At 49.4% G+C, this 107,263-nt stretch overlaps 2 protein-coding genes, 2 long non-coding RNA genes and 1 pseudogene across 8 annotated transcripts; 4 read left to right on the forward strand and 1 right to left on the reverse strand.

Moving 5' to 3' along the window:
- Positions 1-3,918: 3,918 nt before the first annotated feature.
- Positions 3,919-15,220, forward strand: LOC130266125 (actin maturation protease-like). 4 transcript variants are annotated; one of them, XM_056515457.1, is made up of 5 exons: positions 3,919-4,134; positions 5,673-5,742; positions 7,156-7,283; positions 12,225-12,295; positions 14,221-15,220. In XM_056515457.1, the coding sequence occupies exons 1-5, from the start codon at positions 3,938-3,940 to the stop codon at positions 15,015-15,017; spliced, it is 1,263 nt and encodes a 420-aa protein (XP_056371432.1). In that variant the 5' UTR covers positions 3,919-3,937; the 3' UTR covers positions 15,018-15,220. The 4 variants fall into 4 exon arrangements, with proteins under 4 accessions (XP_056371432.1, XP_056371431.1, XP_056371434.1 ...); XM_056515456.1 differs by lacking the exon at positions 5,673-5,742 and adding an exon at positions 9,356-9,485; XM_056515458.1 differs by lacking the exon at positions 3,919-4,134 and adding an exon at positions 9,356-9,485 and having other exon boundaries at positions 5,680-5,742.
- Positions 15,221-17,232: 2,012 nt separating this feature from the next.
- LOC130266224 (uncharacterized) lies at positions 17,233-30,871 on the forward strand. Its single transcript, XR_008842779.1, has 3 exons — positions 17,233-17,474; positions 30,160-30,307; positions 30,852-30,871. It is a non-coding gene; the product is annotated as an uncharacterized LOC130266224 (long non-coding RNA).
- Positions 30,872-46,028: 15,157 nt separating this feature from the next.
- Positions 46,029-47,766, forward strand: LOC130265985 (zinc finger protein 239-like; annotated as a pseudogene).
- A 31,323-nt stretch (positions 47,767-79,089) lies between these two features.
- LOC130266217 (uncharacterized) lies at positions 79,090-81,653 on the reverse strand. Its single transcript, XR_008842772.1, has 3 exons — positions 81,483-81,653; positions 81,006-81,062; positions 79,090-80,709 (listed from the first exon to the last, which is right to left on the reverse strand). It is a non-coding gene; the product is annotated as an uncharacterized LOC130266217 (long non-coding RNA).
- Positions 81,654-86,024: 4,371 nt separating this feature from the next.
- On the forward strand, positions 86,025-90,500 carry LOC130266135 (uncharacterized). 2 transcript variants are annotated; one of them, XM_056515474.1, is made up of 8 exons: positions 86,025-86,386; positions 86,617-86,681; positions 86,799-87,163; positions 87,415-87,562; positions 87,771-87,961; positions 88,043-88,107; positions 88,528-88,584; positions 88,881-90,500. In XM_056515474.1, exons 1-8 carry the CDS (start codon positions 86,269-86,271, stop codon positions 88,910-88,912), a joined length of 1,041 nt encoding a protein of 346 aa, XP_056371449.1. In that variant the 5' UTR covers positions 86,025-86,268; the 3' UTR covers positions 88,913-90,500. The 2 variants fall into 2 exon arrangements, with proteins under 2 accessions (XP_056371449.1, XP_056371448.1); XM_056515473.1 differs by having other exon boundaries at positions 86,065-86,386; positions 89,160-90,500.
- The last annotated feature ends 16,763 nt before the right edge of the window (positions 90,501-107,263 follow it).

Genomic DNA, 107,263 nt, shown 5'->3' on the forward strand with positions numbered 1-107,263 from the left:
GCCGCTCCCGCACACTCCCCACGTGGCCCCGGCAGAGCTCGCAGGGCCCGGCCCGGGAAGCCCAACCCCCACCGCGGGGGGACCCGCATCCCCCCACCGGGGCTCTGCCCGCACCCACCGGGACCCCCCCAGAAACACCTCCCGGGGACCCCCCGTTTTCCCCCATGAGAGCCATCTGCACCTCTGGAGCCCGGCAAGATCCAAACTTCCCCCCAAAAACCCCCAAACCCAGGAACACCCCCGGGATATTTGGGGCGAGCTCCCGCTCCCCAGGCACCTGTGGGATGGGGAGGTGATGGTCCTGGGGGGGCTGCGAGTTCAGGCAGCTCTGGGCTCATGCTCGAATCGCTCCTTGTCTCCTCCTGCTCCTGATGCCGCTCCGCCTCTTTCTCCCTCCCCGTTCTAAATCCCGAACTGGGAGGGGATGGGTCAAGGGAAGGCCGGGAAATGTGAGGGGAAAGGGGCGGAGCCAAAGAACCGTGCTGTCTGAAAAGGGCATAAAATCACTAAAAAGCCTCCAAAATGCAGTTTAAATCCACCAGGTTTGGCCTAACATTAGCCAAAGGGGCCCCAAATCCACTGAAAGGGGGTCTAAAATCTTCGAAATTGGCCTAACATCGTCAAAAAGTGGCCTAAAATCCAGCCTAAAGCTGCCCAGTTTAGTAAAAAATCACCGAAACGCTCCTAAAATGTTTGGGCCAGGGATGGAGACCAGCACAAGAACCAAGAATGTGACCGAAATTAGAATGGAGACTGAGATCAAGACTACAAACAGAACTGACACCAGAACTGAGACCAGCACTGCTCCAGAACTGGAACTAAGACTGGGACCGAGATCAAGACTGAGATCGAAACCAGCCCCAACACTGGTGAATCTAAATTTGGAGTTAAAACCCCCTGGTCCCCATAGTCTGGGATCAAAACCCCTCCCCAAAACCCAAACCCTGCGGTGTCCATCCCCCCCAAATCTGAAATTTTAGGATAACCCACCCCCCTCAATTCCCAAACTCTGGGGTTAAAGCCCCCAAATCCCCATAATTTGGTGTCAAACCCCCCCAATCCCCCACATTTTAGGATCACCCCCCCCCCAAACTCCCATCTTTAGGATCAACTCCCACAAACCCAAATTTTAGGGTCACACCCCCTGAGACTCCAAACTCCCCCCCTCTCCTCCACCCCCCCCCCCCAAATTCCCAAGCTCTGGAGTTTGAAATATTTGGGGTGTCCAACCACAGGGGGGGGTCAAACCTCCTGATCCCAAACCCTGGGGTGTCAAACCCCCCCAAACTTTAGGATCAAACCTCCTCCATCCCCAAACTTTGGGGTCAAACCCACCTGACCCCAAACTCCCCTCCAAAACCATTCCAGCCCTGGGGGACAAGGCAGGAGTCATTTGGGGTTTATTTGGGATTTATTTGGGGTGAGGGCAGCTCCAGATGTAATGTCTGCAGAGAGACCCTGGGCACAATGCTGGGTGGGAAAAACCCCAAAAACCACCGGGGAACCCCAAAAAACGGATTTGGGGTGGGAAAAGGGATTTGGGGTTGGTTTGGGATTTATTCAGGGTGGGGGCAGCTCCAGGTGCAATGTCTGCAGAGACCCTGGGTACAATGCTGGGAAAAACCCCAAAAACCCCTGGGGAACTCCAAAAAAGGGATTTGGGGTGAAAGTAGAAGAATTTGGGATGCACAAAGAAGGACTTGGGATGGAAAAAGGAGATCTGGGGACTGGAAAAAGGGATTTAGGGTGAGGATTGAAGATTTGAGGTCAGGATTTCGATGGGAAAATGAGATTGAGGGTTCAAAAAGAAGATTTGGGGTGGGAAAAGGAGACTTTGAGGTGAGAAAAGGAGAATTTGGGGTCTGAAAAGGACATTTGGGATGCACAAAGAAGGATTTTGAGACTGGAAAAAGGAGGATTTAGAATTAAAAAAAAGACTTGGGATAAAAAAAAGGAGGATTTGGTCAGAGCTGAACTTATCTGGGGGAGTGGGGGCAGGTGAGGGGTTTGGGCAGGGTCAGGACCATTTTTGAGGCAGTTTTCTGGGATTTTTAGTGTTTTGGGCTGGGTTTGAGCAATTTTGGAATATTTGGGGGCAGCTTTGAGGCATTTTGGGGTGGTTTGGAGGGATTATAGGATTTTTCTATGGGATTTTGGGGTGTTTCTAGTAGATTTTGGGGTAGCCTGATGGGATTTGGGGTGTTTCAGGGGAGTTCTGGGGTATCCAGGGGCTGTTTTGAGGCATTTCTCTGGGATTTTGGGGTATCCAGGCAGGTTTTTTTCAGTTTTGGGGGTGTTTGGGCAGATTTTGGGAATACTTTTTGGAAAAGGAGATCGTCATGGCATTGCTCTGGGATTTTGGGTTGTTTTGGGGTATTCAGAGGCAGTTTTGTGTCTCAAGGATTTTGGGGCATTGCTCTGAAATTTGGGGTGTTTCGGGGCAGTTTTGGGGTATCCAGGCAGATTTTTTTCAGGTTTGGGGGTGTTTGGGAAGGGTTTGGGGTCACTTTTTGGTGAAGGAGATCTTTGTGGCATTGCTCTGGGTGATCTTGGAGCCCTGCAGGGCCTCGCGGGTGCACCCACCTGCATCTCGGTGTCCAACTCCACCAAGGCAATGTCGTGGTGCCGGGCACCAGGCGCAGCTCCTTGAACCCCGGGAACTTGGCACGGGGGAATAGGGCCACGGATAGCCCAAAACCTGGGAATGGTCCCCAAAAACCTGGGAATGGTGCCACAAAACACCTGGGAATGGTGCCACAAAACACCTGGGAATGGTCCCACAAAAATTCAATTCCCCTCATATCCACCTCAAACCCTCCCATTTCCCCCCAAATACACCTCAGACCCCTCCAAATTCCCTCAAATCCATTCCAGATCCACCTCAGATCCCTCAATTCTTCTCAGACCCACGAAAACCCCATTTCCTCCCCAAACCACCTTAGCTCCCTCGTCACCTGCTCCAGACTCACCTCAGATCCCTCAATTCCCCTCAGATTCCCCCCCGTTTCCTGCTGGTCCCACCTCAGATACCCCATTTCCCCCCAAAGCCTCCCCAAACCCCTCAATTCCCCTCAGAGACCCCCAAAGCACCACATTTCCCCCCGACCCCACTTCAGATCCCTCAAATCCCCTCAGATCTCCTCAAAGTCCCTCAATTTCTCCTCAGACCTCCACAAATCCATTCCAGACCCACCTCAGACCCCATCATATTCCCCCAAATCCATTCCAAACGCACCTTAGACTCCTCATTTCTCCTCAGAGTCCCTCATTTGCCCCCGGCCACACCTTGGATCCCTCAATTCCCCTCAGACCACCCCAAGCTTCCCCAAATCCTTATCAGACCCACCTCAGACCCCTCAATTCCTCTCAGACGCCTCCCCAAATTCCCCCATTTCCCCCTGACCCACCTCAGACCCCCTCAATTCCCCTCAGACCCTCCCAAATCGCCCCAAATCCATTCCAGACCCACCTCCGATGCCTAAATTCCCCTCAGACCCCTCATTTCCCCTCAGACTCCTCATGTCCCCTCAGACCCCCCCCCAATGCCTCAAATCCATCCCAGACCCACCTTAGATAAACCATTCCCCCAAAGTCTTCTCAAACGCTCCTCAGACCCCTCATTTCCCCTCAGACCCTTCAACTCCCCTCAGACCCCTCAATTACCCCCCCAAATCCATTCCAGACCCAGTTCAGACCCCTCAGACAACCCCCCATTCCCCCCATTTCCTCCCGGCCCTACCTCAGGACCCTCCTCAACCGCTCCCGCCTCACACTCTTCCCGCCGAGCGCGCGGGCCCCTCCCAGCCAATAGCGGCGCGCCTCTCCCCGAACCAACCAATCAGCGCGCGGCTCCCCTCAGCAACACCCGCCTCCCCAGGGCCGCTGCAGCCAATCAGAGGCCAGGCGGGAGTGGCGCCCTCTGACCCCGGGCGCCGCCATGGAGCGGGCGGCCCCTCCCCCCCCACCGGCGCCCCCTCCCCCACCACCCGCACCCCCTCCCCCCGGGACCCCCAGGAATCCTTCCGGGAGTCCCCCCGGGCTGGGGCGGGTGCTGAGGGAGGCGCTGCAGAGAGCGGGGCAGGCGCTGGGAGAGGACGGCGGGCTGCGGGAGCTGCTGAGGCGGCGCAGGGACAGGTGGGGGAGGGGCGGGGGAGGGGTGAGGGTGGGGGTGGGGTGCTAAAGGGGGGGCTGGGGGGTTTTGGGAAGAGGCTCAGCGGGGGTTTGGGGGTGGGCTTGGGGTCCTAAAATGGGGTCTTGGGGAGGTCTGGGGGGCATTTGGGGAGGGGTCTTGGAGGGTTTTGGGGGAGTCTGGGGGGTTTTAGGGGGTCTTGGGGAGGTCTGGGGGTCCTAAAAGGGGTCTGGGGGGTTTGGGGAGGTGTCCGAGGGGGTTTCGGGGGTGCCCTAAGTGCGGGCTGGAGGGTTTGGGGGGATTTTGGGAGGGGTCCTGGGGGGTCCTTGAGGGGTTTTTGGGAGTGGTCTGGGGGGTATTTTGGGAGGGGTCTAGGGGGTTTTGGGGTTCCTGGGGACGTCCCAGGGGAGGTTTGGGGGATCCTGGGAGGGTTTTGGGGAGTCTCAGGCGAGATTTGGGGTTCCTGGATGGGTTTTGGGGTTCTCGGGAGGGGGAGGGCCCGGGGCAGATTTGGGGGTCCCAGTGTTGATTTGGGGGTCCTCGGGGTGTCCCGGGGTTGATTTTGGGGGGTCGTCCCAGGGTTGATTTGGAGGTCCTGGGGGGGGGGGGCAGGGTTGATTTGGGGGGTCCCAGGGCTGGTTTGAGGGTTCCAGGGTTGATTTGGGGATCCTGGGGGGGTCCCGGGGCATATTTGGGGGTTCCAGGGTTGATTTGGGGTTCCTGGGGAGGTCCCGGGGCATATTTGGGGGTCCCAGGGTTGATTTGGGGGTCCTGGGGCGGGGGCCCAGGGTTGATTTGGGGGTCCCAGGGTTGATTTGGTGGATCCCAGAGTTGGTATGGGTGTCTTGGGGGGGTCCCAGGGTTGATTTTGGGGGACCCAGGGCAGATTTGGGGGTCCAAGGGTTGATTTTGGGGGTCCTGGGGGGGGGGCCCAGAGCAGATTTGGGGGTCCCGGGGCAGATTTAGGGGTCCCAGTGTTGATTTGGGGGTCCTGGGGGGGGGGGGTCCCGGGGCAGATTTGGGGGTCCCAGGGTGGATTTGGGGTTCCTGGGGGCGTCCCGGGGCAGATTTGGGGGTCCCAAGGTGGATTTGGGGGATCCCAGGGTTGGTTTGGTGGTCCTGGGGGGGGTCCTAGGGTTGATTTTGGGGATCCCAGGGAAGATTTGGGGGTCCCAGGGTTGATTTGGGGGTCCTCGGGGGGTCCCAGTGTTGATTTTGGGGGTCCCAGGGTTGATTTGGGGGTCCTGGGGGGGGGTCCCGGGGCAGATTTGGGGGTCCCAGGGTTGATTTGGGGGTCCTGGGGGGGGGGGGGGGGGGTTCCAGGGTAGATTTGAGGGTCCCAGAGTTGATTTTGGGTGTCCCAGTGTTGATTTGCGGTTCCTGGGGGGGTCCCGGGGCAGACTTGGGGGTCCCAGGGTTGATTTGGGGTTCCTGGGGGGGTCCCAGCCCCATCCTGACCGGGCTCTGGGGGGTTTTGGGGGGAGGGGTGTTCCCCCCTGAGTTTGGGGGGGGGAGTTTCCCATGGTGCCCCCTCCCCAAAAAGTCTCGAGGGTCCCTGGAAGTGGCTCCTGTTCTACCGGCCTGTGCCCCCCCCTGATCCAGGATGGGCCCCAGTGAGTCTGGGGGCTTCGGGGGGGGGGCGGGGTGGGCGGTTTGGGGGGTTCTGGAGGGGTTTTTGGGGAGTCTGGGGGGTTTTTGGGGGGTCTGAGGGGGCTCTGGAGAAACCCTAAAATCCTCCAAAATCCCCCCAAATTCCCTCAAAATCCCCCTGAAATCTCCTAAAATTCCCCCCAACCCCCCTCCAAAATCTCCCAAAATCCCTCAACGAATTCCCTGAAATCCTCCAAATCCCCCACAAATCCCCTGAAAATCCCCCAAACCCCCAAAAATCCCCCCAATATCCCCAAAATCCCCCCTGAAATCCCCCAAAATCACCCCAACTCTCCCCATAATTGCCCCAAATCACCCAAAACCCTCCAAAAATCTCCCGAAGTTCCCTAAAATCTCCCCAGTCCCTCTGAAATGTCCTAATATTTCCCCAAAATCCCCCAAATCATCCCAAAATCCCTCAAAAACCCCCTAAATCCCCCTAAATCCCCCAAAAATCTCCCAACCCCCCCCAAAATCTCCCAAAATTCTTCAAAATCTCCCCAGAATTCCCCTGAAATCTCCAAAAGCCCCCGAAATCAATCCCCCAAATCCTCCCAAAATCCACCTGAAATCTAAAATTCCCCCAAATCCCCCCCAAACCCCTGAAATCCCCCAAATGTCCCCCAAAACCCCCAAACCCCCTCCAAAATCCCTCAATCCCCCCCCCAAAACCCACTGAAAACCCCCAGATCTCCCCAAATCCTCCTAAAATCCCCTTGCAATCTCCTAAAATCCCCCTGAAATCGCCCCTGAAATCCCCCAAAATCTCCCCAAAATTGCCCCAAATCCCCAGAATCTCCCCAAATCCTCCCAAAATCCCCTGAAATCTCCTAAAAATCCCCCAAAATTGCCCCAAAACCCCAAAAATCCCCCAAATGACCCCAGGAATTCCCTGAAATCCCCTAAACCCCCCCCCCCTTGAAATCCCCCCAAAATTCCCCCAAAATCCCCCCTGAAATCTCCCCAAAATCACCCCAAAATCTCCCCAAAATTACCCCAAATCCCCAGAATCTCCCCAAATCCTCCCAAAATCCCCTGAAATCTCCTAAACCCCCCCCAAAATGCCCCAAAACCCCAAAAATCCCCCAAATGCCCCTAGGAATTACCTGAAATCCCCCACCCCACCCCCCAAAATCACCCCAAAATCTCCCCCAAATTTGCCCCCAAACCCCCAAAATCTCCGAAAATCCCCTGAAATCTCCTAAAAAACCCCCAAAATTGCCCCCAAACCCCAAAAATCCCCCAAATGCCCCCAGGAATTCCCTGAAATCCCCCAAACCACACCCCCCCCCTCAAAATCCCCCAAAATCCCATGAAATTCCCCAAATCTGCCCCAAATCCTCTCCAAACCCCCCAAAATCCCCCCCATCCCCCAGGTGTGGGCTGGTGGCCCTGGCCATGGCCGGGGCTCTGCTGGGACCCCCCCGGCCCCAATTGGGTCTGGGGGCTCTGCTGGACACGGCGCGGGCCAGGGGCTACAGCCGCCACGGGGAGATGTTCTCAGGTGGGGTTTGGGGGATTTTGGGGGGATTTTGGGGGCATTTCAGGGAATGTTGGAAAATTTGGGGAGATTTTGAGGGGGTTTTGGGGAGAATTTTGGGGTGTCCCAAGGGGATTTGGGGTGTCTGGGGGGGATTTTGAGGGGGCTGTAGGAAAATTTGGGGGTTTTTGGGGAGTTTTGAGGTCTGGGGAGGATTTTGGGGAGGTTAGGGGGGATTTTTGGGGTGTGAGGGGGATTTTGAGGGGGGTTTAGGAAAATTATTGGGGATTTTGAGGAGGTTTGGAGGAGAATTTGCGGGTTTTGGGGTATCCTGGGGGATTTGGGGGAGTTTTGGAGGGATTTTGGGGTGATTTGATGGGGAGTTTTGGGGTGTCTGGGGGGGATTTTGGGGGGTTTAGGTGAGTTTCAGGGTGTCCTGGGAGGGATTTTGGGGAGGTTGGGAGGGATTTAGTAAAATTTTGGGGGGATGTTGAGGGGGTTTCGGGGGGAATTTGGGGATTTTGGGGTGTCCGGGGGGGACTTGGGGGGGATTTTGAGGAAATTTTTGAGGTGTCTGGGGGATTTTGGGGGGATTTGAGGTGTCTGGGGTGGATTTGGGGGTTTGGGGGGGATTTTGGGGGGTTTGCAGGGGGTTTAGGAAAATTTGTGGGGATTTTGAGGGGATTTTGGGGAGAATTTGGGGATTTTGGGAGAAATCTGGGGGGGCTTTGAGGGGATTTGGGGCGGTTTGGGGGTGATTTGAGGTGTCCAGAGGGGATTTGGGGGGGATTTTGGGGTGTCTGGGGGGATTTAGGGAGTTTTGGGGAGGATTTGGGGGGTCCTGGGGGGATTTTGGGGTCACTAGGGGTGTCTGGGGTGGTTTTGGGGGTCACTGAGAAATCCGGGGGGGGGACTGGGAGGATTTGGGGGGAATTTTGGGGGGCCCAGGGGAATTTTGGGGTCCTGGGGGAACATTGGGAGGATTTTGGGGTGTCCAGGGGGGATTTGGGGGAATTTTGGGGTCCTGGGGGAACATTGGGAGGATTTTGGGGTGTCCAGGGGGGATGTGGGGGGATTTTGGGGCTCTGGGGTCACTGGGGGGCTTCAAGGGTGGTTGAGGTCAATTTTGGGGTCACTTTAGGGGTGTTTTTGAGATTTTTGAGGTCCTGGGCTCACTGTGGGGTCCTGGTGATCCCAATCTCTCAGGGGATTTTCAGGGTGGTTTTTGGGGTTCTTAGCGTGGTTTTGGGGTGTTTAGGGTGGTTTTGGGGTGATTTTGGGGTTTTTAGGATGTTTTTAGAGTGGTTTTGGGTTGATTTTGGTGTTTTTGGGGTGGCTTTGGGGTTTTTGGAATGGCATTTGGAGTGATTTTTGGGGTGGTTTTGGGGTGATTTTGGAGGTTTTGGGGTTTTTGGGGTGGTTTGGGGGTTTTTAGGGTGGTTTTGGGGTATTTTTGGGGTCACTTTTGGGGTTTTTTTTTGCCCCCAGCTGCCCATGCTGGCCCAGGAGCTGGGGTCACTGGGGTCACTGTGGGGTCATTATGGGATCAATGTGAGGTCACTGTGCGGTCACTGTGGGGTCATTATGGGTTCGCTGTGTCTCAGGGTTTTTCAGGGTGGTTTTTAGAATGATTTTGGGGTTATTTAGGATGTTTTTGGGGTTCCTCTCTTCCCCAGCTGCCCAGATGGCGGCCCGGGCGCAGGAGCTGCTGACCTGCCAGGGTCACTGTGGGGTCGCTGTGTCCCAGAGGTTTATGGGATGCTTTTTAGGATGTTTTTTGGGTTCCTCTCTTCCCCAGCTGCCCAGATGGCGGCCCGGGCGCAGGAGCTGCTGACCTGCCAGGGTCACTGTGGGGTCGCTGTGTCCCAGAGGTTTATGGGATGCTTTTTAGGATGTTTTTAGGATATTTTTAGGATTTTTAAATGACTTTTCCCCTCCCAGCTGCAGCCATGGCTGCCCTGGCCCAGGAGCTGCTCTCCTGCCAGGGTCACTGCGGGGTCACTGTGGGGTCGCTGTGTCTCAAGGTTTTTCAGGGTGGTTTTTAGGATACATTTAGGATCATTTAGGATATTAATAGGACTTTTTCTCTCCCCTAGCTGCAGACATGGCCGCCCTGGCCCAGGAGCTGCTGCCCTGCCGGGCTGAGCTGCTGCAGGGGGGGCTGGGGGGGCCCAACCGGGGCCGGGTGCTGCAGCACCTGCGGCGGGGCAGAGCCCTGCTGGTCCCGTATCCTTTGGGGTCATTGGGGTTTGGGGTGTGGGCAGAGCCCTGCTGGTCCCGTATCCTTTGGGTTATTGGGGTCATTGGGGTTTGGGGTGTGGGCAGAGCCCTGCTGGTCCCGTATCCTTTGGGTTATTGGGGTCATTGGGGTTTGGGGTGTGGGCAGAGCCCTGCTGGTCCCGTATCCTTTGGGTTATTGGGGTCATTGGGGTTTGGGGTGTGGGCAGAGCCCTGCTGGTCCCGTATCCTTTGGATTATTGGGGTCATTGGGGTTTGGGGTGTGGGCAGAGCCCTGCTGGTCCCGTATCCTTTGGGTTATTGGGGTCATTGGGGTTTGGGGTTTGGGCAGAGCCCTGCTGGTCCCGTATCCTTTGGGTTCTTGGAGTCATTGGGGTTTGGGCCGAGCCCTGCTGGTCCCGTATCCTTTGGGTCATTGGGGTTTGGGGTGTGGGCAGAGCCCTGCTTGTCCCATATCCTTTATTAGAGTTAATTTGGGTTATTGGGGTCATTTGGGTCATCGGGGTTTGGGGTGTAGGCAGAGCCCTGCTGGTCTCGTATCCTTTGGGGTCATTTGGGTCATTGGGGTTTGGGGTGTGGGCAGAGCCCTGCTGGTCCCGTATCCTTTGGGTCATTGGGGTCATTTGGGTCATTGGGGTTTGGGGTGTAGGCAGAGCCCTGCTCGTCTCATATCCTTTATTAGAGTTAATTTGGGTTATTGGGGTCGTTTGGGATCATGGTTTGGGGTGCGGGCAGAGCCCTGCTGGTCCCGTATCCTTTGGGGTCATTTGGGATCATATGGGGTCATTGGGGATCATGGTTTGGGGTGTGGGCAGAGCCCTGCTGGTCCCGTATCCTTTGGGGTCATTGGGGTTTAGGGTTTGGGGTGCGGGCAGAGCCCTGCTGGTCCTGTATCCTTTGGGTTATTGGGGTCATTGAAGTCATTTGGGGGTCATTGGGGTTTGGGGTGTAGGCAGAGCCCTGCTGGTCCCGTATCCTTTGGGTCATTGGGGTTTGGGGTGTGGGCAGAGCCCTGCTGGTCCCGTATCCTTTGGGGTCGTTTGGGGTTTGGGGTTTGGGGTGTGGGCAGAGCCCTGCTGGTCCCGTATCTTTTGGGTCATTGGGGTCATTGGGGTTTGGAGTTTGGGGTGTGGGCAGAGCCCTGCTCGTCCTATATCCTTTATTAGAGTTAATTTGGGTTATTGGGGTCGTTTGGGGTTTGGGGTGTGGGCAGAGCCCTGCTGGTCCCGTATCCTTTGGGGTCATTGGGGTTTAGGGTTTGGGGTGTGGACAGAGCCCTGCTGGTCCCGTATCCTTTGGGGTCATTGGGGTTTAGGGTTTGGGGTGTGGGCAGAGCCCTGCTGGTCCCGTATCCTTTGGGTTATTGGGGTCATTTGGGTCATTGGGGTTTGGGGTGTGGGCAGAGCCCTGCTGGCGTCTTTGGGTCATTGGGGTTTGGGGTGTGGGCAGAGCCCTGCTGGTCCCTTTGGGGTCATTGGGGTTTAGGGTTTGGGGTGTGGGCAGAGCCCTGCTGGTCCCGTATCCTTTGGATTATTGGGGTCATTGAAGTCATTTGGGTCATTGGGGTTTGGGGTGTGGGCAGAGCCCTGCTGGTCCCGTATCCTTTGGGGTCATTGGGGTCATGGGTTTGGGGTGTGGGCAGAGCCCTGCTGGTCCTGTATCCTTTGGGGTCGTTTGGGGTTTGGGGTTTGGGGTGTGGGCAGAGCCCTGCTGGTCCCGTATCTTTTGGGTCATTGTGGTCATTGGGGTTTGGAGTTTGGGGTGTGGGCAGAGCCCTGCTCATCCTATATCCTTTATTAGGGTTAATTTAGGTTATTGGGGTCGTTTGGGGTCAGGGTTTGGGGTGTGGGGCCTGGGCAGAGCCCTGCTGGTCCCCTATCCTTATTTGGGTCATTTGGGGTCATTTGGGCTTTGGGGAGAGCCCTGCTGGTCCCGTATCCTAATTGGGGTTATTTGGGTTAATTTGGGTCATTTGGGGTCATTTGGGGTTGTTTGGGCAGAGCCCTGCTGGTCCCATATCCTTACTGGGGTTCATTGGGGTCGTTTGGGGAGAGCCCTGCTCATCCTGTATCCTTTGGGGTTATTGGGGTCATTTGGGATTGTTTGGGGTCATTTGGAGCTGTTTGGGGTCAGGGTTTGGGGTGTGGGCTTTGGGGAGAGCCCTGCTCATCCTGTATCCTTTATGGGGTTATTTGGGGTCATTTGGGGTCAGGGTTTGGGGTTTTGGGTTATTTGGGGTTTGGGCAGTGCCCTGCTTGTCCTGTGTCCTTTGGGGTCATTTGGGGTTGTTTGGGGTCAGGGTTTGGGATTTGGGGTTTGGAGAGAGCCCTGCTTGTCCTGTATCCTTTATGGGGTTATTTGGGGTTATTGGGGTCAGGGTTTGGGGTCTGGGGTCATTTTGGGTCAGGGTTTGGGGTTTGGGGCCTGGGGAGAGACCTGCTGGTCCTGTATCCTTTGGGGAAATTTGGGGTTATTGGGGTCATTTGGGGTCAGAGTTTGGGGTTTAGGGTTATTTGGGGTTTGGGCAGAGCCCTGCTTGTCCTGTATCCTTTGGAGTCATTTAGGGTTATTTGGGGTCAGGATTTGGGGTTTTGGGGTTATTTGGGGCTTGGGATTTGGGGAGACCCCTGATTGTTCCGTATCCTTTGGGCGTATTGGGGGTTATTGGGGTCATTTGGGGTCAGGGTTGGGGTTTTGGGTCTGGAGTCTTTGCCCTTGACCCCACAGCTATGACGAGGACAGCAACCACGGTCCGTGCTGCCGCCGGGGTCACAAGGCTCATTGGGCCCTGATCAATGGTGAGAGAGGGGCCAAAATATCCCAAAAATACTCCCAGAAAACCCCAAAAACCCCAAAACTCCCTGAGCCCCAAATCCCCTAAAATCCTCCTCAAAAAAAACCCCAAAAAGACCCAAAATACTCCAAGGGGCACAAGGCTCACTGGGCTCTGATCAATGGTGAGAGAGGGGCCAAAATGTCCCAAAATACCCCAAAAATACCCCCAAAAAAACCCAAAAATTCCCAAACCTGCCTGAGCCCCAAATCCCCCCAAAATTTCCCCCCCCAAAAAAAAACCAAAAAAAACCCCACAAGGCTCACTGGGCCCTGATCAATGGTGAGAGAGGGGCCAAAATATCCCAAAAACACTCCCAGAAAACCCCAAAAACCCCAAAACTCCCTGAGTCCCAAATCCCCCACAAAAAAACCCCCAAAAAAACCCAAAGTACCCCAAGAGGCACAAGGCTCACTGGACTCTGATCAATGGTGAGAGAGGGGCCAAAATGTCCCAAAATACCCCAAAAATACCCCCAAAACCCCCAGACCTGCCTGAGCCCCAAATCCCGCATTGATCTCCTCAAAAAAACCCCCAGAAAACCCAAAATATCCCCCAAAACCCCCCAAGGCTCACTGGGCCCTGACCAACAGTGAGGGCACCCCAAAAAATCAAAAAATATCCCAAAAATATCCCAAAAGTATCCCAAAAATTCCCAAAACCCCCAAACCTGCCTGAGCCCCAAATCCCTCAAAATCCCCCCAAAAAACCCAAAAAACCCCCAAAACACCTCCAAAAAGACCCCAAAATCACCCCAAAAACCCCTAATCTCCCCCAAGTGTCCTTAAACCCAAAACACCCCCAAAACCTCCCCAAAATCCCTCAAAATCATCCCAAAAACCTAAATCCCACCCAAAACACCCCCAAAACCTCCCCAAATCCCCCAAAATCTCCCAAAACCCCCAAATCCCCCCAAAATCTCCCAAATGTCCCCAGAACCCCAAATCCCCCAAAGCCGGAGTCACCGGGTTCTGACCAACAGTGATGGCGGGGGGTGGTCCCCAAAATCCTCCAAGTCTCCCCAAAATTCCCCAAAAAAATCCCCCCAGACCCCCCTGAACACTCAATTTATAGGGGGCAGGAGAGATTTTGGGGGGATTTTGGGGAAATTCGGAGGGATTTGGGGTTTTGGGCGCTGGAAATGTTTTAGAGGATTTTGGGGTGTTCACGGGGGTTTGAGGGAGCTGGAAGTAATTTGGGAGGATTTGGGGGAGTTTGGGGGGGTCAGAGAATTTTTTGGGGGGGAGAATTTGGGGCGATTTGAATGAAATTTGGGAGGATTTGGGGGAGTTTGGGGGGGTCAGAGAATTTTTTGGGGGGGAGAATTTGGGGCGATTTGAATGAAATTTGGGGGCAGTTGAGGTTATGGGGGGTTGGAAATGTTTTTTTGGGGTGTTCATGGGGGTTTGAGGGAGCTAGAAGTAATTTGGGAGGATTTGGGGGAGTTCGGGGGGATCAGGGAATTTTTTGGGGGGGAGAATTTGGGGCGATTTGAATGAAATTTGGGAGGATTTGGGGGAGTTTGGGGGGTCAGAGAATTTTTTGGGGGGGAGAATTTGGGGCGATTTGAATGAAATTTGGGGGCAGTTGAGGTTATGGGGGGTTGGAAATGTTCTGGGGGGTTGGGGGAATCTTGAAATTTTTGGGGGATTTGGGGAGAATTGGGGGCGATTTGGGGGCGATTTGGGGTTTGGAGATGTTTTTGGGGAAATTTTGGGGGCGATTTAGGGGGGGAATTTAGGAGGTTTGGGGGCCTGGGGATGGTTTTTGGGGGCTGAAGATGTTTTTGGGGGGTTTTTTGGGGTCTGCAGCTGTTTCGGGTGGGTTTGGGGGTTCCCCATGAGCCGAGGGTCCCCGCGACCCCCCTGAACCCCGAATTTCCCCCCCCAGGGCTGCTCCTGGCCGTGCCCCCCCAGCAGCCGCTGGGACCCCGATTCCAGCGGGACCCCGAGATCCCCAACGTGTTCCATGCCCAATTTGGGGAGGGGGCGGCGGCTGAGGGGGGGGCTCAGGGCGACTCGGGTGGTGCCGAGGGAGAGTCACTATTTGGGGAGGGGGCTCTGTTTGGGGAGGGGTCCCATTCTGGGGGTCCCAGGGGATTGCAGGAGGGGTCTGGGGGCGCTCGTGAGGATGGGGAGGGATCCCAGTTTGGGGAGGGGTCGCAGGCTGAGGACGGGTCTCGTTTTGGGGAGGGGTCTCAGGCCGAGGGAACGCCGGATTTGGGGCGGGGGTCCCATTTTGGGGCGGGGTCCCATCCCGAGTCTGTCCCCGATTTGAGTCCGGGGTCCCGATTTGGGGAGAGGTTCCAGGCTAGGGAAGGGTCAGGATCTGGGGAGGGGTCCCGTCCCGATGCTCTCCCCGATTTGGGGCGGGGGTCCAATTTAGAGGAAGGATCCAAATTTGAGGAGGGGTCCCCATCTGGGGGGGGGTCCTATCCCGAGTCTGTCCCCGATTTGGGTCGGGGGTCCCGATTTGGGGCGGGGTCTCCGCTGGTGCTGGCGCTGCAGGGGAAGAGCCCCCGGCCGCAGCTCTGGGCGCTCCCCGAGCTGGGGGCGAGCAATGCGCAGCTGAGCGAGCTGAGCCCGCGGCGGTGGGGAGGGGGCTTCGTGCTGCCCCCCGGGGGGGTCAGAGCGGGGCTGGGGGGGCGCGCGGTGCTGCTGCACCCCATAGAGACCCCTCCCCAATAAACACCATGGAGACCCCTCCCCAATAAATACCCATGGGGAGGGGGCTCCGTGCTGCCCCCCAGGAGGGTCACAGAGGGACTGGGGGGGCGCGCGGTGCTGCTGCACCCCAATAAACACCATGGAGACCCCTCCCCAATAAACAGCGATAGAGATCCCTCCTCAATTAACACCCTGCAGACCCCTCCCCAATAAATCTCATGGACTTTGGGGGGTTTTGGGGTTTTTGCGGAGATTTTGGGATGGGAAGGGTTGGGGAGTTTTTGGGGCTTTTGGGATGGCCGCGCTGCTGCACCCGCTGGAGACCCCTCCCCAATAAAATCCGGCTGGATTTTGTGGAGCTTTTGTCTTTTTGGGGGGGGCTTCTGTGGTTTTTTGGGGGGGATTTTGGGGAGTTTTGAGGGATTTTTTGGGGGAGTTTTGGGATAGCCGTGCTGCTGCACCACCTGCGGACCCCTCCCCAATAAACCCCCATGGATCTGAGGGGGTTTGTGTTTTTTGGGGGGGCTTCTGTGGTTTATAGGGGGGTTTTGGGAGGGTCTTGGAGGGCTTCTGTGATGTTTTGGGTAGATTTGGGGTTTTTTTGGGGAGGATTTTGGGATGACCGTGCTGCTGCACCACCTGCAGACCCCTCCCCAATAAACCCCGCTGGATTTGGGGGGATTATTTGGATTTTTGGGAAGGGTTTGTAGTTGTTTGGGGAATTTGGGGGGATTTTAGGGGGTTCTTGGGAAGGTTTGAGGGGAGTTTCGGGGAGGTTTGGGGGGATTTGGGGGGATTTTGTGTTTCTTGGGGGGGTTTTGGGGAATCTAGGGGGGACTTGGGGGCATTTGGAGGAGTTTCGGGGGGGTCTTAGGCTGGTTTTGGGGGGTTGTGGGGTGGCCATGCTGCTGCACCTCCTGCGGACCTCTCCCCAATAAATCCCTGCTGGATTTGGGGGGATTTTGGGGGGTTTGGGAGGATTTTTGGGCTGGTTTGGGAGGTTTTGGGGAGGTTTGGGGGGATTTTGGGATGGCCGTGCTGCTGCACACCCTGCAGACCCCTCCCCAATAAATCCCCGCTGGATTTGGGGGGTTTCCTGTTTTTTTGGCCAATTTGGGTGGGTGTTTGGGGATTTGGAGGGGTTTGGGGGTAGTCTTGGGAAGTTTGGGGAGAGACTGGGGAGATTTGGGGGTATTTTTGTTTTTTTGTGGGAGTTTTGGGGAAATTGAGGAGGTTTTGGGGGGTTTTGGGGCTGCGGGGGCGCTGCACCCCCTGCAGGCCCCTCCCCAATAAAACCCCACTGGATTTTTAGGGGATTTTGTGGTTTTTGGGGGATTTGGGGGAATTTGGAGGGGGGGTTGGGGGGATCTTGGGAGGGTTTGAGGGGAGTTTTAGGGCCATTTGTGCTGGTTTTGGGATGGCGGACCCCCCGTCCCCAAACAAAATCGTGTCTCTTATGAGGTTTTGGGTGATTTTGGGGGGAAATTGTGGAGTTTGGGGGGAGGGGGTTTAGTGACGTTTGGGGGAGTTTTGGGGGGCCTGGTGGGAGTTGGAGGGATTTGGGGTTGGATTTGGGGGGTCCAGCCCCCCGTTTTGGGGAGGGGTAGCGGCGGTTTCCCCGGATCCGCCAGGGGGCGCTGCCGGCTCGTAGTGGGCGTGGCCTGAGAGCAGTGCTCGTCTCTGATTGGCTCTCGCCGGAGGGGGCGGGGCTTCGAAACCCGGAAGCGGCGCAGGGGCACGCGGGGAGCGCGGGAACGGAGCGGCCAGGAGACCCCGGGACCCTCAAAAACCCCCCAAAACCCTTCTCGTGACGCCCCCACCCGTCCCTGAGACGCCCTCCCAAAATCTCCTCCCAAATCCCCCTAAAATCCCCCCCAAAATCCCGGTAACCTTCCCCGAGCCCCCCAAATTCCCGATCCCCAATTGCCGACTCCTCCCAATTTCAGCCCTCCCAAATTCCTAGCCCCTCCCCCCAAATTCCAGTCCCCAATTTTCCCCCCCAATTCCCCCCCCCCCAGTTCCAGCCCTCCCCAAATTTCCGACCACCCCCCCGATTCCCGACGCCCCAATTCCAGACACCCCCAATTTTCCTCCCAAATTCCCGACACCGCCAATTCCTGAACCCCCCTATTCTAGACCCCCCCAAATTCCAACCCCTTCCTAATTCCCGACCCCTTCCAATTTCTCCCCCCCAATTCCAGCCCTCCTAATTCCTGACCCGCAATTCTCCCCCAAATTCCCACCCCCCCCAATTTCTTCTCCCAATTCTCCGCCCCTGCCAAATTCCAGCCCCTCCCCAATCCCCCCAAATTCCCGATGCTGTTCGGCGCACTCTCCCGCGGGTCCCTCGGGGGTTCCACCCGGGGGGTCGCTGAGGGAGCTCGGCCCTGAGCCCCCCCCCCCCCCGGACCCCCCTTAACAAACGGATCGGGACCGGGACCCCTCCAAACAAAGGACCCGGAACCCCCCCGGGACCAGGTGAGTGATTTGGGAGGTCCCAGCTGTTTTTTGGGGGGCCTCGATATTTGGGGGGGGTCCCGATATTTGGGGAGGTCTCAGTATTGGGGGGCCCCGATATTTGGGAGGGTTCTGATGTTTGGCGGGTCCCGGCTGTTTTTTGGGTCCTGGTATTTTTGGGGGGGGTTTCTGGTATTGGGGGTGTTCCCAGTATTGGGGGGACCCGATATTTGGGGGGGTTCCAGGTATTTGGAGAGGTTTCGGTATTTGAGGGGGTTCTGGTATTGAGGGGGGGTCCCAGTATTGGGGGGGTCTCGATATTTGGGGTGTCCTTGTATTGAGGGGGGGGTAACGGTGGTTTTGGGGGGCCTGGAATTTGGAGGCGTCCCGATTTTTTTGGGGGGTCCTGGCCGGTTTTGGGGGGTACCGACTCCTTTTGGGGGGTCCCGGTGTTGAGGGGTTCTGGTATTTTTAGGGAGATCCCGGTATTTCGGGGGTCCCGGTATTTTTTGGGGGGGGATTTCGGGGGCTGGAAATGTCTGGGGGGATTTTGGGGAGATGTTTTTGGGGAGCTGGAGATATTTTTGGGGATATTTTAGGAGCGACTTGGGATTTTGGGGGGCTGGAGATGTATTTGAAGGGGGGGTTGGGGGGCTGTAGATGTTTTTTAGGAGGGTTTGGGACCTGGAGATGTTTTTTGGGGGGTTTTTTGGGTGGCTGCACCTGTTCCGTGTGCATTTTGGGGTTCCCCATAAGCCAGGGGTCCCCGCGACCCCCCTGAACCCCAAATTCCACCCCCAGGGCTGCTCCTGGCCATGCCCCCCCAGCAGCCACTGGGACCCCAATTCCAGCGGGACCCAGAGATCCCCAACGTGTTCCACGCCCGTTTTGGGGAGGGGGCGGCGGCTGAGGGGGGGGCTCAGGGCGACTCGGGTGGTGCCGAGGTGGGGTCTCTGTTTGGGGAGGGGTCCCATTCTGGGGGTCCCAGGGGATTGCAGGAGGGGTCTGGGGGCACTCGTGGAGATGGGGAGGAGTCCCAGTTTGGGGAGGGGTCTCAGGCTGAGGATGGGTCTCATTTTGGGGAGGGGTCTCAGGCCGAGGAGGGGTCCCATTTTGGGGCGGGGTCCCATCCCGAGTCTGTCCCCGATTTGAGTCGGGGGTCCCGATATGGGGAGGGGTCCAAGCCCGGGGAGGGTTCTCAGGCCAAGAGAATGCCGGATTTGGGGAGGGGTCCCATCCCGAGTCTGTCCCTGATTTGAGTCAGGGGTCCTGTTTCGGGGCGGGGGTGCAGGCCAAGAGAATGCCGGATTTGAGTCAGGGGTCCCATTTTCAGGAGGGATCCCAATCCCAGGCTCTTCCTGATTTGAGTCGGAGGTCCCATTTTGGGGAGGGGTCCCTATTATAAATGAGCGCAATGGGCCATAAAAGATCAAATAACAATTTAAAAGATTTATTGGTTACAGAAAGCAAAAGCAAATTCAGCGCGCTGGACAGCAGGGGAGTCTCCACTCCACCACCTGCTGCACCCACCCCCCCTTAGTCTGTTCCTTTTAAGCTGTTAGGTTTTTGGGTGACGTGCTCCTCCTTTAGTAATTCTGCGCATGCTCCTCCAGTTGCTAGGGGGTCTTTTTCTGCCTTCTGGTGGTCGGGGGATGAGGGCGAGTAGTCTTCCTCAGCCACTGACTCCTTTCTTGGCACTTAAAACAATATGTAATTATGCAAGCAAAGCAAAACACATTCTGGCTTTTTACTGTAAGGCCTATCAAGCAGAGCAAAGCAATTAACAAGTTCTAGCGATATCTTTTTCAAGGTTTGTCTGTCAGAGGATCAAAGCAGAACAACCCCCATTCTGACCTCACAAATCTTGGTGATATTCCTCCAAGGTCTAAAGTCTGTCAGGCGAACAAAAGGCCTCTTATTTATTACAAGTCCCCCCTTTTTCTATATTATTACTTTTGTTCGCTAAATCTTTGTAATTCCCTCTTACTTAACTCCAGGTAATTTTTTTCCTCTCCCCCATTTAAGGCTTCATATTTTGCTCGTATTAACATGAGGTGAGCGGCTTCTAACCTGTTTTTCACAATGCTAATTATTTTGTTGAAAATACAGGGGCCGAAAGCAAGCCCTAAAATTATTAAAATCACTGGTGCAGCTATGCTTGACAAGAGGGTCGTTAGCCAGGGTGAATATTTAAACCAAGACCCATACTAATTTTGCTGGGCCTCCCTTTCTCTCTTGCGCTGCTCCAGTTGTTTTCGGAGCTCAGCCATGGTGTCAGTTACTATCCCAGTGTGGGCTGCATAGGTGCAACACTCCTCTCGCAAAGCCACACACAGTCCCCCTTGCTGTAAAAACAACAGGTCTAATCCCCGTCTGTTCTGCAATACAACTTCCGAAAGAGATCTTACTGATTTTACGAGACCGTCTATTGCCTTCTCTATTTTACTTAAATCTTCATCTACTGAAATTCTGAGATCCTTAAATCCTTGCTGTTGGTTCACTAAGGAAGCTACTCCTGTCCCCACCCCAGCACTTCCTATACTTAGTAATATAGCAACTGTGAGGGCTGTAAACGGTTCTCGTTTCTCTAAGTGGTGTTTTGGAGTGAATTGATGAGCATACACATAGTCTTTTGGGTGGTACACAATCCGGGGGACTACCATGACCTGAATGCAGTATTCGGATGTTTCATTGAAATTAGATATTGATATACACGGGGTTACCCCTAATGTGTTACAAACCCACTTGGTGTTTGCAGCAGGGATTAACCATTGGGCCGGTTTGCAGGAGTCGGTTACAGTCATTTTTACCCCGCAAAGGTGGTCTTTATTCCGAGGTATGTTGCCTATGCACTTCCCCTTCCCAGTTACCTGAGCCACCGATACCCCTGGGGTGCTTTCTTTTCCCCTTTTCTAAAGGCACAAGGAAGGACTGGTCCCGTTTATTCTTTTAGACTTTGCTACAGAACCTAAGGCTTCATAAAAGGATGGATTAATACTGTAGCACAACCAGCACTCTTTAGTTAAATTGGGGTATGTGCCATTTAACACCCTAAAGGTGGCTTGTAGGATTTTCCATAGGGTCCCTCTACTTGGTTGTGTCACGGCCGTGGTCTCCATTAACTGTGATTTATTATTAGCCTCCGTGAAATTTTCTGGGGTCATGCTGTCTAAATCACCTTGATTTATTATTGTGGCTTTTGAGTCTGTTATTGCAGGATTCGGTCCAACAGGTTGAGGATCGTGGGGTACAATTTCCTTCTTTATAACAATATGCCCCCCCCCGGTCTTTCCCGGGTTCCCATATTCTAACTCCCCAGAATTTTCCTACTACCCATCCTGGGTCTTGGGGTTGCGTGACGTTAAGATAGACCCATTTGCAAGTACCGATATAAGTCACCACCCCTGACAGATCTGTCCAGGGCTTTTTACATCCATGTGGACCTCTTTCAACCCTTAAGTATTTATCTTGGATTTGAACCAACCATCCCAGGGAAATTGTTTCACAGCTTCAATATCCACAGTAAAATTCTCTGGGGTAGTTACACCATGACCTCCCTGGGTTAGATGCTGGGCACATGTAGAATACACTATAGGGGCTAGAACCCGTCCTATCAAGTAGGTCATCCAGGGTTATGTTAAAGCTAGAACCTTTCGAAGTAATTTGTGTTTGAATTTCCTTCTGACCTTCCCATTGTATTAGTGACCATTTAAAGGGTTCATGGCTTGCAAGCACAGATCTCAAAAGCATTATATATAAGATTTCTAATTGGAGGTGGTAGCTTCCCCATTTTCTACAACTGCTTTTTTTTTTTTATTTTCCTTCTAATTTACCTCAGACTTTTTTTTTTCCCTTGGACTTTTGACGGCTCTGGGTACCTGTTCCTCGTTTTCCCCTTTTGCTCGGGCTCCCCCCTCCACTGCTCTCATCTCCTCTGCCTTGCCCATCAACTCGGTTGCTACGAGCTATGGGGAGTTCTATCTTCTCGGCAGCAGGAGTATTCTTCAGGAGGGGTGTTTGACCCATGCTTTTTGATACGTTTTATGTATTTATACTACTTGTGGTTCTTAATTTGAGGGGTATAACAACTGAGTTCAGGTACCCACTGTCTGCACAGGGCGGCTACTATCCTAGCCACAAATGGGGCAGGTTCGTTAGAGTGATAACAATAGAACTGGGGGTTTATCCCCTTTGTAAAAATTTTCCACCACTCTTCAGACCCTCTTAAAAGTTTTCTGGCAGCCACTTTGGTAGCCAGGACCTGAGAGGTGAGTAGCCTTTGGTCCGAATAACAATTTTTACACACTCCCCTTGGGGGGTAACTGTTGCTGCAATGGGTCCACCACTCCTCCTTACAGACTAAACAAATAAAGCATACAAAAGGGTTACAATTTTCCCAGCAATTTTCAGCATTACATCTTATTTTCACTGCTGCATTTAGCAGATCTTCCCCCCCCACTGGTGCTCCTGTTGCTCGGAGCTCTGCCAGGAAGGAATAGTATGTTGGATCCCACAGTCTGTCTCTCATGGAAAAAGTCTTATACCTGTGGTGGGGTGGGAATAATGTAGCCTGTCTTTTTAATTAGAGCTTACTCGCTTCTTAAGTGTCAGTTTCAGGCTCCCAGGTGTGCCCTTCACTTCCCACCCGGGGTCGTTGGTGAATTTAGACGGATTTACTGGTCCCTTGATTCGGCTTGCGTGAGTCCACCCTTTTTCCACAGTGCGTACTGCTGTGTCTGTTGTAAGCAACACCTGGTAAGGTCCTTCCCACTTGGGTGTTATCGGATTTTCCTTCCAACTTCGGACCAGTACCCAGTTCCCGGGCTGAACTTGATGTAATACAAGATCTAATGGTAGTCTCTGAACCAACATTCCTTTTTCCCATAATTGTTTTTTTTTAAATTTCATCAAAGCTATTAAATACTCGTTAATGTATTGTTTACTAACATTTGGGTTTGTCTGTGCCTTTTTTAAACTATAGGGCATGTCATATAACATTTTGAATGGGGAAATTCCCAAATCCGCCCGGGGTTGAGTCCGAATATTTAGCAAGGCTAGGGGAATGCATTTAACCCATGATAATTTTGTTTCTAGTACCAATTTAGTAAGTTGGTTTTTTTTTTATTTCTCCATTCATTTTTTCTACCCGGCCTGAACTTTGAGGGGGCCAAGGAGTATGTTGTTTCCATTTTATTCCTAATGCTGCTGCCAGGTCCTGAGTTACCTTTGATGTAAAGTGCGGCCCCTTATCAAAGTCAATTGTTTCTGGTACACCATACCTGGGGACTATCTCCTCCAGCAGGGCTTTTACTACTGTTCGTGCGGTTTCCCTTGATGTTGGGAAGGCTTCCACATAATGAGTAAGATGATCTACTACCACTAAAAGATATTTAATCCTCCCCACCTTTGGCAATTCGGTAAAATCCACTTGAATATTTGCAAAGGGTTGTTTTGCTAGAGGCCTTTCCCCATAGGGTAATCTTCTGAGGTTACTTCGATTTACCCGCAAACAGGTAGGACATCCCTTTGTGATATGTTTAGCTATATCGTGGAGCCCGATGCTCATGTACCTAGTGGCAAAGTGATCCACCAGCCCCTGGGCTCCCCAGTGAGTTTTCTGATGTAACTTATACAATACCCTTTGAGCTATTGCCTTTGGTAACACTTCCCAGCCGTCTGCTAATATCCACTTTCCTGCTTCCTCTGTAACCCCCATTCTTCTAAGTCTTTCTTTCTCCTCATTCGTAAAAATTGTGTCAGTGTTTTCACCGTCCTTGACTCCATCTTTTCCCCTTTGCCCCCCTTTTTCTTTTAGGACCATTTCCTTTAGGGCTGCCCGTTTTGCCTCCTGATCTGCAGCGTTATTCCCCCTGCTTTTTAAATCTATTCCTTGTTGGTGTCCCTTTAAATGAACCACTGCTAACCTTGTCGGCCCTCTCAGAGCTTTTAGTATCTCAACTATAAGTTTCTGGTGTATCAAATCCTTCCCCTGTGAGTTAATAAGGCCCCTTTCTTCCCATAGCTTTCCAAATGTATGGACTATTCCAAATCCATATCTAAAATCAGTATATATTGTCCCCTCCTTCCCCTCAAGAAGTTTCAAGGCCCTTAATATTGCATATAATTCACATGCCTGGGCAGACCATGATCTATCTAATGCACCCGACTCTACCACCTGTAAGTTCAGACCCTGCACTATTGCATACCCTGATTTTCTCTTCCCTTCTATTACCCTGGAGGATCCATCCACGAAAAGTCTTTCACTACTTTCTAATTCCTCTTCTTCTAAATCTGGTCTAATCTTCGTCTGCTCCTCTATTATAGCTATACAGTCATGGGTCAAAAACTCATGCTCCGGTCCCCCATATAAAAATGCGGGCGGGTTCTGTAGTGCAGTGGTTTCTAACGTCAAATTGGGTGCCTCTACCAGAATTCCTTCATACTTTAAAAGCCTAGCATCTGAAATCCATTTTTCTGCTTTTTGCTGTAATACGCTCCGGATGTTGTGAGGGGACATTACTTTGAAATTACCATTAAAATAATTTTTCTAGCTTCTTCCACCAATAGGGCACATCCGGCCACTATTTGTAAACAGGCTGGCCAGCCCCTACTCACAGAATCTAAAATTTTTGATAAATATGCAACAGGCTTTTTTTTTTTTTTTTTTTTTTTTTTTTTTTTTTTTTTTTTTTTTTTTTTCCCTGCCCAATCCTGGGTAAGTACCCCAAATGCAATACCCTCTTCTATGTTTACAAATAAAAAAAAAAAATGGTCTCCTCACATCCGGGAGGCTTAAGACCGGGACATAGACCAAATTTTCCTTTAATTCCTGAAGTTTCTCTGTGTCTTCTTGACTCCATTTTATTAACCCTTCCTGTGTTAATTTATGGTAAAAAAATCTAGCTTTACTGCTATAATTTTCAATCCACTGCCTGCAGTACCCAGTAAGTCCTAAAATTTGACGAATTTGTCTCTTGTTTTTTTTTTTTTTTTTTTTTTTTGAATAGGTAGTGACATAATTGCTTGGATCTTTTCAGGGTCTATTCTTTTCTTTCCCTTCTTTAAATAGTGCCCCAAATATTTTACCTCCTCCTCTACAAACTGAAGTTTAGTCTTAGAAACTTTTAACCCCTTAAGTCCCAGAAAATTCAACAGCCTTATACTTTCTTTCCTTACATCTTCCTCATGTTCCCCTGCCAGAAGCAGATCATTTACATATTGTATCAGGGTTACTCCCGGTCCTGTTTGGTAATCTTGCAAAATTTGTTCCAATGCCTGTCTAAACAAATTTGGAGATTCTGTGAACCCCTGGGGTAACACTGTCCACCTCAGCTGTTGCCTCCTCCCTGTATTGGGGTCCTCCCATTCAAATGCAAAGTAATCCCGGCTTGCCTCATCGAGAGGGCAAGCCCAAAAGGCATCCTTTAAATCTATGACACTATACCATAAGTTGTTAGGCCCCAATTTACTTAAGAGTGTATATGGATTTGCCACCACGGGGAACCGAGCCACTGTGCGTTTATTAATTTCCCTTAAGTCGTGCACTAACCGATAAGTGCCATCCGATTTGCGCACAGGGAGTATCGGTGTGTTGAAGGGTGACATGCATGGTTCTAGCAGCCCCTTGCTCAACATTCTATCTACCTCAGGTTTTAATCCCCATCGACCCTCAGGGGATATGGGATATTGCTTTATTTTTACCGGGACTTCCGGATTTCTAATAATCACCGAAAATGGGGCTATTTTTAGCTGCCCCACGTTTCCTGGATTATACCATACTTCAGGGTTTATCTTTTTTCCGTCCTCCACTCTGAGAGGACAGAGTTCAATTTGCAGTTTCTTTTCTACTACTTCTATCTTAATTCCTAGTTTTATAATCATGTCTCTCCTCAATAAATTATATTCAGATTCTGATACTAACAAAAAGTCTCCCAACCCGATTCTTGATTCTGATTCAACTGTCACCCTTTTAATAACCCCCACCTCAAAGGGTTCTCCCTTTGCTTCTACTACCGTGGCAGTCTCTTTAGATAGATTACATTCTTTTGGCAAGAACTGAATAGTTGATATTTCAGCTCCTGTGTCAACCAGAAAAACTATTTCCTGGCCATGGGGACCCACCTTCAGTTTTATCAAGGGCTCCTTATGATGTTTCCGTGTCCCCAAGAGATAGAGCCCCTGACCCCTCTAATCTGTCTTGAACTCCTTTTCATCCCGAATCCCGACCCTACACTCTTTCTTGAAATGTCCTTTTTTCCCACAATAAAAACACACCTTAATGTCCTGTCTCTCCCTTGAATTCCTAGACTCCTTAAGCTCTCTTACTGGCCGCCTCTGTGTCTCTCTCTGACCCTGTTCCCTACTTTCTCGTACCATCATTCTAACTTGCCGTTTCTGACTTTCCTCTTCCCTTTTTCTTATTTTTGTTATTCCCTTTTTCGGTCAATTTAAAGATAAAAACCTCAGGACGGGCTATCCAGATTTTTGCATACTCACTTTCCTCCAAACAAACAGGTTTTTTTTTTTTTTTTTTTGTATTTACCCAAATATTTAATCTCTGTTTTATCCAATCCTCTGTTGACCCAAATATTGGCCAGAACACGTTTCCTGAAATCTCCTTCCCACCCCAAACTTCTACACAGTAATATATCATTTTTGCCTTATCCTTCCCTTCCATTTCAGGGAAATGGTCCCAATTTTCTAGTAAAAATCCTAAGGGACTATCTCTAGGTATGGGTGGGAGTTTAACACTTGCAGGAGGTTTACTCTTCCCCTGCCCCATTTCCTCCGGAGTACCTTCACTCACACCAAATATCACTTTTGCTTCCCCTGTTTCGTGGCCCACGCCCTCGCGGGTCAATGGGAACCGCACTACTAAGGGTCCGCACTCGCTTGGGGAATCTGGCTGCCAGTCCCCCTCTCACACACACACCACACGTTGTACTCCGGGATCCCGACCCCGCCCGAACGGATCCCTTATACTTACGCGTCCTGCGTCTTCGTCCGGACTTTGTGCACAAAATTTAAGGGGTCAATTGGGCCCTCCTACCTTTGCTTTTGCTTTCTTAATTTTAGGTTCGTCGGTCGAGGTTGGGATAGGACTCCCGTCCCCGGGGCCACCAAAATGGTGGGGCGCGCCTCCCCGCAGGCAGAGAGCCCCTCCAAAATCTCGATCCGAGTACGGCACCAAATTTATTATAAATGAGCGCAATGGGCCATAAAAGATCAAATAACAATTTAAAAGATTTATTGGTTACAGAAAGCAAAAGCAAATTCAGCGCGCTGGACAGCAGGGGAGTCTCCACTCCACCACCTGCTGCACCCACCCCCCCTTAGTCTGTTCCTTTTAAGCTGTTAGGTTTTTGGGTGACGTGCTCCTCCTTTAGTAATTCTGCGCATGCTCCTCCAGTTGCTAGGGGGTCTTTTTCTGCCTTCTGGTGGTCGGGGGATGAGGGCGAGTAGTCTTCCTCAGCCACTGACTCCTTTCTTGGCACTTAAAACAATATGTAATTATGCAAGCAAAGCAAAACACATTCTGGCTTTTTACTGTAAGGCCTATCAAGCAGAGCAAAGCAATTAACAAGTTCTAGCGATATCTTTTTCAAGGTTTGTCTGTCAGAGGATCAAAGCAGAACAACCCCCATTCTGACCTCACAAATCTTGGTGATATTCCTCCAAGGTCTAAAGTCTGTCAGGCGAACAAAAGGCCTCTTATTTATTACAGTCCCCATTTGAGGAGGGGTCCCTATGTGAGAGGGGTCCCATCACGAGTCTCTCCTGGATTTGAGTCGGGGGTCCCGTCCCGAGTCTGTCCCCGATTTGGGTCGGGGGTCCCGATTTGGGGCGGGGTCTCCGCTGGTGCTGGCGCTGCAGGGGAAGAGCCCCCGGCCGCAGCTCTGGGCGCTCCCCGAGCTGGGGGCGAGCAATGCGCAGCTGAGCGAGCTGAGCCCGCGGCGGTGGGGAGGGGGCTTCGTGCTGCCCCCCGGGGGGGTCAGAGCGGGGGCTGGGGGGGCGCGCGGTGCTGCTGCACCCCATAGAGACCCCTCCCCAGTAAATACTGATGGAGACCCCTCCCCAATAAATACCAATGGGGAGGGGGCTCTGTGCTGCCCCCCAGTAGGGTCAGACCGGGCTGGGGGGCAGGCGGTGCTTGCTGCACCCCATAAACACCATGGAGACCCCTCTCCAATAAACACCGAGAGCCCTCCCCAATAAATACCGATAGAGACTCCTCCCCAATAAACCCCCATGGGGAGGGAGCTTCGTGCTGCCCCCCGCGGGGGTCACAGAGGGGCTGGGGGGTAGGGCAGTGCTGCTGCACCCCATAGAGACCCCTCCGTCTTGTAGACTGAGAGTGAAAACTGAATCAATCAGTCTTAATTAAAGTTTATTAGAGCAAGCGACAGTAAGCAAACATTGGTGGGCGGCCAGGAGTCTTTGCTCCACCGACGGCGCGCACTTCCCTCTCCCCTCCATGGTCTTTTATGCAGTTCTATTCCAGTTGACCTGTACTTCCTTGGAGTACTCTGTGTCTGCGCGGCCCGTTGCTGGAGAGTTGTAGTCTGTCTTCTGGTGGTCGCAGCAGGGAGGAGATGCCCGATTCTTTCTTGCTGATTCCTCCTAGCCTAGGGAAGAATTTTCAAAAACCGGTTAAGCAACTGCTGGTGACAGCAGAAGTTATGCATACCGTGCTCAGTGATTTGAAACTATGTGGTCAAAGTCTACACCCGTCTCACCCCCTGCTGGAATTCATTGTTCATTACTAGGAGTTTTATACTGTATCACCATCCCTCCTTTTCCCTTTTACCATTTTGTTCATTAAAACGTTTCAGTTCTCTATGACTCAGGGCAAGCGTTTCAATTACCTCTGGATCACCAGGTAATTGCTCATATTTAGCTCGAATGAGAACTAGGTATGCTGTCTCTAGTCATCTTTTTACAATTTTTATGATTTTATTAAAGATGCAGGGGCCAAAAGTTAATCCTAATACTAGGAGTATGATTGATCCTTCTATGGTTGACAATAGGGTTGTGAGCCAAGGAGAATTATTAAACCAAGTCTCATACCAGCTTTGGTGGGCTTCCCTTTCTTTCTTCCTTCGCTCTAACCCCTCTCTTAGCTTGGCCATTGAATCCCTTACAGTGGGTGTTTTATTCGCATTCATGCAACACCCTTCTCTTAAGGCAACACACAATCTCCCTTGTTGTAAAAGGATTAGATCTAGACCCCTTTGGTTTTGTAACACTACTTTTGATAGTGACCGAACATCTTGCTCTAGAGCAGTTATGGATCTCTCAATGTGGGCTAAGTCTGCATCTACAGCTATGCTTAAGGAATTGAATTCTTGATTTTGTTTGACCAGTGATGCTACTCCGGTTCCTACCCCTGCTCCTCCAATTAGCATTAAAGTGGCCATGGTTAAGGCTGTGAACGGTTACCTTTTTGTCAAGTGATGTCCCTTAGTGTCTTGGAGATCGTATGCATATTCTTCTGGGTGATATATAATTTTAGGGACTACAAATACCTGCACACAAAAATTTGACGTCTCATTGAATAAGTTGAGAGAAATACAAGGAACATACCCATCTAGTATTTCTGGCCAGGATTAACCAGGTGGCGGAGTTTCTCGGTTGCTTTGCTTTTATTATTACCCCACACAGGTGTTCTTTATCTTTTGGGACATTGCCGATGCACCTCCCCTTTCCAGTTTCTGCTGCTAAAGTTATCCCTCGAGCTTGAGTACCTTTCCAATCATATTGAGGGGGGTTACTTTCATTTGCCCACCTAGCCTTTTCAGTGACTCCTATTGCTTTATAAAAAGAGGGTTTAATATCAAAACAAAGCCAACAATGTTCAGTAAGGACAGGCTTAGTGGCATTAAGAACTTGATATGCTGCATACATAAGGCTCCAAAGGGTATTTTGTTGTGGGTCGACAGTAGGGCGTTGTCTGATGCCAGGGTGCCGTTACCTTTAGTGAAGGTGTCATTTACTTTAGGCAAATTGTCATCACTAATTATCGGGTTCGGGCCTATGGCCTGATAGTCATAGGGCAAGGGTTCCTTCTTAATGAGTATTAGTCCTCCTCTATCGGTGCCTGGTTCCCAATACCACACTCCCCAAGTCTTCCCAATCACCCACCCAGGGTCTTGTGGGTTTGTTATGTTTAAATAGATGAAGTAACAAGTACTACTTCCAAGTACTCCTCCACTATATGAATGCTTAGATTTCTGGCAGCCTGAGGGGCCCCATCCCACTTGAAGGTATTTATCTTTGCCGCCCCAGGTTCTCAATCAGAGGCAACCGTCTCACAGCCCCCAGAAGCACAATAATATTCTCTGGGTGAATTACGGTAACTTCTTCCCAGATTCAAGCTTGGCCACATATAAAACGCTTTTAGTTGGGCTTGTCTTTTATCTATGACTACAGGTGAGCTCAAGGGTGCTGTGAAGCTAGGGACCTCTGGCCCCTCTCTAGACTGAACTAGTTGTTGATCTTCCCACCTGATTAGAGACCACCTGAAGTGTTGGTGGCTGTGTTCTCCTTGTGACAATTCAAAAAGCAATCCCAAAATCACCAATATAGTCTGCCAGAAAGGGTAGGGTCCCGGCCTGGTCATTAAAGCACTATTTCCTAATCTCTTTGTCTCCCCGAGTTATTTGTCTCCCCATGGTCCAAATGTGGTGTCCGTTTTTTGGTTTCTTAGGGAATTAATATCCTAGGGGGATTTCTTGAAGGATTTTTGCGTTGTCCCACTCGGTGGGTTCCAGCCTCCACACTCTCTTACCTCTCTGCCTCTCTCACCGACTGGGTTGCGGCCAGCTGCGGGGTGTTCCATCTTCTTGGCAGCAAAGGTAGGCTTCAGGATGTCTGTAGCTTTGCCCCTTTCTGTTCTTATATGATTCCCAATTTTTATATTTTACTTGTGAATCACACTGGACCCACTGGGCCCCAGTCAAGGCCTTTCAGCAACACCCTTTGATGATCTGTGCTATAAATGGTGCCGGTTCGTTAGAGTGATAACAATAGTTCTCAGGGTTCACTCCTTTTACAAATATTTCCCACTACTCTTGAGACTGCTCTACTATTCTCCCAGTAACTTCTCCCACCTTCATGGTAGCCCATGTGAGCTTCCTTTCTATTCGGTAACACCCTCTACCAACTCCCTTTGGGGGTCTGCTCCTTTGGCAGTGGGTCCACCACCTTCCTGGCACACTTTACAGATAAAACATACAAAAGGATAGCAATCACAGCCCCATATCCCACAGTATGCTCTGAATTCAACAACAATGGGGTAGCTATATCCAGCCAATTCACCAACTCGGGTTTCTTGAATTAATAGCACAGAGTTCATTGGTAATAGTTCTGAGTCCGATTCCAAATTCTTATCTTTTAAAGGTGATTCTCAGGTTCCCAGGTCCACCAAAATGGGTCCTTTTACTCGACTAGCGTGAGTCCATCCTTTTTCAGCAATTCTCACAGCTGTTTCTGTAGTAAGCAAAGCAACATAGGGTACTTCCCAACGAGGTATTAAGGACATCTCTTTCCAGGCTTTGATTAACACCTTATTCGCAGGTTTAATTTGGTGACTGGCCATATCTAAAGGTGGGCACTGCGCTAGAAGTCCCTTCTCGCATAATTTCTCTCTCCTAGCCATCAAATGTGTTATATACTAATTTATCTTTAGATTTTCTAAACTCAGGTGATCCGCTGGGGCTTCCATGTCATAGGGCATTTCATAGAGTATCTCAAAAGGGGAGATCCCTACATCAGTTTGTGGCTGGGTCCTTATGTTTAGCAAAGGCAAAGGAAGACATTTTTTCCATGACACCTTGGTTTCAAACATCAATTTAGTTAATTGCCTTTTTATTTCTCCATTCATCCTCTTAACCTTCCCTGAGCTCTGTGGGTGCCAGGGAGTATGATACTGCCACCGAGTCCCTAATGCTGAAGAGACATCCCCCACCACCTTGGATGCGAAATGTGGGCCTCTATCTGAATCTACCGCCTCTATTATCCTGTAACAGGGGATAATTTCTTCTAGGAGCAATTTTACCACGGTTTAGGCAGTGGCTCGGGCAGTAGGGAATGCCTCCACATAATGGGTCAGATGGTCCACTATTACCAGTAAGTACTTACGTCTGCCTGTCTTTGGTAATTCAGTGAAATCTACTTGTCTATGGGAGAAGGGTTGGTGTGCTAGTTCTCTTCCTCCCATCACTCTTTCTCTCAGTTGTTGCTTATTAACCTTCTGACAGGTCAAACATCCTTGAGTAATTTATTTTGCCACATTATAAATTCCAATGCACATATATTTGATAGCAAATTGATCCACTAATGCCTATGTTCCCCAGTGGGTCTTTTCATGGATTGCTTGTAGTATTTTATAGGCTAGTGGTTTGGGAAGAACTTGCCTACCATCCGGCAGTCCCCATTTTCCTTCAGTTGTTTCTGAGACCCCCATTTGCATTAGTTTGGCTTTCTCTTGAGTAGTGAAGCCAAGAATGCATTTGGGGCCATGTATAAGGCAGTGCCTTTTTTGTAAATTATCACAGGCACAACGTATTCATCCATCCCAAAATCTTCCCAACAGGCATAGCATGGCTCTTCCGCTAAATCTTTGCCACAGGTTGGACACTGCTGTCTGGTCTGTTCTTTGATCCTTAGGGATAGCAGGGCTGCTCGCCGAGCTTCCTGGTCTGCCAGATTATTCCCTCTTACCATAACACTTAGTCCTGTTTGGTGCCCTTTGACGTGTACAACGGCTAGTTTCTTTGGCCCCCTTATAGCCCGTAGTAGTTGAACTATTAATTCCTCATGAATTAACCCCTTTCCTTGTGAGTTTATCAGATCTCTTTCTTCCCAGATTTTCCCAAATATATGTACCACTCCGTAGGCATACTTTGAATCAGTGTATATAGTTCCTTCCTTGTCCTGTAGTAGTTTCAGGGCCCTTAATACAGCATATAATTCCCCAGCTGGGACTAAGGGGACCTGATTCTATGACTTCAAAAGTTCTCCCATTTATAATTACATATCCTGATTTTCTTTTCCCTTCTATTACTCAGGAGCCATCCATAAATATTTTTTCCCCATCTTCTAACTCCTCCTCTTCCAACTCTGGCTGGATTTTCATTTGCTCCTCTATATTTTTAAGACAATCATGGGCCAATCCTTCGCTAGGCTCACCATATAAAAATTGGGCAGGATTTTGCAAGGCAGTTGTTTCTAGCATTAACTTAGGGGATGATACCAAAATCCCCTCATACTGCAGGAGCCTGGCGTCTGTGATCCATTTTTCTGCCTTCTGCTATAGTACCCCTCTAATGTTATGTGGGGACATAACCTTAAGTTCACCTCCAAAAGTGATTTTCGCTGCTTCTTTGACCAGTAATACAGCAGCTACTATGGCTTGTAAACATGTTGGCCATCCCCATCTAATGGGGTCTAGAAGTTTGGATAGGTACGCTACAGGCGTCTTATTCCCAGCCCACTCCTGAGCCAGGACTCCAAAGGCTGTCCCCTCATTGGTATTGACAAACAGGAAAAAGGGCCTTTTCAGATCTGGCAAACTCAGCACCCGGGGGTTTACCACTTCTGCCTTAAGGTTCTCTAATTGTTCCTCATCTTCAGGAGACCACTTTACTAACCCTTCTTTAGTTAGTTTCTGATATAGAAATTTGACGTTGCCACTAAAATCTTCATTCCATTGTCTACAATAGCCAAACAGCCCTAGCAATTGTTGGACCTGTCTCTTAGTTTTCGGGGCTGTAATTGAAAGGATGCCCTGCACTCTCTCAGGGTCTAGTTTCTTTGTGCCCTTACTTAATCTGTGCCCTAAATCTTTACTTCCTCTTCTACAAATTGTAGTTTGGACTTAGAAACCTTTAATCCCTGTAAGCTCAAAAAGTTCAGCAGTTTTATGCTTTCCTGCCTGACCGCTTCCTCTTCCTTCCCTGCTAGTAATAAATTGTCCACATATTGTACTAATCTCACCCCTTCCCCTAGATCACAGTTTCACAAGATTTGCTCCACTGCTTGTCCAAATGAATTCGGGGACTCGGTGAATCCTTGGGGAAGGAGTGTCCACCCTAGCTGTTGTTTTCTGTGTGTATCCGGGTCCTCCCATTCAAAGGCAAAGTAATCCCAGCAGGTTTCCTTAAGGGGACAGGACCAGAATGTCTATCAAGTCTATCACGCTGTACCATTTATCTTCTGGTCCTAGCTGGCTTAATAGGGCACGCAGGTTTGCAACCACCGGGAATCTTTCCACGGTTCTTTTGTTTATTTCTCTTAAATCATGTACCAATCTGTATTTTCCATCAGCCTTCTTTACTGGTAATATAGGGGTGTTAAAGGGGGACATACAGGACTCTAGTAGCCCTTTCTTTAACAATCTCTCTATCTCGGGTTTCAAGCCTTGTCTCCCCTCTTTGGACAAAAGGTATTGCCTAATTCTTACTGGAACGTCGGGATTTTTGATTGTTACTTCAAAAGGTTCAATTTCTAATTTCCCCACTGTATCAGGTGTATACCACACCTTGGGGTTTATCTTTTATTCATCTGTTGTTCGTAGGAGGCATAATTTAATGTTTAATTTGTTTTCTACAACTTCTAAACTAATTTTTAACTCAATCATCGAGTCTCTCTCTAATAAATCATAATTTGCTCCAGGGACTAACAATAGAGACTCCAGGCCTATTCTGGAGTCTATTTTAAATGTTACATCCTCTATCACTGGCACCCCAAAGGGTTTTCTTTTAGCTCCCACCACCTGTACCTTTCTGATGAAATTTTACGGCCATGGGCAGGGATTGAACAATTGACCTTTCCGCCCTGGAATCTACCAAAAAATCAATTCCTTCTTGATGGGGACCTACTCTTAGCTTTACCAGGGACTCTGATCTTTCCTGTGTCCCCAGCAAATAGAGCCCCTGACCCCCCTAATCCTTTTTAAACATCTTTTCATTTGCTACTCTTTTCTTACCTTTTCTCTTCACATGTCCCTTTTTTCCAAAATAAAAACACGTCACTCCACCTCTGGTGTCTACATCAAAACACCAGTACCGCTCTGGGTTAAAAAGTTACACAAAGGTCTAGCCATAACAGAAAAATTTTTAATCCAAGCTCTGCAGTACCTCACTAACTCCAAAAATTGCTACAACCCTTTGTCAGTCTGGGGCAAAAATCCCCTGCACTCCTTCTGGACCAACACACTGCAACCCCCCAGTCAGAAGGTGTCCTAAATATCTGACACTCTACTCAACCCACCCCCTCTTGCTCTTCCAATAACAGCAAATTATCTACATATTGCAACAGCTCCTGAGGGTGGAGTAAACTCTTTTAATATTTTTTTGCAAAGCTTGCCTAAGCAAACTCTGTATATCTCTGTGGCTGCTTATACTTCCGGATGTATTTCAGCATAAACTCTTGTTACTTTTCACAACACTAATTTGCATTCCCATTTTAGTCATCAAACTTTTTTAGTAAATTACAATCACAATGAGGAGCAATCAGAGACTCATGCTTTTCAAACCCCTCTCACACATTTAGCAAACTTCCATGGCTTTCCCTGTATGTATTACTTGTATTCTCCAGCAAAACTCACAAAATCCTTAAAACAGAATCCTAATAATTTCACTTACAATCTGCGTTTCCCATAAATTCATTTATTCATGTTCTCCTTCTTTTTAGCACACACTGTATACCAGAGTCAGTTCATTTCCTGTCACAGTGCAAACACAGTTCCTCCCCCACCGGTGCTCCCAGCGAACACGGCCCGCAGCATCACAGGCGGCTGGGCACCCCGAGCCTCAAGGGGCTGGGGCATCCCGCAGCCCCACGGGGGCCAGCGGTCACTGCTGTCCCTGCCTGGGGGTGGTGGGGTCAGGCACGCCCGGCGCTGAGCCCCAGCTGCCCCACAGCCCTCAGCTTGTGCTCCCAGTCTCGCACATCCGTGCCCGGCCCTGCCGCTCATTGCCTCACTCATGTGTCTCTTTTAAGCCTTATCTTCTCGCCGGACATATACTTTCTGTGCTTCCCTCAACAATTCCTCCAACCCCCAAGTCTCCCAGTCCTCTAGCTTTTCCAATTTCTTTCTAATGTCCACCCACGATTTTGCCACAAACTGAAATTTCAACATTGCCTCTCCCACGGGGGTACTAGGATCTACACCTGAATATAACTGAAAGTTCTTCCTAAGCTTCTCTAGCGCCTGCCCCCCACATTGGGACCTCCCGAAGGGGAAATAACCCTTGCCCGTCTTGCTCCTTCTTTGTCTGGCTCCTGGTTAACCTTCGCCTTACTTCCGGTGTGCTCGAGTCCGAGTGCCCCGGATGTGCGGGGGCAGTGGGATTAGGAGGTGGCAAAGGCGCAGGAGGGGGAGATGGTAGAACATAGGGTGGGGGCAGCACTAGCATTTCATCTTCGGTTTTGGTCCTTTTCTTCCTACCTTCCTTTAGTGTAAAAAGATTCACTCTAGTCTCAGTAACTATCCATAAAGCACTATATTTGCTCTCCTCTCGCCTGAAAGGCTCCTTTGAATTCACATAAATATTTAAATCCTGACAAATCCAATCCTCAGAGGAATTGAAAATTGGCCAACAGAGGTGGTCTCTCCTATCTGCTGACCCCCCCATACTTCCATGCAATAGTGTATCATTTTCGCTCTGTCTTTCCCGCTCCTAGACGGGAAGGCATCTGTCCTAGTTTGGACAAACTTAGGGGAAAAAACCCCCAGAAGAGCTCCCCAGGGAATAAACCCCCAATTCTTTATCCCACTGGACTTAAGAAAAAATATTTCACTCAGGGGGGAAAAGTGGAAAAAACCTATTTATTGACACATACAAGGGAAACACTTCCCAGCACAGATCCAGATAACAAAAAAAAATTTTCACCGAGAGAGAAAAAAAGAGACGTGGACGATTCGATCTTCACTAGAGGGACGAGATGCTTCTCTGGCCGGTGTCCAGAGGCAGGCCGCAGGGTTCCTCCGGAGCAAGCTGGTGCTGATCCTCGGGAGGTGAGGGTGGGGGGAAGGGAGAGGGGGAGAGAGAAAGGAAAGAAAAAAAAAACAGCCAGCAAGCCTTAAACAACAGCGAGCTAAAACAAATAATTCAAGCAATATAAAGCCAAAAAATCAAGAAAAAAACAGCTAACTAACAAACCAGGCAACGAACTACTACCACAGCAGCGAAAAGCCACACACAGCAGCAGCCAGAGCCAAGCGAGCCACCGCAAGAAGAGAAAAAAAACCAAGGCCAGTCCACAGAGCCGAGCCCAGGCGGCCCCTCCCCTGGGAGCAGACAGCTTCATGGCCAAGGGGGCAGGGTGAGAATTCAGTCAAAACACCAACCCAGGACATTCCACCCCTTATCCCATATCGTGATCATTGACACACGATTGGGATATACACTCATTAAACACAATATGAACACTTCCTCTGACTTGCTCAAACCTTCAACATTTACATATTCCTTCTGTCTCATCCCACAGTCAGATCTCCCTGAGGTACACAGCGGGTTGTTCCATCTTTCTGCATTATCCACCAAGTACATCCAGGTCCTTGAGCAAAGGCAATCCCCCGAATGGGTTTGCCTGTACTCGAGGCAGGATTAATCCATACTGTCTTCCCTAGCAATCCTCTGACATGGGCCGCTGGGACTTTGTCTCCATTTACTGTATTAAGGCACTCAGATTGGGCAGGACCTGCTCGGTTGGTGGAACCTCGAGTGTTGACTAACCAAGTGGCCTTTGCCAAATGCTGCTCCCAATTCTTAAAGGATCCCCCACCCAATGCCTTTAAGGTGGTCTTTAACAATCCAATGTACCTCTCCACTTTACCTGCAGCTGGTGCATGGTAAGGGATGTGGTACACCCACTCAATACCGTGTTCCCTAGCCCAGGTGTTGACAAGGTTATTCTTAAAATGAGTCCCATTGTCTGACTCGATCCTTTCAGGAGTACCATGCCTCCAAAGGACCTGTTTATCCATGCCCAGGATGGTGTTGCGGGCAGTGGCGTGAGATACAGGGTAAGTCTCCAACCATCCGGTGGTGGCTTCCACCATGGTCAGCACATAACGTTTGCCCTGGCAGGTCTGAGGCAGTGCGATGTAATCAATCTGCCAAACCTCCCCATACCTGTACTTGGACCACCGTCCTCCATACCAGAGGGGCTTCACCCGCTTGGCCTGCTTGATGGCAGCGCAAGTGTCACAATCATGAATAACTTGAGTAATGCTGTCCATGGTAAGATCCACCCCTCGGTCTCGTGCCCACTTATAGGTTGCATCCCTCCCCTGATGGCCTGAGGCATCATGGGCCCATCGAGCCAGGAACAACTCTCCCTTATGTTTCCAATCTAAATCTATTTCCAACCCCCCTATTTTTGCTGCTTGATCTACTTGATGGTTATTTCGCTGTTCTTCGTTAGCTCTACTTCTGGGGACATGGGCGTCCACATGGCGAACCTTCACGGGTAGCTTGTCTAACCGAGTAGCTATGTCTTTCCACTCTTCTGCAGCCCAGATTGGTCTTCCTCTGCGCTGCCAGTTCGTCTCTTTCCATCTCTGCAGCCATCCCCACAAAGCGTTGGCTACCATCCAGGAATCAGTGTAAAGATAGAGCTTTGGCCACCTTTCTCTTTCGGCAATATTCAAAGCCAGTTGGACAGCTTTGAGTTCAGCGAATTGACTAGACCCTCCTTCTCCTTCAGTAGCTTCTGCAACCCGTCGTGTAGGGCTCCATACAGCTGCTTTCCATTTCCGATTTGTCCCTACAATGCGACAGGAACCGTCGGTGAACAGGGCATAACGGATTTCCTCTGCCGGTAGCTGGTTGTAAGGTGGTGCTTCTTCAGCCCGGGTCACCGGTTCTTGTTCCTTGTCTGTCACACCAAAACTTTCTCCCTCTGGCCAGTTGGTAATTATTTCTAAGATCCCTGGGCGATTTAATTTCCCGATCCGGGCGCGCTGCGTAATGAGGGCTATCCACTTGCTCCATGTGGCACTGGTGGCATGGTGGGTGGAGGGAACCTTCCCACTGAACATCCACCCCAGCACTGGCAACCGGGGTGCCAGAAAGAGTTGTGCTTCTGTGCCAATCACCTCTGACGCAGCTTGGACTCCCTCATAAGCAGCCAGGATTTCCTTTTCTGTCGGGGTATAATTACCTTCAGACCCTCTGTAACTTCTGCTCCAGAATCCCAGGGGTCGGCCTCGGGTCTCACCTGACACCTTCTGCCACAGACTCCAAGACAGACCGTGGTTTCCAGCTGCAGAATAGAGCACATTCTTCACATCTGGCCCCGTCCTGACGGGACCAAGAGCTACTGCATGGGCGATCTCTTGTTTAATCTGGATGAAGGCTTGTTGTTGTTCTGGGCCCCAATGAAAATCATTCTTCTTCCGAGTAACCTGGTAAAGAGGGCTCACAATCTGACTGTACTCGGGGATGTGCATTCTCCAAAAGCCTATAGCACCCAAGAAAGCTTGTGTCTCCTTCTTGTTAGTAGGTGGAGACATAGCTGTGATTTTATTAATAACATCAGTAGGAATCTGACGTCTTCCATCTTGCCACTTCACTCCTAGGAACTGGATCTTACGAGCAGGTCCCTTAACTTTATTCTTCTTGATGGCAAAACTGGCTTCCAGGAGAATTCGGATAATTTCCCTTCCTTTCTCAAACACTTCTTCTGCTGTGTTTCCCCACACAATGATGTCATCGATGTACTGCAAATGTTCTGGAGCCTCACCCTTTTCCAGTGCAGCCTGGATCAGCCCATGGCAGATGGTGGGACTGTGCTTCCACCCCTGGGGCAGTCGGTTCCAGGTGTACTGCACGCCCCTCCAGGTGAAAGCAAACTGCGGCCTGCATTCTGCTGCCAAAGGAATGGAGAAAAACGCATTGGCGATGTCAATGGTGGCATACCACCTTGCTGCCTTGGACTCCAGCTCGTACTGCAGCTCCAGCATGTCCGGCACGGCAGCGCTCAACGGTGGGGTGACTTCATTCAATGCACGGTAGTCCACTGTCAATCTCCATTCTCCTTCAGACTTGCGCACAGGCCAGATGGGACTGTTGAAGGGTGAGTGGGTTTTGCTCACCACCCCTTGGCGCTCCAGCTCCCGGATCATCTTATGGATCGGGATCACAGCATCCCAAGTTGTCCTATATTGCCGGCGATGTACTATTGAAGTGGCAATCGGCACCCTCTGCTCCTCTACCCTCAGGAGTCCCACGGCAATTGGATTCTCACATAGTCCGGACAGGGTGTTCAATTGCTGGATTCTCTCCACCATCACAGTCGCTATCCCAAATGCCCACTTGAAGCCTTTTGGGTCCTTAAAATACCCGCTTCGAAGGAAATCTATTCCCAAAATACACGGGGCCTCTGGGCCAGTCGCAATCGGGTATCTCTTCCACTCTCCTCCAGTTAGACTCATTTCCGCTTCCACTATGGTAAAGTCCTGTGATCCACCTGTTACACCAGCAATAGAAACGGTCTCTTCTCCGACACATCCTGATGGAAATATAGTACACTGTGATCCAGTGTCCACTAAAGCTTCATACTCCTGTGGTTCCGATGTGCCAGGCCACCGAATCCACACGGTCCAAAACATTCGGTTTTCCCTGGCCTCACCCTGGCTAGAGGCAGGGTCTCCCTAAGCCTGTTTATCCTTTTTGACGGGGGCATAGGTCTTAGAAGTTCCTTCAAGTGAATCGGACATGTCGTCATCATCCTCCTCATACGTGGCACTGTGATTCCGGGCGACTGGAGCTGCTCTCTTTCTGATGGAACCTTCTTGTTGAGCCTTGTCTTCCTTCAAATCACGCACTCGTCGTGCCAGAACAGCTGTGGGCTTTCCATCCCACCTCTTCATGTTTTCTCCGCAGTCACGCAAGAAAAACCACAACTCCGCACGTGGGGTGTACCTTCTCTCCTCAGCAGAGGAGCGTCTGCGTTGACTGCCAGGACGTCTGATTTGCACAGCTGAGATTTGGAGGAGATCCTCCTTGATTTCCTCTCTCAGCTTCTTATGGTTTTCCTCCAACTTATCCTCCAAGTTCTGTAAACGTGTTTCTACGGCTGCAATCCTGGCATGCGTTGGGCCATGCACAGCATCAGCGTATGCCCGAAGCTTCTTTGCCATATCAAGCACTGTCTCGTATATATCTTCTCGTTTCATGATTGCAAGAGCTGAGGCATATTCAGATGGTCCAAGCCTCACAAGCTTCCTCCACATAATCGGTGTGCATGGTACCAGATCTGGATTTCTAGTTGTTACGTCATCTGAGAAAATAATTTCTGTCACCGCCATCTCTCTCAAATGTTGGATTCCCTGCTCGATGGTTTTCCATCTGGTCTGCTGCATGTACAGGTCATCAGCGCAGAGATATCTTTGTGCCACACTGTCCAATACACGTGACCAGACGCTCTGAGGATTAGCTCCCCTCATCATACCTTGATCGATGACTGGATCTTGAGACAGGGATCCCAAATGTCTCGCTTCCGTGCCATCCAGGATGGTTGCCTCACCTGTCGCATCCCAAAGCCGAACCAGCCAACTAATTATGGATTTATCAGGTCGCCTTGTATAGTCTTTTCTTAGACCACGAAGATCTTTCAGGGAAAGGGACTCATTATTAGTATCTGATCTCCCATCAGTCACTTTAGCTTCGGATTTTATATCAGGGGGAGTTGAAGGTCCTTCTCCTGCATCCTCATCATCATCATCCTCCCCCGGCCGATCTGCTTTCTTTGTGCACTTCCTACTCCTGGTATGGGTAGCCACAGCCATAGGTTGAAGCTTGCTGTCTAATTTTGCCCCTGTCCTGGAGCCTGAGGTGTTAACTGCAGTCTGAGTAACTGGAATAGTAGCTACGTTATCTCCCTGTTCCCTCTCCTTTGTTTGTTGTCCTACACTATCTAACAGGGTTCGATAAGCGTACGCCAGAGCCCAGCTCACTGCAGTGATTTTCTTTTCCTTAGAATTGTCTTGACACTTTTCTTTTAAGTACTTTGCAATCTCGACTGGGTCTTGAATTTCTTCAGATGAAAAATCCCAGATTATAGGTTCAGAAAACTCTTTTAGAATTTGGCCCAGTTCCTCCCATTTGCCACACCACTCAGAATTCTTCCCACTCTGCTTTGCTACCAAATCAGGGGTTGTAACACCTGCATCCCTAGAAATCTCAGCTTTCATTCTGTATAAACTGCAGACAGTATAGAAAAAACTTACTAAATTAAATACCAGAAAGATGGTTTCCTTTACACTCAGGGAGAGCTGAACATTTTCTAACAGAGATGTAAATAATTCAGGGGAGAAGAAGGAAAATAAAGGCAAGAAATCCTCTTTGCTTGCTTCTCCTCTAATGAATTGAGTGCACAACACAAACCACGACTTGTACATCCCTGAAGTGGATTCTAACACCTTCATAAACTTCTGGCAGATCATAACAACCAAGCCTAGCCCAATGAGTATTTTGGTTAATACCCCTTTCATGAAAAAACTACGTGCTAGAGACAACACTGGGGCTATCTCTGAGTAAGAGAACAGGCCCAAAGACCACAGGGGTATTAAGATTTCAAAAAACTCTAAAGAGCAAACATACAGGCAGGCTTCCAATCCAAAAGACATCATGGCTTCAAAAAACATACTGATATCAATACAGGCAAATTAAAAACAAGATGTTATTAAAGTTTTTTCCACTTTCTCTTCCCTGTACGGGCCACCAAATGAGAAATGTCCTAGTTTGGACAAACTTAGGGGAAAAAACACCCAAAAGAGCTCCCCAGGGAATAAACCCCCAATTCTTTATCCCACTGGACTTAAGAAACAAATATTTCACTCAGGGGGAAAAGTGGAAAAAACCTATTTATTAACACATACAAGAGAAACACTTCCCAGCACAGATCCAGATAACAAAAAAAAATTTTCACCGAGAGAGAAAAAAAAGATGTGGACGATTCGATCTTCACTAGAGGGACGAGATGCTTCTCTGGCCGGTGTCCAGAGGCAGGCTGCAGGGTTCCTCCGGAGCGAGCTGGTGCTGATCCTCGGGGGGGGGGGAAAAGGGAGAGGGAGAGAGAGAGAAAGGAAAGAAAAAAAAACAGCCAGCAATCCTTAAACAACAGCGAGCTAAAACAAATAATTCAAGCAATATAAAGCCAAAAAATCAAGAAAAAAACAGCTAACTAACAAACCAGGCAACGAACTACTACCACAGCAGCGAAAAGCCACAAGCAGCAGCAGCCAGAGCCAAGCAAGCCACGGCAAGAAGAAGAAAAAACCAAGGCCAGTCCACAGAGTCGAGCCCAGGCGGCCCCTCCCCCGGGAGCAGACAGCTTCATGGCCAAGGGGGCAGGGTGAGAATTCAGTCAAAACACCAACCCAGGACAGCATCCCAGGTCTTGATTATTAAACCTAATGGACTATCTGGTGGTATGTGGGGGAGCTTAACTTGGGGTCCCCCGCCCATGGGAACAGAGGGCTTGCTTTTCCTCTGTCCCATCGTCTGGAGTGCCTTCTCACTCACACACACCTGCTGCCCCCCTGTTCGTGACCCAGCCCCTTGCGGGATGTGGGAAATGCAATACTAAGGGGTCTGCACTCACTTCGCCCGCAATCAGGCGTCTCACTCAGCACACTCCGGGATACTCAACCCCAATGGAATGGATAACAGCCTATACTTATGGGTCTTGCATCTTTGTCCGGATCTTTGTGCGCAAAGATTACAGGGTTGCCGGCTTTTTTTGCTTACTGCCGAATTTAGGATTTGTTGGTTAGGGTCCCAGAGGGCGTCTCTCAAACAGGGCTGCAAAGCTGCAGGGTGCCTCCCCAAGGGAGAACGTCCCACCGGGTTGTCCCTGTCTGAGTCAGAGATCCAAATTGTTATAGACTGAAAACTGAATCAAGTCAGTCCTAATCAATTAAAATTTATTAGAGCAAGTGACAGTAAGCAAACAGCGTTGGGCGTCCAGGAGTCTTTGCTCCACCAACGGCGCGCAGTTCCCTCTCCCCTCCATGGTCTTTTATGCAGTTCTATTCCAGCTGACCTGTCCTTCCTTGGAGTACTCTGTGTCTGCGCGGCCCGTTGCTGGAGAGTCGTAGTCTGTCTTCTGGTGGTCACAGCAGGGAGGAGATGCCCGATTCTTTCTTGCTGGTTCCTCCTAGCCTAGGGAAGAATTTTCAAAAACCGGTTAAACAACTGCTGGTGACAGCAGAAGTTATGCATACCGTGCTCAGTGATTTGAAACTATGTGGTCAAAGTCTACACCCGTCTCACCCCCTGCTGTAATTCATTGTTCCCTACTAGGAGTTTTAATGAACCAAGTGCTTATACTATATCACATTATTCTAGTCACTCCCAGTACCATCCCAGCTATTTCCAGTAGGATCCCAGTATGACTCTGACATGGGCACAGCTGCTCCCATTTCCCTTCAGTATGGTTCCAGTTTCTCGCAGTGCATCCCAGTTGCCGCCAGTATGTTCCCAGTCATTCCTAGTTGTCCTTAGCAATTTCCAGACTGATCCCAGTTGCTCAGAGCCTCTCCCAATCACCCTCAGTACAGTTCCAGTGGCTGCCAGTATGATCCAGTGTAATCCCAGTCCTTCTGAGCATGGTTCCAGTTGGTCCCAGTTCCTCCCAGTGTGGTCACAGTTGCCCCAGTATGCCCCTGTTATGGCCTCAGTCCTCTCAGCATGGTTCCAGTACCTTCCAGTTGATCCCAGTTGCTCCTAATGTGTCCATATTTTCCTCCCAACATGGGCTCAGTAGCTCCCAGTAACCCCCCAGCCAGGTTCCATTCCCAATCACTGTAATCCCAGTGGCTCCCAGTAGTTCCTGTAGTCACTCCCAGTATGGTTCAAGTCATCCCAATATGATCCGTTTCACGCAGTCACCCCCAGTATGGTTCCAGTCATCTCCAGTATGGCCCCAGTCTTTCCCAGCTTGTCCCAGTATTATTCCAGTTATGCCCAGAGTGACTCCCTGGCCCTCCCAGTTTGGCCCAGTGTCTCCCAGTCATTTTGAGTACCGTTTGGGTCATGGCCAGCACTATTCCCATCACTCCCAGTCTGATTGCAATGTGATTCCAGTCATTCTAGGATATTCCCAGTTCTATTCTAGTCACTTCCAGTACGATCCCACGTAGTTCCAGTAGGATCCCAGTATGACTTTGACATGGGCACAGCTGCTCCCATTATCATCCAATGTGGTTCCAGTTGCTCCCATTTCCCCTCACTGTGGTTTCAGTCTGTCCCAGTGTATCCCAGTTGCTGCCAGCATATTCCCAGTCACTGCCAGTTGTCCTCAGCTGCTTCCAGACTGATCCCAGTTGCTCACAGCCTCTCCCGTTCACCCTCAGTGCAGTTCCAGTTGCTGCCAGTATGATCCAGTGTGATCCCAGTCATTCTGAGCATGGTTCCAGTTGGTCTCTGTTCCTCCCAGTGTGATCCGAGTTACCCCCAGCACAGTCCCAGTCACTCCATAGATTATCTCAGTCCCTCCCAGCATGGTCCCAGTCATGCCCAGTTTCCCCCAGTATAGAGTAGTAGCTCCCAATGACTCCCTAGTGTCCGCCACCAGGGTCCCAGTTCTCCCCAGAATGCCCACAACTGTTTCCAGTGTGGTTCCAGTCCCCCCAGTATGGTTACAGACACTAGTTATATCAGTTCCCTAGCACAGTCCCAGTCACTCCCAGTACTATCCCACTATGAGTCCAGTATGATGCCAATCTCTGCCAGCAGGGCCCCCGTCACTCACACTTTCCCCCAGTTGCCCCAGCATGGTCCCAGTTTTTCCCTCAGCCCATTCCCAGTTGCTCCCAGTTAGGTCCCAGTCGCCACCCCTATGGTCTCAGACACTCCCAGTATATTCCAGTTGCCCTGAACAATCTCGTACTCATTTCCAGGCACTCCCAGTTACCACAGCATGGTTCATTTGCCCCCAGTTTTATCCCAGTTGTTCCTTGAATGGTCCCAGTGCCTTTCAGCATGGTTTTTTTTTTTTTGGGGAAGGGGAATGTTTGGAGAATGCAGAACTGCAAAGCTGAGCAGAAAATGCCCCTTGGGGGAACATTGGAGGGTCCCGGTGGCGGCTGCTGGCAGAGGCAGCCTGGAGGAGCAGAGCCCTGTGTCCCCCAGGACCCCAAAGTGGGGAGCCCAGAGAGGGGGGAGCGCCGCCTGGAGAGGGGTGGGGGGACTCCTTGGACCCCCAGCACCCTAAAGCAGAGAATAAAGGGAGAAGAGACCCCGGGACCCAAAAATCCCCCAGCACCCCTAAATTGGGAGAGGGAAGAGGGGGGAGCTTTTTTGATTCCTGGGAGTCCCAGCAGCCTGGGGAGGGTGGGGACCAAGTACATGGGGGACCCGCAATAGAAGCCTGACCCCCAGCAGCTGGGACAGGGGAGGCATTTTCAGGGTGGAATGTTGGTGTTTGGGAGGCTTTGATGGACCCCAGATGCTTGGGGACTTCTAGAGATGGACTTGGGCAGGAGGAACTCCCAACACAAACACAATCATCCCTTGTTTTTCCCCAAAACAGGATTTCCCATTCCCAAGCCTTGGCCCAATGGAGGAGGAGGAGGCTGTGAGGAAGAGGAAGATGGCCCGGGAGCCGCAGGCAGGTGAGGAGGAAGTCAGTGCCTGTTTCCCCCTCTGTCCTGCTCCATCTCCCAGCCCAGCATGGCCCCGGCTGCAGGACACCCCGCTGCCGACACCGACCTGCTGGGGATGTGCTGGGGGGATCTCCTTCCCCTTCCCTCTAGCACGGAGGCAAATCCAATCCTCTCCTTGTCCTTCCTCGCCCAGACAAGGAGCTGAGCAAAGAGACCGGGAGGACAAATCCCCGTGGCAGAACCTTGTGGAAGATGCCGTTTGCAGCGGCTCCATAGTGCAGGAATCCAACGGGGAGGAAAAGCAGCAACAGGGAGATCCTGCACCAGGAGGGACTGCAAACGCAGATCGCGGGGATCTGAGGAGGAAAGATCCAACCTGGGGCGGGCAGGCGGCCAGAGATTGAGCCAGAGCTCGGACCTGGTGGTCCATGAGCAACTTCGTGGTAGGGAGAAGCCCCACAAGTGCTCGCAGTGTGGGATGAGCTTCAGAGCTTCAGATGGAGGTACCTCCTGATCCGCTACCAGAGGATCCACACTGGGGAGAGGCCCTACGAGTGTGGGGAGTGTGGGAAGAGGTTTCACACCAGAGGTAATCTCCTCAGGCACCAGTGCACACACACAGACGAGAAGCCCTTCCGCTGCCCTGACTGCGGGAAGGGATGTGGGAAAATGGGGCCCTCAGCAAACACCATCGCATCCACATGGGGGAAAAGCCCCACGAGTGTGAGGAGTGTAGGATGAGCTTCAGCCACAGCTCCAGTCTGATCCGCCACCAGAGGATCCACACTGGGGAAAGGCCTTACAAATGTGAGGAGTGTGGGAAGGGCTTCATTGAGCATGCCAAATTGATCTGCCACCAGTACATCCACACTGGGGAAGGCCATACAATTGTGGGGACTGTGGGAAGGGCTTCAAGGACTGTTTCGCCCTAATCTGCCACCAAAGTATCCACACTGGGGAGAGGCCCTACGAGTGTTCTAAATGTGGGAAGAGGTTTCAGACCAGCTCCAGGCTTCTCAAGCACTACCAAACACACACAGAGGAGAGGCCCTATGAGTGTCCTGACTGCGGGAAGGGCTTCAGGCAAAACTGTGACCTCATCTGTCACCGGCGCATCCACACTGGTGAGAGGCCCTGTGAGTGTAAGGAGTGTGGGAAGAGCTTCTCTGACAGGTCAGCCTTGAGCCAACACCAAAAGAAGCACCAGTAAGGGTAGTCCTGCGAGTGTCCCAAGTGCATGAAGAGCTTCGTGCGCTGCTCCAACTCCATCCCCCCTGCAGGACCCACGCTGGGCAGAGGCCTGGTGGCCCACATTCCCTGGGATCCATGTTGGAAAGACACCTGCCTGATTATCCTTTTGTTTTGGCCTTAATTTTTGTCTCTTCTCCATCTCTTTGTATTCCAAATGCCAAGACAGATCAATCTGTCACCTCAAAACCACTGAAATCCCAGTGAAAACACCTCAATTTTGACACAAAAGGGCTCAATCCAACTGCAAAGTGCCTTGTTCCCTCATCAAAACAACTGAACTCCCGCAAACCTTACTGGATCTCTCAGCCGCCCGGGTGAGAAGGGGTTGGAAGGAGATTGGGAGAAGTGGGATCCAAATTTGGAGCGGTGGGATTGGGATTGTCTGGGGCTGCCTGGGGGGGATGGATTTGATAGTAAATAAAGCTTTGACAATTTCTGATTTCTGTCCCATTCTCTTTCACCCAGTTCCAGTTTTATTTTCAGTGGCACCTTCTGTCCTGGTTTGAAGGACAGATGTCTGCCAAGAAAGGCAGAAATTTTCCTTTGAAACAGAGACCCGAATTCCACTCCCCCCCCCAAATATTATAAACGTTTGAATCAAGGACTCTGAGGCAGAGATAAGGGGGTAGGAATAACAGCTCTTTTACTAATATATCTAACTGTACCAGCAGAAACAACAGCAGTTGTTAAAATTACTAACAAAACAGAACAGATTACTCGGTTCCAGTCCTTTCTTTAGCTGTGAGCACGCTCTCTTTCGGTGGGAGCGGAGGTGGGAAGGGGCGGCCGCGGCTGCGCCGGTCTCAGGGGGGGAGCGGCTGGAGCGGGCAGCTCCTCGCTCACCGTAGGGTTCTGGTGGTCAGCTGTGTCCGCAGAGACTGGAGGCTGTAGCAGGGCAGATGCAGGGCAGGTGATGGCAGAGGGTCTGGCTCTCCTGCGTTCGGCCGCGTGGCTCCAAGACCGAGAGGATCCTCCTCCCTGCCCCCGGAAATACGAGTCCCCTCTGGAAGCATGAGAGCCCCTCTCCAAGCCGATCCCACCTACCCCTTTTGTCCAGAGCCTGCAAAGATCTCCATTGGCATGACAATGGGAAAAATTCTTTAAATTGACACAGCAATAGGAAAAACACTCAACCCCCAACACCTTCTCAGCTGACTGTGTTTGTGTCCTCCTTTCTCTCCTGCCTCTCTCTGCCTGCTCTGTTTCTTTCTCAGGGTCTCCCTTGACCCAGGGCAGCTCCCACCAAAGACCCTGCCCTGATTCAATTCCCACTGCAGGAGCTCCAAGAGTCATGGGTGAAGTTCTGAAGGCTGGCAGTGAAATGTCCCTGTACGATCTTGCTGCACTTGGCTTTTGGCCCTTTCTGAAGAGCTTTGCCTCCAAGGGCAGGAACATCTTTTCCTGGCTGGGAACTGGAATTCCAGGCCTTGACAGTGTGAGCCATGCAGGATCATGCAGACTGGGATCATGGGGGCTGGGATCACATGGACTGGGATCCTCCAGACTGGGACTGCACAGACTGGGACCAGAAGGACCAGGGCCATTCAGGCTGGGATTGTGCAAACTGGGATCACACAGACTGGGATTGTACAAACTGGGATCACATTGACTGTGATTGTACAAACTGGGGTCACACGGACTGGGACTGTACAAACTGTGTTTATATGGACCGGGATGACTGTACCAGAACGATGCGAACTGAGGTGGTGCTGCCCCACCCAAGGGTTCCTCCCAGTCCTGCGAAGTCTCAAGTAGGGCGCAGCCAAAACTCGTTGCAGTAAAGGCGGCAGTCCCAAAGCACTCCCTGTTTTGATCTCCATCCTGTTCCCGGTCTCAGTCTCAGTTTGGAGCAGTTCTGGAGCACTTCTGATGCTGACTCCAGTCCTGAACAGGATCTTGATCCCTGAGTGGTTTTGGTATCCGTCTCATTCTTAGCTTTATAGTGACACCAGTCTCAGTGCCAGTGCTGGTTTCAGTGTCAATCTTGGTCTCAGTTTTGGTCGTGGTCTCGGTTTCAGAGTGGGTCTTGTCCAAGTGCTGGTACCAATGCCAGTGTTGATCCTGCAATCTTGGTCTTGGGCCCGGTCCTGCAGCGGTGCCAGTCATGGTTCTGGTGCCAGTGCTGCTCTAAATCTCAGTGCCAGAGTTCTCCTGGTGCCGGTGCTGGTCCCGTTCCCAAGGGTAGTCCTGGAGTGTTCCCAGTGCTGGTCCCAATGTCCGTCATGATCTCAATGTTGATCCCAGTGCCAGTTCTGGGGACGGTTTTGGTCTGTGGGAGTCCAGAGTATTCCTCTGGCTTCCCTAGAAAGTTTAAGATCCCCCCTGGCGGGGTCCCCAAAGACCCTCGAATGAGACCCAGGTGTCTCAGAGGCTGAATTTAGCTCCTTGGAACAATTTACCAACATTGAGAAAAGAAATGCAAGCCGCAAAAATAAACAGAGTGTAAATTAGACTGTTAGAATGTAAAATTAGCAGATTTCTAGAATGTTTGTGATAAGGGACACGTAGCCAAGATGGAAAATTGGGGGTGTGAATACCTCCTCCTCCTTCTTCTCCGTGTCATCCATGCTGAGTGACACGCTGGCACTTTTAAATTAGATAAAGACAGAGCTAGACCATGTAACAAGATTGTATTGTATTGAGGGTCATTTGTAAATACCTAGTACGTAATTTAGACTATAAAAGATAAATCCTGCCTCTACCAGGCAGATTCTGCCCTAGACGTCTAGCGAGCAAACCGCTGTTCGCTAGACAAAGCATTCCTGAAATAAGGAAAAATAAACAACCATGAAAACCTCTAAGAACAGCCTCTTGCAGTCTCTCATTGATAGGCATTAGAAAAAGCTAAGTTCCAGACCACCTGCATGTCCACCTAAGGTAATCTCAAGTCTAAGGAGACACCTCAAGATGTAACATCTGGCGTCCCTGGGTGCGCGTCTGGAGTTCTGGACTCATGAGTTTTGGCTGCGTGGTTCACAAAGGTGAACACGAACGCCAAACCCTGAAAATCCATCTGAAGAGAGCTGCAGAAGAGAGACTTTGAGCCGGAGCCAGAAAAGTCAGCTCCCACACTTGTGTCGGAAGGGAGGATCCCGGGAATTCCTTTCCCTGTGCATCTGCTAGACGGACGCCCAGGAGAACTCTGACTCAGTTTGGGAATCTTACTTTTGGGTAAGGCTGTTCAGATTTAAGATACACTACAGGCACACACACAGTGGGTGGGTCCTTCATCCACAAACAAATATTATCCATGTTTAAGTTTTTGGTCTCCTCCCATCCAATTACAGTAACAGAGGATAAACTCAGAAATTTGCTTATATGGGTTCGTATACATTACGCTCAAGCTGAGACAAATCAGATATTCACAACAGAATTTTGGCAGCAGCTGAATAGAAATATATACCACGCTGCAACAATGAAAGATAATAAAGCAAAAGATCTTTTAACGGTAGTGCGAGTCATGCTAGAAGCATTGTTGGCTAAAAAAATAAAGATTTCTAGTCCTCTAAAGACCATAGAGGGTCTCTCAAAACTTGAAAAGGGGACATCCAGCCAGCAGCTGGTGTCTACACAAACTGTCTGCCAGCAGCAGACCAGTTCGTCTTCAGACATCCTAGATTCCTCAAATTCACCCAAATTCCTAGAATCACCTAAACCTACCCCTAAATCGGGAAAACTCAGAATGGAGGTTTTTCCAAAGAATTTTGATAATCTAAATTTCTGTTTTTTCAGTCCCTCAAAAATGACCTCACTACCAGCAGGGAAGCAATTGCATTCTACCCCGGGAGCAGTGAAAAAATCAAAAAAGAGAGATAAAACGGGACACACGATACCTTATACTTCTACAATGCTAGAACAGACAATTCGCAGTGCTGCGGAAACGCACAAAGTAACTGCAACACCATCGGGATTTCAGACCAGTGACATTTTACCGGCTTTGTCACCACTTTTGTGGAGAGGGACGCCACAAATCTCGGAAAGCAGGGCAGAGGGGACAAAAACGCGCGCAGCAGTGGCGGGGGGTGAAGATATGAGTGCAGAAACCCCAGCGCGATTCATTGTCCGCGGAAAAACCCCGTTAGTCAGTGGCGCCTCATCAAAAACCCAGGCGGAGCCACCCCCAGGGGCGGCGGGATCGGTCCCAGACGCGGCAATCGTGCAGGCGGCGGGCGGGGGAATTTCTCGCGGCCGGGGGAAGGTGGCTCCGGGCAAGATTGGCGCGGCAAAATTTTCGGGAGTGGCGCCGCCCATGCTGGGGACGGGGCCAGTCTCGACAGCCGGCACACAAGCGGTGGTAGGGCCAGCCACGCCCGGGGAGGCGTGGGTCACACCCGGGAGGGAGATCGGAACAGCCCAACCCGGGAGCAGCCAGTGACGCATGCGTGGTTCGACCTAAGCGTAGGGAACACACGCAGGCGCAGCCCCTAAAGATGCCAGCATCCCCGAACCCGGAAGTAACAGGAACAAAACAAGAACACTCAAATATAGACAGACACCACAGCATGCGAGTCCAAAGGCCAAAATTTAGTTCAGAAAGCAGTGATTCTAGCTCAAAAAGGCCAAAAATGAGTCACCACAGGGTGAGGCCGGCCCGTGCCAGACAAAGGCGCAGCCAAAGAAAGAGCGGCCCCGGCCCCGGCCCCAGCCCTGGCCCCGAGCAGGAAGCGCGCGGGAAACACAAAATCCAGAAGTGTCAGCGATAGGGACACAAAGCCCCGATACAGAGAAAACCGTTTCATGAAAAGACAGATTCAAAAAGGAAAAAATTCATGCTTTGTAAAGTCAAAAAAGAAAAATTTAACAACTTTTAAGTAATTGCAGGCAGCTGCCCAAACGGTGCTAATTTAAAGAAAACCCAAACACAGCAGCGTGAAGTCACCAGCCCGGGGCTCACCAAGAGAAGGGGGGAGCACCGCTGCCCCGCTCCCAAAAAAGGGCTCCGACAGTACCCCCGCTGCTCTCCCCTGCCCTGCACGGGTCAAGTGCTGCTGAGGGGAGGAGGAATGGGGAGAATGAGGGTTGGAAAAACACCAAAAGCTGCTTTTATCTATATAGTGGAAAACAAGCAAAACGAGGAAAATTGATAAGAGACTCAGTTTTATTTTCAGTTCTTGTATGTTAAACTAAGGTGTTTGTTTTTGTATTGTTGTTAAAAAGATGCTAAAATTTTAAGAGTGATAAAAGTATTTTAATAGTATTAGGTATTTTAATAATTAGAAGTATAATAAGGTATTTTGTATTTTATTTAAATACATATCATCTATATTCAGTAATTTGTTATTTCCCAGATATGAGTAGACGTTTATTTAAATGTCAACATTGAGTTTTAATTTTCCTATAGTTAATTGTTTCAAAGAAATCAGTTTCTAAGTATTTGCAGTACTGTCAATATAAATCAATAAATTTCAAATTCTTATAAGGAAGAAGCTTGCAGATTTATGTTTTGCAGATTTCCCTTCAAATCAAATTGCAATGGATTTCTAGTCTACATTTTTAAAATAATCAATAAAATGTTGTGTAAACACAAATCAAGACCACTTCTAAGATCATAATTTAAATTGTAAAATTTAATCTGAATCAAAATTCTTTTCATATATATTGAAAAAGCAGAATTTATCTATCAGTTCAATTTTTAAAATTTAAATATAGTTTCTGTATTTAATTTTAAAAACACTGTAATAAGATTGTATAAATTCTGTATCACAAAACGATTTTGTTTTTGTTTCATTATTTAATTTAAAGTCTTTCAGCATTTTAAGTAAGTTTTAGAAAGCTTCCAGATGTATCCTTGAATCAAATGTGTAATTAGTTATGTTGTAAAGTTAATGTTTCTTTGTCTTTCTTTTATTAATTCTCTCTTTTATTTTGGCAGGTCTTTTGTGACCTGGCCCTGTGCAAGTTTTGAATATTTTGCAGAATTCCAGAAAATTATTTGAGCTCCATTCTCAAAATAAATTTATAGTGTTATGATTTTCCTGAGTTGCTATCACAAAAGCATTGCAACAGCTTGTCATGTTCAAAGCATTTTACCCTAAAGAAGAATTTTAGAGAAAATAAGTTGCTAAAAAAATATAATTTCTTCTTCACCTTGAAATGTTTAATTGTAGTTTTGTTGTTAAAAGTTGTGGAGTTTTTTTTCTTTAATAAAAAAATGTCAGGGAGTTCTCTTCCAATTAGAGTTTAGGCTCTAGCCAAGCCTTAATTCTAACTGAAAAAAAAAATGTGTAAACCCAAGTGTTTTCTGCATCAAAATAATATTCCAGTCGTTTAGATTGGCAATTTGACCTTATCAATATAACAGCTGAAGCTAACCTTAAAGTGAATTTGGTGTTCATTTTCCAGAAATGACCATCTAATTCCTCATTAAATCAAGGTTTGTCAGCTGTTTGCAGACCCTGAGGTAAAGACACAGTTTTTTAAGAGGTGATGACACAGTTTTTTAAAGATTGATGATTATCTAATCTTGTAAATGTATGTCTGATGTTTAAGGTATTGATAATTACTGTATTGTGTTTTAACTTCAAAAGATTTAAACTTTAGGTTTGTTTTTTGTTAGATAATAGTTAGAGGAAAATTCTCCAATAAGCATTTGGGGAAAGGGTTCTGCTTATGTCTCCACAGAGAGAAGATGGAGATAAATGCCAACAAGATACGTAAGGCAATGTCCAGCCAAAACGCGAGCAAATGCCAGCCCTAAAAGTAAAGGGGCAAGCTCACAAATTGAATCAGAAACAAAAATGATAAACTTCTCTCCAGACAGCTGACTTAAAAAACTAATAAACCTCTTTAGATGAGTCAGTAGGCCTTAAAAAAAAAAATAAAAATTTGAGTGCTTTAAAGAATTTAGTCAAGATGGTGATTTGCTCATTGCGGCATCCATGCAATAGAAGCTGCAAAAAGCTCATGACTGTCTGATCACAAAATTGCAAAAGGCTAAAATGGAAATTAGCACTTCAAAATTTGTGAAATTGCACGCTGGAATTTTTCATGTTTATTACTCTAAAGAAGACCTCTGGTTCATAGAAATTGCTTCATGATCTCAAAAAGCTGAATGAGATTGTAAAGCCTCAAAAAATAGAAATCAGCTCAAAAATCAACAATTTGCAAGACCTACAACAATTTCTTGGAAAAATAAACTGAATAAAACCGATTTTAAAAATCACAAGAGAAGGGCTTTCATTTTATTTAATTTTCTAAAAGAAACAGCAATATCAAATTTCCTAGAACTCTCACACCAAAAGCACAAAGACCTTTAAAAAAGGTTGTAGAAGTTTTATAGCAAAAACAAGCATATCGTTATTTAAATTCATTGCCTTTTTGTTTAGTGGTGTTGGGAAAAGGAACACAGTCATATGGTTTAATTTTTCAATGGGATGAGTCTTAAAAAGACCAACTTTTAATTATAGAGTGAATTTTTCTATCTTACCAATCCCCAAAGACAATTTTTACAGATTTAAAAATAATAAATCATAATAAAGGGAGAAACAAAGCTGATAACAATAACAAGCAGAAATTTTTATAATGCATTTACCCTTGAAAAAGCAGTGTTTTGATTTGGCACACCAAAATCACAGAATTAAGCAATTGTATTGTTAGATTATACAAGTATTTGTACAATTCACTGTCCAAGTCACAGGTTGCTGAAAGTAAAGTTAAAATTAAAAAAAAAAAAAAAATCAAAAATAAGTGAGGAGCCATTAGACGGGATCATAGTGTTCACTGATAGTTCAGGAAAAACTCACAAATCAGTAATTATATGTCAAAATTAAATTATAGAAAAATGGAAATTAGATATAAAAATAATGCAAAATTCACCACAAATTGTAAAATTGGCAACAATGGTCAAAGTTTTTAAATTGTTCTAGTAACCCCTTGATTTGATCAAAAATTCGGCATATGTGACCAACATAGTTAAAAGATTAAAAGGGTCACTTTTAAAAAAAACAAGCAATGACATTCTATATTCATATTCATCATGTATAAAAACATTGCAAGAAAACAAGACACATAAATATTCTATTACACATATTAAAGCACACTCATCATTCCCAAAATTTTGGTAGAAGGAATGCACAGGCAGGCAGATTGACCATGTCTGTTTTGCAAACCTTGCCAAATATTTTTAAGCAGGCAAAATTAAGCCACGCATTTTTCATCAAAATACACAAGCATTGATTGAATCTTTTCACATTTTAAAAAAGCCAAGCAAAAGAAATTACTTAGTCCTGTCGGAATTGTCAAATAGTACAGCCACCAGTTTTTATGAAAGCAGTCAACCCTAGGGAACTGCAAAGTCTTCAACTGTAGCAGACAGATGTGACAAAATACTCACTTTTTAGAAAACTAAAAAACATTTATATTTTAGTTGACATCATTTTAGGAGCAATTTTAGAAAAACAAAAAAAGGAGGGGAGGCAAAAGCTATGCCTCACATGTAGTTAAACAAAAGTTTTATTATGTATTTATTATGTATTAAACGTCTTAAATGGTTCTTTTTTAGAGTAAACTCCACCAATTACAAGATATTTTACAAATGATACAAAGGCAAAGCTAAAAGAAAATCCTTTAGTTTTAATCAAAAATTTAGAAACAGGTAAAACTAAAGGGCCTTTCAAACTAATCATGTAAAGAAAAAATTGTGCTTGTGTTTTCACAAATAAAGGATTGAAGTAAATTCCTGCAAAATACATAATACTGTATTGGGCCCAAACACAAACAAAAGCCAATCGTAGAAGTGAAAAAGAAAGCTCGCAGACAAAATTAAAGACAAAAGATGTAAACTCCTCTTCAAACAAGACATAAAAAACTTAAGGACTGACAGTAAAACATGTTTGTTTAAATGTTGTTGTATCTTATCTTTTTGTCAACTATGTTAAATAACAAAGCGGATTTATCAGTGATGCAGCCAAGGGAGAAGGTTTGAGAAAATTTAGCACAGACAGCGGGGTTAAACACAATTTGTTTGAGACATTCCAAGCCAAAAAAGCCATTTTCGACATGTCTGGTGAGATTGCCAGTGAAAGAACGGCCCATTCCCGAAAGCATCCCTTCATGGGCAATGCAAGTTGTGACAACTCCTGTAGACGGATGGCATGTGTGGGTTCAATTTCTCCCTGTGGCCTCATTCAAACCAGAAAAATTTAAAATGTTTTGCTTCGACAAGAATATACTTTTGTATTGTATTTAATGTTTTAAGAGTGACAAAGAACCAAACAATAAATGTTACTCTAAATCAAAATGTATATAGTAATTGTACTATAGTCTCAAACAAACCATCCTTCCTTCCGAGTTTTAGCACAGTTACTGCTGAGAACATTTTTGTTTGTAGGGACAGAATTTAGGCTGGTATCCCTGCCTGCATAAACTTGTCTAATCATTCAAAATCAACTCAAAAGAACGTAAGACAGTTGCAGAAAAGTGTGGCAAAGCTTCAAAAAGTTACTAAATCAGGGTTAGATAGTCTGTTTGACCTTTTTAATCTTTTACCTTTGTAAAAAAAAAGTTTTGAAAGTAGAATTTTATATATTAGTAAAGCTTGTAGTTCTTCTTGTCATTTTGCCATGCATCATTCAGTGCATTTGGCATGCCATGAAAAAAGCTGTAAAAGAGGTGGTTTTAGTGCAAACAGAGGGGGGAGATGTGGGAGTCCAGAGTATTCCTCTGGCTTCCCTAGAAAGTTTAAGATCCCCCCTGGCGGGGTCCCCAAAGACCCTCGAATGAGACCCAGGTGTCTCAGAGGCTGAATTTAGCTCCTTGGAACAATTTACCAACATTGAGAAAAGAAATGCAAGCCGCAAAAATAAACAGAGTGTAAATTAGACTGTTAGAATGTAAAATTAGCAGATTTCTAGAATGTTTGTGATAAGGGACACGTAGCCAAGATGGAAAATTGGGGGTGTGAATACCTCCTCCTCCTTCTTCTCCGTGTCATCCATGCTGAGTGACACGCTGGCACTTTTAAATTAGATAAAGACAGAGCTAGACCATGTAACAAGATTGTATTGTATTGAGGGTCATTTGTAAATACCTAGTACGTAATTTAGACTATAAAAGATAAATCCTGCCTCTACCAGGCAGATTCTGCCCTAGACGTCTAGCGAGCAAACCGCTGTTCGCTAGACAAAGCATTCCTGAAATAAGGAAAAATAAACAACCATGAAAACCTCTAAGAACAGCCTCTTGCAGTCTCTCATTGATAGGCATTAGAAAAAGCTAAGTTCCAGACCACCTGCATGTCCACCTAAGGTAATCTCAAGTCTAAGGAGACACCTCGAGATGTAACATTGGTCTTGGTCCGAGTCCCAGTGCCCGTCTTGAAGAGGTGCCACTCTCAATTCTGGTGTTGGTTCTGGTCTCAGTCTTGATCTCTGTCCTGGTTCTGATGCTTGTTTCGGTGCTGGTTGCAGGGGATTTTATCAATGACTGAGAGTGAGACAGGTACTACTGACTCGTGATCAGAATCCAAATTTATTGTGAGCTACATTTGCTTATACACCATTTATAGGAAGGCAGGAATTTTTGACTATATTCATTGCATTAAACATCACCCAGACAAACTTTATATTTCTACTTATTTACTTCAATCTTCTTTCCTGTCGCCAGTCTTAATCCAGTCTTCTTGTAATCGTCAAAGCTCTGTTTGTTCTTGCCAAGGCGGCCTGATTATCAAACTGCAAATGCCAATTAAATCCACAGCACTCTCTGTCTCAGCTTCCACAGTGCCGGTCTCAGTCTGGGTCCAATAGCGGTGCCAGTCTCAGTGCTGGTTCTGTTTTCAGTCTTGGGCTCAATGTCGCTCTTGGTCTCGGTTTTAGAGCAGTCCCAGGTCCAGCACTGGTACCGGTGCCGGTGTTGGTCCCAGAATGCTCCCAGTGCCAATCTCAGTCTCGGTTTTGGTGCCGGAGCAGTTCCACTGTCGTTTTTTGTACCGGTGCCAGTGTTGGTGCTGGTTCTGGTGCTGCTCTCAGTTTCTGTCATGGAGTTCTCCTGGCATTGGTTCCGGTCCAAGAGCAGCCCTGGATCTCCTGGTGCCCATCCCAGTGTTGGTGCTGGTCTCAGTTTAGGTCCCACTGCCAATTCGGGGGCTGGTTTCGGTCCCAGTCTCAGTTCCAGTTCTGGAGCAGTGCTGGTCTCAGTTCTGGTGTCGGTTCTGTTCCCAGTCTTGGTCTCTGTAATGAACAGGCCAGGAAACCAGCTCCTTTTTCAAGGCCTTTATTGAAAATCAGCTCTGGGTGGGGCCCGAGGGGTTGCGCACAGCGCTGCTGCTCCCGATGGATGATCCGAAAGAGGAGGAGTTGTTCAGCTTCGCTGTGCAGCAGAGCCGGGACTTCCATCCTTGTGAGAATCCCTGGGAAGACATTTGGTGGCTCTTGGTCTAGGGGTGTGTCCCAGGTTAATGTTATGTCTGCTCCTCTCCCTGCCCCCACACCTCGCAGTCTGCATAAAGCTGCCGCCGGCGCCACTTCTCCCCCGCCCGGGGGGGTTGAGACCCCGGGGCTGTGCTACTTAGCTTGCCCAGATGCTGCGGCCGCTGCTGCTTGCTGCCTCAGCTTCTGCTGCTGCTTTGCTGCTGCTGCTGCTGCTGCTGCTGCTGCTGCCCCGGCTGCTGCTGCTGCCCTGCTGCTTCCTGCCCCAGCTTGTTGTTGCCCCGGCTGCCGCTGCCCTGCTGCTGCTGCCCTGGCTGCTGCTTTCCCCCTCCCTTCTCCCCCTCATCTCAAAAATCTGTACCGGCTCCAGACGGGACCTGAACATCAGAGACTGCCTCTGAAGTCTGCCAAAAAAGCTTTTCCACACTTCCCAGCAGTAACTGTCTCTCACTTTAGTAAAAACGTTTTTGTCATCTGAAATCGTACTTTCCTTGCGCTGGGAAGTGTTTTTTGTGTTCGTTAATAAATAGGTTTTTTCCACTTCCCCCCCCTCCCCGAGAAAAATTCTTTCCCAGCCAGGTGGGGGGAGGAATTGTGGGGGGGGGGAGGGGGGGGGTATTTTCTGAGGGGCTCCTTTGGAGGTTTTTCCCCAGTTTTGTCCTAAACTTGGACAAATATTTTGGTGGCCCATACAGGGAAGCCCGAAGTAAGTGGAAAAAACCTTATTACTTTGTAACTATATATCGGTATAGATTTATAATGTTTTTGGAATGGATTTTGGTATGTGGTTTTGGAAATAGGGTTTTTTGAGGTTTTAATACCTCTTTAGTCTCTGGGGTTATTTTCCCATCCAGAAATAGCTTCAGTACTGTCCCTTATTTGTAGTTTTTATACTAGAGGGATAATGACCAAAATATTTATCGGCCTGGGCTTAGTTGCAATGGCTTGTAAGAGGTTTATAAAGATGCTGGAATCGGTTCCAGGGATATCTTCTGAATCCTGGGTATGGATATGCATTCAGTTTGTTAGAGGAGAAGCAGGGGAGGAGGGTTTTCAGCCTTTGCTTCCCTTTGTCTCCTCTGAATTTTTTACATCGTTATTAGGAAATGTGCAGTTCTCCTTGAGTATTAAAGAGATCATCTTTCTGATGTTTAATTTTGTAAGCTTTCTCTACATGGTTTACAGTTTATATAAAATCAGGGCTGAAATTTCTAGAGGTGCTGGTGTGACTCCTGACTTAGGAGCAGAGCAAAGTGTGAGGAGTCCTGAGTGGTGTGGGAAATGGCAGGACCTGGGCCACATGTTAAAGGAATTTTCTGATCCTATAGTTTGGGACTTTCCACAAGCAAATTCAGAACCCAGCTGAGGTAGTAAAATATTTGAAAGAGAAGTGCCACAATAGCTCTAGGGAAAAAAATATTACTGCAGTGAGTTGGGCCCTGGCACATGTTTATCGTGTCCTGTCAGATAGTGTAGGATCACAAACAGAAGACAGGGAACAGGGAGATAAATTAGTTACCATCCCAGTGACTCAGGCTGTAGTCAACACCCCAGGCTCGAGGACAGGGGCAAAATTAGATAATAAGCTTCAACCAATGGCCGTGGCTACTAGCACTAGAAGTGGAAAACGTACAGCTAAGACTGATCGACCAGTGGAGGATGATGATGATGATGATGATGCAGGAGAAGGACCCTCAACGCCTCCTGAAATGAAACCCGGAGTTAAAATGACCGGTGCAAGGTCAGAGAGCAATATTCAGTCCTTTTCCTTGAAGGACCTCTGTGGTCTAAGGAAGGACTATACAAGACAACCTAATAAATCCATAATTATCAGCTGGTCCGGCTTTGGGATGTGGCAGGCAAGGCTACCATCCTAGACAGTGCGGGAGACTCCTGGACTCTTTGAATCAGGGTGGACGCGAGGAACAAGACTCAGACGCTCTGTAAATGCTAAAAGCTACAGTTGCAGTTTATTATAAGGGAGTCTGCTAGGAGCTGCTCGGCACAGCCACGTGCAGATTAAAGAGATAAAAAGGGGGAGAGAAAGAGAGAAGAAGGAGGGTATAGAGAGAGAGTAAAGAAGGTAAAGAGGGGAAGAGAAGAGGAAAAGAAAAGAGAGAAGAGAGGAAGAAGAGGAGAAGAGTAATGGGATAAAAGGGTATTGGGGTAAAGGGAGAGGGAGAGGAGAGGAGAAGTGGGAGAAGAAGAGCAAGGAGTAAAGATAGGAAGAGAAAGAGAGAAGAGAAGAGAGTGACTTCCCGTTTGTAACACAATAAATCCACTTCCATCATGAATATTCTAATCCCTAAGAACCAATCTAATACAAAATACTAATTCTATAGCATTTACATATAACCTATAGGAAATCTTACATTAGCATAGCATGTGACATTCTAAACTCTAAGATCTAATCTTTGGGTGCAGGTCAGTCTTTTGTGTCTTTTGGCCTTGCCCTCTGGCCAAAAGCATGGTTTAATTAAGAGTGGATTAGCTTCGGTGAGCCATCCTATTGTGTTTATGGTAATTCAGTAACTAGGGCTTTCCTGTTCTACCTTCCCCAACAATTCCCAGAATCTGAGCATTCATACTTGCAAGATTCCTCAGTTTCATCTTCTCCAACAAGACGGCACTGAAGTGAGACACCTGGCATCCCTGTCTCATGATCCAGTCATTGATCAAGGAGTGATGAGGGCGGGCTAACCCTCAAAGCCACTGGGCACATGTTCTAGATAGCATGGCACAAAGATATCTGTGTGCCGATGACCTGTACATGCAGCAGACCCGGTGGAAAACCATAGAGTAAGGGATCCAAGGTCTGAGGGAGATGGCGGTGGCGGAGATTATTTTTTTGGATGATATAACAACTAGGAATCCGGACCTGGTACCATGCACCCCGGTAATGTGGAGAAAGCTTGTGCGACTGGGGCCACCTGAATATGCGTCCGCTCTAGCAAAAATGAAGCGGGATGAGGTGTATGAGACTGTACTCGACATAGCAAAGAAGCTTCGTGCCTATGCGGATTCTGTACATGGCCCAGCCCATGCTAAAATTGCAGCTGTGGAAACACGCTTACAGAACTTAAAAGATAAGATACAGGACAATCATCGGAGACTCAGAGAGAAATTAAGGAGGACCTCCTCCATATTTCAGATGTACAGATTAGAAACCCTGGCACACAACGTAGACGTTCCCCCGATGGGGAGAGGAGGTACACTCCCCGGCCCGAGCTATGGGTTTTTTTGCAGGATTGTGGAGAGAACATGAGGAGGTGGGATGGAAAGCACCAGGAAAGTACAATTTCAGATGACAAAAAGCGTTTTCACCAAAGTGAGAGACAGTCGCTGCTGGGAAGGGCAAAAAAGCTTCCTTGGGAGGCTCCAGAGGCAGGTCCTGATGTTCAGGTCCCGTCCGAAGCTGGTACAGATCTTCGAGATGAAGGGGAGAAGGGTGGGCGGGGGAAAAGCAGCAGCTGGGGCAGCAGCAGCAGGGCAGTGGCAGCCGGGGCAACAGCAAGCTGACGCAGAAAGCAGTGGGACAGCAGCAGCAGCAGCCGGGCAAGCCAAGCAGTCCAGCCTCGGGGCCCCACCCCCCTGGGCGGGGGAGAAGCGGCACCGGCGGCAGCTCCATGCAGACAGCGAGGTGTGGGGGCAGGGAAAGGAGCAGACACAACACCAACCCGGGACATTCTACCCCTTATCCCACATGGTGAGCGTTGACACACGATTGGGATATATACTCACTAAATACAATGTAAAAGCTTTTATCCGACTTGCTCAAACCTTCAACACTTACACATTTCTTCCATTTCACTTACTCAGTCTTTCAACACTTATATATTTCTTTTTGTCTTATCTTACAATCAGATTTCCTTGTGGTACACATTGTGTTGTTCCATTTTCTTGCATTATTCACCACGTGCATCTTGGTTCTTGAGCAAAGACAATTTCACGAATGGGTTTGCTTGTACTTGAGGCAAGATTAACCCATACTGCTTTTCCTAACAAACCTTGAACATGGTCTACTAGGACTTTATTTCTATCCACTATATTAAGGGAGTCAGACTGGGCAGGACATGCTTGGTTGATGGAACTTCTGGCGTTAACAAACTAAGTAGCCTTTGCTAGATGTTGTTCCCAGTTTTTAAAAGACTTCTTACTTAATGCTTTTAAGATGGTTTTCAGTAATTCATTGTACCTTTTCACTTCACCTGCAGCTGGTGCATGGTAAGGGATGTGGTACACCCACTCAATACCGTGTTCCCTAGCCCAGGTGTTGACGAGGCTATTTTTAAAATGAGTCTCATTGTCTGACTCGATCTTCTTAGGGGTGCCATGCTTCTAAAGGACCTGCATTTTCAGGCTCAGGATGGTGTTACGGGCTGTAGCATGAGACACTGGGTAAGTTTTTAACCATTCAGTTGTGGCTTCCACCATGGTCAGGATGTAGCGTTTGCCCTGGCAGGTTTGAGGCAGTGTGATGTAATTAATCTGCCAGGCCTCTTTGTACTTATACTTAGACTATCGCCCACCATACCAGAGAGGCTTTACCCGCTTCGCTTGCTTGATGGCAGCGCACGTGTTACAGTGGTGGATAACTTGGGAAATACTGTCTATCGTTAGATCTAACTCTCGGTTTTGTGCCCACTTTTAGGTGGCATTTCTGCCCTGATGACCCGAGGCATCATGGGCCCATTGAGCTAGGAACAACTCTCCCTTGTGCTCTCAGTTAAGGTTTATTTTCGACACTTCTATCTTTGCAGCTTGATTTACTTGCTGATTATTTTGCTGCTTTTCATTGGCTTTACTTTTGGGGACATGGGCGTCTACATGCCAAACGTTTACAGGTAATTTTTTTAGCCGAGTAGCGATTTCTTTCTATTTTTCAGCAGCCGAAATTGGTTTTTTTCTGCGCTGCCAGTTCGCCTTTTTCCATCTCTTTAACCATCTCCACAGAGCATTGGCTACCATTCAGGAATTAGTGTACAAATAGAGTTTTGGCCATCTTTTTCTTTCTGCGATATTTAGGGCCAGTTGGATGGCTTTGAGTTCAGCGAATTGACTAGATCCCCCTTCTCCTTTGGTAGCTTCTGCAACCTATCATGTGGGGCTTTATACGGCTGCTTTTCATCTCCAATTCATCCTTACGACATGACAGGAACTGTCAGTGAATAGGGAGTAACACGCTCCTTTTGCCGGTAGCTGGTTGTACGGTGGAGCTTCTTCAGCCTGTGTTACTGGTTCTTGTTCCTTATTTGTGACACTGAAATACATAATTTCGGGCCAGTTTGTAATTATTTCCAGAATCCCAGGGCGATTTAGTTTTTTAATTTTGGCACGCTGAGTGATGAGGGCTATCCACTTGCTCCATGTGGCGCTGGTGGCATGATGGGTTGAGGGAACCTTTCCTTTGAACATCCAGCCCAGCACTGGCAGTCGGGGTACCAGGAGGAGCTGTGCTTCCGTACCAATTACGTCTGAAGCGGCTTGGACTCCCTCGTAGGCAGCCAAAATTTCCTTTTCCGTTGGGGTGTAATTGCCTTCAGACCCTTTGTAACTTCTGCTCCAAAATCCCAGGAGTTGGCCTCGGGTCTGACCAGGCACTTTCTGCCACAGGCTCCAGGACAGACCATGGTTCCTGGCTGCAGAGTAGAGTACGTTCTTCACATCTGGCCCCGTCCTAACTGGGGACTACCAGCTACCGCATGGGTGATCTCCTGTTTAATCTGGGCAAAAGCTTGTAGTTGTTCAGGACCCCAGTGGAAATCGTTCTTCTTGCGAGTGACCTGGTAGAGAGGGCTCACAATCTGGCTGTACTCAGGGATGTGCATTCTTCAAAAGCCTATGGCACCTAGAAAAGCCTGTGTCTCCTTCTTGTTCGTAGGTGGGGACATAGCTGTAATTTTGTTAGTGACATCAGTAGGAATCTGATGCCGTCCATCTTGCCACTTCACTCCCAGGAACTGGATCTCACGAGCAGGTCCCTTAACCTTACTCTTCTTGATGGCAAAGCCGGCTTCCAGGAGGATTTGGATAATTTTCTCTCCTTCTTAAAACACTTCCACTGCTGTGTTCCCCCATACGATGATGTCATCAATATATTGTAGATGTTCCGGAGCCTCACCCTTTTCCAGTGCTGCCTGGATCAGTCCATGACAGATGGTGGGGCTGTGTTTCCACCCCTGGGGCAGCCAGTTCCAGGTGTACTGCACGCCCCTCCAGGTGAAAGCAAACTGAGGCCTGCACTCTGCAGCCAGAGGAATGGAGAAAAATGCATTGGCAATGTCAATGGTGGCATACCACCTTGCTGCCTTGGACTCCAACATGTACTGCAGCTCCAGCATGTCCGGCACGGCAGCGCTCAGTGGTGGAGTCACTTCATTCAATGCACAATAGTCCACAGTCAATCTCCATTCTCCATCAGATTTTTGCACAGGCCAGATGGGGCTGTTGAAGGGTGAGTGGGTTTTTCTAACCACCCCTTGGCTCTCCAGCTCTTGGATCACCTTGTGGATGGGGATCACAGCATCTTGAGCTGTTCTATATTGCCAGCGATGTACTATTGAGGTGGCAATTGGTACTCGTTGCTCTTCTCGTTTCAGAAGTCCTAATGTAATCGGATTCTCGGACAGTCCAGGCAAGGTGTTTAATTGCCAGATGTGCTCTGCCATCACAGCGGCTATTCCAAATGCCCATCTGAGTCCTTTTGGGTCCTTAAAATACCCGCTCCGAAGGTAATCTATGCCCAAAATGCATGGGGCCTCTGGACCAGTCACAATAAGATGTTTCTTCCAATCCTTTCCAGTTAAACTCACTTCAGCTTCCACTATGGTAAAATCCTGTGATCCACCTGTCACACCAGCAATAGAAATGGATTCTTCCCCACATATCTTGATGGAATTATTGTACACTGTGCTCCTGTATCGACTAAAGCTTTATACTTCCGTGGTTTCGATGTGCCAGGCCACCAAATCCACACGGTCCAAAAAACACGGTTTTCCCTTGCCTCAACCTGGCTAGAGGCAGGGCCCCTCTAAGCCTGGTTATCCTTCTTTTCTGAGGCATACATTTTAGAGGTTCCCTCAAGAAGGTCAGACAGGTCATTATCATTATCATGTTTGGCATTTTGGCTATGAGAAACAGGAGCGGCTCTCCTTTTGGTGGACCTTCCTCTTTCAATCTTGCCTTCCTTCAAATCCCTCACCCGTTGTGCTAGAGCAGCCGTAGACTTTCCATCCCACCTCCTCATGTTCTCTCCACAATCCTGCAAAAAAAACCCATAGCTCGGGCCGGGGAGTGTACCTCCTCTACCCATCGGGGGAACGTCTACGTTGTGTGCCAGGGTTTCTAATCTGTACATCTGAAATATGGAGGAGGTCCTCCTTAATTTCCTCTCTGAGTCTCCGATGATTGTCCTGTATCTTATCTTTTAAGTTCTGTAAGCGTGTTTCCACAGCTGCAATTTTAGCATGGGCTGGGCCATGTACAGAATCCGCATAGGCACGAAGCTTCTTTGCTATGTCGAGTACAGTCTCATACACCTCATCCCGCTTCATTTTTGCTAGAGCGGACGCATATTCAGGTGGCCCCAGTCGCACAAGCTTTCTCCACATTACCGGGGTGCATGGTACCAGGTCCGGATTCCTAGTTGTTATATCATCCAAAAAAATAATCTCCGCCACCGCCATCTCCCTCAGACCTTGGATCCCTTACTCTATGGTTTTCCACCGGGTCTGCTGCATGTACAGGTCATCGGCACACAGATATCTTTGTGCCATGCTATCCAGAACACATGACCAGAGGCTTTGAGGGTTAGCCCGCCCTCATCACTCCTTGATCAATGACTGGATCATGAGACAGGGATGCCAGGTGTCTCGCTTCAGTGCCGTCTAGGATGATAGCCTCGCCTGCCACATCCCAAAGCCGGACCAGCTGACTAATTATGGATTTATTAGGTTGTCTTGTATAGTCCTTCCTTAGACCACAGAGGTCCTTCAAGGAAAAGGACTGAATATTGCTCTCTGACCTTGCACCGGTCATTTTAACTCCGGGTTTCATTTCAGGAGGCGTTGAGGGTCCTTCTCCTGCATCATCATCATCATCATCCTCCACTGGTCGATCAGTCTTAGCTGTACGTTTTCCACTTCTAGTGCTAGTAGCCACGGCCATTGGTTGAAGCTTATTATCTAATTTTGCCCCTGTCCTCGAGCCTGGGGTGTTGACTACAGCCTGAGTCACTGGGATGGTAACTAATTTATCTCCCTGTTCCCTGTCTTCTGTTTGTGATCCTACACTATCTGACAGGACACGATAAACATGTGCCAGGGCCCAACTCACTGCAGTAATATTTTTTCCCCTAGAGCTATTGTGGCACTTCTCTTTCAAATATTTTACTACCTCAGCTGGGTTCTGAATTTGCTTGTGTGGAAAGTCCCAAACTATAGGATCAGAAAATTCCTTTAACATTTGGCCCAGGTCCTGCCATTTCCCACACCACTCAGGACTCCTCACACTTTGCTCTGCTCCTAAGTCAGGAGTCACACCAGCACCTCTAGAAATTTCAGCCCTGATTTTATATAAACTGTAAACCATGTAGAGAAAGCTTACAAAATTAAACATCAGAAAGATGATCTCTTTAATACTCAAGGAGAACTGCACATTTCCTAATAACGATGTAAAAAATTCAGAGGAGACAAAGGGAAGCAAAGGCTGAAAACCCTCCTCCCCTGCTTCTCCTCTAACAAACTGAATGCATATCCATACCCAGGATTCAGAAGATATCCCTGGAACCGATTCCAGCATCTTTATAAACCTCTTACAAGCCATTGCAACTAAGCCCAGGCTGATAAATATTTTGGTCATTATCCCTCTAGTATAAAAACTACAAATAAGGGACAGTACTGAAGCTATTTCTGGATGGGAAAATAACCCCAGAGACTAAAGAGGTAATAAAACCTCAAAAAACCCTATTATCCAAAACCACATGCCAAAATCCATCCCACAAAGCATTATAAATCTATATCGATATACAGTTACAAAGTAATAAGGTTTTTTCCACTTACTCGGGCTTCCCTGTATGGGCCACCAAAATATTTGTCCAAGTTTAGGATAAAATTGGGGGAAAACCTCCAAAGGAGTCCCCCAGAAAATAACCACCCCCCCACAATTCCTCCCCCCACCTGGCTGGGAAAGAATTTTTCTCGGGGGGGGGAAAGTGGAAAAAACCTATTTATTAACGAACACAAAAAACACTTCCCAGCGCAAGGAAAGTACGATTTCAGATGACAAAAACGTTTTCACCAAAGTGAGAGACAGTCGCTGCTAGGAAGGGCGAAAAAGCTTCTTTGGCAGGCTCCAGAGGCAGTTCCTGATGTTCAGGTCCCATCCTGAGCTGGTACAGATCTTTGAGATGAGGGGGAGAAGGGAGGTGGAAAGCAGCAGCCGGGGCAACAGCTGGGGCAGAAAATGGCGGGGCAGCAGCAGCAGGAGCAGCAGCAAAGCAGCAGCAGAAGCTGGGGCAGCAAGCAGCAGCAGCAGCTGGGCAAGCCAAGCCCCACAGCCGGGGTCCCAACCCCCCCGGGCAGGGTAGAAGCGGCACCGGTGGCAGATTCATGCAGACAGCGAGGTGTGGGGGCAGGGAGAGGAGCAGACACAACACCAACCCGGGACACCTGGACAAGGACCAAAGCATTTGCCACTTTGAAATGCATCTAACCTACCAAACAACTTCACTTGTGTATATAGGACAAGGTTGCGTCTGTCTCAGAACAGCATGTCCCACCATAATAATAGACAATCAAATTGTGGATGAGACTCAGTTCAATTTATGTGTTTGCAATTTTGCTAAAATCAAAGCACGCGGCTTTTCTTATCAGGCACCTGTAATATCACACCAGTACATAAAGGTAAACCTGGTTACTGTGCAAGAAATACTGCATGCGCCTATAGGAATAAATTTAATCCTAGTCGCTCAGCTACTGAAACATCAGGAATTAAAAAAAAATTTAAAAGAGATTCAAGATGCAGGGAAAAGGACTTTGATCACAATGCACCATAATGCGGAGACCATAAGGGGTTTTAAAAGATTTGAAGAACATCTGTCTCATCATTGGTGGGATGTGCTATTTGGATGGTCACCAACAGTAACCAGTTTGCTTAATGCCTTAATTCACCTAATCACTGTGCTGCTTATTTTAGTCAGTATAAGTTTAATTTTGTCTATGGCTGTACTTGTTTAGAATTGGAGAATATTACGACAAGTAGCAGACTTAGCATCGCTATCAAAGGCGTATGGCTTGGTCTTAAAAGATCGCCGCCATGCGTCTTGGATAGATGAAAAGAAATCCCCATATTGAGTAAAAGAATTTACTCATTTCAAAGGAGAAGTGGGGAATGGAACACTAATCTTAGAAAAATATAATTTTAGCTACCTTGCTGAAAACAAGTTAGAAGGGAGTAGTTATCTGAAACTTAAATAATTGATTGTCTGTCATTTCATGTTTGCTTAGCTGTGCTTACAATGGGAAAAGACAAACTAATGAGCAGATCCAAAGGAACATAGAAAATGCAACCAGAAACCCGTTCTTTGGAAAACTGGACTATTCCCAGAAATCATTTGTATTGTCAGTGATAGAAAAGGTCAAGAGTTTAGAGTGAGGAAGACCCGCCTTACTTCCTCCTTTTAAGACCCCTCCCCACAAAAACGACCCCAGACTTAATTTAAGAAGTTAATCACGCATGCTTAATAGCCATTCAAACTAATTATCATAGAAAGCAGGGGATGGGAGGGGCTGTTATTATGAATATGTATTTGTTTGAATCCTTTGCTAATAAACAGATTTGTGATCACCTGTGATTTTGCAGTGCATATTAGAGGATTACCTCACGCTGCTGCCCAGTGCTGAATAAACATACACTTTCTAACTTTAAATTGTTAGAGAGTCTTTTGTCTGCCACAGTTGAGTATCGGTATTAGACCAATACTCATATTTTGGTAATTCAAGAGCAGCATTAACAATGGACCACCTAGCCGGGGAAGGACAATTTAGCCAACCTGAGGAACAAGCAGCAGCAGTCCCCAGGCAAGTAATCGATGAAATAAAAAATTTTGCTAGAAAAGCACTAGTCCACGCACCGGATGGCAGCATTCCTAACTTGGAATATACTAATATTAGGAAAGAGCCAGGAGAGAAACACATTAAATGTACAGATTGGTTAAAAGAAGGATTGGAAAAACAAATCCCTGATGATAGAACCAGGAACAAGTTGTTAGAGACATGGGCAGTAGCTAATGCTAACTTTGAATGCCGAAAGGTATTGCATGCTCTGCCACGAGAACCACAAGCGATGCTCTTCCAGATGATCAAGGTGTGTAATCCTCTCGGGACGATGGAGCACAGAGCAGCAGAACAAGCCCAGGCCATCGGGCAAGGAGCTGCAAAAGACCTAGTGGCTGTGCAGTTTCCTTTTAAAACACCACAGTCGCAATACCAACCCACATGCTTTCTATGTGGTCAGCAGGGACATTTCCTCAAAGACTGTCCACAGAGAAAAGGGGAGACACCCAGTTCCTAGTAAAAATCAACCCCAGGCTAAACAGATTTCATCTAAAAGTAATTTCCCTCGGCAGCTGTCAAAGAGCTTCCACCACAGTGAGTCAGCCTCGCACTATGACAGAAATCCACAAGCCAATGCTGATGATTGCAGAGAACCACCAAGTTCCAACCACCACTACAGACCCTGAGGCCTCGAACTCCAGCAGCTTATCTCAGAACTACCTGCAACAGTTCCACCAGGTGCCCAGCTGGAGTTGGTAAGTGCTAAACCTGTAGTGCTGACAGACTGTTTCACACATTCAATTTCGACAGGATAACTTGGGCTCAAAGATCAGCCCCGTCAAGTGCTAATCTTAGGCAATTGCAGATCGAAGACTGAAGGATTTTTTGTTCTCCCTACTGTTACGGTCTGTTACATCTTTCCAGGAAATAGCTGTTTTAGCCATAAGCCCTGACCCTCCTTGCTTTACTCCCAAAGGACTGCCTATAGCCCAAGAGATTATGCTTCCAGATGAAACAGAGGAAGAAGACTCAGAATCTTTTGTCATGTAGACTCAAATTATAAGAATAGACCTAAGATAACCTGCATCCTAGAGGCTAATTGATGCTGTTATACTGTGTCTATTTCCTAATTATTTAAGATCAGACAAAGTATCGCATCATGGATGGAGAAGGATACAAAAGACGCTCTTTCAGTCCCAGTTTATTGCATGGCGATGGTATGGCCGGAAAGAGGCCGAGTTTCTCTGGGGAACAGGTGTTCAGGAGAGGGGAATGGGAGTGGCCTTGGCTAGCTGCCAATGGGATGAAGACACAGAGGGGACAGGGACCGGAATACCCGACCCCCGGTGGGTACAAGGACACAGGGGAAGGTCACAGGACCGGAAAGGAAGACATGAACTGGGGTTTGCAGGAAGGAGGTTACAGGATCCTGATTTCGGTTCTTATACCTCATATACCGAATTACAACAGCTAATGGACAAAAGGTAACTCTCAGGGGAACTATTGACACCGAATCAGATGTTACTGTAATTTCTATGTCCAAATGGCCCTCAGGATGGCCGCTCATACCTGCTTCCAGAATCCTTATGGGGATTGGAGGGGAAAGCACTAGTTTGAATAGCAAGCATCTGGTCAGGATAGAGGGACCTAAGGGTCATAATGCCACCACCAGACCCTTTAGAGTGAAAACACGAACGCCTGTCAACCTGTGGTTGACACATTTTAACACAATGGGGTCTTCGTTCAGAAAAGGACACATAACATTCACTTCCAGCCCCTGGAACACTCCCATTTCTGTCATCCAAAAACCACACAGTAACAAATGGCAACTCCTCCACGATCTCTGGAAAATAAATGAGGTCATAGAGGACATGGGTGCACTTCAACCAGGTCTTCCCTCTCCAGCTATGATCCCTAAAGACTGATACCTAACAGTCATTGACCTTAAAGTCTGTTTCTTTGACATTCCATTACACTCTGATGATGCTCCGCATTTTGCGTTTTTAGTTCCATCAATCAAGAGAGGAGCATCCCTTCAACAATTCCATTGGGTAATCTTATCTTAGGGAATGAAGAACAGTCCCACAAAATGTCAATGGTTTGTGGCCAAAATATTGACTCCTGTTTGCAAGCTTTATTCACAGATGCTGATACTTCATTATATGGATGGCATCCTGTTAGCTGTCAAAGACGCTACCACACTGGACACCGAAGTGAAGGATACCATCACAGCAGTCCAAAAGGCTGGGTTGACAGTTTCGGAAGAAAAGGTGCAGAGAATGCAGCCCTGGAGGCATTTGGGTTATAAAATCTCATCACGAAGCAGAAAGCCACAACTGCTCTGACTGGAGGAGAACCCACAAACTCTACATGACATGCAAAGGTTACTTGGTGCTATCACTGGGGTGAGACCCTTGTTGGGGATTACAAATCAAGACTTGCAGCTGTTGTTTGATCTCCTGAGAGGAGATTCTGCCCCGAACTCCCCGAGACACCTGACAGAGGAAGCAAGGCACGCCTTAGATAAAGTGTCTCTTGGAATATAGACCCCCCCAAGCGCACTGGGTGCACCCTGTGTTACCTTTCCTGTTAGTGGTTCTGGGGAGGGGTCCTCAATTTCATGTCTTATTTTTCAGTGGGATCCTAAGATGTCTGATCCTTTATTAATTTTAGAATGGGTTTTCCTTTCCCATCAACCCAAAAAGACCGTGACTACAAAGCCAGAAATAATAGCTCAGTTCATTATTAAGGCTAGAACACGTTTGTTATCTTTATCTGGAAAAGATTTTTCAGTCATATTTCTGCCTTGGGCTTCTTCCTTTTTAGACTGGCTTCTGGAACAATCTGAACACCTCCAAATTGCTATAATAAACTTATCTGGACAACTTTCTATCCATCGTCCAAAGTACAGACTTCTAAGCTCTGATTTCAGTTTATTTTCTAAACCCTTAAAGAGTGATGAGCCCTTTAAGGCCCTCACTTTATGTACAGATGGGTCAGGAAAATCTCCTAAATCTGCTATTACATGGCAAGACCCTATGACAGGTGAGTGGCTGTCAGATATTGACATTGTTGAAGGCTCACCATAGATTGTTGAATTGGCTGCAGTAGTAAGGGCATTCTCTTTATTTAAAGACCTCGTTAATATTGTTACTGACTCAGCGCATGTTGCAGGAATTGTGGAAAGAGCTGAAAATTCGTTATTGAAAGATATTTCCAGTGAACAGCTGTATTCTTTACTTAAAAATTTGATCTTTCTTCTTTCCCAGAGGCAGCACTCTTACTTCATTATACATATCCTACATATCCATTCCCACACTCCCCTTCCTGGACCACTGACACAAGGTAGCTGTCGCTATCAGACTAGGAACTGCGAATATGGCAACACACACACACGACCTCTTCCGAGGCAGAAAGAAAAGCGGTTCATTGAAAGGCCACTGCACTTATATGTTGCATCTAAGGTGTTGCTTGGGGTGAAATCAGCAGGAAAGGCCTTTGCAGGGTTATACAAAGATGTTTATTTCAGCCACGCATCGTTTCAGGGTTCAGGGAACAAAGGCAAAGAGGTGAAGAGGGTTTAGGCTAAAGTACATAGGATAGGCGAGGCGGGGAAAGCATTCGGGACCAATTATTAGATAACACGGGGGTACTACAAGGGAAGGTGTAAAACAGAGGACCAACAGGGAATTAGGGTGGGAGTGACCGAAAGGCTGGGAGAGGGCATGGGGTTGACCAGGAAACAGAACAGGGGCTGCATTCTTTAGCTGGGAATTCCTTTGGTCTCCATACTTATATAGGATAGTTCATGCAATACAGAATAGAAAAGGCTCATTGGGGGTCTAAGAAGGCAACACCTCTTGAAAACATGCTTTCAGCAAAACAGCACCTAGCTCACACACTGCTCTGTGTTCAACACCAGGTGTTAATCTATGTTATTCATTCTTCCTTCCTTTGTTTATCTCTGAGAAAGTCTCTAGCCTGGGAAAGATCCAAGCTGGAGATGAGAAAGCCTCCAGCTTGGGAAAAATCCAAGTTGGAATTTCCCCTGAGCCTTCAGCAATGTCCAGAGGTAACAATTGAGCTGACACACTTGCCATGACAACGCAAGTAGCATTACCTACCATATTTGAACAGGCAAATGCAGCCATGCATTTTTTCATCAAAATGCTCCAGCTTCACACAGAATGTTTGATATTTCCAAGGACCAAGCCAAAGCAATTGTAAACATGTGCCCTAGTTGCCAAAAACTTTCCTTACCAGCTATTGGAGCAGGAGTCAATCCTAGGGGACTCCATAGTTTACAGACATGACAAACAGACATAACACACTACTCTTCATTTGGTCGCTTTAAATATATTCATCTTGCTATAGATACCTTTTCAGGTGCTATCTTTGCCTCCGCTCATACCAAAGAAACAACTGCACATTCTATTAAACACTTTCTTCAAGCACTTGCAATCCTAGGTAAACCCCAAGAAATTAAAACTGATAATGGGCTGGCTTCCACTTCACATAAAATAAAACAATTTTTCAATCAGTGAGGAATCTTCCACACCACCAGCATCCCTCATTCCCCCACAGGCCAATCAATAGTTGGAAGAGCCCATGGTTCCCTAAAAAGTCTTTTAGATAAACAGAAAGGGGAAGTAGAGATCTAACACAGGAACGTTAAGTAAAGCATTACATGTCTTTAATTTTTTGAATAATTCATTTATGGAACCAAACCCTCCAATTATCCATCAGTTTTCTAATACAGTGCAGGCTCAACTGAAGGAAAGCCAACCGGTGTTAGTAAAAGACCCTGAAACAAATCAAATTTTAGGACCATTTCAATGAAAAACTTGGGGGAAGGGATATGGTTGTGTCTCCACAGATAGAGGACCTTGGTGGATGCCAGCCAAAACTATCAGGCCTTACCTACAGCCATTAAAGGAAGACCCACCGGAAAGTCCCAGTACTCCAATTCCTAACAGCGAGCCTACAACTACCACGCCTTGCGATTGACCATTTTGCAGTTCCTCTTCACAAGTCATTGCTGGAACCATGACCCCCAAAAGACTCTTAATTATTGCACTTGCCCTTTAATGTCCTGCCCTTTGTTAGCAGCAAAATTGTCCAAGCCAAAACAAAATATCTGGATTACTTTAGCTAACATAACACGCCAAGACACATTATGTTTATCTGTTGCCACTACAAATAACACCTTTTCAACAGGTCTGGCAGGTCTGCCAATAGATAAGTGGCCAGTTAATAAAAAGGTCATCCGTAATATACAAAGTAACAGTCCCAATAGTAAGCTGAAGTATACAATCCTGTAGATTTTTAGGATTTGTGGGCTCTCAATCTTCCACATGCACTATTAAAGCCTCAAGAATTGGAACTGTTTGGCTCAGTTAAAATGGATTACTGCATTGCCTTTTGTTATAGAGAGTTCAATTGGTAAGATCTAATGGTGGTAATCCCCAAACTGTAAAAAGAGATGAACCAGCATTGTGGGATGTTTCCCCCCACCATCCAGGGTATAACAATGAGAGCCTATAGTGCAATTATACCTCACGACATCCATCTAAATCAAGTGACACTGCTCTCCAGTTACCTCCAGGCACGTTTCTTATTTGTGGGGACAGAGCATGGCCTGCCATTCCATTTCCTATTAAAGGCAGACCATGTAGCCTTGGTAAGCTTACTTTATTAACTCCCAATGTCACAACACTAATTGGCAATGGCAAAAATAGGAAACAAACGTTTTGCACATCAGTTCCAATCCGATTGTAACAGTAAATTAGAATTTTGGAATAGAGGACAAAGGATAGTTGCCTTTGCTCTTGTACCTTGCGTAGCTGCTGCACGAGCAGGAGGCCAATTGGGAAGGTTGGGATGTTGGTTAAGTAAACAGACCAACGCTACTCCTATCGCTCTAAGTGATCTCCTAACAGATGTTGACATCATAAGACACACAACATTACAAAATAGAACTGCCATAGATTTTTTGCTGTAGGCACAAGGACACAGATGCCAAGACTTTGAAGGCACGTGCTGCATGAACCTTTCAGACCATAGTGAGTCTAAAAACAAAAGTCTTCAAGTTCTCAAAGACGGAGTCAAAGAGTTACAAATTAATGATGACAAAGACTGGTTTGATGGACTCTTTAAGTTGGGGAATCAAGGGGTGGATATCGAAACTGGGTTACTTATCTTCATAATTGTAGCTGTTATACTCTTAGTCATTCCTTCTCTCTTAGGATGTTTTTACAAAGCTTAACAAAGATGCTTGAGTTATATTTTTATAGTTAAACAGAAAGGGGGAGATGTGGGAGTCAGCCTGACCAGTATTACAGGTCAAGCAACCATCATTAAAGAAGAATTATACCCCAACCCTAAACCTTGGAAGGCATTTGTTTAAGTTGTGGTGATCCCCAAAAAAGGTTCCAAAGAGTTATTAGATTGCCTATGTTAGTGTCTCATGCATATTCCTAACCCTCATTTCCCAGCTATTTATCACCACTCCCAGTTCCTAGAATGTTCTTTCTTGTATCCCCATTGGCCCTCAGTTGGCACAGTGTTCCACCCAGCCTACCCCACTGGACCCTACCTTCCCTTACTCCACCTCTGCACCACTGTCCCCTATACCCATTGGACCCTAACCTCAACTCCACCCCCTCTCTTGCCCCATATTTATACCCTGAACCTCCCTGTATCTCTGTCTTTGACCACTGGCTCCTAAAGAGACCTTATCCCCTTGGTCACTGTATTTGGATTTTTGGGCCTTGTTCCACATTTATTTTCATTATTATTAAAATGTTTTAGGTTGCTAAGTCGTGGTCGTCTTACCGCTCTTCTTTTATTTTTGCCACTTTTGCCCTGATATCTGCAAACCCTAAAAAGTATTGTCGGGGACCACCCTCACCCCTGATAATTCTGTATTGACCCCAGGCCAGCAGCCAGGTGGAAAAGACGAATTATCCAATACAACAACAGACAGTCCAAACTGGACAAGAGGCCAACACACCTTGGCCCCTGGCCCTACCCTTGGCTTTATTACAGATTTGAGTATGGCCAAGAACAGAAGAAAAGCTTGCTGCCTTTGAAATACTGCATAGAAAACCAGATAAGCATAACTATGAAGGGGAAGATACTGTACAAGTTGGGTTTGGGTATCTCCAGGACTGTGTTGCCCAAATAACACAACAGCTGCAGCAAGGTACTCAACAGATTTCCAGCACATGAGCAAGAGGGTGCTCCTCTCCACAAATCCAGCCTGGAGACCAGATATACGTAAAATCCCTGAGGGAAAGTGTCTTTTGCCAAAATGGAAAGAACTCTATTTAGTACTTTTAACCACTTATACAGCCTTTAAAGCTTAAAGCGTTAACCTCCTGGATACCTTATTGCAGAATCAAAAGACTTCTGCAAAAAGCAAGTGGAGTCCAAAACTAGATCTCAGAAAGAGCAGGGGAAATCAACATGTGTTTCACATGGTCATCGTCTTCCTGATACTTCTAATTGGAATGCAAGCCACAGTAGATGACTGTCACTACCATCAAGATATCCTTGGCCTGCAAGATCCTGGTGGATGGAACACTCAAAAATATTCAGGACCTAATGGGCTAAAAGGGGCTGAAAAGGTAAAACCATTTTATGCCATTTTAAGGATTAATAATGAGCAGTTGAAGATTGAGGAAAACCTGACTCCATGCCTGCCTTTGTTGTCCCACTTGAGAGTAACATCCCTACGGCTTGTAAATTGGAAACTCACAAACCTCTTGTAGAGGAGATTACTACAGTGGCCATGCATGTTTTTGACCTTTCTAACAAACAGTGTGTGCATTCATTTCCGTGTGATTCCTATCAGGATTTTTGCACTATGCAAATTAAAATGGGAGACTATAACCTAGTGCAAGATAGTCCCCTTCTTCTGTGACACATATGTGAGAAGACCATCAGCATGTAGAGATAGAGTAACTGAGCCTACCAGGAATCCCACCCAAGAAATCTTGTTTCCAACAGCCAACTCTTGTGCAACTCCAAGAATAAATCGTACTGGTCGTGCATTTAGTACATGGAACAGGTCTCATGGAGGATGGGCTTTTGAGACTTGAATTTCATTCTTGGGATATTCCAGGCCATCAGGAATACTAACCAATCAAGTTGCAGGGGTAGCCAGGAACATAATCATCCTATGAGTGTATACTGTGCCCAATTCCATGACCACGTGTTGGTGACGCAGATATGCATGGAATCCTGAGAGCACAACTCCGTCCTTTTATGGGCTGAGGTAATAATCAGCCCAGGAAGCCTCTCAGTGATATCCCACACCTGGGCCCCAGGGAGGCAGCACAGCTCCCTGTGGGATGAGTCTGGTTGACATATGGGGCCCTCTGTTCCCCTCAGAAGGAAGTGACCCTCTAACACTACCCTTCTCTTCATTTTGGGGTCAGAGGTGGTGATCTGTCTAACAGGTGCACTGTAATTGGGCCCACTGGGCAGATAATTTTCTTCTACACCATCTGGCAGGCTCTTTAAATTCAGGGCTTCATACCTATTCTGGAGTGGCACCTGGCAAGGTGATGGGGGCCAGGAGGAATTTTTATTAGGATCTCCCCAAGTAGGGACCCATTTCCACTCCCCTTCACCCTCCAGGTGTCCTCCTATTGCCTGACAGTGGGGGGCATGGGAGTCCTCTGACTCCTGGTGGGCCTCCCTCAAGGATGGAAGGGCAGAACTCCACCAATCTGTTTCCCTTTCACTTCCCCTATTACTCCTTAGTCTTTCAACTTGCTCCCCAAGCTCGGCCACCATTAAAAGGAGATAATCCAGCTGTTCACACCGCAGGCAGGCTTCTTCTGCAACATCCCCTGGAACTGCTGATAAGCTCAACCCTACACAGGAAGGGGTCTGGACAGATGCATCCTTTTTGGAGGGTTCTACTCGGTCACATACACTTGTACTAACTGCAGTTTTCAGTCATGTAAAAACCATTACCAACAAAAACCCGAAACCCCACCTTTTGGAGTTCAGAATGCAAGAAGTTCTCTGAACGTTGGGCCTGTAAATCAAAGCCTAGAGAAGAACACAGGATTTGAACTGAGGCCCTGGGAAAAGTTTCCAAGCTTAAGTGCTAGAAGTAAGAATATAGATGTAAAGCTTAAAGCAGAGCCATGTTAAGTAGAAAAAAGTTTAGTTAACAAAGTTTAAGATATAGAAAGAATAAAGCAGGTATAAAAGTGGCAAACTAGCCTGAAGAACAGATCTATGTCTTAGAATGGGATTGGCTTAGAAAGGTCACACTGTAATTAGGTGATATTTCTTAATATTGGAAAAGAAACATAAATATCTTTGTTGGCAGTGTTTTATTGGTTAATAAGTCCTTAAAACATCTTGTAGCCGTAAGTCGAGTGACTTCTGGTCACGCTTCCAACAGCTGTTACAAGAACTCATGTTTTCTGTAGAAGATAAGAAAATAAATGGCACTTTCTAAGAAACTAGAAGTCCCATTTTTCTGCCTCATTCGGAATAAGAAAGAGTCCCCGTGGAATGTGATAACTTTGGAGAAAAATGCCCACACTCACCAACCAACAGAAACACAACAAACAAACTAGAAACCCCAATAGCAGCAGGAAACCTGCAACCCTGCCTGCACGCCCTGCCTGCACAAACTGCTTCCAGAACAGGCACTCCAGCTCCAGCTAGTGCTCCCCCAAGTGTGTTTCCAGGTGCAGGTTCAGATGTGCAGCTCCAGGCCCTCTGCAAACACAAGCTGCCCGCTGCCTCTTCACCTGCCTACACTCCTGCCTGCGGTCACGGCAGCAAAACCAGGCTGTTCCCAGCCAGAGACCAGGCCCTGCTCCTGCAGGATGCTCTTGCCAGCACCTTCCAGGACTCTGCGCTGGGCACGCAGCACTTTTCATGCTCGCTATGAACAGGCTTTGGCACACAGAGCACAACCTGGCTGGCTCTGCCACCAGCACACGCCAAGCACAGGCGGAGGAAGAAGAAGCAGGGGCTGTTTTGCAGCCATGCCCCAGACACTGGAAGGGTGCCCTCCCTCTGGTCCCACTTGCTTGGCTTTCTGACTGGCTCTGAGGCAGGGGCTGCCATTCCTCACTTGTGGGGACCAGATCCGCACCCAGGATCCCGGCACTGCCTGGCAGCGCTCCGGACACTGGCACGGTCACGCGCCCAAGTCTCGGGCACTGTGCTGCTGCTTCATTTGCTCTCTGGAACACCCAAAGCTCTCTGTGAAGCCCTGGTGCTCTCTGGTTCTGCCCTCTTCCTGACCCTGTGCAGGGATGGAGCATTGCTGTGCTTTCAGGAAGCTATTCTTGAACCCTTCCAGCATTCCAAGCTCCTTTGCCCTCCATGAGTACTTGCCATGGAATCCCTCCCAGCTGGGTTCAGAGCATACACAGCTTGGCTCTTCTAAAATCCAGGGGCTTCAGGGTGCTCAGCAAGACCTTGGACTCCACAGTGTTGTGGAACCGGAGCTTCAGCACAGACACCTCTCCAGCCTGATCTGCCCTCGTTCCTCTGCATCTCTGCTCAAAACACGGCGTGGAAGAGAACGGCAGGAGGGGCCTGTGAATCCCAGGGCTCTGGATTTGTGCTGCTTTAGCTCCACAGAGATGCAGGCAAAGTGAAGAAGCCAAACTGTTTATTGATGTGATGCAAAGCAAAGGGATGAGCTGGGGAGGAAAAAAGGGGATGGTCAGGGTCTGAAGGCTGGAGGGAGAGAGCAGGCAGGGAGGGGGCTGAAGCCACAAGAGCTGTGACAATCATCAGCTCTGCCTGGAGCTCCAGCTGGTCTCTGGTCTCCAGGTGGTCTCCTCTTCCGTGGCACCTGGAGGTCTTAAAGGGACACAGCTTTGTCTGGGCCATCAGGAGAACGTAGTTCTGCAGCTCTTTGGTTGAATGCAAGTTGAGCTACTGTGCTTACATGGGAAAGGCTGTTGTCTTGCTCAGGGCTTGAAGGGTTGGAAGAGAGAGGAACAGAGCCACGGTCAGAGCCTGGATCTCTGGGAATCCAAGGAGATCTTTCTTCCAGGGGCATCCCAGCCAGTTATTGCCATGGCCAAGGGAGTGAAGGGACCAACGGGATCAAGTTGTTGGCCACGAATCCCCCCGCCCGCATCCCGGAAATCTCTCTGTGCTCTGCCCACGCCATCCCCTGTTCACTCAAAAAGCAAAACCCCTCCGCAGCCGGGGCAGGGATTGCAGCTCCTCCTGCCAGCCCCGCTGCCAGCCCGCTGCCCTCACTCACCCTCTCTGAGCACCTGCAGCTCGTCCTTCGTCCCCCTCTGGTACCGCCCGGCCATCCCTGGGAACACAGACCCTGTCACGGCTTTGCCCAGCGGCACAGCTCCCTGCCAGCGGCGCTGCCAGCCCTGTGGCCACTGGCCCTCGTGGCCCGGCAGGGCTCAGCCCGGGCCCTTGCCGCACGCTACGAGGGCAGCCGGGGCTCCACGGCGCCAGGCCCGGATGGCGGAAGCTGCCGGGGCAGCAGGCGGGGCTGGGGCCGAGCTGCGGCAGGGCGGGGAGGGAGCCCGGGCTCAGCCGTGAGCCTGACGGCCGCCTCTCGCAGGGGCTCCTGTGGGCTCTGCAGGTACCGCAGGGCCTGGCGCAGGTGCTCGGCCGCTCGGCTCCTGTCCTCTGCCAGCTGCGGAGAGCGGCGGGAGGGAAGGGCCGGGGCCGGCACAGAGCACAAATGTCGGGGACAGAGGGGAAATGCGGGTCTCACCTGGCCAGCCGTCCCACGGCTTAGTGCTGCTTGTCAGCAGAGCCTGCATGGTCTGCAAGGCTAACCTGTGTGCAGAGCAAAGTCCAGGTCACACTGGGAGCACTGGTGCTGGCCACCAGGCATGGGAAGGACTGGAGGACTGGGACCTGTTTGGCTTCCTGGGAAGGCGGTGTTGCTCCTGGCATGCTCTCCAGAATTTATCAACGTCCTTTGGCATTGGCTGTGAGGTGATGAAATCTTGCATGAGCAGAGCCATATACAGAGGTTCGGAAGCATGCATCCTCATGGCCTTCTGGCCCTTTGGCAGCTGGACCATCACCCAGAGCACCAGAGTTGCCTGTGAAAGAAGCAGCCCGAGGCAGCGCTCAGTGCCGAGGTGTCCATGGGGCAGGGCCCGAGGGGAGAGGCAGGGGGAGCAGCGGGCCTGGTGCCCCCTGAGCCAGTCCCTAGCCCAGGTTTCAGCCCAGCGCCTGAGGCACAGAGAGGATGGAGAGCTGCTGGAGAGGTGACCTGGGGGTGAGCAAGGGCCAGTTCCAGAAACTCACAGCCAGTACAAAAACATGGGTGTCATCCCCATCCGAGGTGAACATGCTGTGCAGAGGCCAATCCTCCATCACACAGAGCAGAGTTGGCAACACCTTCTCCACTGTAGGTCCCGATGTGCCTATGGCTCTCCACATCGTTGCAGCAGCTCTGTGGGGTTGGAGCTCGGTGTCAGGGGGGGTCTCAGTCACAGTACCATGCCCTGTGCAGCTGTGACAGAGCCCCAGTGCCCTGGGAGGCAGGGAGGGAGCCTGGCAGTGGCAGCAGGCTCAGGAAACAGAGGGGCCTGAGGGTCCTGGGGCTCTCCACCTGTCTGGCAGTTCCCACAGGACATGCTGTACAGGGTGATCAGCCCTAAAGGCTGCTGAGCCCTGAGCTCTCAAGGCCCGTGGGTCCCATACCTGTCACAAGTTGGGGCACAGCGCAGGAGGGTCAGCACCACGTCAGCAGGGTGTTCTCCAGCCAGCCTCAGAATGTCAGTGTGCAGCTTGGCATCTAAAGTGCCCTGGGATGTCAGTCTCTGGTGAATGCTTTTCACCATGGCTGGCACCTGGGGGAGGCATGGCGAAGACTTGGAGGGCTGTCCAAGCTTCCCTTGAGAACTGCTTCCTTTCCTGCCACGCTGTGCTGGCCTCAAAGACTCAGGCAAATCTGGGCTGACATCAGGCTCTGTCTGGAGCTCAGTCAGCCTGGAGTCAGGCTCAGCTGTGCCCTCTGTTCCTCTCCTGGCCTTTCTATGTCGAAGGGGCACAAACTTCCAGAACATCTGCAGGAGAACAAAGGTCAGGGAAGACAGAAAAGTCCCATGGAGTGCTCCAAGCGCTGGAGTGCTGGGCTGAGCAGTAACAGCAGGCCCAGCCCAGGTGGGGATGGCTGCAGGTACCTTCAGTGCTCTGCGGAAGCGGCCACGGGTGGGGTCCTGCCCTTCTGTGCGGTCCATGGCTGCACCTGGCAAAGAGCGAGCGCAGCCAGAGCTGAGGAGCTGCGGGAGAGGCCGCAGAACAGAGCCCAGCCCTGCGCTCCCCAGGCAGGGACAGCCCCGGGATGCCCCAGCGGATGGAGCACAGGGTGTCTGCCCGGCCCCTCTTCCATCCGGTGCCTGGGCATGTCCTCAAGGGGACAGGATGGGATGGGAGAGGGCCAAGCTGGCTGCAGCCATCAGCCCTTTGGCCCAACTCTGCCACTCACCATCCTGCATTGGCTGGAACTGCTCTGGCTCTTCAGGCTGTTGAGCTGGGTCCACTCTCAGTCCTTTCCTTCTTATTCTACTGAGCAATTTAGAGAGGTTGAGACATTTGCCCGCCTGGAGTGCACCTTGAACAGAGATACTCTCATGGAATCAAGGCATTCCAGGTGTAAGGAATTTAGAATACCCCATAAGGCATCCCAAACTCCTACAAAAAAAGGAATAACAGCACTCCAGGTGTCAGGAATTGAGATTTCTCCATCTCCTCTCCCAAACTCCCAGCAAAACCATGGAATTACAGCATTCTCGGCAATGGGAATTTGGAATCCTCCAGTTCCCATCCCAATTTTTCATGGCCTTGTGGGAACGGAATAGCATGAAGACAATTACCAGGTAACTGGACTGGCCAATGTATCATGGGATATCTTCTCCCTCAGTTACAGGTTACAAACCAAACTAATGAATTGACAGGTAGTCTGTTGCTGTTGTTTGCTGGGTGGCAAATAATAGCAACACACCTTTTGGAGGGAAGGAAAAAAAGCACTTTATTAAAACCTGACCTATAACCTTTGTAAAACCTGACCTGACTTGTCGTGAACCTCAAGCAGGACAGCAGTTCATTGGGCAATAGTAGAAAACATCCCATGTCACATACATCATGCACTGTCCCACAGTCAACAGCAGGTTCTGATCTTATGTTTATTAACTCCTTTCTATTAGCAAGAAAGCTGTCACCCTGGGAAAAATCCTGGCCGGAGCTGAGAAAGTGTCATGGCCTGGGAAAAAGAATCAAAACTTGAGAAAAGGCCTGGCTGAAATTGGCCTAGGCCTTCAGCAGTGTCCACAGTAGTCTTCAATGCCTATGGAAGAACAGACTCACCAAGGCAACACCCAATAACCCACCAGTGTGATACAGCACCAGGCTTCACAGATTGTTAGGGCATTGCTCCCAAATATAGGAATTGCACAAGTGCAACAGGCCATTTCAAGCATCTCAGCCAAAAGAGAATTTATTCTAATTCAACAGCAGACGCTTTAAGAAGACTACAAACTGAAATAAACTCAGTAAAAGAAGTAGTCTTTCATAACCACATGGTGTTAGATATGGGAACAGCCAAATGGGAGGAGTTTGTATTCTAATTTATAGCAGTTGTTGCACTTATATAGATCAGTCAGGGCAAAAGGTAACCACTGGCTAGTTGAGCAGACAATCCTATAGAGCACGCCCAGGAAGCAGGGGTGGAAAGTTCAAGCCCGAGGAAGACTTATGAGCCTTCATCCAAAACGACCAGCAGGAGGCTGACAACCACCTTGTGCAGAAACCATGCATGTGTTACAAGGGCTCACATAGTCATGTCATTAGAACATATGCTGCAATATGAAAGATAGCAAAAAATAATTTGCACATTGAGTAAAAAACGATAAAAGCTAGTACTGTGCAAAGAAACGACAAGTGATTTTGTTGTGGAGCAATGTCCCTCACTCCAGATATCAAATAAACAAATACCTGCTCCATAGGCCTTATGCTATGGAGTACTACTGTTTTCTTGCCTAGTTTTTGGGCATCAGAATGCAGTGGATTTCAGCACCATCCCACCCAGGAAAGAATTTGGTCCAAGCCTGCCATCCCTATTTCAGACTGTACAGGAACACTGTGGACTTCTTCCCACTCTACCTGGAACTGTGCAACAGTGCACAAGTTCAGCGATTACAGCCCTGCATGGCAGAGACTTTAATTCATCTAGGAAGTGTTTCCTAAGGCCTTGTGTGTAATCCTTGCTTGGTATCTTTAGTCATAATTTGTATCCCAGGAATGTTGGAATTCATTTGGCTTTTCCCACGTGTTTGCTGATATTTGCCTTTGGAAATGGAGATTATTGGAAGCTTTATTTATTGCAATGCTCGAAGTTCCCGGTTTGTGGCTCTCCACTGCCGTGCTCAGCAGGCACCCAGTTCTCTTTGGACATGAACTACCAGCACCAGAGACACAGCAACTGGAGCACTGAACATAAGAAATTGGGCTCATGTTTTTATTAGAACATAAGGAAACATGACAGTGCCTCTGTACAATCCAGTTGTACTGGGAAACTCAGCTGCTGATTGTGTTCTAGGTCTCCTGCCATTCCCTCCCATAAAAGAAATTACTTCAGGACTAACAGCTTCTGCCATCTGACAGACACCAAGTGTTGCCAGCAGTTGCTCCAGGCGCTCCTGCATCCAGCCTCTGTAGGAAGGAGCACAGTTCTCAGTGCACGTGGGCATTGGCTCCCTCTGGCACAGAAGCCCCCGGGACACAGGTCTCTGGGGCAGGAGCCGGGCACCAGCGCTGCCAGGGCTCGGGGGGTGGCAGGTCTGCTTGGGCAGGGACTCTGCCACACCTGCTGATTTCAGTGCTCGCAGGGCCCAGGGGTCAGAGCAGCATTCGTGCCCTGGCCCACACGTTCCTTGTCTGTGTCACAGCCGCGGGTTTAGGACGGCCACCAGCCGGGACGTGTCCCAAGGAGGCCGAGCCAGCTTCTGTGCAAAGCCCCGCGCCCTTCCCGCTGCGGCTGTGTCAGAGCCCTGGGGCCTCCTTCTGCTGCCCTGAGCCCGCAGAGCAGGGCAGCGTTTGCTGATGGTTGGAGCCGTTCCTAAAGATCCTCTCGGGCTGTCTTAGACACTTGGGGTGAGGGATTCCTTCCAGCCTGGGCCACTTTGGGGGGGCTGGGGGCAGCCCCAGGGCCGGTGGCAGTGTGTGCAAAGGCCGTTAGTGGAACCGTTCAGCATGGTCACCATGGCATGGAACAGGACACGGTGTCCAATGACCGTTGGTGACGTGTGGTGATATAAGAGCCGGCGGTGACACGGCCACGGCACAGTACTCGGACCACGCGACAGGACAGGACGGGACAGAGCGGTGCCGTGAGGAGCCCCCGCACAGCGCACTCGTTCCTGTCTGGCCTGGAGCTTTTCTGAGTTACTCCTGCAGCTGACTTCGCAGCCAGACTGCAGGACTGTTTGCCACACAGCTTTCCCAAGGCATCTCTGTTCAAGGTGCACTCCAGGCCAGACTCTGGCATGGCGGGCAGATGTCTCAACCTCTCTAAATTGCTCAGTAGAATAAGAAGGAGAGGACTGAGAGTGGACCCAGCTCAACAGCCTGAAGAGCCAGAGCAGTTCCAGCCAATGCAGGATGGTGAGTGGCAGAGTTGGGCCAAAGGGCTGATGGCTGCAGCCAGCTCCATCCCATCCCGTCCCCTTGAGGACATGCCCAGGCACCGGATGGAAGAGGGGCCGGGCAGACACCCTGTGCTCCATCCGCTGGGGCATCCCGGGGCTGTCCCTGCCTGGGGAGCGCAGGGCTGGGCTCTGTTCTGCGGCCTCTCCCGCAGCTCCTCAGCTCTGGCTGCGCTCGCTCTTTGCCAGGTGCAGCCATGGACCGCACAGAAGGGCAGGACCCCACCCGTGGCCGCTTCCGCAGAGCACTGAAGGTACCTGCAGCCATCCCCACCTGGGCTGGGCCTGCTGTTACTGCTCAGCCCAGCACTCCAGCGCTTGGAGCACTCCATGGGACTTTTCTGTCTTCCCTGACCTTTGTTCTCCTGCAGATGTTCTGGAAGTTTGTGCCCCTTCGACATAGAAAGGCCAGGAGAGGAACAGAGGGCACAGCTGAGCCTGACTCCAGGCTGACTGAGCTCCAGACAGAGCCTGATGTCAGCCCAGATTTGCCTGAGTCTTTGAGGCCAGCACAGCGTGGCAGGAAAGGAAGCAGTTCTCAAGGGAAGCTTGGACAGCCCTCCAAGTCTTCGCCATGCCTCCCCCAGGTGCCAGCCATGGTGAAAAGCATTCACCAGAGACTGACATCCCAGGGCACTTTAGATGCCAAGCTGCACACTGACATTCTGAGGCTGGCTGGAGAACACCCTGCTGACGTGGTGCTGACCCTCCTGCGCTGTGCCCCAACTTGTGACAGGTATGGGACCCACGGGCCTTGAGAGCTCAGGGCTCAGCAGCCTTTAGGGCTGATCACCCTGTACAGCATGTCCTGTGGGAACTGCCAGACAGGTGGAGAGCCCCAGGACCCTCAGGCCCCTCTGTTTCCTGAGCCTGCTGCCACTGCCAGGCTCCCTCCCTGCCTCCCAGGGCACTGGGGCTCTGTCACAGCTGCACAGGGCATGGTACTGTGACTGAGACCCCCCCTGACACCGAGCTCCAACCCCACAGAGCTGCTGCAACGATGTGGAGAGCCATAGGCACATCGGGACCTACAGTGGAGAAGGTGTTGCCAACTCTGCTCTGTGTGATGGAGGATTGGCCTCTGCACAGCATGTTCACCTCGGATGGGGATGACACCCATGTTTTTGTACTGGCTGTGAGTTTCTGGAACTGGCCCTTGCTCACCCCCAGGTCACCTCTCCAGCAGCTCTCCATCCTCTCTGTGCCTCAGGCGCTGGGCTGAAACCTGGGCTAGGGACTGGCTCAGGGGGCACCAGGCCCGCTGCTCCCCCTGCCTCTCCCCTCGGGCCCTGCCCCATGGACACCTCGGCACTGAGCGCTGCCTCGGGCTGCTTCTTTCACAGGCAACTCTGGTGCTCTGGGTGATGGTCCAGCTGCCAAAGGGCCAGAAGGCCATGAGGATGCATGCTTCCGAACCTCTGTATATGGCTCTGCTCATGCAAGATTTCATCACCTCACAGCCAATGCCAAAGGACGTTGATAAATTCTGGAGAGCATGCCAGGAGCAACACCGCCTTCCCAGGAAGCCAAACAGGTCCCAGTCCTCCAGTCCTTCCCATGCCTGGTGGCCAGCACCAGTGCTCCCAGTGTGACCTGGACTTTGCTCTGCACACAGGTTAGCCTTGCAGACCATGCAGGCTCTGCTGACAAGCAGCACTAAGCCGTGGGACGGCTGGCCAGGTGAGACCCGCATTTCCCCTCTGTCCCCGACATTTGTGCTCTGTGCCGGCCCCGGCCCTTCCCTCCCGCCGCTCTCCGCAGCTGGCAGAGGACAGGAGCCGAGCGGCCGAGCACCTGCGCCAGGCCCTGCGGTACCTGCAGAGCCCACAGGAGCCCCTGCGAGAGGCGGCCGTCAGGCTCACGGCTGAGCCCGGGCTCCCTCCCCGCCCTGCCGCAGCTCGGCCCCAGCCCCGCCTGCTGCCCCGGCAGCTTCCGCCATCCGGGCCTGGCGCCGTGGAGCCCCGGCTGCCCTCGTAGCGTGCGGCAAGGGCCCGGGCTGAGCCCTGCCGGGCCACGAGGGCCAGTGGCCACAGGGCTGGCAGCGCCGCTGGCAGGGAGCTGTGCCGCTGGGCAAAGCCGTGACAGGGTCTGTGTTCCCAGGGATGGCCGGGCGGTACCAGAGGGGGACGAAGGACGAGCTGCAGGTGCTCAGAGAGGGTGAGTGAGGGCAGCGGGCTGGCAGCGGGGCTGGCAGGAGGAGCTGCAATCCCTGCCCCGGCTGCGGAGGGGTTTTGCTTTTTGAGTGAACAGGGGATGGCGTGGGCAGAGCACAGAGAGATTTCCGGGATGCGGGCGGGGGGATTCGTGGCCAACAACTTGATCCCGTTGGTCCCTTCACTCCCTTGGCCATGGCAATAACTGGCTGGGATGCCCCTGGAAGAAAGATCTCCTTGGATTCCCAGAGATCCAGGCTCTGACCGTGGCTCTGTTCCTCTCTCTTCCAACCCTTCAAGCCCTGAGCAAGACAACAGCCTTTCCCATGTAAGCACAGTAGCTCAACTTGCATTCAACCAAAGAGCTGCAGAACTACGTTCTCCTGATGGCCCAGACAAAGCTGTGTCCCTTTAAGACCTCCAGGTGCCACGGAAGAGGAGACCACCTGGAGACCAGAGACCAGCTGGAGCTCCAGGCAGAGCTGATGATTGTCACAGCTCTTGTGGCTTCAGCCCCCTCCCTGCCTGCTCTCTCCCTCCAGCCTTCAGACCCTGACCATCCCCTTTTTTCCTCCCCAGCTCATCCCTTTGCTTTGCATCACATCAATAAACAGTTTGGCTTCTTCACTTTGCCTGCATCTCTGTGGAGCTAAAGCAGCACAAATCCAGAGCCCTGGGATTCACAGGCCCCTCCTGCCGTTCTCTTCCACGCCGTGTTTTGAGCAGAGATGCAGAGGAACGAGGGCAGATCAGGCTGGAGAGGTGTCTGTGCTGAAGCTCCGGTTCCACAACACTGTGGAGTCCAAGGTCTTGCTGAGCACCCTGAAGCCCCTGGATTTTAGAAGAGCCAAGCTGTGTATGCTCTGAACCCAGCTGGGAGGGATTCCATGGCAAGTACTCATGGAGGGCAAAGGAGCTTGGAATGCTGGAAGGGTTCAAGAATAGCTTCCTGAAAGCACAGCAATGCTCCATCCCTGCACAGGGTCAGGAAGAGGGCAGAACCAGAGAGCACCAGGGCTTCACAGAGAGCTTTGGGTGTTCCAGAGAGCAAATGAAGCAGCAGCACAGTGCCCGAGACTTGGGCGCGTGACCGTGCCAGTGTCCGGAGCGCTGCCAGGCAGTGCCGGGATCCTGGGTGCGGATCTGGTCCCCACAAGTGAGGAATGGCAGCCCCTGCCTCAGAGCCAGTCAGAAAGCCAAGCAAGTGGGACCAGAGGGAGGGCACCCTTCCAGTGTCTGGGGCATGGCTGCAAAACAGCCCCTGCTTCTTCTTCCTCCGCCTGTGCTTGGCGTGTGCTGGTGGCAGAGCCAGCCAGGTTGTGCTCTGTGTGCCAAAGCCTGTTCATAGCGAGCATGAAAAGTGCTGCGTGCCCAGCGCAGAGTCCTGGAAGGTGCTGGCAAGAGCATCCTGCAGGAGCAGGGCCTGGTCTCTGGCTGGGAACAGCCTGGTTTTGCTGCCGTGACCGCAGGCAGGAGTGTAGGCAGGTGAAGAGGCAGCGGGCAGCTTGTGTTTGCAGAGGGCCTGGAGCTGCACATCTGAACCTGCACCTGGAAACACACTTGGGGGAGCACTAGCTGGAGCTGGAGTGCCTGTTCTGGAAGCAGTTTGTGCAGGCAGGGCGTGCAGGCAGGGTTGCAGGTTTCCTGCTGCTATTGGGGTTTCTAGTTTGTTTGTTGTGTTTCTGTTGGTTGGTGAGTGTGGGCATTTTTCTCCAAAGTTATCACATTCCACGGGGACTCTTTCTTATTCCGAATGAGGCAGAAAAATGGGACTTCTAGTTTCTTAGAAAGTGCCATTTATTTTCTTATCTTCTACAGAAAACATGAGTTCTTGTAACAGCTGTTGGAAGCGTGACCAGAAGTCACTCGACTTACGGCTACAAGATGTTTTAAGGACTTATTAACCAATAAAACACTGCCAACAAAGATATTTATGTTTCTTTTCCAATATTAAGAAATATCACCTAATTACAGTGTGACCTTTCTAAGCCAATCCCATTCTAAGACATAGATCTGTTCTTCAGGCTAGTTTGCCACTTTTATACCTGCTTTATTCTTTCTATATCTTAAACTTTGTTAACTAAACTTTTTTCTACTTAACATGGCTCTGCTTTAAGCTTTACATCTATATTCTTACTTCTAGCACTTAAGCTTGGAAACTTTTCCCAGGGCCTCAGTTCAAATCCTGTGTTCTTCTCTAGGCTTTGATTTACAGGCCCAACGTTCAGAGAACTTCTTGCATTCTGAACTCCAAAAGGTGGGGTTTCGGGTTTTTGTTGGTAATGGTTTTTACATGACTGAAAACTGCAGTTAGTACAAGTGTATGTGACCGAGTAGAACCCTCCAAAAAGGATGCATCTGTCCAGACCCCTTCCTGTGTAGGGTTGAGCTTATCAGCAGTTCCAGGGGATGTTGCAGAAGAAGCCTGCCTGCGGTGTGAACAGCTGGATTATCTCCTTTTAATGGTGGCCGAGCTTGGGGAGCAAGTTGAAAGACTAAGGAGTAATAGGGGAAGTGAAAGGGAAACAGATTGGTGGAGTTCTGCCCTTCCATCCTTGAGGGAGGCCCACCAGGAGTCAGAGGACTCCCATGCCCCCCACTGTCAGGCAATAGGAGGACACCTGGAGGGTGAAGGGGAGTGGAAATGGGTCCCTACTTGGGGAGATCCTAATAAAAATTCCTCCTGGCCCCCATCACCTTGCCAGGTGCCACTCCAGAATAGGTATGAAGCCCTGAATTTAAAGAGCCTGCCAGATGGTGTAGAAGAAAATTATCTGCCCAGTGGGCCCAATTACAGTGCACCTGTTAGACAGATCACCACCTCTGACCCCAAAATGAAGAGAAGGGTAGTGTTAGAGGGTCACTTCCTTCTGAGGGGAACAGAGGGCCCCATATGTCAACCAGACTCATCCCACAGGGAGCTGTGCTGCCTCCCTGGGGCCCAGGTGTGGGATATCACTGAGAGGCTTCCTGGGCTGATTATTACCTCAGCCCATAAAAGGACGGAGTTGTGCTCTCAGGATTCCATGCATATCTGCGTCACCAACACGTGGTCATGGAATTGGGCACAGTATACACTCATAGGATGATTATGTTCCTGGCTACCCCTGCAACTTGATTGGTTAGTATTCCTGATGGCCTGGAATATCCCAAGAATGAAATTCAAGTCTCAAAAGCCCATCCTCCATGAGACCTGTTCCATGTACTAAATGCACGACCAGTACGATTTATTCTTGGAGTTGCACAAGAGTTGGCTGTTGGAAACAAGATTTCTTGGGTGGGATTCCTGGTAGGCTCAGTTACTCTATCTCTACATGCTGATGGTCTTCTCACATATGTGTCACAGAAGAAGGGGACTATCTTGCACTAGGTTATAGTCTCCCATTTTAATTTGCATAGTGCAAAAATCCTGATAGGAATCACACGGAAATGAATGCACACACTGTTTGTTAGAAAGGTCAAAAACATGCATGGCCACTGTAGTAATCTCCTCTACAAGAGGTTTGTGAGTTTCCAATTTACAAGCCGTAGGGATGTTACTCTCAAGTGGGACAACAAAGGCAGGCATGGAGTCAGGTTTTCCTCAATCTTCAACTGCTCATTATTAATCCTTAAAATGGCATAAAATGGTTTTACCTTTTCAGCCCCTTTTAGCCCATTAGGTCCTGAATATTTTTGAGTGTTCCATCCACCAGGATCTTGCAGGCCAAGGATATCTTGATGGTAGTGACAGTCATCTACTGTGGCTTGCATTCCAATTAGAAGTATCAGGAAGACGATGACCATGTGAAACACATGTTGATTTCCCCTGCTCTTTCTGAGATCTAGTTTTGGACTCCACTTGCTTTTTGCAGAAGTCTTTTGATTCTGCAATAAGGTATCCAGGAGGTTAACGCTTTAAGCTTTAAAGGCTGTATAAGTGGTTAAAAGTACTAAATAGAGTTCTTTCCATTTTGGCAAAAGACACTTTCCCTCAGGGATTTTAGGCTGGATTTGTGGAGAGGAGCACCCTCTTGCTCATGTGCTGGAAATCTGTTGATTACCTTGCTGCAGCTGTTGTGTTATTTGGGCAACACAGTCCTGGAGATACCCAAACCCAACTTGTACAGTATCTTCCCCTTCATAGTTATGCTTATCTGGTTTTCTATGCAGTATTTCAAAGGCAGCAAGCTTTTCTTCTGTTCTTGGCCATACTCAAATCTGTAATAAAGCCAAGGGTAGGGCCAGGGGCCAAGGTGTGTTGGCCTCTTGTCCAGTTTGGACTGTCTGTTGTTGTATTGGATAATTCGTCTTTTCCACCTGGCTGCTGGCCTGGGGTCAATACAGAATTATCAGGGGTGAGGGTGGTCCCCGACAATACTTTTTAGGGTTTGCAGATATCAGGGCAAAAGTGGCAAAAATAAAAGAAGAGCGGTAAGACGACCACGACTTAGCAACCTAAAACATTTTAATAATAATGAAAATAAATGTGGAACAAGGCCCAAAAATCCAAATACAGTGACCAAGGGGATAAGGTCTCTTTAGGAGCCAGTGGTCAAAGACAGAGATACAGGGAGGTTCAGGGTATAAATATGGGGCAAGAGAGGGGGTGGAGTTGAGGTTAGGGTCCAATGGGTATAGGGGACAGTGGTGCAGAGGTGGAGTAAGGGAAGGTAGGGTCCAGTGGGGTAGGCTGGGTGGAACACTGTGCCAACTGAGGGCCAATGGGGATACAAGAAAGAACATTCTAGGAACTGGGAGTGGTGATAAATAGCTGGGAAATGAGGGTTAGGAATATGCATGAGACACTAACATAGGCAATCTAATAACTCTTTGGAACCTTTTTTGGGGATCACCACAACTTAAACAAATGCCTTCCAAGGTTTAGGGTTGGGGTATAATTCTTCTTTAATGATGGTTGCTTGACCTGTAATACTGGTCAGGCTGACTCCCACACAGGATGTGTTGGTGCCAGTTGATTTGGAGATTGTTGCAAAATTCCTGTGCAATTTTTGCGAAGAAATGCGGTACTTGATGGGAGAAGATGTCTAAAAGCACTCTGAACCGGGGTATTATGTTGTTTAACAAAATGTTGATGGCTTCTTTGGCTTTATTTATTTGAGTTGGGAATGCCTCAGGTCACACTGAGAAGCTATCAGTTAGTACTGAAAGGTATTTATACCCTCCTTTTCTTGGCATTTCAGAAAAGTAATTTTGCCACTGTAGTCCACGATATTGTCCCTTGTCTATTATGCCAAGCTCAACGCTAGTCCTAGTTTGTGGATTGGTTCTGAGATGTTGTTTCACACCCTTGGGTTACCTGCTTTACACTAGAGTACAGCTTGCATCTTACTATTATCCTTATCATATAATTATGTAAGGCATCCCGTTCCCAGTGCATACGATTATGTCATCTTTAATTAATTTTCATAATGCTCTTTCAGGCATAACTATCTCTCCCTGAGGTGCTGGAAAAACATTATGGTTTTGTTCTGCTCACAAATTCTTTGCTAATTTGTGATCTTTTTGAGTATACGATAGATATCATTATCATATTGTTCCTCACCTTCGAGAATTACTGCCTGAGTCTCAGCGTGGCTTTGTTCAACTACTCTTTTTGCAGCCTGGTCAGCCAACCTGTTACCTCTTTTGGGGTCTGTTTCTCCTTTCTGATGTTCTTTGGTTTGCATAATTGCAACCTCTTGAGGTAGTAGTACTGCCTCCAGCAATTTTAAGATTTCTTCAGAATGCTTTATCTGCTTTCCTTGAGCTCTCAATAGTCCTTTTTCTTCCCAAACTCATTCATGGGCATGTATTACTCTAAAGGCAAACTTGGAATCTGTTCATCACTTGATCCTTTTTCCTGAGGCTCGTCAGAGGGCACAGGTTAAAGTGATTATCTCTGCCTTCTGAGCTGACTCGTAGATGTAGGGCTTCTATCCCCTATTGCTCAGTGCTAATCGTATATCCTGATTTTGGTTGATCTTACAAACCCACTCCCTGTGTACTGAGATTCTGCTCCTGGTATTGAGGTTTCTTTAAGATCTGGGTGGCTGGCATAAAGTGGACTTAATGGTTTTGATACAGTCATGTTACAAATGTTCCTTGTCTCTCTGATGAGTAGCCAGGAATGGCTGTTGGATTAACTAGAGGAGAGTTTAGTTTTGTAATTCCATGTTGTTGCACCAAATCTGCAAGATATTTAAGGAATCCTGAGAGTGAAAGCCAATGACCACCCTTTTGCTCCAGAATTGCTGCCACTGAATGTGAGATAAACACAGTTATTTTTTGACCTAGAGTGAATTTTCAGGCTTCTTGGACATTTGAAACAAGAGCAGCGACTGCTCGCAGACAGTCAGGCCATCCCCTACTGACCTCACCCAGTTGTTTTGAAAAGTGTGCTGCTGCTATCTTGTATGGCCAATTGTTTGAGCCAGTGCTCCTAATGCCTTCCCTTGCCTATCAAAATAGAAAAGCTAAAATGGTTTCGAGGCATCTGGCAGGCCCAGAGCAGGTGCTCTTTTCAATTCCTCCTTCAGATTTGAAAGGCTTTCTTACCTTTGGACGTTCATTCCAGGTCTCTGGGATTGTTTTAGAACAGCTGGTAGAGTGGCTTAACCAGCAGACCACAGTTCACACCTCAGTTAATACAGCCTCCAGTCATTCCCAGAGAGGTTCTCAATTCTTAGGGAGTGGGGTCCAGCGAATAGTTCCTTTGCATTCCTGTCTTAGTCCGTGCTGCCCTTGGGATATTTTGTATGCTGAATGAATTCTTGTTTGATTATATGAGCAAGATTTCTGGATAACTTCTATCCACTTTGTCCCAAGTAATTTCATAGGTTTACTGTCCATTCCAAACAGTGGGGTTTTTTTGTTTCTGTGACTATAAGTAGATTGTCTATGTATTGTAACACAATTCGTTTTGTGGATGTGTGGGATACTTACTGGACAAATCTAGGGGAAAAGCAGCTTGAATTTTCTCAGGCTGCTCAAAGGAAAACATAAGAGAAAGACAAAAATTTAACAACAAAGCTAGCACCTCCTGTTGTTCATGGAATATTATGTAGAAAACGTAATGTTTTAGTAAAAGCTTGTTTACAAGGGGTGTTACTTTCCTTGCACCAGTGAAATCAAGTCTATCCTCAGTTGACACGATCTAGTCTATAAAAGTGTGCCTGTTTCTTTAAGAAAGGCTTTTGCTTCTGCTTCTTTTCTGCCTCAGAAGAAAGCCATGTTGCTGTATTTTTTCACCTAGCTCAATAGCAACATGGACTGGCTTACCCAATTTTCAAGGTCCTTAGCAAACTCTTTTCCAAATATGGCTGGACTATTCTTGAACCTTTGTGCTCATACAGTCCACATAAATTGAGTTCTTCTTCCAGTCAAATTGTCTATGATAGGCTTAACACCTTTTATGTTTTCCACCTTAAGTGGATATTGTTTAATTCTTATTGGCCGTGTTCCAGGTTTAAGTTTAATGATTTTAGGTTGTTCTGCTTTGGCCTTACCAGGGGCCCCATCCACCCAAAATTTGGGACTAAGGACTTCTTCTGGTGCCTATTCTGTTTTGGACAAATCTGTAACTAGAGCCAGACCTAGAACATTATTAATTCTTTGTCATTGACTTTGATCTGGACTCCACCAGGGCTAAATGTCATTTCAGCCTGAAATTTCCTCAACAAATCCCTTCCTATGAGGGGTTTTGGGGCTGTAGGCATATATAGGAACTGATGTATTCCTGCATTATTTCCCAGTTTATAAGACAGTGGTTTTAAAAAGGATACCTTCTTTTCTTGACTTGTGGCTCCAGTAACATTCACAACTTTACCAGGATCAGTTTCTCCCAACTTTACATTTAATACAGAATGTGTTGCACCTGTATTTCCCAAACATTTCATTTTCTGCATCATTTCCCCCAATTGTTTTTACATTTACATTTAATACAGAATGTGTTGCATCTGTATTCCCCAAACATTTCATTTTCCTCATCTTTTCCCCCAATTCTCTTTTGACGAGAGGATTTTCTGGGGGGACGTCCTCCAGTCAGCCCTTGCTTTGATTCAGTTCTGCAACCACCTTGGGTTTGAGTTGTGGGCAGTCTCTCCTCCAATGCTCTTCTTTCTTACAACAGGCACACTGAGTGGTGCAGAGTTTAGGGACAGGTCTCCTCCCACTCTGGTCATTTCTTTGTCCTGAGGTGGAGCCTTTGGGTGGCTCCCCTCTAAGGGCTGCAATAGGAGTGTTACTCATTCCTTCCTTCAGTTGCCCATGCTCTACTGTTGCGAAAGATGAACCAGGCAGACCTGACAAATATGAATGCTCACATTCTGAGAACATGGAAACCATGAGCAAGATGGAAATGAAAGCCACTTTTGAGATACCAAACCTCAGTTACTGAATAACTTAAAGACAATAGAATGGCTAGCTGAAAGTAATCCCCTCTTGATAGAACAATGTCTTCTGCTGGAGAGCAAGTCCAAAGGTCAGACAAGACTTGCTAGGGTCCAAAGAGTAGTTTTTAGAAGTTTAAAGTATAACACACTGTGGTAATGTAAGGATTCTTACAGGCTGTATGTAAATGCTATAGAATTTGTATCTTGTGTTAGATTGGTTCATGGAAATTAGAATATTCATCATAGAAGAAGATTTATTGTATTGTAAATGGGAAATCGCTCTCTTGCTGCTACCACCCCTCTCTTACCTCTGTCTCTCTGTCTATCTCTTACCCCTTTGCCCTCTCTCTCTTACCCCTCTTGCTCTCTCTTCCTTACTCTCTCTCTTACCCCTCTCTCCCTTCTGCTCTCTTTCTCTTCCCTTATTCTCTCTTTGTCCTACTAAGGGCTGAGACTAGTAGCACTTAGTAGGATTCTGTATACCCACGCCTTTACAATAAACTGTGACTGTAACACCAGCTTATACATAGTGCATGAGTTTTGTCCCGGAGGACACATCTATCCCGACACAGAGACTCCCATACTCTACCTGATTACAATTTCTATGAACTCACCATGCTTCTTCTTGCACTTTTTCTATACTTGCTCATCCATTTGTAATTATTAGTTTCTGCCTAATGTCATTAGAGGATTGGCCCAAGAAAAAGGAAATTAGCTGGTTTCTGACATAATCATCTGATGGGTCTAGAGCAGTGTATTTACACATGGCTTCCCATAATTAGTTCCAAAATTCAGCTGCTCCAATTTATAGCATTCCATACCCAAAGGAAAAGATAACACAGGGTTGAACACATTCCCTTCCTTTTAATAAAAGCAAGGAATAAACGATGTTGCAGTGAAAGACTTAACACAGGCACACACACACACACACACACTATAATATCAGACTTAATAAAACCACTAAACCAGCTCCCAGCCCAAATTCCTGTCAGGGGAGCAGCGTGCCAGTTAGGGCTGTGCGGCGGCAAAGCTCTGGGCTTGCGACCTCAGATCAGACGTGGCGACCCGCTGAATTTAAGCATATTAGTCAGCGGAGGAAAAGAAACTAACGAGGATTCCCTCAGTAACGGCGAGCGAAGAGGGAAAAGCCCAGCGCCGAATCCCTGCCCCGCGGTGGGGCGCGGGACATGTGGCGTACAGAAGCCCCAATCCCCGGCGGCGCTCTCGGGGGACCCAAGTCCTTGTGATCGAGGCCGCAGCCCGCGGACGGTGTGAGGCCGGTAGCGGCCCCCCGGCGCACCGGGCCCAGGGCTCCTTGGAGTCGGGTTGCTTGGGAATGCAGCCCAAAGTGGGTGGTAAACTCCATCTAAGTCTAAATATCGGCACGAGACCGATAGCCAACAAGTACCGTAAGGGAAAGTTGAAAAGAACTTTGAAGAGAGAGTTCAAGAGGGCGTGAAACCGTTAAGAGGTAAACGGGTGGGGCCCGCGCAGTCCGCCCGGAGGATTCAACCCGGCGAGTTGCGGTCGGCCGGCACGGGTTTGGCGGATCCTCGCCTCCGCCCCCCCTCCATCCCCCGGGCACCCGCCCGCGGGGGCGGGCCGGGGGGGGCGGGCTGGTGCGGGGACCACCGCCCGGCCGGCGGCCGGCCCTGGCCAGGCGCATTTCCTCCGCGGCGGTGCGCCGCGACCGGCTCTGGGTCGGCTGGGAAGGCCTACGGCGGGCAGGTGGCCCGGTGCCGCGCGAGCGGCGGCGGGTGTTACAGCCCCCGGGCAGCAGGTCTCGCCGAATCCCGGGGCCGAGGGAGAGGACCGCTGCCGCGCCCTCCTCCCCCCACCGTCGGCGGCGCCGTGGCAGGGGGCGTCGGTTCCCCCCACCCCCTTCCCAGGGTGTTGGGGGGGGCGGCGTCCTCGCAGCGCGGCATTTCGCGCGGGGCTGCGGGGGCCAGGCCCGCCGGCCCCCGGCGCCGCTGTCAACCGGGGCGGACTGTCCTCAGTGCGCCCCTACCGCGCGGCGCCGCCGGGCTGGGCTCGCGGGCCACGCTCGGGTGCCCGGGGTCCGCGGCGATGTCGGCTACCCACCCAACCTGTCTTGAAACACGGACCAAGGAGTCTAGCACGTGTGTGAGTCAGGGGCCTCTGTCGAAAGCCCGCAGCGCAATGAAGGTGAGGGCCGCCTCCCCCTTGCGGGGCTGGGGAGGTGAAGCGTGAGCGTATGTGCTAGGACCCAACAGATGGTGAACTATGCCTGGGCAGGGCGAAGCCAGAGGAAACTCTGGTGGAGGTCCGTAGCGGTCCTGACGTGCAAATCGGTCATCCGACCCGGGTCTAGGGGCGAAAGACTAATCGAACCATCTAGTAGCTGGTTCCCTCTGAAGTTTCCCTCAGGATAGCTGGCACTCGGCAATGGGCAGTTTTACCCGGTAAAGTGAATGATTAGAGGTCTTGGGGCCGAAACGATCTCAACCTATTCTCAAACTTTCAATGGGTAAGAGGGCCAGCTCGCTGGCGTGGAGCCGTGCCGTGGAATGCGAGTGCTCAGTGGGCCACTTTTGATAAGCAGAACTGGCGCTGCGAGATGAACTGAAAGCCGGGTTAAGGCGCCCGATGCCGACGCTCATCAGAGCCCAGAAAAGGTGTTGGTTGATCTAGACAGCAGGACGGTGGCCGTGGAAGTCGGAATCCGCTAAGGAGTGTGTAACAACTCATCTGCCGAATCAACTAGCCCTGAAAATGGATGGCGCTGGAGCATCGGGCCCATACCCGGCCGTCGCCGGCAGTGCGATGCCCACGGGGGCTATGCCGCGACGAGTAGGAGGGCCGCTGCGGTGAGCCTCGAAGCCTGGGGCACGGGCCCAGGTGGAGCCGCTGCAGGTGCAGATCTTGCTGGTAGTAGCAAATATTCAAACGAGAGCTTTGAAGGCCGAAGTGGAGCAGGGTTCCATGTGAACAGCAGTTGAACATGGGTCAGTCGGTCCTCAGAGATAGGTGAGCGCAGTTCCGAAAGGGCGGGCGATGGCCTCCGTTGCCCTCAGCCGATCGAAAGGGAGTCAGGTTCAGATCCCCAAATCTGGAGTGGCGGAGACGGGCACTGTGAGGCGCCCAGTGCGGTGACGCAACCGATCCCGGAGAAGCCGGCGGGAGCCCCGGGGAGAGTTCTCTTTTCTTTGCGAAGGGCTGGGCACCCTGGAATGGGTTCGCCTCGAGAGAGGGGCCCGCGCCTTGGAAAGCGTCGCAGTTCCAGCGGCGTCCGGTGAGCTCTCGCTGGCCAGTGAAAATCCGGGGGAGAGGGTGTAAGTCTCGCGCCAGGCCGTACCCATATCCGCAGCAGGTCTCCAAGGTGAACAGCCTCTGGCATGTTGGAACAATGTAGGTAAGTGAAGTCGGCAAGCCGGATCCGTAACTTCAGGATAAGGATTGGCTCTAAGGGCTGGGTCGGTCAGGCTGGGGCGCGAAGCGGGGCTGGGTGCGTGCCGCAGCTAGACGAGGCCCCAGGCGCGGGTGAGTGCGCTCCGCGTGGCCCGCCAGGGTGCCAGAGCGCGCAAGCGCTGCGGTGACTCTGGACGCGCTCCAGGCCCATCCTGTGGATCGTCCCAGCTGCTCACCCCCCCCCTCCGCCTGCCCTCCGCCTTGCTGCGGCCAGCGCCCCAGCGGCAGCCACTGTCGTTGTGTCGGGCCTGCCCCCCGCGGGTTTCCCGAGGCCCGGGGCAGCCGCGGATGGCGTCGGCCCCGCGGTTCGCGGCGGGGAGAGTCCCCGGGGGGGGTCCTGGGCCGGCGCCCCACCTCGGCGGGTGCCTAGCACCCGGCTTAGAACTCGTGCGGACCAGGGGAATCTGACTGTTTAATTAAAACAAACCATCGCGAAGGCCCGAGGCAGGTGTTGACACGATATCATTTCTGCCCAATGCTCTGAATGTGAAAGTGAAGAAATTAAATAAAGCGCGGGTAAACGGCGACAGTAACTATGACTCTCTAAGGCAGCTTAAGATTGCGAGTTACTGACTGGGCCTGGTTGTGAAGTCACACCTCCTCGTGGTCCCACTGGATGCCCGTAAAGGGTGGCTAAGATGACTTTCGCCCCAGTGTGAGTGGAGGTGAGGGGCGGCACCTCCCCTGCAGTGGGAGTTGCGACCCACATGCAGTTTCACGAAATGCAGAAACCAACCAGACGGTCGAGGCGCACTCACCTCCCTGGGGGTGTCCTCTTCCCGAAGGCCTATGTCCACGGGCCGAACAGTTGGACAAACTGGCACAGGTAAAATCTTAGGACATGCCAGTAAGACATTGCGCCTTCCAAGTGGCCTCACCAACCACTTGGTTGTATCCTGGTGACAAAAGCTTGTGTCGATGCAGGACTCTCAGGGCCAGGAGAGCGTGTAAGCACAACTGCCAGGTCCCTGACCCGAGGGTGGCGACGCTGGGTAAAGCATGACAGTGCTTGGGGGACAGTGCTGTCATGGCTCATCAGGGGCCCCCCAACTTTAGGTGTGCACTAACACCTGCCAGGGCCAGGCTATCGTGGGCCTCTGTATGTTGAGGGGCATGCAAGTCCTCTCAGGCAGCTGCACGACAGGGCTGTGTACCCTGTGATTGCACCCAGCTTGTCGGCCGTTTGTTCCGACCATGTGGTGAGCGCCAGATAATCGATCCGGACGACTGCGGCCAGGAGGCTCCGCGCAGGCTACAACCCTGTGGCGTAGAGTGGCGGAGTGCTGAAGGACATTACTGGGCCCCATCCGTGCACTCGGTGCAAGTGCGGGTTGTCTTGAAGGGGGACACATGCATTCATGCCGTGCAGTAGCCACGACACTGGGGGCTTGGTTGTACCCGGGTCTGAGAGAGGCACGGACTCTCGGTGGGTTTCTCACTTCCGCGCGCCGCGTGGCCGCGCGACGAGAGCATAACGACGTCCAATTTTCCATCTTCAGTTGGGCGAAATTACTGATTTTGACCACGGTGGACAGGTCCACGGAAATGGTGTGGAGATGCATGTCTCCGCTCGAAAAAAAGGCAGTGCACAGCGTGCAAAGCGCACAGTACTTCTCACTTTGCACTACACTTCGAAATGAGTTCTCTGCATCACGGATATGTACCACAGAAGACTGCTTGACCAATAGGAATGTAGTAGCAAAGCAAGCTGGCGCTCACCCTACTTCATGCCTCTAGTCACTGACAACTGCTCTGCCGCGAAGAGCACTCTGGTGCTCGGCACCATCCTTGTTTGCGCTATGTATTCAGCAGCGATTTCTCTCTAACCGGGGTGAAGTGTCATCTTCTGCTAACACAGAACACTGTACTGGTAGTTTTTCCTACGGCCAAAACACGCCTGGCGTGTGCACTTTTATATCAAAGTTTGTGCCATACGAGAATGCCCTGCTCCTTCTAAGCGTACCGTGCACTCTGTAAATTCTGCATAGGGACGAGCACTGCAGTGTACATAAGGCTAAGGCGAAAGCATGCACAGCACACAGTAGTTCTCACTTTGCACTACACTTAGAACTGAGTTCTCTGCACCACAGATATGTACCACAAAAGACTGCTTGACCAATAGGTATGTAGTAGCAAAGCAAGCTGGCGCTCATCCTGCTTCATGCCTCTAGTCACTGACAACTGCTCTGCTGCGAAGAGCACTCCTGTGCTCTGCGGCTTCTTTGTTTGTGCTATGTATCCTACTGCGATATCTGTCTAACCGAGGTGAAGTGCCGTCTCCTGCTCACACAGAACACTCTGCTGTTAGGTTTTCCTACTACCAAGACACGCCCGGCTTGTGCACCTCTTTATTAAACTCTCTGTACCATACGAGAATGCCCTGCTCTTAGTAAGCGTACCCTGCACTCCTTCAAATCTGCGTATCGAAGAGCAATGCAGTGTACTTTACACTAAGGAGAAAGCATGCACAGCACACAGTAGTTCTCACTTTGCACTAAACTTAGAACTGAGTTCTCTGCATCACAGATATGTACCACAGAAGACTGCTTGACCAATAGGTATGTAGTAGCAAAGCAAGCTGACGCTGATCCTGCTTCATGTCTCTAGTCACTGACAAGCGCTATGATGCGAAGTGCACTCCAGTGCTCTGCAGACTCCTATTTTGCACTATGTATCCTGCCGCGATATCTCTCTAGGCGAGGTAAGGTGTCGTCTCCTGCTAACACAGAACACTGTGCTGGTAGGTTTTGCTAGTGCCAAAACACACCTGGCGTGTGCACGTTTCTGTCCAACTCTCTGTACCATACGAGAATGCCCTGCTCCTTGGAAGCGTACCGTGCACTCTGTAAGTTCTGCCATAGGGACGAGCACTGCAGTGTACCTAACGCTAAGGAGAAAGCATGCACAGCACACAGTAGTTCTCACTTTGCACTACACTTAGAACTGAGTTCTCTGCATCACGGATATGTACCACAGAAGACAGCTTGACCAATAGGTATGTAGTAGCAAAGCAAGCTGACGTTGATCCTGCTTCATGCTTCTAGTCACTGACAAGCGATCTGCTGCCAAGTGCACTCTCCACTGCTTTGCAGCCTCCTTCTTCGCGCTATGTATCCTGCGGCGATATCTCTCTAGGCGAGGTAGAGTGTCGTCTCCTGCTAACACAGAACACAGTGCTGGTAGGTTTTGCTACTGACAAAACACGCCTGGCGTGTGCACTTTTCTGTCCAACTCTCTGTACCATACGAGAATGCCCTGCTCCTTGGAAGCGTACACTGCACCCTGTAAGTTCTGCATAGGGACGAGCACTGCAGTGTACGAAACGCTAAGGAGAAAGCATGCACAGCGCACAGTAGTTCTCACTTTGCACTACACTTAGAACTGAGTTCTCTGTATCACGGCTATGTACCACAGAAGACAGCTTGACCAATAGGTATGTAGTAGCAAAGCAAGCTGACGCTGATCCTGCTTCATGCCTCTAGTCACTGACAAGCACATTGATGCGAAGTGCACTCCAGTACTCTGCGGCTTCCTTCTTCGCACTATGTATCATGCGGCGATATCACTCTAACCGAGGTGTAGTCTCGCCTCCTGCTAACACAGAACACTGTGCTGGTAGGTTTTGCTACTGCCAAAACATGCCTGGCGTGTGCAGTTTTCTGTCCAACTCTATGTACCATACGAGAATGCCCTGCTCTTTGTAAGCAACCGGGCAATCTGTAAATTCTGCCATAGGGACGAGCACTGCAGTGTACATAAGTTCAGGGTAAAAGCATGCACAGCACACAGTAGTTCTCATTTTGCACTACACTTAGAACTGAGTTCTCTGCATCACGGATATGTACCACAGAAGACAGCTTGACCAATAGGTATGTAGTAGCAAAGCAAGCTGTCCTTGATCCTGCTTCATGCCTCTGGACACTGACAAGCGATCTGCTACGAAGTGCACTCTCCAGTGCTCTGCAGCCTCCTTCTTCGCGCTATGTATCCTGCGGCGATATCTCTCTAGGCGACGAAAAGTGTAGTCTCCTACTAATACAGAACACTCTGCTGGTAGGTTTTTGTCCTGGTTTGAAGGACAGATGTCTCCCCAGAAAGTCAGAAAGTTTCATTTGAAACAGAGACCCCAATTCCACTCCCCCCCCCAAATATTATAAACGTTTGAATCAAGGACTCTGAGGCAGAGATAAGGGAGTAGGAATAACAGCTCTTTTTCTAATATATCTAGCTCTACCTGCTGAAACAACAGCAGTTGTTAAAATTACTAGCAAAACAGAACAGATTACTCGGTTCCAGTCCTTTCTTTAGCTATGAGCACGCTCTCTCTCATCGGTAGCGGAGGCGGGAAGGGGTGGCCGCAGCCGCGCCGGTCTCAGGGGGTGAGCGGCTGGAGCGGGCAGCTCCTCGCTCACTGTTTGGGTTCTGGTGGTCAGCTGTGTCCGCAGAGGCTGGAGGCTGTAGCAGGGCAGATGCAGGGCAGGTGACGGCAGAAGGTCGGGCTCTCCTGCCTTTTGGCCGCATGGCTCCAAGACCGAAAGGCTCCTCCTCCCCGCCCCCGGAAACACGAGTCCCCTCCGGAAGCATGAGAGCCCCTCTCCAAGCCGATCCCACCTACCCCTTTTGTCCAGAGCCCGCAAAGATCCGCGGTGTAACCGGCAGCTCCATTGGCATGACAATGGGAAAAATTCTTTAAATTGACACAGCAATAGGAAAAACACTCAACCCCCAACATTATCCACCCTGAATTTTTTCCATGCCAACATGCTACAGCAAATTAAATCTTTTATATTATATACATACATGCAGTTATAGGCACAGTATCATAGATTGTTCACCCTAGAACAAGGTCTCCTTGGGGTATGCATCGGGTCTGTCCATCCTTTTGCATCACCCACCAAGTGCAACCTGGTCCTTGAGCGAAAACCACCCCACGAACAGGATTGTCTTTGCTGGAGGGAGAGTTCACCCAAGCAGGTTTTCCTAACATGCCTCTCAGGTGTACCACAGGGACCTTATCTCCATCTGGTGTTCCCAAGGGCTCAGATTAGGCAGGCCCTGCTCGGTTAGTGGAACCTCGGGTATTCACTAACCATGTGGCCTTTGGTAGATTGATCTGCCAGTTTTTGAAAGTCCCCCCACCAAGTGCCTTTAAGGTGGTTTGAAGCAGGCCATTGCACCGTTCGACTTTCCCAGCTGCTGGTGCATGGTAGGGAATATGATACACCCACTCAATGCCATGTTCTCTAGCCCAGGTGCTTATAAGGCTATTTTTGAAATGAGTCCCGTTGTCTGACTCAATTCTCTCAGGGGTACCATGCCTCCAGAGGACTTGTTTTTCCAGGCCCAAGATGGTGTTCCGAGCAGTGGCATGAGGCACAGGGTAGGTCTCCAACCACCCGGTGGTGGCTTCCACCATGGTCAGCACGTAGCGCTTGCCTTGGCGGGTCTGAGGCAGTGTGATATAGTCAATCTGCCAGGCCTCTCTGTACTTGTACTTGGACCACCGCCCCCCATACCAGAGGGGCTTTACCCGCTTGGCCTGCTTGATGGCAGTGCACGTGTTACAGTCATGGATAACCTGGGAGATGCTGTCCATGGTTAGATCCACCCCTCGGTCTCGTGCCCACTTGTAGGTGGCATCTCTGCCCTGATGACCTGAGGCATCGTGGGCCCATCGAGCTAGGAACAATTCTCCCTTGTGTTCCCAATCTAAGTCTATCTTTGAGACCTCTATCTGTGCGCCTGATCTACTTGCTCGTTATGGTGGTGTTCTTCATTAGCCCGACTCTTGGGAACATGAGCATCCACATGACGGACTTTCACGGGTAGCTTCTCTACCCGAGTGGCAATGTCTTTCCACTCATCAGCAGCCCAGATTGGTTTTCCTCTACGTTGCCAATCAGCCTTTTTCCACCTCTCCAGCCACCCCCACAGAGCATTGGCTACCATCCAGGAGTCAGTGTAAAGGTAGAGCTTTGGCCATTTCTCTCTCTCAGCAATGTCCAAGGCCAGCTGAGCAGCTTTGAGCTCAGCAAGTTGACTTGATCCACCTTCTCCTTCAGTAGCTTGTGCAACCTGTCGTGTGGGGCTCCATACGGCTGCTTTCCACTTCCGGTTCATCCCCACAATGCAACAGGAACCGTCGGTGAAAAGGGCATAGCATTTTTCATCTGCTGGCAGTTGGTTGTATGGTGGGGCTTCTTCAGCCCAGGTCACTTGTTTCTGCTCCTCTTCGTCAGCAAGACCAAAATCTTCACCTTCTGGCCAGTTTGTAATTATCTCCAAAATCCCAGGGCGATTCGGGTTGCCAATATGGGCGCGCTGCGTGATGAGGGCAATCCACTTGCTCCATGTGGTGTCGGTGGCGTGGTGGGTTGAGGGAACCTTTCCTTTGAACATCCACCCCAGCACTGGCAGTCGGGGTGCCAGGAGAAGCTGTGCTTCCGTGCCAATCACCTCTGAGGCAGCTTGAACTCCTTCATAGGCAGCCAGGATTTCCTTCTCTGTGGGAGTGTAATTGGCTTCAGATCCTTTGTAACTTCGGCTCCAGAATCCCAGGGGTCGGCCTCGGGTCTCACCAGGCACCTTCTGCCAAAGGCTCCAGGACAGACCATGGTTCCCGGCTGCAGAGTAGAGCACATTCTTTACCTCTGGTCCCGTCCTGACTGGGCCAAGGGCCACTGCATGAGCGATCTCCTGCTTGATCTGGGCGAAGGCTTGCTGCTGCTCAGGGCCCCAGTGGAAATCGTTCTTCTTGCGGGTGACCAGGTAGAGAGGGCTCACAATCTGGCTGTACTCAGGGATGTGCATTCTCCAAAAGCCTATGGCACCTAGGAAAGCTTGTGTTTCCTTCTTGCTTGTTGGTGAAGACATTGCAGTGAT

Source organism: Oenanthe melanoleuca, unplaced genomic scaffold, assembly GCF_029582105.1.
Source record: "Oenanthe melanoleuca isolate GR-GAL-2019-014 unplaced genomic scaffold, OMel1.0 S001, whole genome shotgun sequence".
NCBI lineage: Eukaryota > Metazoa > Chordata > Aves > Passeriformes > Muscicapidae > Oenanthe > Oenanthe melanoleuca.

What these genes read in the sequence shown, in the direction of transcription:
- LOC130266135 (XM_056515473.1), top strand. Translation starts at nt 86,269, where the DNA reads ATGGCGGGCAGATGTCTCAACCTCTCTAAATTGCTCAGTAGAATAAGA. An exon ending in CTTCCCAGGAAGCCAAACAG is followed by an intron (nt 87,962 to 88,042) that starts GTCCCAGTCCTC and finishes CTCTGCACACAG; the next exon opens with GTTAGCCTTGCAGACCATGC. An exon ending in GCTGCAGGTGCTCAGAGAGG is followed by an intron (nt 88,585 to 89,159) that starts GTGAGTGAGGGC and finishes TTTCCTCCCCAG; the next exon opens with CTCATCCCTTTGCTTTGCAT.
- LOC130266125 (XM_056515456.1), top strand. Translation starts at nt 3,938, where the DNA reads ATGGAGCGGGCGGCCCCTCCCCCCCCACCGGCGCCCCCTCCCCCACCA. An exon ending in CTGAGGCGGCGCAGGGACAG is followed by an intron (nt 4,135 to 7,155) that starts GTGGGGGAGGGG and finishes CCCATCCCCCAG; the next exon opens with GTGTGGGCTGGTGGCCCTGG. An exon ending in TCATTGGGCCCTGATCAATG is followed by an intron (nt 12,296 to 14,220) that starts GTGAGAGAGGGG and finishes TTCCCCCCCCAG; the next exon opens with GGCTGCTCCTGGCCGTGCCC.